Raw genomic sequence first — 144,179 nt, 5'->3', positions numbered from 1 at the left:
AGAAGATAACGGCTTGTTGTTCCATCCTTTGTTATGGACGGTGCGTGCCCATGGGATGATTAGCAGAACAAAGGATGGGAGAAAGCAAACCTGCTTGTAGTTCAAAACAAGTTCTCCACGTCTTTGAAGATGCACACTTACTTCAGGCAAAAGTGAGTTTTAGAAGAGGACATGCACATGTACACACGCTTATATCCGTACACTTGCTGCAGAGTGATAACCAAGACCTATGACCAGTTTTGATCTCCAACTTGCTGCCTGCTGACATCCACATGCAATTAGGGAAGTTCTTGAAAGGGAACAGATAGTGTGCACCCTCAAGGTGAAGGTTATGAGAGCACTGTTTAGCAAAGATATTTGATCCATTATACATTGTTTGTGTCTACAGCTGGTACAACGAGAATAATAAATATTATATTAGCTGTGGGACTTACATCTCCGTCTCCCAGACAAGTTCATAACATTCTCGCCAGGGAAGGGCGGGACCTCCCGTGGCTTTTTTCCAATCCTCTTCTGTTCTTTCCCTTCCTGCTCGCTGAGATCAGTTGCAGAAAATAATCCTTACAACATGCAACATGTGCACCCCGACTAGGCGATCATTGCATTTTTCATTTGGACAATGAGCAACCGGAACAACAGCATCAGTGGCTTGTTAGAAATGGTAATCACTTTGTCACAAATCAGAAGGCTGTTGCTCCCCGTTGTCTCTCAATCCCACTAAGGTTTTGGAAATGTTGGCTGTGTTGCTCTGTGATGTATGTATTGTATGCTGGCAATTAATTATACATTACAAGAAGTAGTGTTTATTACACTGTTGTATTCTAAAGGGGTTCCTATCTTCTGATTTCGCACTGGGTACCAGTTACTTTCTAAAGCATGTATAAGTTCTGTAATAAAATGTTTGAAACTCCAAGTTCATTTACTTTCTTGTTTTTCCCTTCAGATCATAGTTCACGTACGTGTTCAGCAAATGGAACTTGCTCAGGTGTCATGATCAAGACCCCTGACCAAAAGCTGACAACACATCATCTTTACTTTGAGCACAGAGCTGTGTGTCAATTGTGCTCTCCCTGTAAGAAAACAATGGCAGAGCCAGCGCAGAGTGGTTTTACTGGCTGATCATGTGAAGGCAGCTTAAGGCTTAGTCCACACACACAAAGGTATTTGGGAAAACAGGGTTTTTACTCCTTCTTTCACAAAGAAATTCCATCGACACAAGCAGACACACACACACACACACACACACACACACACACACACACACACACACACACACACACACACATGCCTAGGCCCTCAGTATTTATAAAAATAAATTAAAAAGACATTGTCTTACTTTTTCATTCCTGCAAATGGTATCTCCATACATAATTATCCATTATTACTTTAATTTAGATTTAATATGTATATTTTTTTTTACAAAATGATACTCTAAACGTGTGTTTCCAACTTAATTGCGTATTGCAACTGTATTGCAGCACACTGCTAATAAAGTGCAAATCAAAAAAAATATGAAGTCAACCTAAAGACAGATTCTTAATAATATTTCATTGTATTTTAAAATATATAATCATTTTTTTTAAATAATATGTATGTGTATTAAAAAGTGTTTTTTACATATACTTAATGGGGAATGAAAAAAGTTGTATTGTTATACTATTGAAAAAATAAAACGTGAAACGATGCAGTACTGTACATATTAAAATCACACTCATACCACTTTATTTGTGAAATTGAGTTCAAATCCTGCATTAAAGGCTGACACAAATCTGCACAACATGACTCTACAGTACAAATCATACTTAAGTCGCTTCACACTGATGCTAAGTTACATTAGGGAAGAGTATATCTAAGCCTCTGTGGGTGGGTTTTATAAGTTGACGTTTAGTCTGAATTCTAAATTCAAAGGTAATCCCTTCACTGGGTGAACAGATGAATGAGTCAGAACTCAGTAATTGACTGCAACATCGCTCTCCTATTTCATACCAAGGTAAATTCTGTGGCTTGAGCATTTGACCAAGAGCGAGGGCTTAAACACGAGCTGTCAGTCAGTCCCCACACTAACTGCTATTAGCTGGTGGGGTGTACAGAGAAAGATGGATTATACCTTCTCTGTCCTTCAAATGTACTATATGTGGCTTCAGGTAAAGCTTTTACTCAACTACAATTGATTTTTATTCATGTTGCTGTGATTCACAGTGATGATCACCACAATGTTCCTATGCTTACCACTACGGCAATTATTATTCATCATTAATGCAGCAGTTGTGCATATGTTCTGCTGTCAACCTGCATCTGTTGTTTAGACCCAGTTTGTACATATGGTGGAAGACATTTACTGTGCGCATCTGCCTTGTTTATGGTGGACTGCTATGCCTTGACAAAGGTGTTGACGTTGCTCTGCACGGTTTTCTCGCCTATACATTCCTTGTCATCTAGAAGCAATCTCATATCTCAGCGGCTGAATAACTGGTCTGGTATTAATAGGGTCAGGCCTCACAACACTCTCAGTGGCTAGCATGAGGGTAAATTCTACTGTAATAAGTTTGTTAGGACCATCACAGTGTGAAGATCGGTTCAAGAAATTATCGTCAACTGTTAACTCCTATCAACTTTAAATGAACCAAAACACCAAGAACCAACAACATACCATATATTTACACTTTATTTAGTTCAGTGCCAGTGCAGGAAGCAAATCTGTGCAGTTTATAGTTAATGTAGTGCAGAGAAAAGTAAGTAGGCCCATTGTAGTGATGGCAACCCTCTGTCCAACAAAATATAATTTTCTTTCCAATCAAAGAATTGTGATGTTTTTAATTGGCATAGAAATCCTACGGGGCTGGTAGAGATGCATTTGGCAAAAAACTGTGACACTGGAGATGAGGATTTGCATCCTGCATCCCACATGTTGTTGGGAAGAGACTTACCTTAGCTAAGTGGAGAGTTTAGTTGCTGAACTTTACCTAATGTGACTAACTCTCAGAATAGATTAGAAACCAGGAGAAATTGACATGTAAGGGGTTCGACTTCTGATGCCCACAGGGGACTGTCAGATCCTCCAAAACCTTCATGAGATTTAAACGTTTCAGAGCCATCCTTACAAGCATATTTTAGTAAAAAAAAAAAACATTTAAAAAGTATTTGGTTTGAACTTTTCCTGTTTGTGGCCATGCAAATAATGTCAGTAGGAAGCATACAGTAATGTGACGTTGTTGCACCACCTCTGCTGGAGAAGGTGAAGCATGTGACATTGAACTCACAACCATCTGGTGTTGAATTGAGAAGCTGTACCACTAGACCACTATGCTATCACAACCCATATAACACCCCTATTGAAAACTATATTGAAAAAAACATTATCAAGGCAACATATAAATTCCCCCAAATATGTTGCTATTGTATCAGAGCTGCATATGAATGTGCTGTGGGATTTCTTTTTCTTCTGTTGCTAAAATATAGTTTCTGTGTTTGTGAGCAGTAGACCTGCAAGAAGGATAGGAGGAAGAAAACGTCCTGGGCGTTCATATTTCAATATCCAAGGGAAAATCCAGGAATAGAACCTGTGGTCCTCGACTCTATAAGATAAGTAAAATGTAATTTCCCTGTGCAAATATGTGTGAAATTAAATACACAAAAAAAGGACAGCTTTACAGGCACTGGATTTATTCTGACCATATTTACTTAGTATTTTATTGCATGTTCAGTTTAAGAGAGAGAAATATCACAAATGACTTTGTGACATTTCATGTCTGGGTGGTTCCGCATTTCTGTGTGGAGGCAGCTCGGAAGGAGATATGGGCTAAGTAGTTCTCTATTGGCAGTGATATACCACTTTATCAACAGGCTGAAGGAGGGTTGTGATCGAGACAAGCCACAAATCCCCTTAAAGTACATTTTTATATCAATGATAAGTTGTAGATGATAAACAGGTTGAGTGTGCCGAGTTTAAATCTCATCAGAGGTCGGGCATGGAGTTTTCAGATGAGCTTTGCATGCATCACAAGTGGAGCGACTTACATGCCAACTTCTCCTGGTTTCCAATCCATTTTGAGAGTTAGTCACATTACCAAGTCTGGACCTGCTTTTTTGTATTATCATCTACAATCAAATTACCTTGAACTTTAACCAGTCCAACTATTTTTATAAGCTACATTTTCTATTTGAGGTGGCGAGAGCACACTCATCACTCAAACCCTCCGGGGGAATGTTTTTTTCATGTTTTTAACAATGCCTTTCAGCTTTCATCGCCAGTTCTACATCTTGAGTGTAACTGATTTTCAACCCCCATGCGCTGAAGTCATCCTGTGGGTGGTTCAATATGAGGGAATGTAAATCACTGACACCAATAAATACAAGTAGTTAAATGCTGTATAAATGGCACATGGCCTTCACAAGTAAATCAAACAATTGCCTGGAGTGGTGAATAAAATCAATATCCTCTGAAGAATATTCCACATTATGAGTCTCTCAGACTTTTTCTGCCAATGAAATGGTCCGTAAAGGTTGAGAGAGGGCTTTTAAGAGTTTCCTAAAGCCATTCTTATTAGGACGAAACCTCAAAGGACAAAAAAAAAAAAAAAATGACACTGAAGGAGTAAACAAAGCAACAGCTCACATATTATTTAATTGGCAGCTATGTATCTCTTCCCTGACAAAACTAAACTTAAAAAATGAAAATCATACATCTGCGCTTCCTAGATTAATGCAGCACAATAAACAGTGATTATAGGCCCAATTTCCACTGGGAACCCCATGTAGGGCTGTGAATATACAATTCACTTGATTGATCAGTCTGAATAAAATGAAAAACTAATCAAACTGTGAATAATGTTGAATAACTCCCTGATGGAGCCATCTATTGAATCATTGTGTGTACTTCCTAACATGCTCGCTTAATAGCATATATTTCTTCATGTGGGGGCGCTGAGCAGAGGATCTGATGCAATACATGTATTCAGCTACAATCTTCTTTTTGCTGCACACAATAGAAGTTTGACTTTGAAAGTCAATTTCAAACAAATTTATTCTAGAAAGTAACATCAGAGGTGTCGCAGTTGGTAATAGCATCTGAACAAACCTGACAACTGGGCAGTAAAGAAACGCTAGCTTTGACTCAATATACGATATGACGATACAAAAGCAAGACTGGATCAGAATATATAGTGTGTAAACTACTGCTTTATAGAGAAAAATTAAAAAGTTCAAAGTTAAAACCTTGTCTAAAAAAACATAACAAAAGCTTCCAAACGTCTCCACATCACCATCAAAACACCAAATGTGAAAATATATTTCGGAAGAAGGGTGCCCATGGTATGAAAGCCCACAAAGTGATCGTATAATCTTAAAAATTTAAATGTAATTCTACAATTTATCAGAATTAATAAAAATGCACATATGTATGTGTTAATTGAGTAAAAATGATAATGGAAATGCAATTATTACATTTTCATTTGCATATACTAACCATGTGACCATATTAAAAGGAAAATAGAAAAGCAGTTTGACATTTAATTTTTAAAGACGTACCTTCCAGTATAGTGAACAATATTCAAATGTTGAATCAAATCTCAAATCAAATGTCAAATACGTTTTAAGTTTACACTTTCATTTCGATAAAGTCCCCTATAGGCACCAAGGTTTGTATAGGATCAGTTTAAATATAAGTCAGGCATGGCAAGAAACACAAGCAGTCAAACAGATTGTAAACAGACCTATCTTTTCCCCACATTCTGAGTATGAGGTGATCAATGAGACAAACTCTCATATATTGGAAGTTGCCCCACTGAGGCGGAGCTACACTTGTAAAGCTGTTAAGTAAAAATCCTCCCACAGCAATGACAATAAAAACAGACCTGCTTGATGTGATCGAAGAACCTCCACTTTTTGGCATCATCAGCGAAAACTAACATGTTAGTGTAAGTGAAAAATAATTGTCGGAGAAGGTGTCAGACATTGCTCTGCGAGTGAATGAGGAAAAGAAAAGGGAAAGCAAAGCAATTTGTACATCTCCGCCCACAGCACTGCCAGCTCTGTGATGTGCGGGTCAGAGTGTGACTAACCTACTAGCTCTGGCTGGGCTGCCCTTTCTGTCTCGCTGCACCTGTTTCACCACATTAAACACTTCACATGTTCCTCAGGGTCCCAGCTCCACACTTTACACTCAAACCCACAGCATCGGAATAAGGCTCATATACGGCCATTCAATTGCCTTCGTAAGCACACACACAAACGCGGGGCTACTATAACATATACTATAACATGGAGTGAGAATGAAGGTCGAGAATAATAAAGATGATGTATTGAGTAAAGGTTATCCTGTCTCTAAGATGCTAATTGTTCTGTCAACAGTATTCATTTGCCAGGACTCCCAAAGGGCATGCATCCATTTTGTTTGTTCCAAGCAGATGGGTTCTCTCTCTCCCTGTGCATGTGTGTGTGTGTGTGTGTGTGTGTGTGTGTGTGTGTGTGTGTGTGTGTGTGTGTGTGTGTGTGTGTGTGTGTGTGTGTGTGTGTGTGTGTGTGTGTGTGTGTGTGTGTCACATTGTAAGCTTGATGTTGATATGTGCCTTTATTTATGCATATGTTGAGTGTTTGTGTTTGTGGTGTACACACATCAGCATGTGTCTCTGTGTACCAAAGAATGCAAGTTTAAATGAACGGCCTCTACATCTGCATATGTTTGTATGCATGAGTCCATTTGCACAGCGCAGAAGGTGTGGGGTTGCTCTCAACTCTATTGGGGGTAAACTGAATAATATGTCATGATGGTTTCAGCAGGGGCAGTTAGGATTTGAAGACACTGGAGGTTCGTTAGCACCTGATGACGAAACATGCTCCAGTACAACAAGGCGATATGGCTTCAAAGCATTACTGCAGAGTTGACACTGTTTCAACAAAAATGTACCATGATTAGTTTCAAAAGGAGAAGATTCATTTTAGATGTAATGTACTGGATTGTACAGGTGATCAGGGGCGTTTCAGTGGGTGGAATATTGGGGTCAGGGGGACGAGCATGAAACCAATCAGAGGGAAAGCAGCCGTTTAGTGAACACAAACTGCTTGTAATGTTTCAGAATGTTTTAACCCATTAAAAACGTTGTTGTTTGCATCATCCTGTTTAAATCAATGTAAATAAAAACATAGTCGTCAGACCGTTCCTTCTTTTTGCAGTGGAAAGCTAAGGCTCGTAATCTTTCGCGTAATCACAGTGTACGCTCGTGATGACATCATTACGTGATGTGCAGTGCAAAACGTGGTGACAGCTCAACGGTGGCGCCACAGTATTGACCCATAATGGCCAAGAGATATTGTTTTATGCGTGATAAATCGATGTGAAATAAAAAACAGAATAGGTAGAGCAGAAAGCTAAGGCTTCTGTCTTTTGTGTCATCAGGTTGTACGCTCTTGATTACGTCAGCGTTGACGCAACGTGCAGTACAAAACCACGTGACAACACTGAAGAGTGGCGTGAAATGCTGATCATAAATAGTTACATTGTTCAATAAACAGATGAGTGTTAAAAAATATTATATAATAATAATAATATAATATTCAAAAAATATATTATTATTATATTATATTAATATTAATATATATATTATTATTATTATTATTATTAATATTATTATTATTATTATTATTATTTAAAACCTCCTAGAGTGTGTGGGCCCACCGGCGGGCCCAGCAGGTGTTTTATTACACTTGTACATGTACATTCTTCTATTCGTTCTATGTTTCTATTGTGTATTTCAGCTCGGGACTACCTGCTATACCCATCTTCAGACATCTATTTCAACAAAGAAATTCTGGCAGAGTGTATTTTCTTCAAATTCAGTATATTCAGACCACTATTACTCAGTGCCAGAAGCACTTGGAGTGATGATTCACTGTTTTGCAAGAACAATAAGAGAGTTATCTTTTGAATGAGACCAAAATCATGCAGCTGGTGCAAATGGTCGAAGAGCAGCTTTCAATTTACTTTTGGTATGTCGTTTGTAGGTATTTTCGGGTAAATTCGCCCACTTCCTAAGGGGTTCAAATTTTTTATTTTCAAAATGTATGACACGTTTTCTATATAAAATACTTTTATCAATTATAATGCTTTTCTGACTTGCATAACATTATACCTTTTAGCTTTGGTTGTACATATTTTAGGGATATGAAGCATTTGAAGATGCTCCAATAAATGACATCACAATAAGCAGATAACCAGTGTAGCACCGGCGGAACCATTTCTATTGCAGAGTTTAAAGGGTTAATTTTGGTATGCAACATGGCTAGCAAGCTAATATTCTAATAGTTAGCTTGCTGTTGAATAAAGCAGCACTGCTCTCGGTTTCAGAAATTCTAACAACAGAACACATAGTGCCAATAAATGTGTAGCCCATTCTTCAGACCATTTACTGCATGGAATGTTTTATTTTGAGCGTTGTGTGTTGCTATGTGACAACTATAAACTGAAGACAATTAAAGTCACTGATTCCCTTTCTGACATTTGATTTGATGAAGGGTTTCAAACCCACATGATAAATTAAAGATACTATATCTACAGCCATGTAAAATGGTTGTGCATAATGATGGCTGCTCTGACACTGTTGGAAAGCTCTCCCGATGAAACAAAGATAAATAGATGATGGAATTGCATTTCTCCCACTGTTCATCAACAGGTCTAAAGAGTGCTAGAGCAGGCAGAAGTATTGATATGCAAACTGATGACTCCATTTACCGATAACTGTGAGAGTGGAATTCAGAATTTAGTTTCATAGTATCAAAGTCCACTCACTAGAATCTAGTTTCACATTAATTGGGATTTCTAAAACAAAATCCTGCTTTGCATAGCGATATACATCCTGATGAAAAGAGTTTGTATGCATATTTTGTCTGCTTTTCTCCAGAGCTTTAACTGCCCCCTGGAGTTGTGTGATTTGGGCACTGAGCTACTCTTCTACTTTCTTAAAACAAAAACAAAGGGAGTTTGCAGAACTTTATGATTTCATGCTTACTTGGGATTGGTTTGCATCCGTCTCATAAGTTCCTGAGAGAACCATTCTGGGTGTTTGACGCCTGTATATCAAACTGATAATTGACCAATTTATATTGCTTTGCACAGGAACAGGAACAGAAATAACTCAAACCATTAAACTTTTTCTTCATCATGACCAGCTTTTGCCACTGTTCTGTCTCACTTGTTAACGTTAAGCCAGCCATCATTGACGCAGGTATTTTTGCACTGCACTTCCCAAAGATCACTCGCCAACTGTGCCGACTGTGACGTCTTATTTCTGTGGGAGGCTAGCACAGCCAACCATTTCCTGTTGAGATTATTATAGTTATATCCAAATAAGTGAGTTCTTAAAGGGTTTGACAAAATCCCTTTTATACAAGAGGCAATCTTGCAATGGGGATAATTGGGCCAGGGACGTAAAGTGGGGGGGCCAATGGCCCCTGACGCCCTTTTTATTTATTTTGTCCCTGCCACTCAGACAGCCTGATTCTGCCACTGACACACAAAGTAAATACATACCAAATGTCACATCTGGTAACAAAGTAAATATTGTAATAAAACATATGCAACCCGATGGCTGGAAGAATGGGCCTACCTTGCTCGGACCACGGCCAATTTCGAACACCACCTTAATTTTGATCTCAACTACACATCCTTAAAGTTTCATGTCAGCATCTTGCACTGTTGTGACTCTATCGCGGTGACAACCTCTGTCCACAGACATACGTACATAAATACAAACACCTGACAAAGTACTAGACACTAAGTCTGTGGTTGTTCCTGCTACAGTAGGAGTCTCCAGGAGCACATTTTGCCATGATGACACACACAAAGTCTCACAAGGTGAAAACAATACCAGCATCGCTCTCCCGTCTGGTAAAAAAGGACACTTCACTATGAAAAGGTCAACGCAGTATAAGTGCTACATGTGCTCTACATGTATATCAATCTCATGGGTACTTAAAAGAAAAGTGTTCAGATGAAAGACAATAAGACTTGAGGTTGAGTCGTCAATTTGGCCGTCGACTGTTCAGAGGCAGGGATGGGAGAAATAGCTCTCAGTGGGAACAGTAGGTTAGTCCCTTTGCCACAGACTTGCTTTCAGTTCACACCACTCTGTCAGAGTGTGGCCGGTAATGAGGGGCACACAGAGACACAGCTCACACTTACACTGTACAGTCTTAAGGTTAAATGATATGACAGTCTCTAACTAAGTCTTTTTTGCCTTAAAGGTCAGCTGAATATTTTATTTCCAGCCAGGCCTGGCAGTGTATTGAAATGCTAATGTAAATACCACTACAGGACAGCTTCAGTGAGGGAGGTCCCCTGAAAGGTCATCCAGTCTCCCCACTGCAACCTCATCTTCATACACAGAAAGCAGCTCACACACACACACACACACACACACACACACACACACACACACACACGCACCCACACACACACACACACACACACACACACACACACACACACACAGGCTGGTAGAGAAAACCTCACAAACACTCTCACTACATTCAGTAAGGCAGATTCTTACCATATAAGGGTACATGCAAAAACACAAACACTTTTGTTTTGTCTCCCCATTTTCATTTGTATTACAATCTGTGTTAAACTTCAATGCACTGGTTCATTGTGCAGCATCATTAGAGCACAAGACAATTTCCTGCCCAGAGTCCAGCTATGGACATGAAATGAAAATGACTCTGATTGGCTGCAGTAAAAGATGTAAGCTTAAGGGCAATATCTGAGGTTGAGACTGGTAAGACACATTTCTCCGTTAATACAGGAGGTGGGGCGGGGGGAAGAAAGTAATCTAAAAAGCCACATTTCATCACAGGTTTCAGTGGTTGGCAGAGTAACCCTAAGGTAATGCAAATAGAGAGTCAAATTACCTGGTAGTAGCCGTTTTTGTACCGTTCCGTGACCTCTAATTGGTGGAGCTGCTTGAATGTACTGTGACATTAATTCTGACAGTTATAAACGATGACAGGTTTTTAGGACTAAGCCACAGTAGAATGCCATTCAAAACAATTAAATGGGATGTGTCCACAATGTATATAAAAGGCATTAGTGCATTGATATATTGAGGCTTTTGGAAAATAGTATTTTGGCCATTTAGAGTTGTCAATCACATGTAAAGCTAATAACATCCATAAGTGCTGCATTCCATTTATATGTTTTAATTCCAGGACCCTAGATTTGCCCTCGCTGGCTCACTGTTAATGGATTACAGGGACATCTAAATGTAAAAGGGTCATTGTAAATGTCATTAGTTACACCTGTAATGTTCCTATTATGACAGGTCAAAATGTCCTCTGTTCCAAAGGTCTATTGTACTGCAGGTACTATATGCCTCCACTACACAGTCACGCATGCTCATAAAAATGACTGTTGGCCACAAGTGAGGAAATACTATAAAGCCGCATCATGAATGCATCGAGATGCATGCAATCCATGCGCCAACAACCTTTTACTAATACAAAACAACTTTTTAAGAAGTGTTTTATTTTTAAGCTGGTCCCTAATAAAAGGCTGTGCCTTAAAGCTCATTAGTTAACACACTAATTATGTTCAACCCCATTAGTTAGTTGTCATTGACCTTTACAGGTGCATATTGTGTTAAGCTAACCGGCTACTGGTGGTTTGTACAAGCCGCTTATAACATTTATTGTTAGAACATACCTGTCAACATTGGAATTTCAAAATAAGGGATTTTTTTTGCCGGACTCCGCCCATATTTAAACAGCTCTCTGCCACCAGGCCCTAACCCATGTAATGTAAATGTAAACACATAAAGGACGGGTATATACATTCAGGAAATACATGTTTATGTAAAGTATGTATTACTTGTACAGACATGTTTATAAAATGTATGTATTTTATTTATTAGTTAATATCAGTTGTATTTGATGATGGATGAGTTGTGTGGCTTGTTTCCCCCGATGAGGACTTCCTTGCGATGGCAGAGTCGGGAAACATGTCCGCTACACTGCGACTGAAATCATCGCAGAAGCTGAAGGCTACATTATTTTTGACGCAAAGTATCGACATCTTTCCCTCAGCTTTGGTCACTTGGTCTGCCTCCGACACAGTTCTTGTCACACATGAAGTCATTGACAGTGTATGTTTTGTGCCTCTTGGCGTGCTTGTGCTTGGACGATTTTTCATGCTGGCAAACATCGCTTATTCCATCGTGTGCAAAGCTAAAATCTGAATGTCACACTTTCCAAAAAGCATGCTTTTGCCCGGCTCTGCTTTTTAATAAATAAGGGAAGGTCTCCTCCTATTTGGCCAGGTTCTTGCATAAAGTTTTAACTTGTTTGGCAGGTACAGCTGCGTCTCCCGTTCACTGACTCTCATTATATGTTTTTGTCTTCGTCTGTGTTATTGTTGGAACTCTTCATTGTTGGGGGGGTTAAGCTCCTCCCAGTTTAGTTGTTTAAAACGCAGCTTGTAAGACCTTTCGGACATGGACAAGGCAATGGGTTGAATGCTAACCTGTATAATTTGTATGGATCCTTATATCACATCTATGTAGAAGTCTGTAGGGATTCGGAGATATTACAAAAATCGCTATTGCTTTACTGCAGCAGAGCACTTATCAGCTTTAGCATGGATGGACAGCTTGGTTAATTGTTTACATCATGTTAGAATTACTACAGTAGTGTGTGATTGTATACATTGATGATGAAACAGCCTTGATAATTAAATGCAAAAGGTCAAAATATCCTCAAGGGTAATTAATATGCTTCTAACAAGGTTCAATGCCAGCCAATTATTTATGCATTCTCTTATATCGTAATGACATATCAAGTTGGATTTGTAACCATTTGCCATAAAGCATTACAGGCTTATGTAATTGTCACTTTATTTAACTGCGCTCCTACATAATATGCAACTGAGAGTGTGTGATATGTGGAACGTGGGTATGTAGTTGACGGTAACGTGGTCGTTTTGTCAATAGACAGAGTATTGTTAAAGTTTTAAAGCCACATTTTAATCCTCTGAAAATGGAAGCCTCCACTTCCACTACACACGCACACACACACACACACACACACACACACACACACACACACACACACACACACACACACACACACGCACATGTTCAGAGAAAAACTACACTACAGTGCTCTCCTTCCTCCATCCCTCTCTTCATCCCTCACCTCCCTCCATTTGATTTTGTCTGGGGTCAGCAAAGCTTCCTTTGCTCTCTTCCTCATGGATGCATTCCAAGCTGAGTTTCCACATATGCTAGGTGGTAGGGAAAGTTGCTGACGCCGGTGTAACAATGTGGAGCCCTGTAGAGCACATCTGTGATTTCAGCCCTCACTGAAACCATGCAGCGCAGCAGAAATTAACCTACTCTTCTACACACTGGTGGAAAGCTAGAATTAGAAGTACATTTTTCACAAATACCACCAAGGTTTTCTTTCTTTTCTTCATTGATTTTTAAAGCTGCAACCATTTAAACTAGGGCTGCAAAATTGAAAGACACCCCCTCCCTACTAACACTGTAGATTTGGATTATTTGTCATAATACATCTCTGATGTCGTCTATGTACATCTTTAACCTTTACACATTTATCAATTGAATATTAAAAATGAAACAATTGTAAACAGAAAGCTAGACTAAGGCAACATGTATTCCATCTCTTTGGAAGTATGGCATCACAAATGAGCTCAGAAGTTAAACACGAGTGTGCTCCTGTGTTGTACTGACACTACACCGAGCATCTCTACTTATTAAATTTAAATGATGGTTTTGGAAGCCAAAATTGTGCAATCATCCCTTTCTTTATAAAAAATACATGCTCACATAAATACGGCAGGTCAAATTGGGCAAAGCAGCTATGCACAGTAAAAAAGAAATGTACAGTGGACAGTTTGTCTAATAACTTTAACAGACTTTTTGCTCAGCCCATCACTGAGAGGGACGCCAGCTATTATGCCCTGACTGTCAGGCACTACAAAGAAGCAGTGTTAACTTTGGCAGTTATATTAGATTTAATCTTAGCTAGCTCTTTAGAGGAAATGCTTATTAGTTTTAGTCACATATTTGTCATTTTTATCCTTCATAATTTTAGGGCACGGCAGCTCATAAAATGAACATTCCTGTCCTCTTCGCTTCCATTCTATGTGAGAAAAGGGCCATTCTCCTGCATCCTGCATGTGTTACTGTCCCTTTGACTAGTTTTTGTGGATAAAAAAAGTCATAATATTTTTAGTAAACTTTTAGTCTTTTTTTGTTTTGTTTTTTTGTCTTAGTCCTCTGTCAAATGTCTTATTTTAGTGATCAGATTTTATTGTATTTCAGTCAATCTGTTCCAGCCAAAACCAATCATTTTCTCATTTTAGTAAAACCGTGTATCACATAAGCTATTATCTTCTCATTATTGTATGAAAAACACAGGTTAATTGATTAAGAATGCAGCTTCGTTCCGAATCCTCCCGACTGAGTTTATTAGTGATGATGCTCCACGGGGTTAACCACACCCACTTATCTGAGAGACTGACTCTGTGTGTGTGTGTGTGTGTGTGTGTGTGTGTGTGTGTGTGTGTGTGTGGTTTTTGTAAAGTATAATTTATTTGTTTGTTATTTACATGTTTGTTGGACAGCATGTTATTATCGTCACAGTTAGTGATTAATGACGTCGGTGACGTATCTTAATTTTCTTGTCTTAGTCATAGAAAGTAAATGTTAATGAAAGACATATTTCATCACAGTTTTCGTTAACAAAATTAGCACTGCAGTAAAGCAAGTATAGTATACACGTGACAGTACACGTAGCTAAGTTGTAAAACTTCTCGCTCACATTGGCGACTTCACCATAGTATCACAGCTGGCAGTGCGTTGTGTGTGTGTGTGTGTGTGTGTGTGTGTGTGTGTGTGTGCACTGTGTGTCTACAAGACTGATTATAATGGGATAGAGCTCAACATTAAAATGCCTCAGAAAGCTGAACAGTTGCTTTTTTAATTATGTTGATTTTTATTATTCTACTAAACCATTTCACTAAAGTGAAATAAAATACATGGTTTCTCTGCCTGCCGTTTGTTGCTGGGCAGATGGTGTACATTGATTTGTTTGTTCTTTTTTGCTTAAAACCGCTGCTTGCTGCGACTGGAAACGGGGTAGATGAGAAAACAGCTGAGTTTGCGGGGCCTAAAATATCCAAAACAATGTACTCAAAGAAGCTAAAAAAGCTGTGAAGTTGGGTGATGATGCTTTGTGAATTTGTCACTATGAGCAACATCTTTCACATTACACATAGTCATCACTGATAGTACAAAATATAGATTTGTGAATCTTTAATAGTAAAATAATATACACAATTACTTAGTCATAAAGCACATAAGTGTTTCCAAATCACACTACAAATAAAAACAGCACCAAACCATCTTTCCACTAGTTCCTCCTTACAGCCGCTCTGTGGCCACACATATTCAGATCAATAAGACAAATAGGGACGGTCTGAAAACAAAGAGTGTGCCGCCCAGACCTCCATGAACCTATTTATAACCGAGGCTTTGTCCATCGGAATAATGATCCCACAGCAAGGCTGAGGCATCTCCCCAGGCCGGGATCCATATCCCTGTTAAGGCTGCCACTGCTGCAGCCAAACACATGCCAGGAGCAAATAACCCCTGGCAGTGGCCTCTGTCATGTCTTACACATTATTCAAACATGCACTATGGGCTTCATCAATCTTCTCAGGGACGGAGAAGGTGTTTGTTAGTTTGAAACTCACAAAACTTGACCTTATTAAGCCTGTTAACTTTGGGAAGAAGAAATATGTGGTCGATTAGAGACAGTGATTTGGTTATTGTGGAAATAAATTCTAAATATCGAATATATGCAGGCGAGGTAAAATGAAAAGGAAATACATTTTAGAGGAAATGCTGCATGCAAATGTCTCATTTATGCACAAAGTAATGTGGTTTTCAGGAAAGAAGAGGCACTTAAATATTAGTAAATTCGATAGACGGTCTCATCCACTGTGGTCCCTATGAGAAACCAAACGCAGAAAATTCAATTACATACTGTATGTTTTTGTCTTTATTTCCGTAATGTGGGCTTTTAATGGAATTACTTCACTAAGAGCAGGATTTTCATTTATCATTTGAAATTCAAATGGGTGCATTGTGGTGAAAATTGCTGACAAAATTGAAACACATGAAAATGAAACACAAGGCTCTTTCACCCCATTTAATTATAGACAGCAGTGGTAGACAGAAACAGAGAGGAGCATGAAGACGTTCAGAGTCTGTTTACAGAGGAATATTATTAACGGCTTTTTTTCTTTTAACAATGCCATAGAAAATTAAGACTAAATACTCTGCTTGACCTCTATTATGTCACTATCATTTATGTTATGGAAAACTCACACTGGCAGACAAAGCTATTGGATTTATAATGCATCAAGCTAATATACTAGCACAGTTTAATCATTAAATCCAAGGCCAAAGCTTTGACATATTGATCATGACAGGATAATTCAGGGTTAATGTGTCTGTTTCTTCCTACGCCATTCTCTGTATGTATGCATTTGATAAAATGTTAGTTGCTATGAACATTACATTTTTCTGTGAGTGCAGAACTAGCCAAGGGACTGTGCAAAAGTTATTTTGGGGGAGGTTGGAATAGAAAAGGGTTTAAATCAGGCTTTTTGTGTGTGCCATGCACCATAATGGGGTATTATGCAAAATAATCATGACTCTATATTAAGGCTTTATTTTACATTTCACAATATGACTAATCAGTCAGTTTAGAGAGTACAGTAGATGTGGGTATGTATGGTTATTAGGGATTAAACACACTGTTTTGCCTCAAAAGCGTGACATTAATGCTAAGCAAAAGTCACCTCTGCTCTTTTGTTGCATTATAACAGAACTACGCTACAGTTAAATGGATCACATAGAGTTAACCTATAGCATAATGCATGTTCATCACACCCATTCCTGTTCTGCTAATGGGTGAAGTGAACATGTTACGCCGTTGAAGCTCCTCGGTAATGACAGAGCTGCTGCCTGAGCCACGTACCTAATTACTGTTAATTATTGCTAGCTATTGGTACTAAAAATAGTAAGCAGCTGGAATGCTAGGTAAACTGGATGCATTAACATAGTAAACTTGCATACAGGGTTGAGATTTTTTTTTTTGTGGGGAGGTAAATATTCCAAACTCTAAACATTTTAAATTAAAATATAATTTTTAACCCCGTCCCCACCCTTGCAATTTTCCTACAGTCCCTAAGACAAAATAATATATTACTAAGACAAGAAAGTGTGAACGATGCATTTTCCTATCTATGGTCACCAGTTGTAATGTCCACTGCAGATGCAAGCTCATCAGAAACATTGCCCCAAATGACCACTTTATTGCCATTCTAATAATTATGCTTGACATAAAAATCTTACTAGACCCCCTGAAATGCACACACATACACACACAGATGCGTTCCAAACTAATTGAAAACGGATTCTGTTTTGAAAAGTAGTGTGTATGGAGAGCAGCACACTGCAGTAACACAAGCACTTTGTGCACTTAGCCAATCAGTGGACGCTCACTTCAGTTCTGCTCCGCCGCCTGGCACACCAATTCATGGCACACCAATTCATGGCACATCTTGCAGTCATCTAAGTAATCAGTTAGTGCTTCCCTACGCACACTCCCAGAGCTGCATTTACAGCGGGTGTGCCATTTAGACCTAGAAGAACACAATTAATATTTAAATGTGAAGCTAAACTCTTTGTGCTTTTTTTATGTGTCACTTACCCTTGTGCAATGATCACAGTGATGAACGTCGTAATTCAGTCTGAAATCAGAGTTTTCTGTTTTTTCCCTTTTTTTGTATTCCAGCTATGAAACAAATCACTGGATTCATAAGATTTTGCCTCAAAAGCAATCAAACTGCAATTATCGCAACTTCATGTCATGTTATTGGTGTCAGGGGAGTGTTACACATTTCCCATTCACTATTTATTCAACCCATTGGAGATAAGAATTTCTTTCCAAATGCACAAACTAAGATGTTTTGCTCACTCAGTCACAGATTAACTTCATTTTGAACTTTATAAATGTAGAGTAATGAAAGGGAGTTGAAATGGGCTTCTGCTGAAACGGGAAATCCACAGAGATGCACACATGTGTCAATGTTTGGCTTCTAAGTGTCTAAGCTTTTAAGCAAATATCATAAAAGTCGAGCAATGGCTTCCGTCAACTAATTTATGTGAATGTTCTTTAAATAATACAATGATAGTATATGAAAATACTCTGAGAAACTTGGTACTGTTGTTGATTTGGTACATAGTAGTGATAGTAGACCGAAGCAGGTCCCGCGACATCCGTACCTAACTAAACTACTGTTAAACTGTTAACATTTAAATTCTTAATCGTCTATCAATCCTGGATGATTTGCCAACTGGTGGTTACTTATGGTCACTGATGGTAACTGCAAGAACATTATAATAAAACAGACCCCAGATTACCTGTGCAACAGCGGTGCAGTAAACACCTATTGGACTCTTCATTCATCGTGTCGCATTGTTTCAATATAAAAGTAAAGAGGGTAATGTTGTTTGACACTGTAGTACTTCAATAAATATAAATGTCATAATGATATGAGCTTCTAATTCAAACCCATGTATCAATGTTTGCAAGTGTTTGGATGGACTTTAAACAAAAATGCTGAACATTAATAGTATCACAAATGGGATTTGACATATTTATATTTGTAAGAATTATAACTTCAAGGTATAATGAAAATCATAAGTTAAAGCTTAGGGTACATTATGTTTGTTGTAATGTATATTAAGGTTAAAAGTCAGCGTAACCTAAAGTTAACTGTTGACTTTTTAGCTATCCCACGTACACGTCTTGATTTACGTAACAATCGTACTAACTTTACCCCAGAACATGAACTTTTCCTAAACTGAGCGTCCGTATGTGACAAGGTAGGAATGAGAACGTGATGTTATATGACACGAGAAAAGCTTAATATGTGCATGACAACAGGGCATTAAAAACTTGATTTCCATTATATTTCCATATAAATAAGATGCTTCTTTCAAACTCTTTCCCCCTGACGTCAACAAACCTGGATTACAGACATTTCAACTTTCAGAAACCATCAACAAAGTATATAATGTGTTTCAAAAGAACACAGTTTATCACCCCAAAGGTGTTGTGCTTGTACTTGAAGAGCATCATACTCCTATTACTCATAACAGCATGCCAAATTGGCATCCGTTGAGTGGGAGCCTCACTTCGAGAAGTTTAGACGACCCTGTATGCCTTTATAGCAGCCTTGAACTGTAAAGCAGAGAGCATGTTTTATTCAGATTTCAGACTGAGGTTGAATCGGGTTCCCTCCACTTCCATCTGCAGCTGAGCGATAGCCAGGGATTGATGCACAATCAAGAGAGGAGGGTTTCAGTGTAGTGGAAATAATTTCTCTCTCCCTTTGCCTTTCTTTTTTTCCCTTTTCTTCCTCTCTGTTGCTTCCAGAAAACAACGATGTTCATGTCGTTTTTCTCCGGCTTGTCTGCCCATCCTTACCTCTCTTTCTCCCTTGCACTCACACATGGTTCAGGACGACTTGCGTTACTTGGGGAAAATGGTCCTTGAATGCATGCTGCTCAAGTTGAAAGAGAAGAGAATCTAGATTGTCTATTACCTGAGAGAGAGAAAGTGAAGGCCTGGAGGTAGGGGGTGGTGGGTGGTTAGTAGAGTAAGAGAGGAGGAGGAAAAAGCAGAAAAGGGAAAAAGGTTTTGAGCGAAGAGGAGAGGAGTGCCGTTGTCCCCAGGGACATAATTAGGTCTAAGAAGGCTAATCATTGGACATAAAATACAACCTCTCTTCCTGTATTAACACATAACCTCTTCCCTTGACTGCCGGGGGGATGGAGGACCCCATAATCATTTATCCAGTGTCACATCACTTCCAAAGAGCTGGGGCTGGGACAAGGCGCTTTGAGGCAAAAGTCATCTGCATCAAAAGCTTGCAAGAATCAAACGCATTTCCATGTGAATGCATAACTGAGCTGCTCCTTCTTTCTTTCTAAGCTCCAGCTATTACAGAGAGATAGAGAAAGTGTGAAGTGGGGAAAAATGAAACCTATGCATCTGGCAAATTAGTAAACCTCATATGTTCGGTCTTCCTATGAATGCGTTTAATGTTTGCCATGCTTGTTCGGTTCCTGTGCTCCCCTGCTGTTCTGTTGCGTGATAGGTATGAGCCATTTGCTAGCTCACCGGGGTGTCTTTCAATTTGTCTCCCAGTGGCCATATTGGTGTGAGAACATATTTGTAATGATTAAAACATGCAGCGGTTATAAAAGATTCAAATCACATTTTTGAACTTTCAGTCTGTTTCATCAATTCAAGATTGTTTGAGGAAGTTAATTGACTTTAATGATGCATGGATCGGAGATGAGTCAATAATGGAACAAGCTGCTGGTGACCTGAATACTATATGCTGTCAGGGTCAACACAGGAAGGAAAGTGTAAACTTGACAGAAATTCAGCTCAACCAGCATTCAGTGTCTCTTGACAGCAACGTTTGGCCTGCAATAATCAAAGCCCTATTTCATTTCACCCCCTCTCTATCTCTCAGTGTCTGTGTCTGTCTCTCATTCTCTCCTTCTTCAAATACTTCTCTCTCTGGTTATCCTTCCCCATATCTCACCTCCCGCCGACTCTGTGTCCCTTGGCCCCGTCGTGTCTTTCTATCCCCTTCTCGTAAAATACAATATTTATCTCGGTCTGTTTGAGTTCACTCACCCTTATCATTGGGTGTGCTCCCTGTGGCTCTGAGGTGGATTAGTCTAGGACTCATTGACATTACATTGGCCATGAAATATGCATATCACGATCAAAGGTGATGGCAAGAGAGACAACATCTTTACAAGAGCTCACAACCTGGAGTTGACATGCTTCTTGAAACATACGCGTCTGTGGATTATAATGTGCAAAGCAGCAATGTTACAAATAAATTACTTAGATAAAACATTATTTGAGTGGATGGATGTGTGAAGATTCATGTGTGTGCGAAGGAGGAAGAGAGAGCGAGAGGCTATTCATTTATCCATTCCTGCCTAAGACTTTGATTTGGGTACTTTGATTTTGATTTGAATTTAATAGTATTGATCGGTTATAACAGAGCCCAGCTGGAAGTTAGTAGCAGTCATCATTTTTTACCAGAGGCTTTGGACAGAGAAGCCTGCCAACTCTTTCATTTCCCACATCAAATCATCTCTCAGGATGAATAATACATTTGGGGGGGGGTAAATAATATTTAAACCAACAGGAGTTCACACCAGGGAACATCAATATATACATACAGCCTGTAAAAATAGTTCACATGTTCAAAAAGGAGATCAGGAATGTAAAGAAAGATTTACCACATTTAGATAGTTCATAGTCCCTTTCTGAAATATTAATGTATAAATGCAACAGAGCAGGGAGACATAGCCGACTCATTTTCAGAAACTCACTGGGTTTACCATCTTCACCATGTAGCATGCTAATATTTGTGCATCTGAGGGCTGATGGGAATGTCATCAGTTTTGCATGTATTTGGTCATAATTAGTCCCAAAGTATTGAACAAATGAAATGTTAACCTGATGACGGTGCTAGATGTAAACTCCTCTTGGCACTGTGGATATCTGTGCCAATTTCCTGGCAATCTATCCAGTAGTTGTCGGGACAATTCAATAAAACATCTAACAGTGTAAACCTCATGGAGGCTCTGGAGGAAAGTAGAATTCTTCTTTTGGGGACCTTGAATGTTTGTTCAAAATGATATACAGTAAATATCCTTCTCATACCTGTCCAGACATTTCTACATGGACCAAAGCAGTGGACTGACCACCATTTCTGACAACCATGCTGCTAACAAGAGAGCCATTTTAATTCTTTGTTGTGTGCATCAATCTTGAACGTTGACACTTTGTTGGCTTTTACTGTTCTGTTGCGCTTGTTTAAATTCAGATGGTGTCACATAAGTTCTCATGCAGAAGAGGCCTTTTGATTGACTTTGCTTTGATTTACCTAAACTTTCTCGCAGTGGAAGTGTTGCCCACATAGCAAACGGCTCCCATCTGTCACATAAGTAAGTTAAACTGAAAGCAAAAGGCAGATCTAAATAGTTCTCTGGCAAAGATCTTACACAAACATACACTCCTCACACAGTACATCACAATGTGAAGTGACAATGATGGTTTAAGTCATTTTGGCCCGAGTAACTCCAACAATATATACTTTGTCTATTCTAACTTCAGATGCTTTTTAACAATAACATATTGCTTATACTGGATCTTAGGAGGCACTAAATGAATTAGTTCCTGAATAAATTACATTTCCTACATTTACATGCACAAAATATTACATTGTTTGCCCTTATTCCAAAAAAGACCATATTGCTACTAAGCTGTTTACATGGCCAATGAAAATGAATATTTCCGTTTACATGCAGCCGTCAAAATAGGATTTTTCAAAGTTTTCCACTGGACGGATTTGTTCCACCGTGCGAATACAGCCTCCCTCTTTCATTCCTTCAACCACCTTGTTGAAAAGGTTGGCGTTGCGATATTTGCATACAGTATATGCAAAGACCTGTTGATATCCAAGTCTTTCATAATGTTTAAAAGTAGGCGTGTTTCTCCGCAGAAATGTTGGCTTTTCTTTTGGGCATGCTTTTCTAGTTGGTTTGTGTACAGTGAAACAGAGCTCGCCGTAAAGAGGCAATAGGGCGTGTGTCGCAAACTGCGACGCATATTCTGAATACACTGTATGTCAAACAACTCTCCTAAAAACCCAAATAATATCAGCACATCCCACATGTCTGAATTGGAAAATGCTATATTCAGATGTATATATTATATTTTATTGGGGATGTACTTGACAGACTGCAACATACCAAGTCAATGTACCAGATGATTAGTTCCTAGATATCTACATGCTGACCAATACCTTAATGAATCTTTACTGATTACCTCTCAATCAGTTGCTAAATGACATATAACCAACAACAAATCAATACTTCCTTTTTATGTACGGACTAGTTACTTTGTGTTTATCCCCTACAGTAAAGTGATGCATCACCCTGTGCTGTACTGGGAAAGCATCATTTCTTTATGATTACCTTATCATTACTTATTGTTTTTACATACGCAATAACGGTACCCATGCCTGTTTCTTGTTTACATGTTACTTTATTGTACATTGTTACAAACAAAATAGAGAAATAAAGCTGATAACCCACATGTACCCATCATGTTACACAGTATTGTTCCCTGCACAACCTACCAGACACCATGAGTTTAGACGCAATAGCAATTGTAAAAACCTCCACGCTCTAACTCTATAAGTATCGCTATAGCAATAGAGTAACAGACATTTGTTTCTGTGAAAACACGCTGGATCTTATCATTTTAAAATTCAATTAAAGCCCATTATGATATTCAAGGTGTCCTTTTACGCCTTGTTAGATGAATGACGAATAAAACTGTTCTGAAAGCAAAATATTGTTGGAGGCTAATGAAGGCAGTCGGATAATGTAGGCTGATTAACACAGAAGTGTTAAATATTTGTGTGTGGTAGTTGTAATACAGCCTACTAAATAGGGAAGCGTACCAAATAACATTGCTTTTCTTTTACATGCTTTTATCATATACATTTTCACAGCTTACTGCTTTAATCACTTTAACACAATACAAGGTCAAATAGCATGCACTTTTCATAAAATCCAAGCTAAGGTATAAAATAAAAAGCTTAGATTTTAGCCATAAATTCAACAGAGAAAAATAGAATCTAAGTACATTTAAAACCTTGTAATAACCAATTGTTATTCATCATGTTTACAGTGTAATATTGGCTATGTTACAAATCTTACACTTTTTAATAGACTTCAACAAGATTCAAATCTGCTATTATTGCATGATGATCTGTTGTGTTATGTATTCAGATTGACATTAGAATCATGTCACAAACCTGCACCTGGCTTATGTGATGGAGATGACACTTGCCTAAAAATGTTTGAACTTCATGGTATTTGGTCATTTTAACAATGTGTTAACAGAATTGTAGCGTATATTTTTCATGAGACGGTTACTCAAGATAACAAGCAAACTGTATCACGATTCTGTAAAGAAACATTTTTTTAATATTGTTTTGGGGCTCTGAGCACCACAATCTGAGTGCCATATATATAGTTCCATTATATTGGAGAGAAGGAAGACATCTCTACGGCTGGTATCTCCAACCCTCAACAACTCACACCAAAACTATCTAGATTGATAAATAGCACCACAGATAAGAGGACAAATATGTATTTTTGATTTTGGGGTGAACTGTCCCTCTAAGCAAAAGCATTTATGTGTACACAGTTAGACTCAAGCATCTAGTCATATACATTGTCATTCTATTTATAGAGTTTGGGCCATTTCTGAGCATACATAGCTACTGGGTTCAAATAAAAAAGAACACAATCACAATCCTGGATGAAGCCTCGTATTCTCAGGGTGTTTTCTCTGAAAAGATGTTTTGTGAAACGTAACCAGCTATAAAAAACTTCCAACAGAGTAGTGTCAAACAAAGATAATCCAAACACAACCCCATGCATCTGCTCAGGGGACTTGCACTGTAGTGTAGCAGGGCCAAGCTTCCTTCATCCCATGAGCAGCTGTGATCAGACCAGCCGGCTCAGGAACTGATTTATGTCCCAGCAGTCATTTGGCTGAAGCCGAGACAGCGGTGCACCGCGGAAACGGCAGGACAGTTATGGTGCAATTCTGCTGGCTGTGCTATCCACCAACAGAGGTGCTAATTCATGCTAATTGCAAGGGGGGGTCAATTATACACTCCATGGTGCATGATTAGGACCACCGTCCTAGCGACCAATGAATCAAAACAACAGCTATCCTCTCCTCCGCTACAAAGCAGAACACAAAAACATATTGGTGTTAAATTAAAGGTGTAATAAGAGAGGTTTTATCTTCCCCTCTGCACAACATTAGCATAATATAGCTCCAGGGGAAGGATAGATTTGTAACTGAAAAGCAATATTTTAACAAATACCTGAATTTGTGCACATATTACTTACTTTACTTCTTTATTTCAGGGCTGTACTATTGTGGTTTGGAACAATAACTTTACACCCACTACAATGCCAAGACAGCGAAGTTCCTACTGGCCCCCACCCACCTGCATTTCCACCTGCTCGGCGGCTGAGAATGCTGGGACAAACATTCAGCATATATTGTCTTTTAACTTGACACTTATTTTGGATTTCTAGCAGCTGGCTTGCTTTCTCCTCTACATTATAAAAACATGACTTCATTGTGGTTTTAATTACAGGTTGCTATAGGTCAAGGGATGTGAGAAAAGAAAAGTTCTAACTTTGGCTTAACTGCATGTCAAACTTTGCGAATTAGCTTTGGCCGCATGGTCCTTCATGTCAACAAAACTTTGAAAACTGCTAGCAGAATGAATTGGACCAGCAGCTGCAACCATATGGTGTTTACGTGTTTGGCGGTTCAGTGACCAATGGTGAAAACACAAGATTGGTTGGACCATTAGTGTGATCTTTTCTAGTAAAGAACATTAATGGGCCCCAAAATGATTTGTCCGCTCGTGAAACAAACTTTGAGACAGCACGCCTCTAATCTTTGATGATTTCCATTATCCTTTGTTTAGACAAGTCCACCCATTGGACTACATATAGCTGCACCTGATCACACTATTTACTTTGATTTTCTTTTGTAGTGATGTTGAGCAACATTTCTCGCAGCAACCTCGCAGAAGATCAAAGTGGACTAAATTAGACATGTAAACACTGTTTGATGGAACTTAATTAAAAAAGTTACAGTTAAGGTTATTCTTCCTGAATAAGTTCAATCATAATGAGGGAATAAATTCATATAATAAAGAAATGTGTTTATTTGTGAATTCTCTTGGGACATTGTTATTGAGAGGAAAGGTAAGAAAACTATTTGTCTAAGGGAAATTGCACAGGGAATCTTTTTTAATACATTTATATGTAGGTGTGTGTAGAGGCTAATGATCTACTTTTTACTAATACAAAGCCTTTTTGAATAGTACTATGAATTAGATTAAATATATATAATTAATTAAAGTCATTGCTGAATTCAAGAACACATAAAGTGGGAAATATTGTAATACATTTTCCTATAGGCAAAAGAAGGACCCAAGACCCCCTGGGGCCCCAAACGCTCCAGAAAGACTGTGCTTCACTTGGTCAGTGTTAATTTAATTAGTGCAAAATGTTCATATATTCATAATTACAATGAAAATGCTAAAGGACTTAAAAGGAGAGAGGACATGACAGGAAATGTATACTGTCCATCTCACTTCCAGTGCGACCCTGTGTCTTACAAAATAATGTCCCATACAATTAAATTGCATTCTCAATTACGTTTTGAGGGGAAATGTATTCTCCCCCAGATTATGATCGCAGTTTTAAGTATTGTGGTTAACCACGGCAGTTTTCAATTGAAACAAAACAAAAAAGCAACAAAACTGCTTGATTAAGGCCCTGTCACATATATCCGTATGACAGAAACGTATGCTGCCGTATATGAAAATTTGTCAGACGTACCCAACGTGTGCTTCATAAGTTATACAGACGTTACACATAAATTACGTTACAGTACGTGAGTACGTTAGAGGTACGTTAGATATAGTCTACGTCGGCTGACGGTGAATCCTACAGCCAACTTATTGATAACGAGTGGATACCCTATTCCTACCCTATGTTAATATTATCCCTGACGGAGGAGTAACTTATTGAATGTGTTTCTACAGTACAGCTTGCGTTCAGCTAGCGTTTTGGAAGCTTATTGGGGTTTGAATATAGTACATAGCAGGGGTCACTAACAGACGGACCACGGTCCGAGTCCGGACCCAGGCGGCGACCGGTACTTCTATTATAGTGTATAGTCGCACGGAGCTCTGACAGAGTTGTATGGCAGCTTAACTTTTAGGAGACCAGGCTGGTATCTAGTCATGGATATTATTTCACCATTGAGATTGACAGTGAAAATGTATTATTTAAGCTTTACATCAGGAGTACTTCGTAGTGATAATAGTTATTGTAAGCGGTATTTGTTGATTATCTGCAATCATTCAGCATCTTCCCAGTACAGGTGTTAACAAATACAAATTCATTATTCGTATTTGCACAATTAATGGGTTCTGAACAGATGTGCAGTAATATTTTCTAGCCACCTCCTCCCAGCCATGCGCCCCAGCCATGTCTCTTGATTGACACAATTTAACACAAACATAACACCACTCCCTCTCAGAGTCTCAACTCAAGTCAAACCCAAAACAGCGATGTCGGGTTCGCCAATGTTAAGAAATCATAAAAAAAGTGCACCTTTTGACTTCATCAGATCTCTCCACCTAATCATCGCATTCACACAACTTTTTTTTTCTTTGTGTGAGTAAAGCAGGTGATTATTGTCTGTGCCAAAAATTGTATGAAACGTGCTATAGGCTAAAGACATGGAGATGCACTTAGGTTTAAGTTCAATATGTTCAGTCATGCCCATCATTAATAACATCAAAATGTGCATGCTAATGGTGGTTAGATTTAATAGCATTCTCTTTTTCACTCATTTTAAACAAATTAATTTCTCTGGCTCTACTCCCACTGCATGCACAAACTGTTTGTATTACGCAACAGGCCCCATGAGCTATTTGTTTTATCATGAAGATTTTAACACTATTATAGAAAGGTGTGTAGTTAAAACAGTTAACAGAGAGTTAGTGAAGGAGAATATCAGACTTTTATTAGTTCATTTTGGAAATGCCATTTTTGTATTATTTTACTAGCAAATACAATTTACTATATATGAAAATAAATGTAAAAACTGGAAGTGCATGATTACGGTCATTGGGAAAATATACAAATACTGCATTATTAACTAACTAACTAATTATTAACTTTTGAAAGGGCCCATCTCGTTTTTTGTCCTTTATTACTTATGTTGATAATTTGCTTGCATTGTGCGTATTGTTAAATAAATTAGTGTTCAATTAAATTCCCCAAAAAGTAATTGCCACACAGCAAACCTAGGGCCAGGTAGACCAGCACGGGAGGACTGGTTGGTTTTTCGAGCTTTAGGCTAAAATATATTTAATCTGTTTTACGTAGTCTGCTGTGATAGCCGCTTGAAGGGTCTGGGTACATGCAATACACAGAGTGGTAGGAACAGAGTCCCCCTAAGGAGTTCATCCAGCCATGATAACAGTACAATGCTAGATATGGAAAGAAAACAACAACAAACAAACATGGAGTACGACATAGCAACCCATGATATCCATATTTCAACATCCAGAGCAGAAAGTGGCTTTCTTAATTTGTATGCACCAAAGTTTGTAATTGAGGGCATCTCTGCCAGGCAACAGTAATTACAGTTTTTACGTGAGCCGGAGCCACAAGCCTGCCTTATAAAATCTGCCAAATATCAGCAGGGAACACCAAGTGCAAGGTTGTCACCCGAGGGACACTTCCATTACGTGACAAAAGTGAGAATATAATTTGATTTACTGTTTAGTTAGGCAACCTCTGTTAGACCTGCAGCCATACACAGCAGTGGGGGTGCATGGAGATTGACTACAAATGAGTCTGCTGACCTGCCGGGGTCGCACATTCCGGAAAACAATTTGTGCTATCATTTAGCGGGAGATATCAGTCGGTAAAATGTGTTCCATAGCTGATTTTTGGACTAATGGATCAGGTGCGTAAAGATAGCAGCCTCCAGGTTTAACATCACTTCCAATCCCAGAGGGCAAAGGCATTTGAAACACCAACACCTCTTCGGCAAGTTTGGAATGGAAGGTATGTTGCAATGTGGAATCGGATGATAAGCGACTGATATTTCAGATCTTTGACATCAAATGTATTTGTGACTAGTATCCATATTGTTTTCATTCCAAGCACATAATTAAGCAGAGCAATTCCCTATCTATATTGTGTGTGTGTGTCTCTGTGTACTGCAAGCTCTATATATAGGCACATGTGCAAGTGGATTTGTGTGATTTTATGACTTCAGTGAGGCACAGCCGGTAATTGATACGATCAAAAGCTTTTGTCATTTATGAGAAACCTCAATATCAGATAAAGCCGAACAGAAGTCTAATCTTTCAACAAGATTAACAAAGAGGAGAACATTCTCAAAAATAAATAAAAAAGGAAATAAAAAATAAAAATAAAAATTGCATTACATCTAATCTTTTTTGCTCATAAAAAATGTAATATATAACAAGGGCACATGAGTATTACTGTAACACAACACCACAATTCACATACCAGACTAATTAATATAATGAAGGCCTTTCTCATGCAAAACTTTTATCTCCCTGGATGCATACTCTCTTGGGAATAACAATCAGGATTAATACACAATGATTCTCAAGTCTTATTTTTTCCAGTTTGATAAGACATAGATAATGATAGACAGATTAGGTTGTATGAATCTAATTATATCTTAATGTTTAGAATGATATGTATGATTTATTGTGACCATATTTGAAAGGACTGCTCTGTTGCATGCAGTGTGACAGCGCCACATATGTTTAATCTTGCAAGTTATTTGAACAGCACTGTTAGCTATATCCTATAAAATTAAATTGTCACAACTTTATAATGTCAAACTGATAAAGCACTTTTTTATTACAGTTTATTTTCTGAACAAGCAAAACGGCAACTTTTTAGGGATGAAAGTGTGCCTTCAACATCAGAGACATTTTCAAACCAAGGAAAAGCTGCTGGCAGGGGGAAATGATAAGCATTTGACTTGTATTTTTCCTCCATGTTGATGTGTTTTCCTATCTTGCTGCTGTTTTGGGGTACATGTTCAGTTGTAAAGCTGTAATAATAGATTGTTGAGTCAAGTGGGTTAAAAGTCCATTTTGTGCTTTCTACAGCTGCAGGAAAGACATTGAAGCAGACTTTTTTTTAGCGTTCAAGCCGCACAGAGCTAGAATATATGCTAGGTGATGAAGTGAAGAACAGTCTGGGAAAAGTCATGTAGCTGGTTTTATTTTGTCGTTATGACACTGTTTCATGACGCATAAAAGATTCATCAAAGCCTTCCTGTTGTTTGGACATTGGGTCCAGTTGTGCTTCCTGCTTTGTAGAATCCATTGTTGGATATTACTCTGTGATTATCAAGGCTTCTTTAGGAGCTGTTTTGTGATAAAATGTTGCTATTTACTTTTTTGTGTTTTCCCCTTTCAGTCAAACTACTTTCCAATGGGAATAAACAGACCACCAAAGACCAAGACAGAGCCAGCAATACATTACAAGGTAAACCTTGTTTAAAGGCCAACTCTGGCAATTTACAGCAATACACTACTTCCATAAAGTAGAGGGAATCTGATAGAGGGCCTGATACTTTAACCCTAGCTCAAGCTCCAACATCACTTCACTCATTTCCCATAATGCAACCAATAGCAACTTGTGATGCTCTTTATGCTTTGGAAAACTCTTTCAAACTCTAAACCTCACATTTGTAATACAGGCTTTCTGTTTGTAGCCTACAAAACAATTCCCAGATTACCCTGATGACATCACTATGACATCATCAGGGTTATTTTCTCAAACTTTAGACAGCTCTCTCCAGAGCCACATAAGGCATTATACAACCATGTTCAGAGGCTAAGTGACAAGTAAACCACCCATTATGTTTAAAAGAAAAACCACACCCAATCAGCAATATTTATAAAAATATATTTCACAAAGTAGGAAACAATACAGGGTATCTTAGATTACAGTACAGGGAGTAAATAATTGAACATACACATTTATAAGCATTAAAGCACAGTACAAAATATGATCTGCATGTAGGACTATTCCATATATATTGTTTAGTCTACCGAGAACTGCCATAATACTGTATCAGTACAAACTGAGTATGCACGCAGCTGTAGTGCCATTGAAATTCTCATTATGTGCAAGAGCTAACGTGCAGAGACAAACCTACCACCTCATTGAAAGCTAATGACATTAGCAGTAACTCTATGTACAGTACAAGTCTTTTTTATTGATATCATACAGTGTAAGCACAATATGCACATGGTCTGGATTTGTGTTTTAATTTTTCTTGGGCTAATGCAATCTGTGTTTCCTAAATGAGATTTGATGTTTGGAGAGAGTCACATATACTCAGGTATCAATTGGACTATTGTGCTCAGACGCTCACTGGCTGTATCTCGGAATATATTATGAGATATATTTTACACAGAATTAGCATGTGTCAGAAAGGTCCCATTCCTGCAGTCCCAATTAATTAGATCATCTGTATTGTTATAGTAACTTAGAGCTCTTGTTTGCTTGCTTACATCTAGTCTATATTATCAACTGCAATAAATTCATGATATGGTTTGGCTGTTATGAAATAGTGTTCAAGTGGTTGAAAAAACAGCTGAATGTGAAATAATCTAAACACACTCACTTCAAATTGTCAGCACAGAAAAAATGATTCTAAGAACAGAAATACAAAACTCAGAACAATAATGAAGAATCAACACATCTCTTGTCAAAAAACAGTAGATTACAATTGTATTTAATGTTGCTTCTGTAAAAAGAAGGCCTCAGAGTTTCTACATTTCTCTTTTTTGTCTTCACATCAGTCTTTAATAGGCTAGTAACACTTTAACCTTTAGCGTGTAAATACAAAGAGTTGTATAAAGCAAGCCTTTCTGGGCTTTAGATAGTTTATAAATGTGGCCACCAGAGAACATATCAAATTATAACAAATTCACCTTAAAGCCAATACTGGTTTGTCTTTTTGCCTTTTTCAAATCATACATACATTCATCATTGTAATGTAGACCATATATTGCTTTTTCATTGTCATTGTCATTTTGATTCAGATCACCGATCAGCTGGGTGACTTAGAGCGACATGAAACAAGAGCCCCTCTGCAGCTTCTGAGGTCCAGCTTGCTGTCCATGGAGCATGAAGTGTCCGCTCAAGCTTCAGAGAACCCAACGATATCCGTTATTCTGTTTCATCAGGCAACCACCAGCAATCCCAGGGTTTTTCTGCTACTGGCAGTCACAGCAAATGACTAACACCCAAAATACTGCTAGACACTCCACAACGGAATCTAAGTTACACTCCACAAGAATCATAGATCTCCTAATAAAGACATTGTTTGGCTCAACAATTACAATGCGCTTGACGTAGTGGATGACGACTGCTATACCTCACTCTAAGAAGAATACAAAAAGGTGGCCTCCCTTGTTAACTGTTTTTTTCTTTTTAAACACCTGTTTCTAAAAGCCAGCAAACCCCCTAGCGTTTAATACACAAGTATGTGGACAGAAAAGAAATCTGAAAGGTCTTTTTTCTAACAAAGCAAAGGTCAGGTCTCACGGTCGCTCTCACCCACAGAGTAGAGCTCCCCAAGTCTTCTGAAGCGTGGGCCCCACTCTCTGAGATAGTCATAGTTCTGGTCCGAGTCTGACGACGCCGTCTCAAGTGAGCTGAGGGAGCCAGCAATGGATCCTCGACCCTCGTATCCATAGATCTGGATGGAGTCGTAAGGCGGTGCTGTGGGATCATTGTCTGCCTCATGGAGTCGTACATTGATGAATTCGTCCACATCCACACCGTTTGGGCCAGAGTGCTGGCCCGCCCTGGGCATAAACTGCAAATCGGGCTTAATGTCCTTGCGCGGTAGATAACCGTTGATGCCATCCGGGTTCTGCAGTGTTGCGATGTCGAAAGCCTCCGTGTCCTCCTCTCCACCTCCTTCGTCATCGTAACGTATAATATTCTCCCTTACATCTTCATCGTCCTTTATAATTAGAGGCTCATTCTTGTGTCTCCTCAGGGTCACAAATAGTACTACTATTACTGTCAGAAAGACGGATGAAAGAAAGGAAGAAAGAAAGAAAAAGTCTAGGTCAAGCTTTGACACAGGCAGATTATGAAAGTGTTCATCTAAATCTGTTTATGCTTAAACAACTTTATGGTAATAATGTGATAATGCAAAACAAAGAAATACCTCACCTAACAGCAGTATAATGCAGGCCAGGATGGCAATAAGAGCTCCCATACTAAGGCCGATAGGTAAGACGTAGGCCTCCACGTTGCAGGACTGGACAATACCATCCTTACTGCATCCACAGACTCGGATGGTCAAGGTGTTGGTGCTGCTCATCGGTGGATTCCCATTGTCCGTCACAATGATTGGCAGGAAGTACATCTCCTGTTTCTGTCGCCGGAAGGTATCATGCTTGGCCAAAACACTGATTGAATTGTCTGTCAGAGAGAGGTAAAGCCAGATATGAGGATGTGTGAAAAAGCCATTATTATTCATGGTAGCAACAAACTGAAGTTCTATTATTAAATTGTGTGAAGATCAGTACAGCATGAGGGTAAACTAATTTCATATCATTCGTCACTAGGATTTCTAGCACTCTCGCATTCCAATGTCGTGGATGCATTTCAGACACCTTCCTTTTTCTCGACAGTCCAATTTGGGAATTCTGAAGCAAGGCGAGCCCGAGTTTGCTAGTCCCCTTTGAAAGCTGAGGATATGAAGGGACCACGGCAGGCGACACTGACTTAGAAGATGGCACATGTCGACCCAGAAAGGTGCCAGCTGCTCTTTGATGACACTTCTGTGTCATCAAAGCTGTCTGCTCATTAGCTGGCTCTCCTTACGCTGCTCACATTATCAAACACTCACATTCCCATAAGAATCTTCTCCTGCTGATCTTAAGGAAAACATACAAGATTTCTGATAGTCTAACCTTTGTCTCTCCGGTTGAGGGTGCACTGAAGAGGGAGGGAAAATAGATTTGATAGAGAGACGCGCCATGTTGAAACATCCGCATTGACAGAGCAAACTTAATCAAAACATGTGATGCTTCATGATAGAATTATTTGCTTTGCACAGTCTGTAATTCATGTGAACATATGCTCAGATTTATTTTCTCATGAATGCTGCCACAAAGTGGTACGCTCTGCTTTGTGAGTACCAACCTGTCCTTTTTCATTTGGATCATTCAGCAGTGCATAGTGAGTGTGCAAGTATCCACTACTGTAGTAAACCATCAGGGCTTGTCCTCGTATACAGGTCATTTTCTTTTTAAACTATTGATGGTAAAAATAGAAGTAAACATTTCCTGCCCGTCAGCCCATCCGCAGAAAGTCTGCTATTCAGAGAGAGGTGTGCAGATAACCTTCAAACACATTGAACTTACTGGAGTTACAAGAATGCTCTTTTTATTATCATTTATATATTAGGGAATATTAATCTTTGTCATCTAGTGACTGATGGATTCTGATGAGGAAAAAACTGCGTATATTAAAATATTAATTGTCACCATAACAAAAGCAAAGGCTAATTTGAATAATTTTCTCGCTATAAATAACTTAATATGTGGGAAGTTCTAAATGACGGCAGTGACAGCCGAAGTGACACTAACAGTCTGAAAAACTTTCTGCACTTTTGAAGTCTCTTAAGATTATGTGAGCAACTACACTCAGCACATGCATGAATGCCAAATCAGTAGGACTTAAATACTAATATAATACCCAAGGACGGGCAGAGGCAGAAGCAAAAATTGTATCTGATTTATTTTCCCTGCACACTAATTGTATGGATTGTTTTGTCAATAATTGGTTCTTTCTTAGTTATTATTAACACAAGTAAAGTGTACGCTAATAATATTGCATTCAGACTGAGCTTTAAGTCCAACTGAAATTAATTATTTTTTACAAATCATTGTCTAAATTATTTTTTAGATTGTTAATATTTGTTTTACTGTGTTGCTGAAAGAAAAAAAAAAAAGATTTTTAGAGATACACAAAAAATTACTCTTAGCCTCCAAGCCTCTTAGTAGATGGACAGGGAGATTGACAACTGGTCCAACAGACACAATAAAAGCAAACCTGCAATAGAACATGTATTTTACGAGCTACAAAGCCACAGCCGGTTTTACTTTTTGTGTTTTGTCACGGCTGTTGACTGGCTTCTGTCACTGTCAACCAATAATTGAACTATGACTCATAGTTCCCTATCCTATTGTAATAAGTTTCAAATGCAATAATTCAATCAGCTATACAAAAAATATATAATCTCTCCACGTAGATAGTGTGCGTAGTACAGTGGCGCGGTCATATAACATATATATTTATTTATCAGTGGCCATAAGCTGCACACAACACACAGTTAGGCTGTAGGTTCAAAGTATATTGAATTGTGCAAGTTTCTTAACACAATTCAAGTAAAAATTGTTTCTATCATTATCTATCGGCCATCATTCTTGGCAGCGTGGATAATGTATGTTGTCTCAATGGCATACTCGGCTCTGTTGCGAGCCCGCCTGCTGAACAGTTGTCGGAGTGCTTGTGATCTTGTATACAGCTGGTCAGAACCTTAGCCATCTTCCTCAGTGTGTGCAGCCTCTAACCTCTTCACTGTAGAATCCCTACAATTAGACCCATCATCGCAAACAAAAACAGCCCACTGAGGCTCACAGGAGCCTGACGCTCTTCACTCAAGTGTCTCCCACAGCTGCCGATTCAGATAGAAATAGTCACTGAAGTGTTGGGGGATATGGAGAGATGGGCTTCTTGTCTCTGTTCGGAATTAGCAATACCATAGACAAGTGGTTGGTGCAGTATGTAATATATATAGAGCTGAACCACCACATATTTTTACTGTGGTTTCAGGCAAGTGAGAAAAATGTGTTTTTTGGACTAACGCAGAGCTGTGTTAATAGTGGGGGTTTTATCTCTTACATCATCTTAAGAAACTATTAAATGTCTTCTCAACAAAAGGGCAGGGTTCAGGAACCTGGATGTTTTATACACTTTGAGGTTCATCCACACCTAAGACTAAGTATTTTAAAATAATTTTCTTTGTTTTTTGACTTTCTATTTTCTAACAGGATCTTTGCATGTCATTCTATGCCTTTCCTGTCAAAATAAGTATATACATATATTTAGCCAAGGCATTGTTTGCATTGCCTGTGATTATGACTCATGTTCTTGGTTGCTAATGTACCTGTTTCAAAGGGTTTTTTTTATTTGTCAAAAAAGTGGCTAGCCCATTTGATGACCTGATTTTTATGGACTCTTGCAGTAAGTTAGCCCGCAGCCTCTCCGTCGAAACAGAAGGCTAGTACCATATGAATATTATCTGCCCCAAGCTGAAAACATTACACAATGTCATAATGAACACAGCCTGTTCAGAGCCAGTTATGGAGGAGAGGCAGGAGAAGAGGAATGGAATAAAGACAGAGCAAAAACCAAATAAACCAATCAGAGTATTTAGCAAATAAATGTAGTACCATCTGCCACACTGCAACAGCTCAAGGAAGCAAGTCACCCTACATTGAGCTGCAAGACTACCAGGAAAAGCCATTTGGATCCCATTCATTTAGTTTCCCTCAAAACGCACTGGGGAGTAAAAAGAAGCTGGTGTCCAGACAATTTCACATCTGCTAATTGTGAGCTACACTGATCCACCAGATTTCATCTCGAGTACGGCTAACACGCCACGGGTTAGAGATTAGACTAGAAAGCCATTAGAGAAATTCAGAGAAACTTCACTCATTCTGCCACAAAAGAGTTATCTGCGATTTCCTTTGTTGCTCACCTTGGTTGTTTTTGATGGTGAAATTGGGGTTGTTGAGCATCTCCGGGACTAGACGATAGTCAAAGTAGTGGCCCTGGATTGGGTCGTCTTTGTCCACCGCGCTGACAGTCTGGATCACCTGTGTTGAAAACAGAGCGACAAGAAGTTAATACAAAGGAGGGCTGGAAGTCATTAGAGGAGGCATCCTATTCATTACTCTGTTTTTGCTACCACAGATTGCCTCAGTCTAATACTGGCTGTATCACACCTGATGAAATATATGCCCTATTCATTCCTGGAGTTTGAGATTATTATCAATGAGGTCCTGTCTAGTCTGGCACACTTTCAGGCTCCTGGCTCTATCTGATAATCTGTCATCATAGGTCTTATCGTGCTGTATGTCTTTATGATTGATTGGAAATTAGAATTCAGAATTTCTTTCTTTTTTTTTACCCTTCCTTCCAATAAAGCTTCCTATTGTACGTACACTTGTCCCTTGAATGAGGTCGATTGATGAGAAGGAGAATGCTAAGTACTTATCCAGATTTTTTGGCTGTGGGAAGCATTGTGCCATCTGGAGGAGGACATGAAAGACAGTCTTGAATTATGATCCACTCTGATCAATCCTGACCGCTCTTATCCCCCCTTTGCTTCGCACACACTATGTCAAGGGAGGACTGTTGTGGGGAAAAAAGGGACTGTACTCCCACCTCTGTAGTTTCCCAGTGAAATAAATAGGCTATAACTCACTGTGGCCAATCATTACAGGGGAGGAGTGAAAGACAGAAAGAAAAGGAGAGAGAGAAAGATAGATCAGTGGTTTGATGAATGAGCCACTTCTTTCCTTACCTGTCCAGGTTTCCCATTTTCACACAGAAAGGCCTCGTATTCGGTGGCAAATTCGGGGGCATTGTCATTAATGTCCATTACTCTGATGGCCACGATTGCCCTCGATATCTGGCTGTGGTTTCCTAATATACAGTGGGAAATAGGGGAAAGGAGATAGATATATATAGATAGATAGATAGATAGATAGATAGATAGATAGATAGATAGATAGATAGATAGATAGATAGATAGATAGAAATATAGAGAGATAGAGAGATAGAAAGATGGATAGATAGATAGAAATATAGAGAGATAGAGAGATAGAAAGATAGAGATATAGAGAGATAGATAGATGGATAGAAAGATAGAGATATAGAGAGATAGATAGGTAGAGGAGATAAACAAGAAAAGACAATGAGCAAAATATAAAACCTGAAGCAAAAACAAGGTTACACATCCCAGGTAAATTCTGTGACCTAGTTTTAATTTCCTTTATTTTCCATCTTTATTTTTCCCTTCATTTCCTGAGCTGATGGGAGGACAGATGATAAGCCACATCAATCTACATTTCAGCTGGTATCAGCGATGCAAAACAGGATCCTAGGCGACAGAAAAGAAAGAAGAAATTCCCATTCAAAGAGCTTTTGAAAATCCCCTGTACACTGTAATGTTTAAAACATGAGGGTTAAAACATGCATATTAATGAGTCATTGGTTACTGAAGTCTAAAAAGACAATAAAAGGCAGTTTAATTAGATTAGATTTTGATTGGAATTATTCATCACTGGTAATTGACAGTCCCTTTCGAGAGTCACCGTAAATGGTTGTATTTATTAATCAGCAGTGCAGATGCCAACTTTTAAAGCAATTATGTATTAATGTGGCCCCAAGAGGGTTTTACCACTTTGGCCAATGACACTTTTGTGTTTTAATTTTCTCTGTTGTGTATGTATTTGGTTTCCTGAAGCTAACCCCTACTGTCACCTTAAAAGAAGAATGAATGGCAAGTGCAGTCTTCATGGTTTGGATAAACCTAAGATTTCCTGAGCAGTCAGGTTTTCTGCTGACAGCAAGTCAAGACTTTTAAATCAGTAATGTGGACAATGTCAACTATTAAAATATGTGGCTTAAAACTGGTTTTAAAGCAATACTATGTTTTGCTGAACAGCGAGCACTGTAATTACAAAATAATAGCAAATTGGATTTGCCTTCATTTCCCAAAGATTCTCTACGACACCATCAGAAATGAAAGCATCGTTAGCATTTTCTAACATTAGCTTACGTTAGCTATCATAAGGTAAAAAGATTATATAATCTCGATTTAACTGCTACTTTTACAGACACATATTTGTGTTTTTTGTCTTTATTCTAAAGTATTTAAAATAAAACCTAAACATAGAGCAGTGGACAGAAGGCCCTAGAAAATCAAGGCCACCTGATGGGCCAAGAGATGAGTTGAAAAAGAGGTAAGCAGTGAGGAGAGTGGCGATTGACAGTCTGATAGACGGTGATAGATGGATTAGGGCAGAGGGAGAGAGGGAGACAGAACCCTCTCCTCCCATACAAAAGTGACTTTCCCCCAGCAGCAGACAGGGAATAGAGTCTGATTAGTCAGATGTCAACTGGTGCGAGGCGGCGGAACGCGCCTCCGTTTGGGTCGCAAATGGCATCGGGATAGAACTGGGAACACATCTATTCCTCTTCACGCCAGAGAAGACACAGACTTCCCTCCCATCCGTGAAGAATAGCAAAACTGCCATATTTATTTTGGCAAATTCCTATTAGGTGTTCTCAGAGATGCCACTATCTCAAGCCACAGTTACTTTGCCAAGAGGCATGAAAACACGCTTTAAATGTATGGGTGCAAGAAATGACAAGGCAACCGGCTTATCAAATGAGACACATTCAATTCCTCCAACGGGCTGCTACGATGGTGGGATTTGTCTGTGCTGCACGGCCAAAACATTATGACAGGGGTTGGGCTTTCATTTATTCTGACAATTAATGTTTGTTTCCTTTGATTAAGGAAAGAAAGGGACACATAGAGGATGAGACAGAGAGAGAAGGAGAGGGGGAGATAGAGCGGAAGAGGACAGGGGGAAAAAAAGTTACAAGCTGTGTAAATTTCTATTCCAATAGCTTTAAGGGGTACATTAAGCTTTATCACAACATACAGCCCCCCTGAAACAATCTGTATGCAAATAAAGCCTTACATATGGTTTGAGCTGTTTGTAGCTCTGCCGGCAGGATTTTCTACGTAGTCAGTGAGTTTTGCGGTTCGCAGATGTTCTTTAATCTGTAATGGATGCTGGCGTTGGAGCAATCCACTCCAGAGTATATCTTTAAAACAGTTTATTTCATACGTCTTAATGTTCTTGCACTTCCACAAATTGACTACTGAGCTGTTTAATTCAATCAAAACTCAGCAAATTAACGTATTTAATGCCTCTGTGGATTCAAATTCTAATTGTTTGTGCCATACTCTCGGAGCGATTAAAAACGCTGGTTTACAAAGCACTATATTGTTGAGCAGAGGATTGTGAGTAGCAGGTCAGTGATTCCTTTGACTGAGGCAACCCATGAAATCGCTCAGAAGAAGGAGATATCGTACGTGTCTTCCTGCAATTATCAGTTTTTAAAACTGCGTGCCAATACATGTCTAATAGTATGTTGATTTTCAGAAATAGGGCAATACAATTCATGAGGAAAGATGTCCCCGGCAGGGGAGAGCAGAGTCAGGGGAGGTTACTTACTGACTTCTGTGGCAGGTTACTGTGATGTTGTGCCACATGTCCGTCTCCCGGTCTAGCGGTTTGGCCAGTGTGATCTTCCCGTCATCCACATTGATGTTGAACTGCCTCTCCAGGTCCGTGTGCCGATCGATGAAGTATCTGCAAAGACAATCGATCATCAGAAAACCACTAATGCAGTCTCTTTTGCAATCCTTTGGGGGTTGTGGTGCTCATGGTCTTATCCATCAAGAGATACCTGTAGATGAAGGGTATTCAATTAAAATGTAAGAGGTACAGTTACTAAAATGTCCTCCCATCAAAGATCCGAACCTAATGTCTAAAATGCATCCTACCCCTAGGCCTGCTAAACTAAATCAACTACTCCATATCATTAACAATTATATAACAATTTTTGTTATACATTTTATTTTCAAAGTAGGATACTTTTAACATACAGACACATTAAACTTGAATGGCGCTATTTACCATGAATACATCTTTTGGATCAAATAAATAAGTATACCTTTATTAAAAATAAAAATAGAGCTTTGAGCAGCCCATTTACTTAGTTTTTTGTTTTTATTTATTTACTTTACTTCCTTTCCTAGAGAGAAAAATCAGCCTGTGACTGCCCAGCCAGTAGTATGAATCTGAGCTTGCAATTAGTTAGTGCCATTCTTATGTACATGAGCAACTGCTCAATGGTGAGCCTGGTACTTTATTTCAATAATGTTCATATCGGAGAAAGCTGACTCTCAGCTGTAAGTCAATCAGTCAAGGTGTATATTACTACTTTGATTAGAAGCATAGACTATGTATAAGAAGGAGACATAGTTACTGTGACATCACAAATTGATTTGTGGACGAGTGTATTAAAGTTTTGCGTTTTACATTTTGTTTGCCATTTTGTTTTTTTGCAAATGGATGGAGCTTAGTACAACCGAACGCTGAACTGAAAACGCACTGTGAAAGGGTTAAAGTTTTAGGATTTAAACACGGACAACACCCAAACTGGACAACGTTGTGAAGGCAACCTGTCAATCACAAGGTAGCCCCGCCCTAAAGCACACCCTCATTTATCGTCTATTTTATTCTAAATGGGACCATCATTTACAAAGTGAACATCATGTTGTTTTGAAGAAGACTTAAGAGACGATAAACTCATCAGGAAAATGTTTAATGAGATAATAAATCAAGTGAGAAGTAGGGTCATTTTTTTATAGACTTCTATACACTCACACTACTTTTTGCAACCAGTGGAGTCGCCCCCTGCTGGATATTAGAGAGAAGGGTCAAGGTCAGTTGCTTCCTGCACCATGCTGTCATCTCTTTCCACCTTCTCTTACGTTGTGGTTCTCTCTATCAAACTGTCTACGCACGGTAAACAATTGATTAGCTTGGTTCAGTTATGTAAACCGTTGCCGTATTATCTAGATTAGCTGCGCCCGTGGTCTATGGGTTAGGGTTCGTTCAGTACCGTGGTCGGCCATTTGGACCGTAGATTAATTTACAGAAACGAAAAGTAAGAAATCAATAATTATCTAAGGAATAATTACAGACTTCACATGAGCAACAGGGAGCATTAAAGCCTAATAAGGTCAGAGAAACCCTCCCCCCGATCAAAGCGACACCTCCCTCCTGCAAACCATTAGTATGTGTCATGTCAGGGTAAGAGATGGGGTGTTGTTAACCCTGTTTAGAATCTGTCGACACTCAATGGGCCCCAAAGGCTTTGCATTAATGAGTTAGGACAGCATTGTGTCACACATGAGCCTTAACAACAGAGGGAGGGGGGTAATGGAGATGAACCAATGACCGGTCTGTTTTGTGTGACCTTGTTTGATCTAATGCTAAATTAATTTGTTTGCTTTTCAAATCACTAGCTACGTTTAGGTCATTAAGCAACACAAGGTAAACATAGAAAGCAGTACACTTTTAAAATGAAGCAAAAACGGTTTCAAATTATTTATTTGTAAAGCATTCCTTTTTCTTGATTCTGTTCCTCTGTGACCCTCCCTGTGACACACTGACTCTTTGAGACGTGTACAGTGTGAAGAATACAGTGGCAGTGGCATAAAAAACTCCCCAGAAAAAAAACCCCCAGCAGCGTGTATGAAATTGGAATGCACATAAAAGAGAATTTTCCGATGCCACTTGAAGCTGTGAAATTGCTCCTTCATGTCGCAGTGCGCGCAGAGCCAAATTCTTGGGACGAGCCCACACAAAACTGACTAAAAAAAGAATCTGTCATTATGGGTCATCTTTCCTTTCATTTGCCATTATGCGTGACTGTCATAAACATCCTACTCACCTAAAACACTAGGCTGTGTGAGCTAATTACATTGCGTGCCGTTCAAGTGTTTCCATACCTCCAGGACAAAATGTCTCTGTTCCTTTCTCTCTCACATCTTCCCTCACAATCTCTTCCCCCTCTTACTCACTCAACAGTCGCAAAGTATTTTCTTTTCTATCCAGCTGGGTCTATAGCTCTCCCTAATCCAATCCCCCTATCCAATTCTTTGCAGACCCCTTCTCCACACAGATATCCCTCGTCCACCAGGCGACCTGCTCACCCTTCCTTCCTAACCCTGGGTCTTGTACCATCTCGCAGTGGAGCTGCTCATTCCTATCAGTGCAGACCTGTTGGCAGGAACCCTACAGTGTTGCTATGAGAGAGAGAGAAGGGAGGGATACAGAGGGACGGAAAAGAGAAAGAGCAGAGAAAGCCAAAGACAAAGTCACAATAACAACAATTTATGTGAAGGAGGGCGCTGCTTATACAAGAACGATAGGAAATGAAATAAATAAACTGCTGGCCCAGATTCCAATTGTTGGGGAGATGTACCGAGCCGTGACATTTCCATTTTTGAGATGAAATGGTGTAAAATCCTCTAGACGCCGGGCTGGGAGAGGTCCATGAGGACCCTCCAACCCCCCCTCCCCCACCACCCCTCTCCTCTCTTTTCTCTCTTGCCCTGCAGACGCAGAGCACTTTCAAGACAGGCAGACAGCAGCTAACCACCTGGGAGCAGCCTCTCTCCTGCAGACTGAGTGGATCCCAGTCAAACTCTGACAGCCTCACGTGGAAGCGAGGAGACAGACCCTGAAATGTTCTGCCACCTGTCACTCAAATTGACAACGTGATGTGAAAAGAATTAAAAGCAAATAAAAAATGATATCCAGAGTAGTACGTGCGCGATTTTCCTGAGTGTGATGTGAGAATGTGCGCGGGTGTTTCTATGTCTGTGTTTGTGTGTGTGTCGTCTCGTTTCAACTTTGCTTTACTTTCCACATGCCGTTAAATGCCATTGGACTGACCTCAGTCTAACAGTTAAACTTTGCAGAGAGGCCGTTTGTGGCTAATAATAGAAACCAGCATACAAATTCTAAGTATATTTAATCTAAATATAAAACAAAATGCATCAGTGTGAAATAAGCTGTTTTGTGCATAAAAACAGATAACCATAAACTGCAATCAGTGAGATCATTATTATTTTTTCCCCCCAACTCATTTATGGGGCTTTGGTGCATTGATGTGGCGTCTTCGCTCTTTATTTCTCACAGATCACCTGTCAATCAAACAGTGTGGCCCTGACGTCTTCTCTGTTTGAGTTTCTGTGGCTGGCAATCTTTTGTCTTTTTAGCCCCGGTGGCTATCATTGCTCATGCTAACTACCCACTACGTGATTTTTCTTTCCCATCACATAATGCATGTCAAAGGATTTTCTCTAGGAAACGTTTACAAGATGCTGAACTGCAAGCGTAAAACCTTCAGCAACTAAATGTACAATAATATTTATTATTGAGAAATAATCTATAATCTTAAATGTAATCTTTAAATTAAGAGCATAAATATTGAATTGAATTTGATTTTGCCTGATGTTGAAACCTCAGTGGGGGGAATGGGTTCTGTGTCACAATGAGGTGCAAACTGGCGATGATTAAATCTGACAGAAAAACACTGAATAGTCAAGACGTTCTCTGTGACCTCTAGTTATGTGGATTCATGTCAATAAGAGACACTAAGTTTTCTCATTACCTGAAAGTACGCTAGTGCATTTAGCATCAAACTAAACCACAATTATATGTAGGCATTTTGTGTGTCAGGGAAATAAATGTAAAGGACTATAAAGAAAAGGCCAATTAAAAATTATTAAATTATTAAAAGTATTTGTTTATACCTCTTGTTAATTCCCCAACTTTGTTATAAATCACTGGTGTACTTTTAATGCAAACAAATCTGATTCTGCGTGACAAAAGATTGCACTGTGTTGCATTAGCATCACAGCTTTACCAATATTGGATTTGTGAGGCCAATATGGATATTTGAGGGTTTATAAAATAAAAATATATAAAAAAAACATTTCCCACAAATCTTGAGACTTTTCAACTTTTCATTAACATCAGCCTCTGTGGACACAAGTAACAATTACATGATATAAATAAATGCTTAACATTTAACAGCAGCATAAGTAGAGAAGAGTTACAAATCCAGCAAATTGAAAGTAACATCAGTCACACTGCAATTTCTATGTAAAGTTTGCAAACATTAGCCCTAAGCGAGGCTGTATAAGCAAAACTCCTGAGTGTATTTAATTGATTATCGGTGTGTTTTATCACTTATGAATACTACATTTCATTTATATTATATTATAGTTTATATATATTGAGAAATATACTTGTCACTGCACCTCTAAAGAATGAACTACGAAATGACGACACTGCCTCTGAATGAATGTTGAAGTACTTTTGGCATTCCTGTACTTTATTTATTGTTACTTATGAGCCGGCATGTACTCTCGTACTAATATACAGTATACTGTATGTCACTGTGTGAATGACAGGCCTAAAGGTTAAACAGCCAAAAAGGTTTCTGCGTAATGTGTGTTTTTTCACACCTATGTATGTGTGCACAGCTGCGTTTTTATCTCCGTTAGAGTGTGAATGTGTGTAAGTGACAGAGTGCCTGTACAAGTTGGAGGTGAAGAGGTAAACAAAAATAAGAAAAGAGAACAAATGCCTTTCTTTCTTTTTTTCCTGCAGAGAAAGAAATGCCTCTGTGACATTCCTGCTTGTTATTAGGTCAGTCATTCCACTGGGAGAACCACAGATGTACAACTAATTATTGTCCGTCCCCTGAATGCTGACCAGTTGTGTTTTAAAACTGCATTTTATTCAGGTTTATCCAGGAAGGTGATTTTCCTGGAGAGTCTAAAGTAAATCATAAATAACAAAATATCAAGTCCTGTGGAATAGGCCTTCTTGACATTAAATTTCCATACATTTCAAAACCATCCAGTTTACATGAGTGCTTGTATTACCATATGCATCATGTTAGCTGTCAGCTGTGCTCAGACAACATAAGGATGCCTGCAGTAAGAAACAAGCTTTACAGAATTCCATTACAATTTCCCAATAAAAGAAACGAAGGAGGATAAAAAAACAAAGATTGTCAACCAAACTTGTTTAAAATCCAGAACAGATTTTGCCAATGCTTGTCGCAGTATCAATATTATGGACTAAAATACAGTCGCAGCCATTCTATGAAATAGCAGTTTGTGTCAGACAGACACAGTGACTGCCAGATGTCACATTGCTTTTTATTTGTGATCAGTCAGGTAGAAAACGACAGAGCACAGACTCCAGAGAGAAGCAATACTGAGGGAGTATTTCATGGAGTGCACCTAAAATGTTGTTGGTTGGATGCATTAAGTACAGCTAAGGGCTTGTTTGTCTCCTGAGTGCAGAGGACATGGCAGCCCACCAGAGCACTCGCCCCTAAGTGGTTTAGACTCAGACCGGTTGAGTCCGGTCCAGCTGGAGGCTGGATTGAGACGGAGAGCGATTCTCATCAGAAACTCGTTCGGATGGTGGTTAGGAGGAACTGCTGCCACTCCTAGATCCACCTTAACTAACTGCAGCTTTGTTTTTGAGAGCGCCTTCTCTTTAAAAAGTTAAAGAATAAGAAGGAGGATTAAAATTCTATGCTGAAGTATAATTTACGGGTTAATCAAGTGTAAAGATTAACATGTTTCTACAATAACAGTTGTGTCCATGTATGTTCCCTTCACCATGTTTTGTCACATCACCTAAATAAAGACCAAAAGACTATATATTTTAAGAACTGCAACGATTCGTAGATTTTTGATTAGTCGATTGGTACAAAAACGGCAATTCCCACACCTTTGTAAACATCAAATTCAAGGACTTTTCAAGGACTTTCCAGGCCCCATTCCGCTTAAATTCAAGGAACCAATACGGCATAGTTTGAGATCAAGGTTGATCACCGCTGCACTTTCTCGACGTGGGTGGAGCCTGAAACAATAAGTGAGTCACACATGCAGACAGCAGAACATAGCCTGTTACGTTAAGTAAAAAACAACAACTTCAGTTTCTATTCTTGCAGAATTTATCTACATTCAAGCACTTTCAATGACCCATGATCTTTTTCAAAAACTTTCAAGTCTTTGATATTTTCTCTCAAATTCACAAACTTTCAAGGATTTCAAGGACCCTTGGGAACCATGGGAAAATAACCAACAGCTGATCATTTAAGTCCTTTCTTAATCAAAAACTCAAAAAACTCTCTGTTTTCTGCTACTCCATTGCCACGATTTACTGATTTGACATGTTATATAATTATAAACTGAATATAGCTACAGCTTTGGGCTGCTGGTTGGATAAAGCGAGACATTTGAAGATGCCACCTTTCACAGTTTTCTGATGCTTTATAGACCAAATGATCAATCGATTAATCATGGATAATCATGATTATGGAAATAATTGTTAATTGCAGCCCTTCATGCACTGCAAACAAACTAAATCTAATTGTTAGGCTTATTGTCTGGTGAGGCTTTTGTCCAGATTTTCTATTAGTTAGAACATCCTGCTGATCATGTAAGAGGCATTACTGAGGCTACAACCTTCTGTTAGCCAGCATATCTGGAAGGATTAATATCTACTGTAATCATTCTATCAGCGCAAAGCTCCGAGTTATAGGCTCGTACGAATGCAAAGTAAAATCAAATGGTGTTTGGTGAGGGTGAGGCATCATATTAAGCCCTCTGTAACAATAGTTTGTTTCATCTCATCCCCACAAAGAAAACACTAGACATCTGTGATAGATCACGCTCATGTTGAACATTTGTTCAAATAAAAATGTACGTTTTGGACGTCAAAGACAATTACATGTTGAGGCAAAGCGATTTGTTGTGACAAAATGCAAACTGGCACAAAAATGTCTGGTTGTGTGTAATCTTTGAGCAGTTACTTCCTCCCGCTGATCAGTGGCTTTACAGGATTTGACAGATGATTAATGCAGGATTCCATTAGCCACTTACAACTTCCTCTTCTTTCTCTCGGAAAATGGAAAGTTTGATAACGAGCTGTGTTAAAAACAAAATGCAACAGTTCTTGAGAATTATTTTTGTACGGCTCTATTCTGACTGCAGTGACATGTTTTGGGGGCCTGACAGTCACACAAAGCCCTTGAGCAACAATCCGTTGTCCTGGCTTTTCCACAAAATTGTAAAATTGGTGATTAAAAGATTAATGAACACAGTGAGTATAAGTGAATGACTTCAGGACAAATAAAAAATAAAGAAAGACATAACTAGACTGCTAAAAAGGCAAGTGACTTAGTGCAGTGGTTCTCAACCTTTTGGCGTCGTGACCCCCCAGAATAATTCTGGTTGGTGTTTGTGAGCCCCCCATGCAAACACTTTGCCATAGGGTTACTGTAAGCCCCACTGCTAAGCACACATTATATTAATGGTAAAGGCCATGTAATGTAAAGCCATTTCTAAAACATTTATTTTATTTATCTGGCGACCCCAGAAATGATCATGCAACCTTTTGGGGGTCCTGACCCCCAGGTTGAGAACCACTGACGTCACAAAGATGGCACCTTATGACTTAGTTCACACTGCATCATGCTCAAAAAATGTAATATTTAAGTGCCAAGACAGGATGTTGATAAGTGGACAGTGTCACAGCAGCAAATGTTTGAAGAGATCATGTCAGCAGGGTGCTGCCATCTCACACTCATTCATTATTTAGTCACTTTGTCTTTCAATAATGGTCCACCGAAGGAGGCGAAGAACAAGAAAGTGCTGCACATAATTGATATTTACATGTATGATATCATGTGTGGCATTTCCGTTTCTTTTTCGTTCTGACTTTGTCTCCCTCCCCCAACGCCTCATACACACACACACACACACACACACACACACACACACACACACACACACACACACACACACAAATTAATTTGCCATAAAGAGACAATACACACAAAGAACACATTAAAGATTTTCTTAGATCTTCTATAGATAATATTGTGAATTATTTTGGCCATGATAATCGTGTAGTGTAAATCTGATATTGTGACAGCCCTAGTTGGACAAAAGACATACAAAGACACCACCAGGACATAATTCCAAAGAAATATTTTGAGATGTTTAAATTTAATGATACATTGGAACTTATATACACTAAAGATGTAAAAAAAAACAAAAATAACTAATTTGTCATAATAGCCCTGTCTGTGTCTGTGACTGTATCCTTTTTTATTACCTAAACACCTAAACAAATACCAAAAGGCTATTTATGCACTTAGAACTTAGTTGATCAATCGAGTAGTCCATCCGCAGCCATTTTGACAATTGATTAATTATTTACTTTTACTAATTTACTAAACTAGCCTCTGTACCTTCCTTTAACAACCTTGGAGGCACTATGAGAGGAAATAATGACAGAGAGAAGCAAAATATGTCATTACACATGAAATATACTTCTCTTTTTACCATTGGAGGGACATCATGCAACCTCAGGACTCAATACCCCATGGCAATCTCATCACTAAACATGAGGATGCCACCAGAAAAGTGGAAAAAAAAAAGAATAAGTTGAATGAACCAACTCTGCTCTATAGCCTCAGCCAATCTATGAAACCCAGACTGCTCTCTGCTCGCCATGCAATTACCCACAACCTGTTGAGTGTTGTCCCGGGAATGCGGTCAGCAAGTCGCTGGAGAATTAATGAAATGCCAAGATGGAGGCAGAGAAATTGCCTGTATAACCTATCCTCAAGGTGCCCTTGTGGTATTTCCAAGAATAAGTCACACAAGTGCCGGTCAAAGATTGAAAGTGAAAGTTGTGCTGCCTTCAACTCATAATCTACTTTTTTTCTATATCTGTGGAAATGAGAGAAATCATTGGGTTGGGTTCCTGCTGCCGAAGACACTACTACAGTCTCCAAAGGTCAGAGGCATGAAGGGATTTAATTGCATGCCTCTCTGTCAAGCCTTTTATTAAAACAACTCACTACAGTCTGAAAGGCTCATCATTAACCTATAGGCTACTTCCCATCACTTCTTAAAGTAACACTTAAGAGTTTTTTCCCCCTCATGTTCTTTTTAGCGCCTTCAGATTGCTTTTAGCTTGGAAAGGCGCTTTACAAATACAATTTATTATTATTATTATTATTTTTACTGTATTGTTCTAGTCAGTCAATAGCGAATGATTAAGCAGTAAAAGTTAAGCTCACTGTAAACTGCACACCTGTTTTGAATGTTATCAACCCATTGAATGGTCTTTGTCAGATTGTATTACTACCATTCGAATGGTTCAGTTGGAGCAAAATGGGAAAAGTGCATCAACCTGCACGTTGTGAAAGTGAAAGATAAACTTAATGTAGTTTTAAACACTTGCTTAACCTTTTGAATTAAACTTGTTTTAGGTTCAGCCAACAAAAGTACAGGTTTAGGAAAATATCATGGTTTTAGTTTAAATAAGTAGGTTTGTTACGTAATGTAACTTGAAGTAAACTAATGTGTTAAGCCTTGGCTTCACACGATTATCAGTCCTCATCAAATTCCTCTTGATACTACGGTACCTGACTTCCTTCTTTGCTCATAATTACTCAACCACTCAAGGTAGGCATCGTCGTGCATTTGTACCGATTATCAGCTATGTGAATAGATGACAACAGCCTTCTGAATCTGCTAGTAAGTGTAGCAGGCCTCTTCCACCGAAAAATGACCATTGGCTGATAACATCTGAAGCTGGTGCAACTGCATTCACTCTCTTACCTGACAAGGCTCCCAGAAGAGTCTGGATCCCTGGCTGTGACTGTCCCTATGACCGTGTTGATGGGGGCATTCTCATTCACTTCCAGCAAGTACACAGGTTTGAAGAAAACCGGAGGTTCATCGGAGTCTTCCACCACGATCTTTACTGTAGCCGTGTCCTTAAAGGGCCCACCACTGTTGGGCTCGGCGCGAATGTTGGTGGCTTCAACTTTCATGGTGTAGGCTCTCTTGCTCTCAAAGTCTATAGCCTGTAGGGGGGACAAAGAGGGGACAAAGAGAGAGCAGAAGTATTACCGTGCTTCAGGACCTGTCTAAATCACACATGTACAATCCAGTGGTACATTTACTCAAGTACGGTAAGTGTGAGGTTCTTACACTTTATTTGAATATTTTTATGTCATGCTACTTTATACTTCTACTCCACTACATTGAGAAAACTAAATATGTACATATACTCTTCAGCATTGGTCTGACAGCTGGACAGATTTGCATTCAAAATATATCGTATGAGCTACTTATAAAACATTACGCATGCATCAGTTTAACAACTGAAGTTCAGTTAACGCTATTAAGTTACATTGTGGGAAACGTGGGATTTAATGTTTTTTAGAGCTTGAGTCATATTGACTACAACAAGGGATCTTTCTGTTGCTTAGATTTGTACCATTGTTTAAGTCTTTTGAGTCCTCTGACTCTAAGCCTAACTTAAAGCCCCTATGTGAGTTTAACATTTCTAAATGTGGCGCCCCCCCAGTGGTAGTATCCAAAAGGATACCGGGGCAGACTACAATATATGCTGCTACCCCTTTCCTGAGCCAAACTGAGCTGAGAGAGCAGACAAACAAATTTCCCAGTTTTCTATTAAAATAATCATGACATCTTAATCATTGAAAAGAAGTTGTAACAACATAAACATTACACACACGGGGGGCTTAAATCTGAAGAGATAGAGTTTGTGAGTGACTGTGATAATGTCTGTGGTATCCGTTTATTGCAGCAAACTGAATTTATTTGATCATTATTTTGATTTCATTTAAAAAAAGAGTTCAGAGTTGCGCAACCTGAAAATATTTCCTAGTTTTTATAGGCATGAAAGAAAACAAATCTCCCTGCTAATGCTCTCAGTGAAAGCAGATTATTAGAGCTTTCATAAATTCAAGACTATCAAGTAAAAGGTGTACGTTTCCAAAGATAAATAAAAACAGCTTGTACAGGACGTGTCATTCTGAGACTTACATATCTGTTTAATCGCTACTTTCAATTGATATGCTGTATTTCCTTTACAGATGGCTCGCCATTAATATTTAAAAGAAAGCAGAGTCACAATTTTAGTCTCTTGGCATCTCCGAGGACACCTCAGAATGTCACAATTTCATTCGGAATCACCTCTGGTTGCTCTCGTACTACGAGAATAATGGGATCAAGTCACTTCCACGCTCCATAACCGGGATTTATAGGGAAATCAAAACTGGGCCTTGCCGCTTGAGGGGATAGGAGCTAGTTTGGGGAGAGAGAAGGACTAAGAGGAGAGATGAACACAACGGGAAATGTATTCAGTTAGAGAAAAAGGGAGAGACCAAGAGGAATTGTCCCTAAGGTCAGACAGGGCCAGTGCGGAGAGCTCTAGGGTGCACAGGGGGAAGGTGGGGTGTCTGAGGGTACAGCTGTGAGACAGTAGCAGCAGTCAAGGGGACGGGGGAGGCAACCTCAGGCTTTGATTTCCCCACTCCTACACTCCTGCCATCAGGGCAGTAGTAGACAGAAAAAGCCCCCAAAGCTTCTCCGAGCCCCGCTCCTCTATGGTCGAAGAAGCTATTTGGAACACTTTCATTATTAACCTTCCCTTCATCTCCTCCTCACCCAACCCTCCCTCCTTTCCTTCCTTTTCTCTCTCTGATCTTGCCATCTATGCTGAGAAAGTACATAGTGTGGCTGGACCTCGAGCCAATGGATTACACTTAAATTCAGAGGGCAGTGCAGAGTAAGAGCCTGTATGAGACTGTGGCAGGATAGTCAAAATGGATAGAGGGGAAAGGCCAATGTTTTAATATGGATTATTATTCGAAAGTCATGTACTGATACAAACATTGGTTTAACTGGTTGGTGACCAGCAGAGGTGAAACTAACTGGCACTTTACTGTAATGTAATGATTTTTCTACAGTATGTAATTTTTAAACTGGGGACTACGGTCACATCTGAATATTGTAATTGTATCCATTTCATTGCTTACTGATAGGAAGCAACACTGTGCATGGGGTACAGGAAATTGTACATCATTCAGTTATCCATTCTCAAAATTATAGCTGCCTCATCTCAGGAAACATATGGGACAGGACATCAAATCGCACTGCTTTATTTAAGCTGTATTTTTACCCTGCTGAAATACTGCCGATTGTGTTGCAAGCAGTTGCCTAAACATACAACAGACACGGAGCAACATTACCACCCAAGTGATGTGGTCCAACATTCACTCTCCTTTTAGTCTCTCTCGCTGAGGCTGTGGGCCGTAAAACAATGAACTAAAACACTCTAAAACACTCAACGGCTGAGGGGAAATTCAGAGTTGAATGCTAAATCCCTGCCGGTTTGTCACTATGAGGGACCCCTTTCACATTACACATAGTACTTTTGATCAATTGTTAATAATAGAAAAGGTCACTCAGCAGATGTCCTCCAGGTGTGTCTCCCTCTCCCTTCTCAAACAAAGAAGAGTTGAATCTCATTCAATTGTCCCTCCCAGCTCCCTTACAGACAAGATGGGAGTTTATTCATCTTGTATTGTGCCTGACTTTAGTGGATCATAACATATCGGGTATGGAATTAATCTGCAGATGCGCCGGTTTAAAACATGACCAAACTTACTTCTATGGATGTCTGTTTTTGAGCCATGACAAATGCCAAAATGTGGCCTGCAACAGACTGGTTGAGGCTTGTCAGAAATGCTTTTTGCTACTGAAGCAGTTGATCACTTACGGCTCAACTGGCCCATTGAGAGGAGTAAGGAGTGATCAGTCAATGGCGGCACAAAGAAATAGCCAATAAAGACGTTTTTTATTTAATTTGTGAATCACGGAAATCACAAGAGTTCCTTGAGCATAAAGTAATAAATGAGCACAAAACCGATTATGCTAATGATTCTTGTAGTATGCTAGATTAGCCGCTGACAGACAGAACAACAGACAGATACACACATGCACACACACACAACCAAACACAGATAATAACAATATTGATAAATGTTGCATTAAAAGTATCCTAAAAGATTTTTTTGTGAGCTGCTTTTCACATTTTAGCAACAAGCAAAAAGTAATTTAGCAAATTACTCCACATTAAATTCCAGGGAAATTGACTTCCCCCTTATCAAAAGTAATATTCCCACTTGACAGCATGTAAAAACAACTCTTTATTTTTGTTTCCAGTGTCCTGACAGAGAAGGGAAAGGGACTCTCACGGTTGCTGGCATATTTAATTACATGGTGGTCTAAGCAAAACACAGTGGAAAACAGCTTCTCTGATTAGCCTAGTTAAGTTTGATTCATTATTTTCAATAACAATTACAAAATCAAAAAAAGGCTACCCTTTTAAATATTGCATGATATCCTACCCATGGAATCAGAACACAAGTCATATTCTGACCCGTTCAAATGATTAATTCAATAAACGCACACACAGCGCTTTGAATGAGTAATCCAGGGAGAGCCACTTTGATTTTTATTAGTATGCATACGGTTGTACAGTTACTGTTGAGATTCATGAGAGCAAAAGGAAAGCAGTGGAGCTATGTACCAGACATTTTCAAGAGTCAAGGTTGCATAGCCACTTGCTTACTGCGTGTCCCTGGAAGAAAATAGGCTTTACTGAATGAGGCTAAATTTATAAATTGGGGACAGCAGACTTACACTCAGCAACAAAGAGACAGTCTAGTTGCTCCTGTGTTAAAAACGTAAGCATTAGCATTAAATCAGTATGTACAAACAGGCCATTTAGAGACTTCAAAGTTCAGCGTTGGCTGCAGGGGTGAAAGCTCAGCATCCCACAAGCATCCCTCGACAGGCCTGGGGGCTGGCAGATAAAAAGCTTAAAAACCCAAACAGCAAAGAATATCTCTCCTGGCTTGTGCCTCTCTAGCCTCAGTGAGATCAATATGTTTTAACCTTGCCGCAAAGGATGTGTAATAATCTGAATTTTACGTTAGATGGCAGTTCATAGACTCGTACAGCTGTTGACGGGGACAGGGTGTGTTGGTGAAAGAGTTACACTGACTCCTTTCTTATGTCACCCTGGTTTGAGGATAATTCTGGTGAGGACATATAACAAAAGAGCAAAAGCGTAACAATTACTTATTTTAACTCATCTCAACCTGAGATGCTGCCGTCTGGAGAGATGCGAAAACAGTAATTGTGCAAATGCCTTGCTACCTTTCCGAACATATTATCATCTATTTTGCTGTAGTGATGTCGGCAACCAACTGGAGTCCTCAGAGTGAAAGCTGAGCAGGCACTGAGCGAGGCTCTCTCCGCGGGACATGGAAGTGGAGGTTGCATAAAAGACTAACACATTTGACATTTGCTTTGTCAACAGTTGGCGATTTTATTACTTTGTGTTGAGTTTGTTCTCCAGCACTGATGTTTTCTTTAGTGGCAGTGAATTGTAGTCCCATCAGATTGCTTTAACTCTTATACATTCCGCCTCCCACACAGTTCATTGTTTACACTTTGACAAAGTCACACCACATGTCCTTGGGGTAATGTCATTTTACATCACAACACAATGGCATTCCGCATTTGAGTGATGTATAGCTTTTCTCTCCAGACGCCGAACCAACCATGACTCAAGACTTAAGAACGCCCATCCATCAATCACATATGATTCAATATATGCAAACATCCTCTCTAGCTTCTATAGACCACAATATAGAATGTATACATATATAAACAGCTTTGGTGTCTTTGATACCAAAACCTTGGTTTGATTCTCCCCAGATGCCCTTGAGATACAGCTGCATCTAAACGTGCTTGCGGGTCAAAGTGTTATTAACGCATTGCGGTTTTTAAATATGGGATTGGGTGCTCTACATGTCTACAGAAAAGCTATTATATCCAGGCTCAATCGGCTTTTATCCTGGAGGAAATATTCATACTGCATTTGTACTACATATATCGAAACTTATTACACTTTGAAATTGTGTGAGATCCTGGGATAATTATTCTATCAGCAGCAAAGCATATGTCTTGGCCGTACTTCAAAATTAGCTGATGGATACAATGCTATTGATGTGAACACTTCACAGACATCACACGCCATTATACGCTAATGTGTTTGCCTCAAGGTTAGAAATTTAGGTTTTGTGACAGGAATGTCGCTAGCTTGCTTTCCTCAGGACCATGGGAATATCTTGAACACATTTAATGAGCATTGTATTTTCTTCTCTTAACAGCTACTGCTAATGTTCCCTTAAGCAAGGCAATTAACCAGCAACTGCTTCACTGACGTTGCTTTGAGGCCAGCGGTAGAAGAGTGCAGCTATCACATGTGGATGTGTTAGCATCGCAAAGAACAACAAGCAACCTGTTGTTGTCCATCTGCTCTTATGGTCATGGTTATGTAGGTGTCAGCTAAACTGAAGTTAACGAGGGCTGAACCAATTTACAATATGTGCCATGAGCTAAGACACCTACAGCTAGACAGGCAAGACTGTAATGTGTAAATGAGATCTTGTCTGAAAAAAAGCAATTCAGACCTGTTAGTTTCCCCAGATGTGCTATATTTGCTTGGATGTCCACACACACAGAAAATGCAGGTAGATAGCTCATTCTTTATTTAAGCCCTTGGCTCGATGTAGCTCCCGTAGGTAAATAACTACCTTTCCGGCTAACGTTGCACCTTGTAGCTGCTACATCCTGCACAGTTACAGCTAACTAATCTGTATTAGACAGTGCATGACCCTGTTGTGTTTGCCTGTCAGTGAGAGACTTGAAAGCATGAGGAGTTGACTTCAGCCATTTCCAGATGGTTTCAAGGTCTTACCTTTTTCAGTCGAAGAATCCCTTCTTGTGTCTGTGCATCCGTGACAATCTCGAACATGCCCTGTTCATCCCCCTCGATGATGCTATATGTTGACTTGGAATTCTCGCCGATGTCTCTATCATTTGCTTTCACCTTGCCGCCCATCTTCCCTATCGGTAGGTCTTCAGGGATCACAAACTCATACAAACCTGTTGAGGAACACACATAGCTTTTTGTGTTCCAGAAATGTTGATCAAATTTAACAGAATTATGGAAGCATATTAAAGTACTGCATCATCATTAGACTTAACAGCAGTTAGAAATGGATTCGGGTTGATGAAATTTACAAAATAACATTTATTTTTCCTAATTATGACCAATCAGAGAAATACTCATTTAGAGCGGCAGTGATTTGTTTCTCCTCTTAATTCAATTTGGGACATTTAAGATCATGAAGTTACTCACTTTTAGAGAACTTTGGCGGATTGTCGTTGACGTCCGTTAGCGTGACGGTGACCGTCGTGGTTCCAGACAAGCCCCCCATGTGACCTCCCATGTCCTTAGCTTGAATGACCACCAGGTACTCCTCTCTCATCTCCCGATCCATCCCATGGAGAGCAATTTTTATGGTTGCTGGAGGTGGAAACAGTTCATAACACATTAATGCAATTATAAACATGACTGATATACTCTGCACATCATTTTAACGATGCTCATGCGAGCATGCACAAGCACGTAGATGAAAAAGCGAGACATATGTACTGTAACCTTTACGCCCAACTTACTTCCCAGTTTGTAGGTTGCATTATTTTCAACCATGACTGTAAAAAAAATCCCTATATGTTTCTTCTAGGTCTGTGCATGACAAGGTGGTCATGACTGAGCCAGTCCAAGAATCAGCTGTGTTTGTTTTCCCAATGTGCTGTTCCGCCGTCTGCAGTCATTTGTATTCTGATTGAGTGTGAATTATGCTGTCTGTCTTGTATAATCTTGAATATTGTATGCAGAATGAACCTTATTGACTCAGCCACGGCACTGAATATAAAAAGGGCTCAGCACCGGCATATACGGATAATCCACTCAGGAAACAGAGGCCCGCAGGATCATCAAATGAATATAAAACCCCTCATAAAAGCCAGGCTTTGGCATGACACCCTGCCTTGGTCCTGAGCTGCCTCAGACAATGAGAATATACTTTGCTATGATGGAAAACGTGGGAGGGGTCAGGATTTTGTCTGTGCCTGCATTTTCAATTCTTGTATAAGATTTTCCTTTGAGATGTAGCACAATTTCAGGGTCACTTTTGCTCTTTGAGGTCACACACGGCACTGATGATCTAAATATTTAGAGAGTGTGAAGGACAAGAGTTGGACCTTTTTAAGCAAAGATGCCTTAATCTCGGCAGCAAGACTGCATTGGAGAAGGATCATTTCATAACTTCATAACCCACATACAACAAGATTTATTTACTATTGTGTGAACTTATTACACCCTAATATGTGTAAAGTATTAAAGTGGCAACTATTTCAATTATTTCCGTTATATATGCGATATGGTCTATGCATTGACACATTATTGTGTTTGCCAAAAAAGTAATTCACTGTTTTACAAAGAACATGTTTTTCTACATAGTGATGTTACTAATGTTTGGAGACCCTGTTGGAGATAACTGTTTTTAAACTCCAAGAACGCCACAATAAATACATAAGAACCTACATTGTATTCAATGTGTCATTTTCTGTAGAGGATTTCTGAATCATGTCATCAGTTTAAAGTTAAGTTGTTCAACCAATGAACACATTCAAAGTCATTTAATATTAAGTTGATGATATGATTCTTGAACAGATTCATATTTTCTTTTTCCTGAGGATGCTCAACTTATGAACACAAGTTCTCTTGTATTATGTTGTGTTGCATACATACTGTATATATATGCTGGCACTAGTGGCATAGCATTGTTAATTGCAGTAATGTATCCAACATTGAACTATATTATTCAAAAGAATGAATGAATGTCCTAATGTTTATGTTTCAAAAGGCTTGTTAGCACAAGTATAGTTCAGTATATCTTTATTTTTTATGTGTTTTATTGTTACTATAATAATACTAATCATAATAATGTTATTTAATAGAGCAAGGCAATAGACAATAGACCATGTGCTCAGTTTCCCATTCAGTAAATCCAAAGGACCTCAAGGTGCTCTTAAAGAAGAAAATAATATATACATTTTAGCACTCTTAAGCTGAAACATCATACAGTACGCAGTGTATCATCTCAGTTGTCTTTGTAAATGTGCATTGAACGCACAAAAAGATGTCTGTAGGACGTAGTGAACAACAAATAGGTCGCCTTCTTTAACCATTAACATGTCCAATTCAAGACAGGATTTGAATAGAACTTATTATTTCTTATATATGAATAATCAAACAAAAATGGGTGAATGTTTGGTTTCCTAAAGCAACATTTATACTCTCCATGCTGTATTATGTCACGGGTCTCAGAAGGGAAAATACGCTTTGACTGGTATCGACAAGGTAGACCCACCTACTCTATAGTCATGCAAACAAATTAACCCATGAATAAAAAAAGCAACACAAACAAGTCACTTGTACTCCCTCTTCCACGCACACGCACACACACACACACACACACACACACACGCACACACACACACACACACACACACACACACACACACACACACACACACACACTTCAGTCATCATGCTAGAAGCAACACTCTCATCTCTGTTGATCATCGTTAATTATTCAAATTAATTCCTAATCACTGAAAAGGGAGGATAGACAAACACTCATTTCCATAGATATTTGCCTCAACTTTTTTTTCTTTTTTCACCGACCATTAACCAAGTGATGAATTGGGGCATGATGTTTATTTATTTATTGAATGCTTTTCATTTCCAATGTGGTGTTGTAAGTGTCAAACGCATTCTAATGGTTGTTTTCCCCCTTACCTTTTATTTTTCATTAACATTCATTAAAACATCTGGCTCACTCGAATGAGCCATCTGCATGTGCTGCGCAATCACACAGAGCATGAATGCTAATCCTTAAATTGTCCGTTCAGTGCGCTTTCTAAAGCCACGTCCCGGCCGCAGATGCACGGAGAGTGTGACGCCTATATAGCAGTGAGGACGAGCCCAAATTCCTGTGTGTTCGTCCTAATTATGTGCATACAATTTGAGACTCCGTTTCTCCAAGCTTGTTTATTGTGCGCTGTTTTCCAAATTGTGAGCAGTCGATTTCCATCTCATTTCTTATTAATGTAATTTCACCATTATTTAATCATATTGCTTACAGACACATGTTAAAAAGTCAGCTGAAAAAGCAATTAGAGATCCAATCTGGAATCTGTTTTGAGATAACTTTATGCATCATGACGCTGCTGAAGAGTTTGCCTAGTGAAAGCAAGAAGTAATTATTATTATTATTATTATTATTATTATTATTATTATTATTATTATTATTATTATTATTATTATTATTATTATTATTATTATTATTATTTTGAATTCACAATGCAATGATGTTACACATTAGCATATGAGTACTGGCCCATTTAGCATTTAGGACAACCAATCAGTTAATTGAATCACGCAACTCAGTGATGCCCGTATGAATCTTATATTTAGTAGTTTCAAAATGAATTTTATGCAACCCATTGTTACATACAGCATGTCACTGACGATCAGTTGACCTCACTAAACCAGGACAGACATAATAGGGAGTTATGCATTTGTCTCGATGTATCCCTGATAAAAGCATACAGTACGTGTTTTTGTTCTCATAGCCGATACGTGTTGTGAAAGGCTCCACGTGGATCAGTCTTATTCAGCGGAGCCAGGATGATTGTGATTGCAATCACGTGTGAGTAATATTGTGTGTGTACAATACTTTCCATTAGTGATGTCAGTCATTGTTGTCTGAGAAGCCTGACGAAGATTTCTGCGAGATAAAAATGTTACCTTATTACATTTATTGGGAGCCACACATGGGTCTCATTTCTGTTTCGCTCAGCACATAAACTGTGGGTTTGTTTTCCTGCATTATTTTTGATGTTTTGATTAAATCTATACACTCATTTTTTTGTTATAGTGCTCACACATTGTTTTGCCCCCCTGCCTACTGTTGATGTTTTGAAACATAAGTGTGCAGCTGTAGAGGGAAACGGAGCGAGCCCGGGAGCCTGAGTTAACAGCAGCCTCATGCAGCCATAATCTACAAGCCTTTAAAAAAAACAGATGGGCTGAGTTACCTGCAGTCCTGTTGTTGTTACACTGCTTTTTAAACTATAACCAACATTGTCAGCTCCCTTTTTGGCGTACATCTGATGTTGTACCTCAAGGACTCACAGTGAAGAGATGATGGAGACATGTACACGGCGGTGAACAGCACACTCGTTCGTTGCCATTTGGTCTTCAGATAAGTGCTTATTTTAAAACGTCAAAGCCCTTTATTCTGCTTTCAGAAAATGAATGCATTTCCAACCCTAATGCACGGCAGCAGAGTGAAACTAGCTCAGGTGGGCCAGCAGGTGGGGAAGATGTTGTATCTCCGCCTGCTGGAACCTGTACAGCCTGTTGCACCTGTAGGCCGTGCACATGCACATTAAAACCACCCTCTCAGTCGCTGCAGTCACATCTGTCTTTCTTTTTCAGCACAATCCGCACAGCACACAGAGCTCTGCTGCCAGGCAATATCATCAATGCATATACACTGGGTTATAAGTAAACTATAAATATTACTGAAATACTTTACTTAAGTAATATCTCATGGTGAAAATACTCCACTGCGAGTACAAATTCTGCATTCAAAACCTTACTGAAGTAAACGTATGTGAATATTACCTGCACAACTTGCTTGAAGTATAAAAAGTGAAACTATTGATTGTGACAATTGTGCACTTCCCTGTCAGTGTTTCAATATTATTGCTGCATTAATGTGTGTGTGGCATTTTACAGCTGTAGATGTTGAAGGATGTGCTCATTTGAACTCCTTTATATACTGTTGGGTAGTTTCATCTACAGCAACGCATCATATTCTATAAGATCGTCATGTATTTGTAGCGCCGCGGTCCTGTGAGAAGCACGTGTCCCTCAGAGAAACAAGGCCTGTTCTCAGCTTTGTGACGAAGCATTTTCTACCTAATCCAAGAGGTTTTTTTGAAATACTTTATTTAGCTTAAGAAGTAGGAGAACAAAAGTACTTAGTTACAATCCACTACTGATCAGATCCTTTGTACTCCCTTATATCCTGATACTGCAGGAAGAATGAGCCTCTGGCCTTAATGCCACTTTATATACGAGCTTCTGTTGCTATACAGCAGAATTGATATTCATGTAATCAGGATGTCTTGTGGATGTTTCAACTCATGCTTAGATGTCACAGTTTACCAAGTAGCCATAATTTACACATTCAAATATTTCTATTCTGTTGTCCAGTACCTACACTGAGTGTATTTTTTGGAGTTCATATAATTCTTATAGTCATACTTATAATCTTCAAACAGCTGCTTAACGATCGATGTCTCCGTCTTCTTTTTTTCTCATTAATTTAGTAATTCTTCCCCGCTATGGAGCCCGGGAGTTGTCATTGAGGAGAAAAACAAACTCATTTGTGCATTCTGTTAAATAATTTGTGCGCACGGATTACTTAATTCTTACTCTTGATTTAATATTGTTTTTGACGTGATGAAGCTTGACTATCAAGGTCTTCCTCTCACCACCCAAACAAAGCCACAAAGCCACTCCGTAATGACAAATACACAGTAGCTGCATAAGTAACTGCTGCCTCTGAACAAAGCACAACTTAAGAATGTGAAGCTGTTTTTTACAGTAAGTTCAGGAGAGAGCGGCCCGACTCACTCATCATCAGAATGCACATAACCTCAGGTTGATCATTGCTGAGGGACGGGACGCTTATTTCTCTGCTCTGCTATATGAGAAATATTTCATTTTCTAAAATCCCGAAATGTCCTGTACCATCAATTTCCATACAGTAGTAATGACCATAACTTTAATACTAGGCAACGTGCTGTTATGTTCAGAGGTATGGAAAAATGGAATGAGTTGCCATCACACATTACACATGTTTAAGTACGTTTGTTATTCCATATCTGTTTCACATTTTGATGTAATGTTTACTTGACTTGACCCCAGGAAGAGTAGTTGCTAAATTGATCGTGGCTGATGGGGATCCAAATCTTCCTAAACCAAGTTAATTTAAATTATTATTTTTTATTATTTTGCTCTACAATTTCTCAGTCTGTAATGCATTTGATTAGTACATCTTTTATGTTCACTTGTCACTGAATAATCTGTGTATTTATATGTATCATTAAATACCTGTAGGCATCACACAGCAGCAAGGACACATTAACAATGGGCATTTCTACACACGTGGCACGGCAGAAGCAACGTCATTAATTATGATAATTAATTATTCCGTCAAGGATTGTTCACGATCTAATGGCTTCTGCAGTCTTCAGAAAACTTTGATGCCTGCAGGAGACTTGGAAAAGCTTGCAAAAAAAATTAGTGTGAGGTGTGAAAATATTTCAATTTAGTAATGCAAAACTTGCATTATATTTTTCAACTGCGTGCTGCTTGCTTAAAAGTGTCGACTGCGTTGGTTGTTGGGGGTCTGACTCACAGCAGCGTCCTTGAAGATTAAAATAGGCCTCACAGATGAGGTAAGACCTTACACTACATATCTACATCTATGTACAATAAGTTAAACCCTTCTAAGGCAAATTTATTACTGAACATATTTATAGTCTCGGTCAAATTCTGATAGCCCACCACTTGACTTTGTAAGCTCATTTATGGAAGTTGAAGCAGGTAATAAAGCAGGACAATGTTTAAGGTTCTGACCTGATGTGCTCGGCCCGGTCAAGAAGAAAAGGACTTCTGAAATAATCCTGAGACGTCTCACTGTTGAGCCCATTTCTCTCCTTTTTGTCCCATTATGGGCGTGGCGTTCCTTCATTATATTGTGTAATACTTTACTCTCTCCATTGGTTAAAAACAGACAAAGGATTTGCACCCTGTATTAATAGCTCCCATTAAATTTAATGAAGCAACGTTTCGATCTCACAGAGAACTTCGTCGGGCTTTGTCAGCCAAACAATGAATAACAGCACAAAGAGCATCGCCCGCCCCACAGAGGTGTCCTCCTTTTGTGTCTCTCTTTTTTTTTCATCTACTTGACATGTCCGTCCTGCACAGGTGACTCTGAATCCAATGTGTCAAACATTCTCCGAAATAGCCTCCAGTGTGTGCTGCTTTGTCTTCTAATTAAATTTAAGGTGGAACAACACAGCCCAAGCAGCTTTGTGCAACAAAAGAGAGATTTATCTTATAATTCTGAAATACCTACGAGCACAGAACTGCACTTACCAGAGTTGGGGTCCACAGAGAAATATGGTTGTCCCTCCAGTATGCTGTAGACTAGTTTAGCGCTGTTCCCGTACACTGGATCATCAGCATCTGAAGCTGTTACCCGGGTAACTGGGGTACCTGTGGGGCAGAGAGACAGAGTTAGGAACTATGACTCTATAGGCAATCATCTCCACATCGCTGTGCCAATCAAGATGAGACTATTCAACACTATGTGGGGTTGATTTGTTCAAATAAAATCGTCTGTATCAGGCATGCTTGACATTTACACCACATTGAAAATTGTGTCTTTTTTTTATCTGTATAGTTTGAATTTAGTACGTCAGGGACAGTTTGAACATTTTTGGGACGGGGAGCTTTAAAAAAAGCAAGGTCCTCCATAGCTTTATCAAATATTTCAATGGAACCTTAAAATAGACACTCACCCTTCTCACATGTCAAAATAATATGCCAGTGTTGAAATGATACGACCCATTTAATAATACACACTTAAGATGCATGAATCATTTCAAATGATTTACTTCTTTAAAGTTAACACGTAAATTGACCGATAACTTTGACAAAATCCCTCGTTTTCACATTAGAAATGACGGCAAATATAGTTTGAATAGTGCACCCCAAACTCTGCAGCCACTCTATTTTTTTTAATCAAGAGCTGCTAACTGCACAGTTATTACCACTGTCAGTGAGTAAATGAGCACAGACGGCAGCTCTGTGAAATTAAAAAAGATATATTAATCTGGTGTGAGTCAAATGTAAAAGCCCTCCCCATGCTCATCCAAAAATGTTGCACTATCCTCACTTCAGCACACACGTACACACACACACACACACACACACACACACACACACACACACACACACACACACACACACACACACACACAAAGAAACATGTTCCTCTCAAACACTGGTCAACTTTGAGAGTTCGGGCTATGTGGCTTCCATAACATCTTCTTATCGTTTGCTTTCAGACTAGTGGAAAGAAAACTTTGAGAATACACATGTAGGTGTTTATTTTACTACTAAGTTTTATGGTGAAACATTTTAGTTAAAACATTTTACACTATTCACCTGTAGTGTGTTTGCAAAATGAATGACTTTGGAGTCAGAAATCTCTACTCCAGCAGCACTTACATACATCAAACTCTCCAATTTCATTCCTCTCTATATTCTGAAGGTTTTAAAAAGGGAATTGTTCATGTATCATTCATGGCCTGATTTATATAACATGTTATACTAAAAACATGGCGGAAATAGATTTGTTTTGGCTGTTGACAGTATTTTCTGATTTATTGAGTGACTTAAAGACAGATCTCTAAAATGTCTAAAACTCTAACATGTCAAACAAATGAAACAAGAATTGTAAACCTGGCTTTATCCAATGTTCACATTTCTGTTCTGGAAATGTGTGCAAATCAGCCCATCATAATTTAATAAGAATATGTCTCATTTGCATATTTAAACATACAATTTCAATACAAAACAATTATTTTCTTTATGTAAGGGGTCAACTGGAGAAGTGTCATTGTGATATCTATTAGTGAAAATGTTTTACTCTCATTTTTAGTCTGACCTAGAAACAACATGGTAAACAAACTGTATCTGTTATTGCCACACCCCGTGCCCTGTATCCGTGTATAATTCAGCGTCAAAATGTCAATTACTTGGCAGCAAATGTGACGTGCCTTCAGATGAAATATGTTTTTTTGGGTGTTTGGCCTAACTGGGCAAACCAGTCACGTCGGTGTTGATTTGTCATTTAGCCTCTTGTAATGCTAGCTTCTGCTGGACACATTGGCTAGTGTGCAAATAATACCGGCAGTGATGGATGTGTCACATTCTTATTTATAACACAGCAGGGAAAGTAACTGAATCAACTGACGGCCAAGTTATACTTTCACAACTATCGCTCTTGAAGAAGTGCCTTGCCTCTAGTATACTCACTGAAAGGTGTTGCTTGAAAACACTTGAAGGTTAAAAGATAATCATGTCTTGTCACTTAAAGCAAACTTTAATCCTTAAAACACATATAAATACTTTCTAAGAGGAGTTTGCCAAATTAAAAGTATGGCTATGTTAATGTAATGAACATAAACTGTTTCTTAAACACTGGAGCACTTAGCAATTACCTTCACACCAACAATACTCAATGTAACAGAAATGAGGACCTTTATTAAACCAGCTTTTTGAGGTTGTCAGGAAATGTACACGAGGAACGTCATCAATATAAAATCTACCGTTCACGGCTCCATTGTAAGGGTTTAGGGTAAAATGAATATAAAGAGACAATTAACGCTATTAAAACTCATCCATTTCAATTCACAGTGACCCAGCTAGCTCCTCATCGGTGTCGTCGTGTGTGAGAGGGAGAGAGAAAGCAGCAGAGGAAAGAGTCCGACGTGCTGACAGTGAGCAACATGCTGGCAGGAAGCTACAGATGGTATGGTAATTGTTTCTGTGAAAGATGTTTAGAGGTGCTCTGACAACAAAGGGAGACGTCCCTCAGTCGCAGATGACACAGGTCCTGCCACAGGCGCCGAAGTCTGTCCACTGCAGATGAAACGGCATGTAGCAGAGACCTTTGCCAAGTTTTGCCGCCGACATTGTGATTCAGAGGTTTCTGTCATGAATTAAAACATGAAAATAAAAAGAAAATGCCAGATGTGATGGTAACACAATCCCTGCACGCTGCACCCACAAATCAGACCTCTGCATTCTGTTGGCTTACTGTCTTTTGCTGCCTCAACATGCACTGCAAGAACCTCCAGCTGACCTGCTGACCAATGATACATAACATCTTTTTAAAATTGAAAAAAGTTCAAATAAAACTCCCGAATACATCATTTATCCCCAAAGCAAACCTTTCCAGTACTAGGGCCTTTCTTAAATTGCACTTCACCCAAGATGTTTTACATATCTTTTTATTTTATTGAAATAAAATGTATTCAGATAATTAAACCACAAGTTTACAACACCTTGTGTATACAACCTAAATCTACAATTACAATTGTGCAAGGGGCACTAAAGCTTGAAATTAAAAATGTTTTAAATATTAACGTTAAATAAACATCTTGTTAAAACTCACATACTGGTTATGTACAGTGTACAGTGGTTGCTCGAATGGCAACTTGAAGCAAACAAATCCCTACATACCCCGATGTTAAAATTCTCAACTCAATTCTCAAAGCAGAAATAAACATGTTTACTTCCTTGTACAACAAAAATAACCTATGGGTGACTTCACAAAGACCAAGTCCATGTTTTATACAGTCTGTGGCTTAAACCGCTTTACTGTTTGTACATTCAGCCATACAGGAAATGTGTTGTGTGATATGCACAGCCAGCTCTATAAAATGTGGTTTTATGCTTGAGAATTTGGATTTAGAATAGGAATAATAAGCAAAAGCATCAGATAGAACTGCGAACAGAGATTCCTGTCGTATTCAGTGAATCCAAACAACACATTTTTCCTAAAGTAATATAAAGTAAGGGTCGATATGACTCTACTGCTGTTTTGTACGTGGGCAAAACCAAAATGAAAGTTCCAGTGTTTCTCTGAGGTCTTCACAAAAGGTACAACTTACATCAATGTCTTTCTTGAGTTTTCTGCAAATATTGATTAGCTGGATAAAACCTGTGAAGCATTTTTAGGGATATATCTTCCACTTTGTTTGTAAAAAAAACCAAACATATGCAGCAATAGCCAACAAATGTGGACCAATCTGACGAGGCAGAGGGTGTACTTATGATGTCTTGTTGAAAACAGATTTTATTTGTATTCTTAGTTTTCCCAACAGTTGTTTCAGTTGCATCAGATGTTTTTCAGATCCATACAGTCCTTTCCCTTGTATGACGTCAGCTACGTAGCGTGTCAACCATTGATTAATAGTCACCGCTGTGTCTGTGGTCTTGTAACAGCAAAACAAAGTGAATGCCACCTTTACGCTATAACTCGAGTAGCAGTTTCCACTATTGCAAACCAATTATTTCACAGTGAGGGAGCTGCAAGTAGTCCTCTGAGACAGAGGTGTTCTTGTAATTCATAGTCTTGTGATGACCCATGCTGTTATGGTGCCGGAGCTTACCTTGTAAACTTCATACAGTTGTTGAACCCCATGCCTTTTGCAGTGTTAAGATCGCAGCAGATCAATGAGCTCTCTTTCTTTCTTTGTTTGTGCTTAGTGCGATAGCGCTAGCACACAAAAAATAAATAAACTGCATGTTATAACTTGATGTCAGCTGCTGATAACTTGAAATGTTCTCAACTTGAATCAACTAACCTGACACTCATATTCCATTGCTATTCACAGTTGTGCTTAATAAACTGCAGTCATGTGGAAGTTTCCTGCAGACGTGTTGGATAAGTAAATAAAATATCAAACAAATTGGTTGACAGAATGTTATGAAACATAATTATATAAAAAAAAAATCCGACTGATGTGTGCAATAATCCAAATTGGTGTGCTCATGCAGAAGCAAATTATATCCTGTGTGCTATAGGTGTTTGCCAATTGTCAAATGAACAAAATGAAAGACAGCTAAAGGAATTGCACCTCCTTTTTTCAGAGATACGAACCTTATCTGCCTTAAAGTTAAATTACTACTAGTACAGAGGGAGAAGGCAGCCCTCTACACATCCCTAATTATGAAAAGCACCTTCTTACTTCTAAAAGGTGTCTGACTATTGCAAACAGGCTTTATAAATTCAGTTACACTATGGATTGAAGTGTGGGGGGGGGTGGGTAGAGGGTAGGAAAAAAAATCTTCATAAAAAACAGTGGAACTGGTGAAGCATGAAATAGCTCCCTCTTTCTTTCCTCTCCCACAGGGGTAAAATGCTCCTCACCATCCCTGATAAAAAAAAATGAGGGATTAAGAAAGCCAGTGTTTTGGTCCTGTTTCAAATCAGTGCAGATTAGCTCGTCCTTCCCCTTGATAATGCTCAGAAATTTCAGGGACACTGCAGAAGTGGATGCAGCTGTAGGCCAAGCAATGGGCACAGAAACTCAATTGTAGGAGGGATATTGTGTCTGGCTTTTATTTGAAGCCTGTAGCATTGTGGTGATTACAATTATACCAACACAACAGCTATAAACTTCTAGGGATGAGTAAAAAACTGAATGGCTGCTAAAAAACAAAAACAATGCAGGCAGGGACTAGGTACACCTCCAATGGGAAATGTTCACCCAGAATTCAACTGATGTCCCATACGCTCTACTGTCCCGCCATCTATCTTTTACCTAAAAAGTGTTACTTACACACCATTCATGGTCAAACCTGTTAGTGAAAGTAGGTGCTATCATGCTATTTCCTGTCTAAATGGATTTGTCTCACTTTTCTCCTTCTGTCGAGCAAATGCCCAGACACGGAAAGATTACATATAAGCGTTTCCTGGAAAAGCCAATCTCCCTCTATTGGTATGAGGAGCAGCCCACAGAGTGGCACGCATCGAGCATGTATGAAAATACAGCCTGGGTTTACGCTCGTTTCCCCACGCGTGTAATGTAATCTCATTACTCACATTGGGAAATTTACAGGCTTTAATACCACACCATTAATTTAAACACACATCATTTTCAAAGGATGCCATTACTGTACAGTATATGATGCATGTACGTACATCAGATGTACAGATGTTGTTCTTTGATTGAAGGGCCTGTGGGTTCTAAAGGGGCCCCAGTGTTAAAGGGGCCACAGTATAAAGACATGGCAGTCTAGCCTCCGGTTTTATTAACCGACAGAAATAATAGGGGACATGCTGCCTATTTACTCTTTACACTGGCTCGGTGATAGGAAATCAATAGGAATCTTCCTTGAACGAGAGATGGGATAAGATGGGGGATGCAGCCCAATGTGACACACAATGGCTGTGGAAGGACATTGCAGCTTATTTCTGTAACACATTATCCCACAACACAGCTTCATCTGTACAGCCTACTTATTTCCTTAGAAGTATTGCGAGGATAATCAAACAGCGGAAGGTCGTAAAGATGCAGCTATGAGCCGTCACAAGGTGCTCATTTGCAGACGCTTACTGTACACTGCGGGGTGGCAGGAAAAGGAAATGGATTTGAAAATGAAAAGGCTACACATGTCTACAACTTTATCTACAAATGTGAATAGCCATGATTAAGTAGGTTAACATTCAAGATGCTCATTTACCCCAGCTACTGGCATCAATGCTGCTGAATGACAACATGTAAAATGAGGAATACTGGGTTTCTTTTAGTTAAATTAACATCAAATAAAAAACATCAAACTGTTGTGCAAGAAAGAAATATGCTGTTAAGCAACATCTCACTTTCTGAGATATTCTGCAAAGTGCAAACCACTGCATTGCACATAACTATTAAAACGTCTTCATTATAATGTTTATATACACAGAGGTTCTATTTTCCAGTTGATCCAACAAGAACATGAGCTGAACCCCCCCCCCCCCCCCCCCCGACCCCACCCCTCCTCAGCATGCTTAGTGCAACTCAGCAAACCACACCACAGGGAAGCACTCTCAGCTCAAGCACTATCATACCTATAATCACTCGAAAGAATGTGTCATTACAGTTCATTTGCTATTTCTGGAATACTAGAATTATCCTGCACATCCCTGCATCCAACAGGTATGGCAGCTGTGTAACATCTCAGCTCTGCTCAGCTTGGACCAGCTCAGGAGCGTGAAGGGTAGAAGACAGGGCCATTCATATGTATGCAGGCACTGAGCCATAGAGAAGGGATATCACTGAGGCATGGGGAGAGCTGTGGGCGGCATGAGACAGGGGGCTAACAGTGCCCTGCTGTGAGCCTTACCCGGGTAAAACAATACTGTTTATGTCTGACTGGCTTTACACTGCGGGGGACGACAGAGAGAGGGAGAAACACAGGGAGAAATGGAGAAAGGGTCAGTAAGGTGCATGACAGCAGAGAATTGTTGGTGGTTTATTGCAACAGTAAGTTATACCATATTAGATATTAGGAAATGTTCTTTAGGGTTTTTTTTCACACTAAACCCTTTTAGAATACATTTTGAAGGTGTGCAGCTCTTAGTCATCACTTAATGTATATGGCTGTTTTTGACCATTTCAGAAATATCTGATTTACCTTTTTGAATTTGATATAAAATCAGCTTTTAGCTACACGGCACTTACTACAGATACATGTGCACAACAACTAGCTGCTAAAAGTAAGTGTGTAAAATATAAACAGTTAGCTAGTTGCTACAATAGAGAGCTGTAGTAAAACTGTAGCTTTCATGGTCTGTTCCAGAAGTAAGACAACTTCATTCTATAATCCATTGAAAATTGGAATAAAAAATTAATTGAAAACAATTGAAAGGGAAGAAGAAGTAGTTGCTGCTGAACTCATATTGGTTTTAGGGGTTGGTGGAGACCAAAGTAAAGCTAAAAAAAGAGAGTGAATATAGGACTAACATTTGGCCACTAAACATTTGACTGTGTAAATGAGCAACTGTTTGCTGACAAGTTTGCCATATCCACTACATCGTGATAATATGTCAATGTAGTTTTCGGAGCTGGTTCGGCCCCAAGTGGTCAAAGAAATCAATTCATGGCAGTCTAAAAACAGAAAAAAGAGAAATTGATGTGGTAATAGGAGATCCATTGTAATAACCTTCCAAGCTTGTATCAATCTCACTTAAAAAAACATTAACTTATTCACAAACTTTCTTTTACCCATTTGTTCATGTCACGGTCTAGGTACCGTTGTCATGACGTTAGACAAACTACAAACAGCACGTATGCAAAAAAAACCATGCAATCGTGATGCATATCTGTATCCAATGTGATGTTAACGCTGCAGCGTTATTGGTATTGTTCACATATCGTCTTCCTTACATACTCACATCACACGCTTTTTTAAATGTCTGTTTGTTTCACAAAATTATGTGATGCCGTCTTGGCCCTTTACCCAACATTTCAAAAGTATTATTATTATTATTATTATTATTATTATTATTATTATTATTATTATTATTATTATTATTATTATTATTATTATTATTATTATTATTATTATTATTATATTGTTTCATGCACTCAGGTAAATGTGACATTGTATTGAAAAACATCTTCACATCGATTTATTTTGTTCCCCCCGATTGTTGCCAGACATGATTACATGTGAAAAAGCTGTCTATTAAGAAATTGCAAACCTCTGAAAGCATTCATTGGCCAATTACACCAATGTTCAACAAAGCCATGTAGTAAATGATATTAACCGCATGCTTACTGTAGCTGTCCCATTGTCATTAGGCAGTAGTATTAGGCAGTAGTCAGTCTGTTGGTCAGTAAATATGTGTCTGCTCTCATTCTTACAACAGCACAGTGCAAACTAATGTAATGAACCCAAGCACAGTGAAAATGTAATAATGCATCTCATGGCCATGACTGTTTAAATGAGTCCAGCCTTCACTTCAGCCAATGCCCACCCCGCCTCCTGCTTTTCTAGGTCAGAATGATGGCATGCCAAACCCTTTCTCTAAAATGGCTGGTCTGTGGGGTTGGACTGTCCCCTGATAGCACCATTGCGGTGACAGGAAAGTGATTATGTATTGATCATGATCACATAGACACTGGTGTTGCTCTCTCTCCTGTCTGTGGGCAGAGAGGATAATAGCTCATGATCAGACAGGGAGACTGACAGCACATCTCTCTAGGCAGAGCCGACAGCACTATTTGTGGACAGTACCACCTATTTGATTGAAATGCATGTGCACGGATGGGAAGTAACGTGAGAATTAAGAGGCGATTAGCTCTGTGAGGCAGAGTATTGTCAAATACAAAGTGCAGCGCTGTGCTGTAGTGTGGCAGGCCAAAGCTCTTGATAACACGGAAACGTTTGTAACGAGGTGGAGAAAACAAGCGTGTCGAGGCATCCTTTCATCCATCCATCCATCCCCGTCCGTCTATTCTCTCAGAGGAGAAGATGACATACTTGGAGCCCCGCCAGTTGATTTTTCTACTGTAGTCAAAGCCAGTTTTAGATTCCTGGGCTGCAGATGGGCATTTATGGCAACATTACAGATGGGTGTTGAGGGAAACCCTTAAACAAATAAGCATGCTCATAAACAACTGGCATGTGCGAACATTTTCTTCTCTCCAATGCTGCCTCAAACCTCCCACCCCTTTATTTGTCACCATTTCCACCAACACTCTCATGATCTACAGCCCAGGCTGTGACTAAAAGTGATGGCTCTCCTCTACCCCACGATATTTTATGTTTATATCTGAAAGATGTAAGTATTTTGGATTACAGGGAGGCACCGTAAATAATTGCAAGGCGGGGGAAAAAACATGTCCTCTCTGAGGCCATTAGTCTTCATAATAGGGCTAATGCATACTCATGCTAAAGTGCGTGTTTCAGCATGGGCCGCGGAACGCAGCTGAGGAATAGGGAGAATGAATGAGGAAACAGGGTGAAAACATCAGTGTGTTTGTCTCAGGCCGTAACCAAGCGTACATGAAAAGTGAAGCCAATGTGGAATTGCCTTGAACTTGTATTCTATCTAATACCAAGCATGGGGCAGCTCCACTAGTTGCAAAAAATAGTTTGATTGTATAGAATTCAATGAAAAATTGACCCTACTTCTCACTTGATTTATTACCTCCGTAAACATATTCCTAATGAGTTTATCTTCTCAATCACTAGTTTCAAGTCTTTCATCATACATGATGTTTAGAGGCAGGGTATGCTTTAGGGTGTGGCTACCTTGTGACTGACAGGTCTGTTTACAACCCTTCCACAGCGCTTTCAGTTCTTGAACGTTAACTGTAACATTTTGGTTGCCTAAAAATGTATTTTTCAGCATTCGGTGCTCCACCTGCTCGTGTCACTTCTGGTTGCAAAATAAAAAACTGCCAAAAACCAAGATGGCAACGAGCCAAATTGACAAACTTGAAGATTTAAAACTGTATCACATATCAATGGAGGACATCACAGCGAGTACGTCCACTTCTTATGTACGGTCAATGGCCATAACACAATTTTCAAAATTAGACTCATACAACATGGGCTTTACAATAAGAAAAACATATCTTAAAGATAAGATATGGTTGTCAGCATCCAAGACACTGTTCCCAAGAGCCATTGATGGATAAGGGATGCTGCACTTTTGAAGAGTAAGGGGACCGTCACACTTAAGCACTTACATTGTCATTGTTGTAGTACAATTACTAGTCTTTTATAAGACAGAGGGGGAGCCGTCACAGAGAAACTAGGTACAGTGTGTGTGTGTGTGTGTGTGTGTGTGTGTGTGTGTGTGTGTGTGTGTGTGTGTGTGTGTGTGTGTACAGTTCGTGTCTGTGCGTGTACATGGCATCCCTATTGAAAGGAGTTGGCTACTGAATCGGCTGCCTTGACAAGCCGTTTACAGGAGCGGCAGGAACAAAATAATTAAGAGGGTCCTTTGTTCCCCACTGATGGCCGTGACATATGCCGCCATTTTAAAGGCTTGTGTCATTGATTCACTTTAATTAGTTCATGGGAAATGTGTGCAACACGCAGATAGAGTTCAGGACTGGAAGTCGAGGACGGAAAATTGGCCACTTCACATGTTTAATTGCTCCCAAGGCATTTACAATGGCGAGGTAATAACAAAGAATAAGGCAAAGTATATTTTCTAATGAACAACTTTATCATGGGTAAATGAACAAAATGTTGCTTAATTTGAGAACTCTGCCACAGGGGCGAGAGTGTTTAATGTGAATTATGCTTCCCCAATAAAAAAAGAAGGTTTCAGCATAATGCAAAACGTTGGTGGGAAATTAACTTGCGGTTAATATTTTTGCCGCACTACATCAGCAATAGCTCCTGAGAGTGGTAAACCAGAGATCAAAGTTATTACTTGAATAACTTATGTATACATATGTTGCCAAAATGCCCTTAACAAGGCATGTAGCTCAAGTCTGTTCCAGCTGAGCTGCTCTGTGGCCAACAGTTGACGACTCCCAGTATGTTCGTATGTATTTCTGATGTGGATGCAGAGCCAACTGGAAACATGGAATAACACAATAAAATTCCACCTTTTTGACACCTTTTTATATACCAAGGAGGGAATTAAGAGTGATATCCAATAAGTAGTTTATTCTTGTTAAACTGCAAACTGTATAGCTTGCCTGCGGGTCCATCAAGTACAAGCTTCCCACAGCAGGTTATGGCACCTACACACTAGAGCATTTTAAAATCATCAGATTGCTGTACTGATCACAGTATACGACTCTCTGAGTTATAATGGAGTATCTTGAAGTCGTTGTGGTTTGCTCATCACACGAGTGATCAGTGACACGGGGTACAGGGGACTTTATTAGACATTTCAATAAGAGGACTCCTCAACAAGTTTTTCTGCTTTCCAAACTACGTCAAAACACTCGAGAAGTGAAACGGGATGCGACTAAAAGTTTTTTTTTCTTTCTTTTTTCATTTTTTGTGCGTTGACAACACTGGTCAATTTTTCCTGATTAGATTCATACAGTGTTTTAAAAATAACTTCCGTCCTAACAGGTAACAACTTGCTAAGATTTAGCAACAAAACTGCTTGGATAGATTTAGAAAAATATCGTAGTTTGGGCTAAAATTACTCCGGAAGTGACAAATACATGTGGGTTAAGATAACTCTGGAAGTTACCTGACAAATAAATACATTCTGGGTTGAAAGTCTGGTGTTTTTGGATCAATCTATTCACCACACCCCGTCCTCATGTGGACTTCATCGCTCGTTATACTTCTGGTTTAAAATCACATAGAATACATAAAAATACATTTTTATGAGATATACACAAATGACAGAACATTACTCTTTATAGTTATAGCTACAAACTGAGTATGAGAACAGCCTGAAGGATGTATATGAAAGGAAAGGGACTACATTTGAACTAAAATAACATAACAAGTACATAAGTACACACTAATGCATTGCAACAAAATAAAAATCCTTGCAAAAATGAAAACTATAAAGAAACTCCAAATGTATTTTTTTGGTATTACTCAGTGGTTTTATTTCAGCTATCTGTAACAGAACAACTACATTTTCTTTAGGTGAACATTGACATTATTTCAGGGTGTGCTATTTTCATATTCTGGTGGAAGCAGCAGCACTGAAGATGACGTTGCATTAAAAACAAAGGACATAGTTGGAGGGAATCGTTGTCATCCCTCCGTCAGCAACGACTCCCCCAGGCTGCAGCAGCGCAACAACATGTGCTCTGTCAATTATAAATTGTCTATTCTTACAACCTGCAGAGGTAATATAAAAAATAAAATAAAACATCAAGCCCCTCGATGACAATGGTGGCACACGGTCTGTAACACCAGCAATTGGTCCATCTAACCGCAACGTGTGACAGAGGTCCTTCACCTCCCACACAACTGCATTAAGACGCTGAACTCCACTGAATCCAGCCACATTGCGGGTTTTAGCGGCGAGCACCTTCTAAGTAATACACTCTGTCATCTGACAGCCGTCCCGGAGCGAGAAGGGTTAAAGCGTTTTCCCAGAGGAATGTTGAAACGTACTACGTCTACGTGACTGGTGACTTAATGTCTTCGTCAGCCGGTGAGAGCGGTGCTATGCTGCCGTCTGACAAGCAATCCATCACAGAGAACACACAGACAGAAAGCTGCATGCCGCCACATAAAGTGTCCGCACGACAGACATGCTTAAACACACGCCTACAGAGCGCACCTTTTCCGACACACACACATGCACATCTGTGATGGAGATAGACACACATTCATGTACTTGTTAACATGCTGACAGTCCAAGAAGACAGACAGATGCACAAACACGCTCCAAATACTGAGCAAACACCTAACCTGCCTCTAAACTCTCGAAGTAGGTGGCCAGTGGGGAAAAAAGGGGATAAAAATGAAAGAAGAGGGGAGCGACAGAAATGGCGGATTGTGGATTTACACCCCTAGTAATCCCAAGGTTTGTTTACACTCCCAGAAGTGAAGTGAAATTTTAAAGGGCTATCTCTGTAGCGTGCTGGAGAGCAGATTCACCCAATTACACAGCAGCCCCCAGTGTGACATAGTAAACCTGCTGTAGGATTGACACCAGACTGTGACTGTGGTAAAACCACAAACTGACTAAATCCATACTGCAGCGTTGAGAGCAATGCAGCTGCCAATGCTCCAATACACAAACAGCCAGAGGAGGAGAAGGCTGTGTGATGCCACATCAGCAGCCTGCATGACAGAGAGACAGGAGGGCAAAACAAACAGTAACCATCAGACCTGAATTTGGTACTGTTCCGCTGTGAAATACAATAAAAACAGAAGGTTTAAAGGAATACCTGAAACAGAAATAAGAACAAAAGAAAAGGTTAAAAAACGGAATTACAAGCGGGGCCATAAATTGTGATGACAAAATAAAAGCACGGCAGACTAGGTTTCTTTTCTTTCTACTTTCCCTCCATTGTATCAGACAGCTGAGGCGTGGCAGTGACTGTGCGAGCCAGGCGAGGGCTTTAGTTAATGGGGACAGACATCAAGAGGAGGGCCTCGCCCGTACTGGAGATTTGATCCTTTCGTCTTATCAGCTTCTTTCTCAAATGACCTTGCTGTACAGACTTTTATGCCTTTCCCCTTTATTCTCCGCTGTTGATTGGATGGGCCTCCCTAGTCTCAAATCTCTGCCACCTTGATGAATGTGTTCCACCCCCATTTATGTTGCTTTGACCAATGGCACATGAATCTTGACTTAAGCCACTTGAAATTGTACTCACACACACACATGAGCACGTATAACAAAAAAAAACCATCTAAAAATATATTTGCTAAGCCCCTTTTTGTCTCTCTATGTTTTTTGTATTGGGGTTTAATCAAGTAAGTCTTTTGTGGGAGCAAAATGTAACTTTAAAGAGTGTTATTATATCTTTCAATGGGATGCAATCGCTGCTTTTAATTTTAGTGTACTGAGCGCCGGGTGCCTGCAGGGTCCAAATAGCTATGGTTGGTACCTCAGACAATTAATAATGCAGACATAGGAGGGATGAGAGTTCAGGGGATCCTGTTCTTGCTGCTCAACACTGTAAAATCACCTGAAGCATGAAAAAGGAACAGAGCCTCCAACGCACACACACATTCATGTCGACTTTTGGCTGCATAGCCACGGAGCAAAAGAGCTTGCTTTTTTTGACAAAAGCAAAGAGTAAGTGGGGATGACGTACCGCACAATACAAGACGCAGCAGGAGGGAGAGCAAAGTGGGATGAATGCAGAGCATGAGAAGTGCACCGAGAAAGAAAAAAGGCCCTACAACACCGCATTAAATATCCACAACTCTCTTCTTTAATAATTAATAGGTGAGTCACGGTGGTGTACTGAAGAATGCATATGAGAAAGCATCATGGCAGCGTAGCAGATATGAGTAAGCATTTGCCAAGTCGGAGGTGCGAACTGCAGAACCTCCTCATTTTGTGTGTTCTAGCAGCGATTCTGCGAGCACCTCCCACTCACCAGCGTGACTTTAAACAGTCCCTTTTCACTTGTGGCTGATATTTAACACAGCTGATAAGGACAACACACAGACCCACACACAGGGAAGTTATGCTGTGTTACAAGCAACTCAGAACTCGGAAATCTTCGACTTCCTAGTTGGAAAAGTTCAATGGAACGCCACTCCATCTTTTCCCGACTTCATGAAGAAGTTGTCTGACGTCACACAACAATGGAAATGCACTTTGTAAAACATCAACTAAAAGGCAACACAACGTGTATTTGCCTGTATTTCATTAAAATAAAACATCCTATCATATAATACAACCTGTAGTAAACCAGTCAAAATGCTGCTAATGTTATAAGGTAGGCTGGTTTACAGTAAACAATCTCTTATCTCTTATCTTTTCTGCACAAAGGTTATTCCGGAAATACGATATTGTTATTATTATTTGATAACAATACTTAGATATCAAGTGTAAAAGTGCCGTAAAATAGAATGTATATGTACGTAAGGAGGCTGCACTGCCGAGAGTTCACTTGCCGAAGTCAAGGGAACTCGGTCAGCCATGTTTTTTGTTTGTTTGGCATTACACTGGAACGCTTGGAGGTCGGAAGTTAGAAATTTCAACTGGAACATTCCGACCTCCGACTTTGACTAGATTACACAAACATTTGAAATGGAACTTTTGTGTCATATTGAAGGTTAATGAAATTGTACAACAAAATGGGTTATGAAATTAACTCCTCCTGAAGTTTACAATCAAAGATAAAATGACAGTCCTCTGTCTAACAGTGTAAACACAAACACGTCGTACAGCTCAGGAGTACAGCAGAGAGAAAGAGCAGGGACTGATCCCAGCTTAGTGTGTCATGTGTAGAATAGGGGCCAATAGGCAATTAGTGAGTAAGTATAAGAGCGAGCGAGTGAGAGAATGAATGTTTCAGCCGCGCTACGCCAGATCTATCTCCAGCAGGATGTGATATGTACCCGCTCTATTTACTGCAGGCATCCACAGCAAACTTAACATATCTCAAATATAAGTTAGGTTGTCATCCATGTCAAAAAATAACAAGACATAATAATGTCTTTGTAATCAAAATATGTGAGACTTTTAGCTGAGAAATGTTGTATTTTGTATAAAGCAATAATATACTAAAGGTCACGTGATACTGTGTGGTAGTGGTGTGCTGGGGGTCAAAGGTTGAAGGCCAGCTGCTGGATGTGTGATGGTAAATCACATGTGTGTTACTGACACTTGTGCTGTTAAGAGTAAAACTTGTTGTTCTGCGTTCAGTTGTAGACAGAGGGTTGACTGTACATTACTTACGGTAAGTACGTTACAAACAAGCCTGTTTTTCGCTCTGCAAAATTAGCATCCTAAATGAAAGTGTATCCTATCATCATAGTGAACGTGAATCAAGGATGCACCTTGCGAACTAAGCTAGCGCTAGCAATGGTTTCTGTCTCTTCCTGGCCCCTCTCCTCCCCAACTTCAACCTCTTGTTTAAATATGGTCGCTGCTGTTTCTGAAAAAAAAAGATAAAGATGGCGAGAGCCAAAAGGCCAAACTCAAGCCTGCAAAACCATAATCCACAAACCAAAGGGTGATGTCAAAACGCATTATTTGCACTAAAAGATTGACATAAAATAGGTTAAATCGCTTAAAGATGGATTAAAAGAAAACTTGTGCATAACAACTCACTGTTGTTTCTTCTCTGTGCCTGCCTACATTTAGCTTACAGTCGCACTCTTGCCTCCAATGCAGCATCGGAAGGGCTCTGAATAGAGGCTGACTACAGTGTAAGCTGTGGTCAGTGCACACAAAGCTTTTTGACAGCTGGCTCGCTTTAGGGGAGAAAAATGAAGGTGACTCATATCATTATTAAAGTATCAATTGAATAGCACTCTGTTAACAGCAGGGCTGCCGTGCAATTTTAGTTAAAGGGGGACAATTTTACATTATCGTTACATTAAAGTGAATTTATTTATTTGGCAGAAGAAATAAAATTCCGGAGAAACTTTTGTCAAGCCTTAGAAAAAATGCTTGGTGACTACAAATGTTCCTGTATTATATGGAGTGTGAGGTTCAAAAGGTGTCAGCATTCAACAGGGAAGTGCGTCAAAGAAAAGACTGTCCAGACAATATTTTTTGAAGTTAGAACCAAATTAGGGACTAAAAATCATTCCTTTTTCTTGTTTCTAAAAAGAATCTGTCTCTTGCAGGTCCCCAACTTTATGAAAGTGCAATGCTGTGTTGCTGATGTTTTTTAAAATGAAAGTTACTTGTCATATAAATGTTCCTATCACAACGTGAAATTATTGATTCAATGTGCACAAGCTGTCTACTGTTACTGTCCCTTATCCGAAGCACACAGACACAAATCAAAGGCTTTACCTCCCATTTTGGGCCAGTAGAAAGCCAATGATGGTTACAACATTTTTCATTATTGATAAATATGTTTATTCTCTCAAATATTCCATTCATTGATTAATAATTTGATCAAGAAAATAGTCAAAAATGGCCATTATCATTTTCTAACACAGAATGTGACGTCTTTAAATTGGATTTTGGATTGCTAGTTGAACAAAACAAGCAAAGATAAGCAGGACATCTTTACAAACTAAGAAGCTGGAGCTAGCGAATGTTTTTACAATGTTGCTTGAAAAACATTTGGTTGTTGATTCATTTTCTGTCGATCGACTAATAAATTAATCAACTAAGTTTTAGCTTTAGCTACAATAATGCTAGCTTGCACAAGCTGATCCTACATCCAGAGACAGTATGATATGTGCTTTCAGAAAATAACTCAAACCTCTGCCCACCAGTGGCCATTAGGAGGCATTACAGTGTCTTCAGAAGACACACTGAGCATGGCTGTCCCCATCCTCCCCTGCAGAACTGCTGAAGGGAGGATGCTGTGTCCTTGTTTTCACTCTCAGATTGATTAACTGACCTTGATACAATGATCAGCAGTGTGTGACAGTATGACAGCCAAAGACAAGTCGTACATGCATTTCAAGGCTGCAAAAAATGTCATTACAAACATTTAATTAAACAGTACAGTAACCCGGGACAGCTTACGCAAAAAAAAACAACAACTTTCTTTGCAGGTGTTCAGTCTAGCTCTGTAGCCTTATGAACATTTTAAAAGATGCATTCCGTCAAACGAATACACTTTTGAACCTTTGCCTCACTGTTGACTCTGTTGCATGAAATCCACTGAATTACGTCCACTCGCTGCGACTATTCGCATCCTTCATCATTACAAAAACAGGCACACAGCAGCTTGTACGACTGCTCGGGAACACAGCACACTCTCATTTACCTTCCCTTTCATGAACTTTGTTTGTTATTTACCTCCTTCCTTTTCATTTTTCATCCCTTTCTTCTTCATGGGTACGGCACACAACAAAAAAGGCGACTTTGTTTGAGAAACGACACTGTGGCTAAGGAGAAAGCTGCTTTTTGTCCTTAGTCTAATTGAGAGTCTTTTGCTATTCATCGGGGCCATGCAGCCAGGCCAGCGAGGGAGGCAATCTTATGCAGATCACATTGAAGGGCTTCATTACCTAGAAGCCGGCTACTTTTTGTTCTCCCTCAAGGGAAGAGCCGAGAGAGAGCAAAAGAGATTGTGAGTAAAAGGAGGCGAGTACAGAGAGAAGGAGAAAAAAAAGTGTGTGCATGAGAGAAAGAGAGGGAATGAGTTACAAAGAGAGTGCGTCTCTGCGGGCTACACAGGGGAGCAGGGACAAATTACACCTGAACAACAGCATCTTTCCGACTGCACCATGGATTTATGCTAACACGGAGAAAATATGTGTATTAGTGCACTTATATGTAGTGGTGCATGTGTGATCTGTGTGTGTCCATGATATACACATGCATTTACATGTACAGAGTGTGCCTGCACGCCCTAGAAACAAAATAATGCCCCAGGAGGATCTAAAGGGCTTATATGACTGCATCTGGACGAGTGACAGATGATGTTACATCCATAATTCAGAGGTACCTTGGATAATAAATAATATTTGGTTGAATTAGTAATACACATTTGTCTGTGATATTGAGCAGCTGTGACTGCGTGTATGTTTTGTTGTGTTTATTTACTCCTGAACAACATATGTGTTAGCGAGAGATATTTCCACGTTTTCTTTCCATACACTAATGGCTAACCATGAAACAACGAGGAGCTGAATAAGCAATGACTCTCTATTAGCTGCTGGGTGTAGCTACAGACAAGAGCAGCAGTGAAGAAGAACGGATGCAGAAAAAAAGGAGGCACTGGGTTATTGACAGGTGACGAGTATCACAGCCACAAACAGATGTGAAAAAAACAAGCCTAAACACAGGTCATGCACGTACACACACACAGATGCACAAGTGCAGATGCTGTTGCCAAATGAGGTGCGATAGATAGGAGTAGCAGGTTATTTGCAGAGAAACTCCAGCATGTCAGTTAAATCCTTTCTACCTCGGAGGCCTGTCCTATCCCCATTTAGCACGGCCACACCAAAGGGCAGGCTGGCATGCGCACTGACTGGCAGTTAGACAGGCCTGAGAGAGTCGCAGCCTTGGCCAGGTTCACCGCTCTGACCCCCTCTCACCCCAGCTCAGCCTGAGAGCCGCCCACTACCATCACCATAGCCCCGGCCTGCCACATCCCTGCCCAGCCCGGGAGCATGCTCGTCAGATGTGCCCCGGCCCAGCACTGGCCCAGCTCTGGCCCAGCTGCCCGCTATGTTAAAAAGCCAGGGGCCCCCTGCCACTCAGTCCATCTGCCAAGCTGCAGAGTCTAGGATCAGAGAAAAGAGAAACACAAACACCAGACAACCTCACTCTTAGCTCTCAAAGCTCAGATAAATGCCAGATAAAAGATGCACTAAAAATGTGCTTCTTTTTACTTATGTGGGTTGCTGTGAGCGTGAAATACTGCTCAGAGTTATTCAAGTTAAAATGCATTTAATGCATTCAGACTCAGAATTTCCAAGCCCAAGATATGTTCAAGATTTACTGCAAGATCAGCATGGCACAATAATATTTTTAGGTATATCAAGGAAGGGGATTTTTTATAGAACATCTGGTCCAAGTGGAGCATGAAATGCTCTGAAAATAGCTCAGCTTTCCCTGTATTGATCTGAAAGATGCCTATGTGTAGAGAAATAAATAAGTGAAGAGCAATGTGAATCAGTGATAGATAGATAGGTAGGTAGGTAGATATATAGATAGGTAGATAGATAGCTACACACAGAGACACATGCTTTGATGAAACATACAACAGTATTTAACAATGTTATCCTTCATGCAGGATTATGTATCAGTGTATCACTTCTAAAACGCTGTGGGTATTTAATCTTCTGTGATCACGTCGCGCTTTCTGCTGTATGTTGGAAGCGTGAGACGATCAGCTCCGATAAAGGTCTACGTCTCGCTCATTTCCATACGTTTCCCCTTGATCAAGTCGGCTCATTTATCGTCCAAATCTGCGATGACAAGCCTTTACTTATTTTCCCAGCTGCCGGGGGTGATGAGAGTGTAATCAGAAACATCATTAAGGCCCCTACATAGACGGCTGTGCCTGTTAGTCCTGTTACCCACACCCATAATAACTCTGAAAATGCAAATCAACTCCAGGTAATCTATTAATGTCACTTCAATTTTATGTCTGCACTCCAATTTAGCAGATCTTGACACATTTGGCTCGGATCCGTGCTTCCGTATAGGTACTCATTTTGCTGGGGTTTCGGAGAGCACGGCCTGCGCGACGAGGAGACGGGCCATCTGTCTACGCGTTCGCTTATTAATCGCCCTGATAATGAAGCACACTCACAGCCTAACACTCCTGGGGCATCTCTCGCACGAGTTCCATCCAGCAAAACAACTTTCAGCAAGTTTGTTTCGCAGTGTAGCAATTATTGTCATGCGCACCCCCCTTAGCGTAGGGAGGACGGTCTAGCGACCTCCTCCTAATTACCTGAAGCGTCTCTTCAAGCAGATTTTGTAATTTCCAACTACATCGCAACCTCCTTGTTAGCTGCAGAGGGGTAGCAAAGCCTCATCATTCCAGCATATGGTCGACAGACATATGGGGGGAACTTGTCAGCTTGTACTGGCCTTAAAGTCGAAGACCCCATTAACAGGAAAACGGGATCTACTAATCTTGGGAGATCTGAACAATCCGTGCAAATTAATTAGAATTTTATTCATGGCCGGGCTTCCACAAATAAGCAACAAACTAACTTTTTATTGAAGTTAGAGTGAGACATAATTATCTAATGGATATTAGTATGAAACTAAGTATACAGGAGAGATATGGAGAGGTAGAGTATATCAAATATTAATTTGACGTGTTATCTTTCAATTAAAAGACCACATGGTCCTTTACTTGCCTGAAGATTAGAGGTAGAGGAAATGACAAAACCCATGGATTTGCAAGACACGTAAAACTAAATCAACTAGATCTAAAAATAAACATATGGATAAATCTGCACTAATTAATATCTATATATGAACATTGGATTAATTGTGTAATATGGAAAGGGTTATGTGATGAACCAACTCCGCAAATATCGCCCAAAAATGACATTAATATACATTTTGGAGGCAATGAAATGTCGCCTGAATTATGGTTTTGAGATGTTGCTAATAAACGTATTTAGCAAGTCACAAAGTATAAAATATGATAAACTGATAACATGTTTCCTTTCTTTGTGAGATGAGATCTTCTAATACAACATCTGCTTATAACAACTAAACCCTTGTGAAACATTTTATAGTTATGTTCGGGCGCATGCAGAACTTGGTCATGGTTAGGGAAAGATTGTGGTCTTGGTTTATTACAGAAATGACTGCAGTGAATTGAAGCACGACACACAATGTGTTTATTAACATTTAACTGAAACCACAATCTTTTCCTAAACTTGACCGAGAGCCTTTGTTGCTTAATCCTACCCACACATTCACTGAAAAAAAACAAAAAAAATATCTGAACTTGATAGGCAGTGATTATGTTTCTTCAGAACATAATTGGGACACAAATTAGTAGGAGTACAAACACAATTTCTAGGAATTAGGGTTGCATGACATTACAACGTATTTACTATGTTGGCCCGAAGAGAGCTAAACAAACCTAAAACACAAACAGATGAAGACATCTCAAACATGTTGATGATGTCGCATTAAAAAGCAAATACTCTAAATAATTAAAAAAAAAGCAAACTAACTATACAAAAACACTGTAAGTCGCTACAGTGGAATAATGATTACGGGGCACACGCTAGTGTAATGCTACAATGCATCATCATTGAACGCTTCAAAAGTTATTTAGTCATTTTTCGTTTATTCTCATGCAAATGTCCAGCAACATGAGTGTTTAGTGCGCCTGTGCAAGCCCCAGTGTTCAGGTAACAAAACTACTTGGTACTCGGACGTGTCGTTACGTAAGTACAAAAGTTATGCAACAAACAAATGAACGATAACTTTCGGTTTCCCACGGAACACGAACAGCGGACTTGTGGGAAATTCTATTGTTTCTGGACCCACCCATCCAACCACGAACTCTCCCCCCCAGTTACTGTGTCACTCCTAAAGCACGTCACCTGTCCTGGCTCACTATTACGTGGGTTATATAGGAATTGACAGGTGGGTTATATACGAATAAGTATAACAATTAGTAAATGTACGTACAGTGTATGAGAACAGCCTGCATGCTGACACTAGTGCATAGCTAGAAACCCAGAATCAAATATCACACTGTAAAAATAGCAAAGCCAACTTAATTTTTAACATTATCGACAAGTAGTATATGCATTCATCATTTCCTGTGTTGGACTTGTTTCTGTAATTGCTTGTGTTTTCTGTATTTGCACAAACTTCCTGCCATGTGTTTTTATTTCTAAAGTTACAGTGCGTTGAGCTGTCCAGGCCACTGCACTTTAGCTTCCGTCCATCTGTTCATCCATTGTCTTGGTTTTCTAGCTCACAACCTCATTTCCAGTCGTGGCAGGCAGCTCCATACTTCTGAACATAGCGGAGCATTTAGCAGCAAAATAGATAATTTTTGTTTCAGGAAATGGTGCATAGAGAAGACAAAGCTTAAAGAAGAATGCAAATTAGACTTTTTGTCAAATTTGTCAAGTGCCATGAACCCTAAATCCAAATGAATTCTAGTGTTGCTCTGTGTCTGCTGAATGAGTAAATGAGTTCTCAAAAAATGTGTTAGTTTGTTCCACTGCCCCCATGAAAGTGGACAAAGAAATCAATGAATGCAACTTTAAAAACATGGTTGTTTCACTCGTTACTAAGATGTTGACATTTTGGAGATGCATTATTTCCCCCCTTGTCAAACAGCCCCATATAGTAACACCCAGTCGAGCACAGCGGTCACAAAATCTCTACGTACAACACACTTATCCTGGTTCCATACACTAATGAGATCAAACTCTATTCTGTAACTGTACTTTGAGAAACGATCCGCTCAACAATTAGAACCGTGGTCACCTTCCATTCTCAGCCATTCGGGGAAATGAAAGTCAGAGAAAAGTCACAGAACGCCACACGTCTTATCCGACCGGCCCCTTTAAAGGAAGAACAAAAGGTCTTTCTCCTTCATTTCCCATTAACCTCTGTGCACCTCCACACACAGGAAACATGGCGACCTCAGTGGCCCATGTCACATATCTCATCCGGCTGTGGGGACCGCTTCCTATGGGGGGTGGGGGGGATGACATTCAATGAGGTGGTTTTCTATCTAGCCGTAGTCCTTGGCAGATAAAAGATGGGTGTTGATATTTGTCTCCTGGTCTCACTGATACACCATGGACACGATAAGCAAGGAGCTGGTGAGACATTGATGAAGTCTGGAGTGGAACTGACAAGCTCTGTAAGTGGATAACATCGTGAAGAGAACCAGCCCTTTATGGTCCGGATTAGATTTTTGATTATTCGACGCAGGTGGGTTCTTGCTAAGCAGAATTACATCAGCACATTCAGCATTGTCTGCACGCAATACCAGACGTAATGCGGCATCTCTACTCTTAGCATGTGCCATGATTATATTGTAATGCGTAGTGGGAGAGATTTGCTCATATGCAGCAGACTTCAGCTACATCGGTTTATTTTCTATTCCCTTTTCCTGTGGACTTTATTAGTTATCCTCTGCACAGCACACTTTCAGTAATCCACCGAGGCCTGCACAAATTCTCATTTCAACGCAATAAAGATGAAACACCACTGTAAAAAAGAAAAAACCCCGGTTATTTATGAATATGAGGCGAGAGAGATGAATGACTTCTTGTTTGTTTGTCCGGAGCGTCACATTCTTCCCATAATGCCTTAGCACATGAAAACTTAGCAAGAGGAAAACTAGTCGCAGAAAAAAAAAAAGCCTTTCAAGCGAACAACTGAGCATTCGTGAATGTTTAATTAATCAGTAGTGACAAAAGGGAACAACAATCAACAAAGAGATGCCGATTTCCATTTCTTATGCATTATTCCCACTGGCAAATCACAGAGTGCTGTCAACTACCACTTTGCTCTCTACCCCATCACTGCGGCTGTCCCTGCGCTGCACTGACAAAACCCTTGGAGAGCTAAATTTCAACCGAGATCCAAAGCAGTGAGCAGCGGGGATCAAGTAACGGAGTTCAGACAACAAGAGTTCACTGTTATTATGTGTTTACATGGATTCTTTTGCACTGTGTTTTGTTCCTCTTTCCTCCCGCAGCAGCAGCAGCAGCTAATAAAAGTCATGATCATGAGAAGCTAAATCGTTGTTACCTCCAAGAACTGACGTAAAGGCTGCAACTACAGATGGGATTTCCCAAACAGATTCCATTACATACCTAGCACCATCTGCCCTCGCATGTTATGTCAGCTTTGTGACAGGTAACAAGGGGAAGCTCGATGAGAAAACACAATAACAAGCACATACCGCCCAACAACAGACCTCGGCACCCTCAGTGAACTCATCCAATGTCAAAACGGCATAAAGACACACTCTGATCTCCTTCCTGCTACTGATGGAAACATTTTCTACAAGACTCCTGCTGCTCTGTGGGTCAGTGGCAAGGCGTCCCTGAAGGGAAAAAAAAACACAGTGTACTGTTCCACTTACAGGCTTCTGCCAATCCTAGGTGAGCTATACGTTTGAATGATGTGATCAACATACAGTGGGCATGGATGGAATAAGAATGTGAATATTTGCATGTGAATATATGAATATAATAGTACACAAACACTTTCCATTTTGCTGTATGCTAGCTTGTGGGGATTGAAGAAAGGTAGCTTGTGGCAATTAGCATCAGTCAGTGTTGACAAGCTAACTGACAGTGTGGTGCTAACAGTTTGAAATGCAAACCCTTTATGCTTTTTAATGCTTCATCTATAATTATACTGAAACGCTTATATCTTGAATTATAAACTATCCACGCACACTCTTTTCTACAGCGAGGTTTGTTCAGCCTTCTTGCTGTGTTGCGTAGAAAAAAAGGGTCAAATTGTAAATGACTTTGATACCAAATAAAGTGATCCACTGTGGGTTCTGCTCCTAGTCCATTCCCTACAGGTTTTCAACACATTACATCTTGAACTTTCTAATCTTTTCATAAATATTTGATTGCAGTGATCACCAGAGTATACCACATAACTTACTGCACACATGAAAATGTTATAGAATGCAATACATTTCCACATTTTCCTCAAATGCTGCACATCATAAGACAGCATGGCCCTTGACCTATGCAAAGTGGAGAATAGCATTTTCTTACTGCTTGCCAGAAGGGTGAATGCTGTATTTACATATGCTGATATAGCATGTCAGAAATGTGCTCATGGTGCTTTTTCAGCTTCAGTAGAATTCAAGTTCAATCAAGCTTTCCTGATCTGGTGATTTGCATTTTTAGTTGGACTTCTTTGTGAGTGGGCTGTTCTGTACAAGATCTTACATTAGCGTTACGCAGGGTCGTCCCTATGATCCCAGGGTCCTATGTTCTTTAAACAAACTAACAATGTAATAGATTTGTTTTCTTTTCAAATTGCAAAAGAACGAAGGGACATGGACATCAAATGCAGTTTGATTGGTGGTCATTCAGCCACCGTGGAGAACTGTCTTGCTTCGGGGGTGTTTCAAGGAGCTATAAGCTGTAGGTGGGTGATTTCAAAATATTGACCCGGGGAAACAAACATTGAACATTTGACTTAGGGGAAAAACATTGTTAAAAATGTAAGATCCTTTGAAAGGTGTCTGTAATGTATCATAAGAGGATATTGGGTTGGGGAACATAAGACTCTTTTAGCATAGAACCCTATGAACATGGATACACTCCCCATTACGCGACATAGCTAAGAGTGTGTTGACACTGACGCCAGTTCTTCAGTTGCAGCACTGCATTATGGACGAAGTTCTAGGGATTTGATTTATCATTGTCGTATTTTCATTTTCCGAACAACTCATAGCAAGCAAGCATGTAAATAAGCATACTCATTTCCTCTTGTTCCTCCTCACTCATTATTTTATGCAATAGCCCATTAGAGATCAGCCGTCTCGGAATTCTCACACACTGACTAGGCTTCAGACCAGAAAATAAATATGTTTCTTGTGACTCACCAACAGCAGACATTTCTGGAACAGAGGCTCGGTACGGGCCTTCGTTGAACTGCGGAGGGTTGTCGTTAATGTCCTGGACTTTGATGATGAACTCGGACGGTGGCTCCAAGGGCTCGTCTGTGTCAGCATTAACAACCTGGGCTGTTAGCGTGTACTCTGCCTTCTCCTCGCGGTCCAGCCTCTTCATGGCGTGGATGTCGCCTGTTAATTCATTAATGGCAAAGATGGTGCCCGCACCCTCACCCGCCAGGACGTACTTGATGTTCTTGCCGCCCACATCCAAGTCTGTGTGTAGCTGCAATTAAACAGAGAAGAAAAATAATAGATGAAGTTTAAAGGTGGAGCAGAGTGATCCCACTGTGTAAACAGAGATGGTGGGGTTGGGGTGGGGGGGGGTTAATCAGTGAAAGTTGATATGCTTAGCAGATTTGAGAAGTTCTCACCATGTAAAGGCAGATAAGTGTATAGTGTGAATGTAATGTGTTGTGTTTTTCTGCTGTGCTTGGCTGCAACTAGTTTAGCAAGGATACTAAACGTGGCTCAACATAGCCTACACTTTGCTAAATGAGGCCCACTGGGGGCAATAGCTTTATAAGTAGCACAGGAAATGGACCTTAGCCTACATTGTTCCTCATTATACATCGCAAATACATCATACAAACACACAATGTGGGGGGATATTGCTCCCTACAGTCTGAAATTCACAGAACGAAAAAGCCAGAAGTGCTTTGAATGTGTATTCCACCACAAAAGTATCAGAATCCATAAAAAATTCAAGAGGAAACTCTGCACATGATGATTCAAGCTCACAAATAACTAGCCCTAAGTTACTGGACGACACTGCATGTTCCTCATTATTTTTGTAATTACAGTTTCATTAGTTCACTAAGGCTGCATTACGTGCTAGACTGAGTGGTTGGCTCCCACTCGCCGCATAGCTGAGTATAACTAATGAGTCTGACAATGCTACATAGGGCTGCTGAAACATCTGTGGACCGAAGAACGGGCAAAACCGTCTGTTTCTAAAAAGCTAAATTGGAAGTGCAGGAGACAAACTCGGGACGAAAAAGGTCGTAGAAAAAGGGAAACACCAGGGCTTTGTCATTAGGAAGGCACAGAACTTTGCTTGTATTCACATAAACAAGCTCTTATTTTACTGTAAGTCACGTTTCATATAAGCCTTTTAGATCCCCGAGGGGAGTGACTTTCAGATGGGAAGGGAGAGGCGCTGAGAAGAACATTTACAAATCCAGCAATGTTGCAGTGTTGTTGTGACACGGCTGGCAGCCCTCTTTTTTTTCACTTTGTATTTTTTGTCAATATACATGCCTCTCAAAAACACACACACACACACACACACACACAACTGAGCACACAGCGCATGCATCTAAACATCTGTATTCAGCAGCTTTAATTTCATTTCCTGCTTCAGTGTTTCAACGGAGATTCCTGTGGGAGCGTGGTTAGGGTGCAGAATAGCGAGGTAAAAATCTGCCGGTAAGAATCCCGACCTCTAAACCCCCCGCAATGTTTTTATAAGCCGGCTTTTATGCATATACTGTCTCGGAGGTGTTGTTTGCAGACACTGACAAAGCACATTCACTTAAATTGTCACACCTTGCACTTTTGTTTTCCTAATTGTGCCATCATTTCACATGAATGATGTAGCTCATTAACACCAATGCCTTGCAACATCCTGCACACTGAGAAACTCTTTAAATGAGCTCAAATTAATGATGGTCTGTCATTGTTTTTTATCCTATGTGTGACTTCTTGTGTGTAGTGGTATGCCTGCAGCTCGACGTGTATGGCGGCATGTTTCTCACATAGAAGTGCAAATTGAAATGGACAGTCAGAACAGTTGTTTTCAAGGTCAAGAATGAACTGTCAAGCACAGTAATGTTGATCAAGTTCCATAATAACGATGCATTAAAGATGAGTGAGAGTCCACTTTTTATATGAAATGGAATTTAGGTTTGCGGCTTTTTTTGTAAAATCATTTAAATAGTTATTGACCATGAAGATTTATGCATCTGGTGAGCAGATTTGTTGCATGTAATTCCCCATATGTCTCTTTCTTCGGTCATTTCCTGTCATCTCTCTACTTTCAACTATAAAGACATAAAAATGCCTCGAAAGAATAAATAAAACTAGAATGGCTCGGAGAGTGCAGACCTCCGCCAAGGCCAATGGTGAGCTTTAAGTCATAACGTGGAAACAACATGGACGCTACAAAGGAGATGTGTTGTTTTTTCATGGCTCAGAGCATTTTAAAAAACTGTATAAAATATTTTTACGAGTTTTTGTTTTCCAACTTGGGAAGTCATTTTTCAGATTCTTTTCAAAATGTAATAGGTTCTTTCTTGGCCCATACTGCAGCCTTCCACCAAATATCATGAAAATCGGGTCAGAAGTATTTCCATAACGGACATTTAAAACACCAAAACGAGCCAAAAACATGATCTCCTTGATACGCTTACTGCCTAGATTGCTTTCAGAAGATTGATTCCTCTTTTTGTAACATTTAACATTTAAATAGAGATTTCTCGTTGTATAGCTCTCCACGTCTATCACAAACCACGGTTCATTCTGGCTGACAAGTTAACAAAAATGACGGATGAATGACTAAATCCTGAACAAAAATGGCATACTGTGTGCTTTAAAAAAAAAAAATTCAAGCAATCCATCATCACTTTGCTAGAATCTGCCACTTCTAACATCGCATTCCCTGAAAGTTGGGCCGAGCTGGCTGTAACCAGCGGCAGCTCTTCTCCTCTGAATGTCCTGGTCGCCCACTTCTTAGACAGCCTTCGCACTGGAGTGCAAAAACGGTCATGAAAGAGTACAATTACTGAAGGGGGGGATCTGTCACAGGTCCCTGTCATTAACTGAGTTGCCTGGGCAACTAGAACAGCACCAAGAATCAGTGGCATTCAGGAAACAAGCAACGTTCTGTAGTCATGATGACAATGTGCTACAATGCAGAGTCCCAAACACCAATACTGTATTCTGAGCACAGGTTGTTTAGGCATTTAGATCACCGCCCTGGCTATGTTGATTCTGTATCTGAGTAGTAACGGTGGCAATAGAGTATAATAATAATAGAATAATGTTAGTAACCTGTCTTTACTGGCTATAAGGTCTAAAGCCCTATTCACACAGGATTAGTACAACCAGGGGACCTCATAGGACTTAGAAATGATTCCTGAATTTTACTGACAGTATCCCTCTGATATGATGTCAAGGCTCTCCGTATAATCAGCTTATATTTAAATGAATATATAATATTTGTATCTAATATTATAAACAATATATTATTAAGCACTATTTATGGTCCTATAATATTGACAAAGACCTCTTGCTCCGGTTACCGTGAAAATGGGTCTGTCGTGTAGCTACATGGGCCTCCTGAATTTGCACGTAAAACACTGTCGAAAGTTTAAGTAATAATTCTGTGATACGCGGAAAAAGGCGCGGAGGAAACTAAAAACTTTGCGAAAACTAAAATATGATCAGAAATTACCAAGACACCGATTTGCGTAGGACTCATTTTTATCACATGACGTTGATGTGATGTTGGCAAAGTATATATATATATATGTATATATATATATAGCATATATAATGAATCTGCAACTCAGAGATAAAGAAAACCTTGGTTGACTGCAGAAAATACCTTGTGGCATTACTTTACAATACTCTTTTTGCTTTGTTCCAGGACTGTTGTGCACACGCATGCCCAATCACACACACACACACACACACACACACACACACACACACACACACACACACACACACACACACACACACACACACTCACAAGCACACCTCCATTTGCCAGCTCCCAATCAGGGGCTGCATGGGACTGCTTATTCTGTCGGCAGAGGAGGAAATATGTCAGTCCCTGCTGAAGAAGAGCTTTTTACGGCAATCACTTGAACAATCAATGTGTCCTAATGAGGAAGATTCCACAGTTTCTACTCCCACCCCACAACCCCCTGCCCCAGCCTCGGGTTCCACATACTTAAGTGTAGCCCTCCAGAGGGAACTAATGATTTTGCTCCTTGTCAGGGCAAATTGTAGATAGGACATGTGCTCCTCCTTTGTATGTACCAGTAGGACTGGAGAAAAAGAGGGAGAGTGAAGCGAGGAGCAAGAGGGAGGAGATGCTGTCACTGTGATGCAGCTTGTCAGCTTCTGTCTGCTAGAACAGACCGTACACAGTACGTCTCACTGCCTTCTCCAAATCCTACCTCAGTTAGTCCTCGTTAGTGGTCAACCACTGAGGTACCACTTCCCATGATGCTTATGTATATAATGCATTGTAAACATATTTAATCTTCTTATAGCACAGTATAAAAATACAATTATAAGCACTCATAAATATCAATAATACTTTATTGATGCACATTATAAAGCAGTTTATGATAACTTATAAGGGTCAAAGAAAGTGTTACCATTCCTACTTTTGCTTAATTTACAAAATATTTTTTGATTGGTGTTAGTACTCAGATCCTTTACAAGAGTAAACAATGCTCCATTATAATAAACTAAATGTACAAAAGTGTAATCAGCTAAATGTACTCAAAGTATCAAAAGTAAAATAACAAGAAACAATTACTTTTACTAGTACAAGAAAAATGGCCCCTGTGACTGATGTATCTTTTTTTGTCTTATTTTGGACTTTGTATTATTATATATTGGATACATTTAGGATAGTTTGAGTACCAGACTGTTATTCAAATGAAACCATTTGAGAAGTTTGGAACAATTACAAATACACAACTAAAACATCTGACAACGGGCCCCGACTACACACTTCTTGTAAGTCGTCACAAGCCAAACAGTTTGTGAACAATTTTAACTTGAAATGTTTAATCTTGAGAATGAACTCTTGAGAATGCATTGCATGCAACAAGCACAATATTTCCCTTTGAACTGTAGAGGATCAATAGAACTATAAAGTAACAAAGTGAACAAATACCTCAAATTTGTACAATTCTTGAGTACTTTTCCACCACTGATATTTATAGTAATATGCTGCATTTGATGTTATTTTATATAGCAAATGATACAAACTGGCAAAAGGGTAGTACAGCACCGAAGTGTTCTGTATAATGCATCATTGTGTTGACTCTAAATGTCATGTTTGGTTAGATCATGACGTGGTGAAAATAACAGACTTGTTTAACCAAGGTTTGCATGACCAGACGGGAAAATGTCATGTTACCCATTAAATATGTAGTGAATTGCATGTTGTTATGTAAAATGTATGGGAACCCCAAGGCCATGCACTGTGTGGACTAGTTTACATAGCACCTTTTGTAACAGCCAGATGTTGACCTTTTATTATTCAGTTCAGTCACTTATTATGGCCCATTTCTACTCATCTGGTCAACGTGACCCAGTCTCACAGAACAAATCCAAAGAATTCATACAAGAGGGCCTAATACTGCAGTGAGGGATCAACAGGGGTAATTCATTGCCAAAAGTGGTAAAATTAGAGCTACCATTTTTTCTCCATCTGTACACCCTTAGGCAACTGTAGCCTAAATAGTTACTCCACATAGATTCTGCTCAAACATGTCTAAAAATGAATTGTAGCTTCCTCCCATTTGTTGGATTTCGACTCTGTTAATTACACCTACATGAATAATCTGTAATTCTAAATATTGCAATAACATTTTGAATGTACGGAGCAGATGGCGCGATGCATGATATATGATACACTTAGCTATTCTTGGGAACATTTTCCCTCCAGTCTGTCTCATGGCACGTAACGTTTTATCAAATTGGACAGAAAAGTTCCCTTCTGGTGTGAACTACAGCAGACTTCATTGGAGGAAAGCGTAGCGTGAACATACGTTGCGTTGAAATAAGAATTTACAATTAGAAATACTGTAACCTGAAACATTTTAGGCTCCTTGTACAAATGAGGCCAAAGTATGTATCGTGAGTCGCAACGGCGTCATCTAAATGAAATATAATGCAACGTATTGTTATGTAAATGCTAAAAATATCTAAAAGATATATACATTTATACTTCTGTCCAGCAAATTAAGATTCTTGTCGTGATTTGGTGATAATAAAACTCTTTAAATGCATTAGGTTGTCTACTTGCATTAGCCACAAAGGAATTCTATCCATGGCGATTTTGGGACATTTGTTGCAATAGAACAATAATCAATAATACTCTCCTGAAAGGTCAAACACTGTTTTCATGGAGGCCAAAAGGGTGTAAGAGAACCTTCCATGCTCTCCTGTTCATCTATTATCAGTGCAGACAGTCTTTCTTTATTGAGACAATGAGAAGGAGATGGTGTCATGACCCACATGCAAGCAAAGGTGACGGTTTGCAATTGAAACACGGTCCTCTCAGAATAAGTACAGTAATTACAATCAGTGCAGACTCTCCCAGTGTTATACCTTCTCCACACAGCTTCTTTTTTCTTTCTTTTAGTGGACAGAGAACTGAATATTCGGCAAGCTTTCGCCTTTCGCTCTCAATCTGTTCTATTTTCCTCTTGGACAATCGTGAATTAATGAGACAAACAAAAAAACGAGACAATTTGTATTGGATTTGTGTGCAATCTGTACCAAGGTCAATCAGGGGTAATGTGTTCCATGTCCATCCCTGCACTTTGAGCAATGGCACATGAGTTGCATTCTCTGCCAGCGGCGCATTATTGCTTGTGGAGAATAAGTCAAAGTCAAAGCAGCTACCTTTAGAACAAGAGGGCAACACAATTAGATTTAGCCACCCATGAAAAGCCTTTTGTTTGTGAGTGTGGATGCATGGGAGGATGCATTTTAATCATTGGAGGGTACGGTGTCACCACAGAGAGAGAACTGGGAAAAATAAAATAAAATAACTCTGCATAATGTGGCCGGGCCGTGGGCAACATCAGCTCTCACTTCAAGAATGACCTATGTACATGCAAGCAATATTCAGTATAGATTTTTTACCGCCTGCCCATTACAGCCTGTTGTTACAACATTACACAATCAGTGTGTGCATTGGTGTGTGCCCAATGCAACCCTCATTGCCAGAAAACAAAGGTAAATAAGAAACACAAGTTCTAGTTTAAAGCATTTGTCCAATTCTTGGCAGCTTTACCTGCTTCCAGTGAAGAGCTCTGCTGCCTGAAGTACAACCTGTGATTTGTGCAAAACAAACAAATACCAAAAAAAAAGAAAGAAATGTTCTAAGCAACAAAGAGCCGTGAACAAAGTTTAAATGAGCTTGGCTGCGGAGGTTGCGATGCACACGCTGAGTGTTAAATAGAGGGAGATTTTTTAGCATTAACCTCGACTACTGTCATTAGCCTACCTGTGGGCCCCAAACTCATCGGTATACACAACATGCTGGAGGCGGGTGGGTGCGGAGGGGTGGCAAACAAAACAAGCTTAATCAAGGAGCACAACAGTTTTCTCTTTCTTCAGCGTGGCTGACCTAATCAAATCAAGGAACGAGATTGATTTCACGAGGTGCAGATGGATCCCGTAGCAAGTCTAATTCAATGTGCCGGCTCTCCACTATGATGTGTTTTCTCGCTCCAGATGGTGCTGCTCGGGTTTATAATTCATACTTCAACATTTTACTCCCCTCCTTCTCCCCTTTTTTCCACCCTCTTTCTTTCACTCGCTCACTCACAGGCTTTTCTTTTTTATCCTTTTTTCTGTTCATAGTTTAACCACTGAGTAAATGAGTGTGGATCTGACAAACCAGCGATCCTGTGAACTCGTTAAATGTCACGAATAACCGTCTGTTGAGTTTTCACTGTGGAAATGTTGTGGCTCATGTTTAGGAAAGTCAAGCAGAAGAGGAGCCCAGTATAGTATACAATGTGAGGGAGTGTACAAATATGATTATGTAGGAGAGGAGGTCAGTAAAGGGTTAGCATATTGTAATTTATCTTTAGACTGAAGGTAGGGTAGTCTAACTTTTGAGAGTCTGCTATTATTTTCTCATTCCAAATGTATTTTTCTTCAAGCCCTATTTTGCACTATACTTAACAGTTGCCATGGTTCATAAAGATGCTCTTTGCAGAGGACAACAGATCTGCCTCTGTATCAGGGATGTATCAATATTGCAACAGCGTTATCACGTTGTTAGGTTTAAATTGGCACACACGATTAAGCAAGTTGTACAAAACTAACACTTTTATATTATATTTGACATGTTGTGAGGAGGGTGTTGCATATATTTCTCAAAGTCATGAGGCGTGTTCAAAGAAAATGTTAATAACCCATCTTTTTTGCAAAATGAAACGTAAAGTTCTGCCCTCCCTCATTAACCCAATCATATCTGTACAGACCCTAAAAGCAGCAACAGCAGACTATACAAATGAACATATAAAAGAGATATTTATATACATGTTTAACTACTCTATTAAATTGGATTAATCATAGGAATCATACTCTGTCGTATTTTGATCATTGGTTTGTGTCGTCCGCTGGTCTGCTCTAAATATAGAGTAAAAAGTCAAATGTAAATAGTTAATTTCCAACTTCGAAAATGATGTGCATACTGTACCATATGTGAGAATATGTGTTGCATAATCTACTGTGAATCTGGGTTAAATGAAATAATGGAAAACAAATTAAAATTAGTGAACAAACCTGCAAGAAGAAAGAGTCATAATTCAGATTTTCTTTGCATTCCAATCAGCATATTTTAAGAGGTGTTTCATATATAGTATATACCGTATATAGAAATACACATATTTCCATAATTGGAAGACGAAGTGCCGGAGCCATTCTTTGGAGCTTATTCCTGCGGAAAAATGCAGATGTGCTCCACAGTGCCTGTTTCCAGCTGTCAAAGTCATTGTTCTCAACCTGAGAAGCCTTGCAAATTAGCCAGTTTCAATGCCAACTGCCACTGCTGGAAAGGCATGCATTGCTGGTTTTGAAAAAGTCCTGCAGGTATGCAGTAAGTTTTCTGTATGGGGGACTTGAATAATGGGCTGTGACAGCTTCTGCTAAGCACTTTTGTTTCTCTTATATCAAGCCTCTACTGTTGGTGCTCTCTTATAACAGCACTGCAGGCTCTAGCTTTATTATATCAATTGTTAATGTGCACTAACTGCAAAGATTTGTAACTTTGAATGCCAAAAGCTGCTCCATCATGTAAGGACAGCTGTCAGATTTACGAGCAAGTTATCTAGCGACACCAATCGCTGTCAAAAACAGGGCCATGACCTATCTGTGTAAAACCTCTAAGAATAGGAGTTCTGATCTCATCTCCAGAAGGATCAATATCCCAGCTACATTATTTTGACTAAGTATCTTTTTTGTACATCACTAGCTTAATACAGCATCCAAACTGACAGCACAAAGGCTTTGCATGTATCTGCTGCATCTTTTCAACACTCAAAGCCAACATATCTCTCTATGGGGTTCGGCTGTTAAAAGCAGGTATTGGAAAGCGTTTTTTTGCTCAGACCTAAGAACAAAAGGCTGTGTAAATTAGGGCTTCATTGGCTATATTAATAATCATCTGCGCCTTTTCCTTTGAGAGGCCTGTGATATCGAGTATCATTAGACATGCAAATAACAGCTCCATTTTCCCATCCCTGGGATTAGAAAGGAAAGGGAGAAAAATGAAGAAGAGGCATGGCTGTGGCAGAAACAATTAAGCCGTCCTCTTCGCGGAAGCACTTGGCAGCTGGCTTCAGACTGGTAAGGGGGAGTGCGGGGGGCTCCTTTTGGCAAGGCAGCGACGTCAACACGCTTGTCTGAGTGAATGTGCATTTGCGCGGAGCATCGCTTTAGGATGTCAGATCACCTTGGAGTGGACGGCAGCTACAAGCACAAGCGCTCCCTCTGTGTGTCGTGATGCCACTATATGTGTTGCACACTCACAGACCAGGAAAGGGAGTGTGTAGGGAGGGAGCGAGGGGAGTACAAAGGAGCAGGGGAAAGTAGACAAGAGAGAGGAGTCATCTCTGTTGTTTTAACGCATGGATGACATGTTCCTTTTATCTTTTCCCTCACCCCACACTGGCGACCATCGAGTGCATTACTGCGTCGCTCAGAGACAGAATCCCCCAGCCCCCCAACGCCACATTAGATAAATATCCAAGACATCTCTCCCGCTTACATAATCATATCCTGCGGCTAAACAGGGCCAACTTTTACATCCTGTTGCACCACTCCAGGAGCACAAAACCAAGAAGCGGCAATAGAAATGATACCGAAGCCCTCCTGGAATGCCGCACTTGAGATGAAGTACGACTAAATATTTTCATACACTAAAGTGAAAGTAATTTACTTGTTCCTTCGGCGCTTGGGAAAGGGGGAGTGGGCATGGAAATTGCCTCTTATAACCCATTTCCCTGATTCCCTTGTTACCTTCACTTCATTTCCAAGTTATCTTCATCTTTCCGCATCTTGCCATCACAAAACAAAGCTACTGAAGCTGTGGGGGAAAAAAAATCAATCTTTGTCTGTTAAAAGGTTACCTAAAGAAAAGTAAGAAAGCAGGTTGGGCCTAGAGGGTATTATAGCTCTAAGATCCAGCAGGTTGCGTTTTTTAGTTTCTCTGTGAGCCTATAAAAGAGAGGACACACATTACACGTGCCAACTCTCAATGAGAGACTGCGGATGAAAGTGTGCAGGCCACTAAGTTCAGTCCGTCATGCTGGAGACGAAGACGAGACAGTGAGTCAAAAAGTCCCAGAATTCCGACGTGACCCCCTGAAATGCTCACGTCTCCTCACATCTCCCTCTCTTTCTTCATCACTCTCTTCCCCCTCTCCTGCTCTCGCTCTGTGTCTTTTTCTGGAATTGCCCGTCGGTAATGTCAACAGAGATTTCACGGCACAGTGCCAGTGCATCAGCCGGGCTCACATTTCCCCTACCTGTGATTTACATCAGAGAAGAGGCTCATGGGGGATTTTCCATGCCAGCAGAGGGAGGGGGGTGGAGCTCGTACCCTGGGGCTTGACGCAGTAAGGCACTCTAACAATGGTGGCATAGACCACCCAGCTGAGAGAGGTTTTACTGCAAAGCGAACCTGCATGACTGCATTCAGGCCCTGCGCCTTAAATGTCACCAGTTCTCTGACAGCACACAGGTCACACTGACTGACTGATCGGAGCACATGCATTTAGCTTATCAGCCTGTATGTTTGCATGTATGTATAACATGTGTTAAAGTTGCATTATTTTATGTTTTTGAAAGATTAAATTGCTATTATTAATAATACATTTTCTGTTATGGTAAAAACACCATCTAGACCTTCATGTAAGTCAAATGCAACACTAAAATCTACTTTTTTTGAGTTACTATAATAAATGTACGGCCGCTGTATAGCATCTATTGATCCAGGTCCCATTCTGTAATGTTCATTGCAACTGGAGTTATTTTCCCTATTCCGGATGAAATCCAGTAAATCTGTCCACATCAGCTTAATGTCTTAAACGTCATTCAGAACACACACACACACACACACACACACACACACACACACACACACACGTAAGATAAGATCAATTATTAAATAAGATAAGAAGAGGACTACAATAAGAATACAAATAAAATAGAAAGTATACAAGAGCAACTGGAGACAAAGTGATGAGGTATTGTTTATTAGTGTCCATTTATAAAAAATATTATTTGAAAAAAATATTTCTTTCTAATAAGTTATGGTCAGAGAGGAACCTCTATTATACCAGTAATGACACTGACAGGCTAAGATCTATTATTTAACTGAAACCCCAAATCACCCTGTCATATCTACAATAACACTTCCCAACATGTGTCCTGTCTGAGTATTCCACACGTTCAAAAGGACAATGAAACATGTTGCGACGGTTGTCATGTCCGGAGCTAACGAGCAGGGACGCCATGTTTGCGCGACATGTCATTTGTCTCCCATAATAAGACATGAGAGCTCGCAGACGTTTGAAGGAAATCAGCATCACAAAACGACTCCTTCCTGGAAAGACACACAGTGGAGCTTGCCAGGAAAGAGTCACAAGAGAGTGTGTGTGTGTGTGTATGTGTTTGTGTGTGCATATACTTCACTTACAGGCCTGTGTGTGTGACATATATGTGTATGCATCCTTGCTTGCTAAAATGTGTAGAAAACACAGGCTTTACTGTGCATAAGTGTATGTGTGTGCGTGTGTGTGTGAATGTGTGTGTGTGTGTTTCCCTGTACAAATGCCACCTCCCTATTACAGCTGACTAGTAGATGGATGCTGGCTGTCACACCTGCCTGACTTTGTTCCTGCCAGATGCGGCAGGGTCACAGGGAAAGCGCCCAAACACTCATCAATCTCAACCATTGTCCAACATCCTTTCGGCTCCGGCAACAGCTTCCAATATCCATTTAGTCGCTCCAGATGCTGGCAAAAATGCTTACACACACAGAAACGGGGTGGCCAAACCTTTTGACCTGGACTGTCTGTACGGGTGGATGAAAAAAACAAAGGACGTCACAGGATCAGGAATAATCATAATAATAATAATGTTTAACTTTGCATTTACAGGTATTGTTATTAAAATGGAGGTAAAAGCAATAAAACTTGGTTTGTTCCCAAAATGCTGCTGTCGGATGGGGATGCTGTGAGAAAGTGCAACCTGAGGTCTTTTCATTTAATAACATCAAAGCCAAATGGAGGAGCTTGGGAGTCACATTGAGAGGAGAGACGGGAACTGGAAGGTCTAAAGGACGCAGGAATGAAACAAAACCAATCACACAACATTAACAAACAGTTCCAGGGGGAAGTTTGGAAGGAGGTGAATACAGCCGACATACGAAAAGTTTGGCCGTGTATCCGGAAGCAAAATAACGTGTGTTGTTTTGGTTGCAAACACACAATTGTTTCCTTTTGTGAACGCACCAAACTCAATTATATTTGAAATACACTCCTGGCCTCATAGTAGCGCCTCACAGAGAAGCCAGAAAAGTAATTTCCATCATTCTGGCTCGTGCAGAGTTTTGCAGTTCCCTTGATATGAAGCAGCACTTGAGTAGCCAATCCGCTAATGGGAGGGAGGGAAAAGGAGATAGAAAGTATAAACCTGACACATACATTTTTATCCTTTTTTTGCTTCCTATCCCTCCCAAAAAAAAACGTTTTGATGAGTCCGTAGTGAAATATTTATGGCAAAATATGTAAAAATGGGAAGACAGAAACGGAGCGAATACCTCAGAGCAAACATTACTGTGATGTCTTTAAGCATGGAGAATCATTCAACTTGTGTTTATAGTTTGTTGGTCAACTGCTATTGCTGTGGGTCGGGCTGTCGCATTCCAGAAAGATGTTTTCATGCAGCAGCACAACACTTTTTCTTTTTTTGACATAGAGTAGTTACTCAGGGTGCTAAAACGCTCTACAAACAGTAATGGTGTGAAAATACAGCCCTCTCACTTTGCTCTCACTTCCACTGCTCTGTCTTTCCCTCAGTGGTGTTTCCTTTCTGCATTTTTACTCCTCAGCTTTTTCTCTCTCTTTTTTAATTCCCCCTCTCCTCTTCTGGGCCTCCTGAGGGTTGGGAATTAATGTACACAAACATAACAGGCGAACGGGATAAGCGCCCCGTGTTGTTTACGGGAGGAAAAGAGGAGAATAGAGAGAGACAACAACAAAAAAAAGAGGAGGAAGAAGAAATCATCACAGCGTGCGTTTCCATTCCCGCACCCACTTTAATTGTGCAGAAATCAGAAAGTTGGGAGAATTCCTCGCAGTATGCAGACACTCTTTGATGCTGTCACTCACACGGTGTGGGGCTTTTGATTAGGCCTTGTCTCCGCAATGGAGGCTCATGACCACACTTGCAAGGAGGAGCCATTAATATCCCAGCAACTCTGGCTCCCCCCTCAGTCTCTCTTTGTCTTTCTCTCCCTCACAACTGGGTCATCCACTGCCAGAGATTTAATACTGAAGGTATCACCATTAGTGATTGTAAAGCAGGAAAGGGGGGGGGGGGGTTACACATACTGTGGGAAGTAGTGTCACTGCTTAGGTGGAAGGTAACTAAGTACATCTACTCAAGTACTGCACTTAAGTGTACTTTCGAGATACTTCAGTATTTCCAATGTATGCCACTTTATCCTCTTATTCCACCTTATTGCATTTGTTTTTACTCCACTACCTTTATTTGACAGCTTCTTACTTATTTTTTTTTATTTCACATATAAATCCCATTATAAATGTATAAACGTATTTCAGATTTAAATACTCAACAGTATGTAAATCCGTTAAAATGAGCTACACTACATCCACTGCAACATTACAATGCTTGTTTGTCAATAATGATATTCCAATAATATAATATATGTAATATTGTAATACTCTGAAAGGGACCATTCTGCATAGAATACTTTCACTGTTATGAGAAACATTGTTGTACTGCTGTTAATGTAAAGTAAAGGAGTGAGTTATTTCTGCACTAGAACAAGATAATAGGTTATCATCAAATGTTGACATTTTCTTCAGTATAATAAAATATTTCCAGGTGAGTTGGTTTATTCTTGGTTATTGCAGCATACGTGTTAATCGCTCAGGTGAAACCCACAGCCTACTCACTGACCTCTTGTGTCAAACTTGTTACTTGTATCACTAAGTCCAGGTAGTGAAACTAGACATTGATCTCAAACAGAAATAAACCCTAACCCTGAAAGATAAAACAAGAGGCATGACAGAAAATTATCATTAAATTGTTTGTTTCATGAATATATAATTTGACGGAATGCCCTTTCAACATGGGTCTTATATCTCTAAGGTAAACAGGCACTCTTATCCCTTCATCTGTAAAAACATATTTGTTGACCTGTGGACATCAAGCCAAAAAAACAATTTCCAATAGTTTGATAGTTTTTCTCCATAAAAAAGCGTTCCCGCAACTGTGGCTTCCCAGCAGCACATAATGAGATGCACACAACTACAATGTCCCTTTGTTGCACGTCATTCTGCTCTTTCTCCCTGTGTTTCCCATCTGCGTCTGCTGCCAATAAAGGCTAAAAAACTCATTTACAAAAGTGTCTTAGATGAGGCCCCCTTCATCTTATCCCTTCAATAGATGGGATGTAATTGTTTTTTGTGTGTGTTTTCTACCTCTCAAGGACTCTCAACGGCGTGGATCACTCCCCTTCAAATCTCTAGTCCATTACATTAGAAGTATTATTATGTTTGCTGAAAATGTGAAACACTCAGACATGTTTACCTTTGTACCAGACAAATAGCTAGTTTGGGCTCACTACGTTATACTTATCTTAATGTTGTGTACTATAACTTGCTACCGTGTTGCAAGGCCTTGAAAGGCAGACATCATAATAACAGTTTAGGACAAGCCTGTGCAAATAAGAAAATAATAAATAGAGCATTGGTGCTGCTGTGCAATTTTCACCTATTTATATGAGGTAATATGCAGCCAAAATTGGCAAATGTGCCTCATTGCAAAAAACATTAAAATTCACAAAAATTGGCGCTGATTGCCAGACATAATATCCAGCTCAGTACCGCCATGACAGCCACAGGCCTGCATGAAAGATGTGTCAAAGCACTCCAGGGTTCAATGGGTTAAACAAATGTTTCGCATTTATGTGGTGGAACATTTTAGAAAGTGAGAAAGTACAAAGCAAAGATCCAGCCCCCATGTGCCAGAGACAAACAGGGAACCAGAGACAGAGTGACACTTACAGAGAGGATGACACTTCCTCTCTGCCGCCCACTCCTCTGCACGACCACACTTCCTCTCTGCCTTTCCCAAGTCCCCGGGACATCTTCCACGCTGGGTGTCACAGCAGACGGATGACTAGCTTCAGCAGCACCATGCCATTTCCCCTTCTCACACTAAACTGTCACACCCCCCCTCCCCCCTCCTCCACGCCTTACCGGCCTGCCGGGCCTTACTGCTTCTTGGCCCAGACTGCGATTCACACACACATATTCATACGTACAAACTCACACAAGTCCATGCCTCTCTCTCTTTCTTTCTTTGATGTTCACTCAGTGGGAAACTGCACGGCCAGTCACATTCATCCCACTAACCGGCTCCGGGAGCATCTTCTCTCCGGGCTAAGTGAGTACCAGATTGCATTCACACAGTAATGCTAAAGGTCACGCCACGAGATCTTACCACACCCATGGCTTAGAAAAATTGGAGACTTTGGTCAACACCGTTTGACTGAACTGTTCTGTTGAACAATAACATAATACTTGTATAAGGACCCATTGGCGCACAGGGTAACTCTTTAGTGTCATTTTTTAATGTGCATGGCAACGCGTTGATTAACGTTGCGCTACATATGCCACTTAAGTAAAATATGTTATGTTACTACTGGGTTAGGTACTTGGTTTTATTAAGTATATTTGTTACGTAAATAGGTGAGTAGATTAACGTGTGTGACACAACTACTCTACATTACGCATGTCTCCACGTTAGGTAACTTCAAACGTTGCGTTTTGCTTTCACCCGGGACATTACAACGGTGTAATGGGTGAAAGTCTTGTTTTACGTACGTGACGCAATACGTTACGTAAATGACATAAGTGAGGCACGTTACATGAGTATGTTATGTAACTTAAAATGAGTCAACGCTGAGTTTTTTGACCCAACCACCCACCACGACTTCCTCCCTACGCGGACTTTCACGCTCTTCATAGTCATCTTGCTTAATCTTTTACTTCTTTAACCCTCCTATTGTGTTCGGGTCAAATCTGACCGATTTACTACTTTCATCAATCATAAATATTTAGTTTTACATCTGATAGCTTCAAGGCCTTATGATATCCTCCATAGCAGGCATTTGAACATATACAATTGCTGATCACCACTTTCATTGAATTTTGAGTGGTTCAGTCAACTTTGTTACATCCATGGTGTTCCCGGTCAATTTTGACCGGCATAAGAAATGAATGGGTAACCCTAGATTAATTTCATCCACACACACACACACACAGCCACACACACAGCCACACACACAAGCACACTGTCATTTATGGGAACACGTTTATTTGTGCCTTCCTCTCATTTTACTCTGTGAGCACAATGAGTAGGCAACCGATTAGGCCATTATCTGTCAGAGAGGTTCTTGAGCAAATCTTTGAACCAGATGAAGTTGACCCAGAAATAAAGGAGGATGTCTCAGAAATGGAAGACAACATCGATCCTGATCAATCAAGACTTTTGTGGGACTGACCAGTCAACAGATGGCGAGGAAGAGGCCCCTGAGGAAGAGGCCCCTGGGGAAGAGGCCCCTGGGGAAGAGGCCCCTGGGGAAGAGACACCTGAAGAACCGGCACCTGAAGAACCAGCACCTGAAGAACCGGCACCTGAGGTGACATTCCAGTTCAAGGGTGGTAACTTGCTCTGGTATTCATCCTCCCAGGACAGAGGAGGCATGAGCGAGAGTGGAAAACATTGTAAGGATGACGCCAGGGCCAACACGGTTTGGAACATCTCGTGTGGATGACATCAAGTCCAGCTTCCAACTCTTTTTACCAAAGTCCATTGAGGAAATTATAGTGGAGATGACAAACCTGGAGGGGAGGCGTGTGTTTGGGGACATGTGGAGAGCATTGGACCAGGTAGACCTCCAAGCCTACATAGGTCTGTTGATTCTAGCAGGAGTTTATCGGTCAAACAAGCTAATGACAGCCCGTTGGCCTGTGGTGGTGTTCCACAACTTCCTGGATGTGTCTGCATGCAACGCATATGTGGTGTGGACAGCGCTCAACCCAACCTGGAAGCAGGGGAAATGTTTCAAGAGGAAACTCTTCCTAGCAGAGCTTGTGAAAGCTTTGGTGACTCTAATTAAACGGCATCAGCACCTTCCCTGCACACCAGCCTCTACCAGTCTAGTTAGGAGTCTGCAAGCCCTAGCCGCTGCCCTGGCCGCTCTCCCCCAACAAAGACAGGGCAGAAAAGGAAGAGATGCAAGCTCTGTGCCCCTAGAGACAATAAAACAAGCATTACATGCTACAAATGTGATGCTTACGTTTTCAAGGCACACTCCGACATGATGGTAAAATGCCACTCCTGTGTGTGTGAACACACACACACACACACACTTGACTATTATATTTGATGTTCTATCAATTTTGGTCTCTGTTTTGTTTAGTTTTTTTACAATAAATGTTAATTACATTACAATCTTTTTATTTTCAGTGTATATTCTTTATATATTTAGTGCAGTTATTCATGTAAACCAGACATTTGTTACAGCTTAAAGGGGTGTTAGATCAAATTTGGTGATGATTAATGTTTTTTGTGATGATGTAAGAGCTGTTAAAACAGACCGGTCAAATTTGACCGGGAACACCAAAGTAAGGGGGGAGAAACGAGCACAATAGGAGGGTTAATAATTACAACGGGCACTAAAGGCAGCCCAGCACGTCCAAAACTGAAACTAGAGGAGTGCGTGGAGCGCCATAGTTTGACGAGTAGGGCCACTGACCAAGCTTCTGTATTTGGCGATTTGGGAGCAAAAACGGGTCGTAAATGTTATTTCACAAACTTTCAAATCTTGAACTCACATAACTGTTACAACACTTTCTGAGGTTATACATGATAGATGATTGGAAGAGCAATAACTGCTGTGACTTGAGTGCAACAAAAAGACATTTCGTCCTGTATATGCACACACGCCCCTAAGCTGTGTGCCCAAGCAGCTCCCACTACCAGTAATTATTATTAGGACAGTTGCAACCACTGCCAGGAAATTATCATAAGCAGCCTACTGCTGTTTCCTCTGCCTTCCAATGATTGGAGAATAAACTCGAGAAAAAACTAAATCGGGCATAAAACAAATGCTACCCCCCAAGACAGCACACAACAAACGGAATATTCAAGAGAGAAGAAAACTGTGGAAAGGGATAAAAAATAAATAAATATGTCTTGCCCGGAGAATTCAAGATTTGCCAATGTGAAAGCAGCACGCTCTTACAAATCAAAATCAAAATTTGCCACCAATTTGCTCCTGTTCAGATTTCTGGAGGGGGTCAGTGGCTTGTTTGTGTCCCCTGTCAGAGTCTGGAGAGCTCTGAAATTAAGCCTGTGACAAAACATGCACAGCTTCTGTACTGGAAAGAGGGGCTCGACCAACACTGCAGACCACCATCAATTCTTATCAATACTCGTGCATTAGAGTTAATTTGCAAAACTGCATTAACGCCTCTGCTAAAATCCACCCCTCCTCCGTCTCCCCTTTAAATCTCGCATTAATCTCCGAGCGTCCCTTCTTGCACCAGCGTCATCGCAGAGAGCCACACTTTTCAATTTCTGGAGTGAGAAAAGGACAGGGGGTAAAAAGCCTCTTCCAGTATTACATCTTTTCTACTTTATTACCAGTCTTCTGGGAAAATGGGGGCAGCTTTGCAGCCTGGCGATCTGTTTACATTTTCTTTACAAGACTATATTGGAATTATAATTGTGTTCTATGGCGCCTTCTTTTGGTGCCTTTCTCTGTTTAAAGGTCCTGTGGACCTGGGGAGATGAAGAAAAATGGCCCCCTTTTGAGGGATTCGATTACTGAGGAAGAAAATGCAGCTGCACACTCGCCCTCTTTTCTTTTTCTCTTTTCTGTTTTCCTCCAGGTGCCAATCTCTCGAGATGCTCGATATTAGAGCTGGAATGGCATTGAAGCAAACACACAATGTGGTGGGATATCATTTATTTCTGCAATTAAAGTGGGAGCAGACAAAAGGAAATATATCTGTGATATGGGTCATTATAAATTAGATAATTAAAAATGAGTCTGATGTGTCAGCCACTGCCCACTGATCTTGATATTAATGGCTTTATTGACTCATGTATTTGTTTTCTTCTCAAGGTTAGCAGAGGTCACAGTGTTGAAATGCTGCATGTTTTTGGTTGCTTTGACGTTGCCTTAGCACTGTGTAAAAAACTGGCCTTTAAAATATAAAAATAAATGCATTTAGAGTTTTTTTTATTCAAGCCTTTGATTTATAATTCATCAGAGGGAATCTTGTGTTGAATCAAACTGAGCACGGCTCATGTCCATCTCAAGAAAATAATGTTGAAAAGTCACCTTTTCCAGTTTGCATTATATTGCTGGGGATTTAACTGTAAATGAAGCAGATAAATGAATTTGTTTTGATTTCCAAATCTTCAGTTTCATTATGTAAAGAGAAGAAAAAAAATGCTTTATCACCGGTTAAGACACAATGTGACATGCAGGTTACACAAACACAGCGTAAATATTCCATCACAATATGGATAATTGCTGCTATTCCTGCAGCTCGACGACATTGCGTTGTGCAGTCGAGTGAGACAGTGAATTTGTATCCTTAATAATGTTTGGAATTAATTAAAATGCAAAGCCACAAGCCCAGAGTGCAACCACAGGTGGCGGTGAAGAGAGCGCAGTTGGAAAAACTGTGATGAGTGCAAGCCTCCATAACTCATGTCCATTTAACTGATTATTTCTAATTTTATTATTCTTATTCTTATTATTTTTGCCACCATTTAAATGAGATGAGTTTGCCATTTTATACAACAATTTCCTGTGTAATATCATTCTATCAATAAGTAATTACTTGCTTGGCAAATTGCTGTGCAAAATGTTCATCGGAGGGGAGAAGATCCATATCAATTGTTCATTTGCATAATGCAAATGAATCCACAGAGAGGAAAAAACAACTTTGCTGCCATCGCTGACAGTTGGATGCCAGAACTGCTGCTGGAAAAGCATAAGTGCCTTTACTACAGAGCAGCACAAAGGTCTACAGCATTTTGCCGTTAGGAGCTGGAAAGTAAACTGAGTCCAAGCCCCAAGCTGATGGAACGATTATTTCTTGTTTTTGTTTTTGTCAGATACTATTCTAACTGGCGGGAGAGAAATAAAATGTGCCTAATATTTGACAAGTGCAGCAGTGGTTTGTGAGCAGTTGTCCATTTGTTAGAACTCAGGCATTAGCAGAGGATGAGCTCCCAACACTCCATTAGGCTTTCCCCTGATAGAGTAACACCATTTTAGCCCCCTGTTTACTTAATATGCAGGATCCAGCCCCGTCTATTTGCTTCTAATCAACTGATAAGACGAAAGGCCTTTTCTACAGCCCCTGGAGGATGAAAACCAAACTCCTAATGGTCATTAGTAGCAATTATGTTCCGTAACTGGCACCACCCCTCTCTGTTTTTGCTGCGTTGGCTGCTTATAGGCACATGTGGATCTGATGTGGATGCAAGGGGACCCTGAACGCAGCTCAGGAGCGTTTCAGGATACACTTTGAGTTTCCTGTCTGATTGCCTACTGTGATTGGGATAAGTTGTGTACACATTATTTGACTGTGTGTGTGCGTGTTTGCTTGATTTGAAAGTGTGGTTCCTGTGTGTCAATTGCTGCATGACTCAAAACACCCCTCTACTCTCCTCCACTCTGAAAGCATCATTACCACAGCACTCTGACTTCACTGTAATTGCGGCGTTGTCAAAGACATCTTGAGGACACGACACAGAGCTACAGTGTGTCCGTCCCGGCACGCAGCAGCACCTCCCAATTAGCTAACTCAGCTCCTTTGCTACAGGATTCAGGAGACTTTGTGATTCTTATGCAAAACCACCATGATCAAACGGCCTCTGCCCTAATCCCCGGAGTCGAACCTGGGGAGTGTGATCCTTATCGACAAACGCCGAGCCACTGCAGATCAGGATCCCATTACGTATGCACAGAGACCTCTCTGACATGCATTTTCTCTCCGCACCGGCGGTGATGTAACAAAGGCAGGAATCCCGCTCACATTTTTGCATTGTGAATGTTTACGCATATATTGTGTGTGAAGATCTTGCTCGAGACACCTGATCTGAATTTCCGTCTCGATCCAACGTGGCGTTTGTTGGAGTAATACGCCGCGCTGAGGTATCTGCTCAGTTAAATCCCTCCAGCCTATTCTCATATATCTATGTGATCCACTTATGAATCCCCTGAGATCATTTCTGAGACGCTCCTGTAGATGAATAACTGGATAATAAATGGGATATTATGGATATTATTGTTGAGCTTAACTGACATATAAATAGAATCACACACTTGATTCATTGTCTTTAGCTGGGGTGTGAGAGCAGCAGAATGTACTATAGTGTGCTGTTGTATTCAGCCGTGTAAACAGGACAACAGAAGGGCCTCACACACACACACACACACACACACACACACACACACACACACACACTCAGCGGCGACGAAGAAGGCCATTGTCAGAAAACTAATAAAGAGGCATCGTGTTGGTGCGGTGTGGTAATTACACATCCAAGGATATCAGCACGGTATTTATATAAAAAAAAACACCGGGCACCAACAAAGAAGAAAAGGTCATCAAGGCAGATATGACATTAGCATTTTGACTGCGGACACATGGGTGCACACACACACACAGCCTCATGTGTGTGTGTGTACGTGCACAGGTACACCAAAAAGATAATGTCATGTTTTCTTATCTGGCCACTCAATGAGACACATAGACAACGTGTGTTTGTGCGCGCATGTGTTGATGTGCCCGCGTGTCACTGTGTGTGGAGAGACACTGATAAGCATGCCACATCTTGGCAAGTGGGGATTCTGTAAACACTGGGAGTGCTGCACAGATTGAGATGGAGGAAAATGAGGACCTGTGTGACTGCCTCCATCCAGATGGAGGCTACAATGGTTTTGGGGTTGGCCCAGGTCGTTTTCCCCCCTTCCGTCCATGACAAACCATTTAAAGATCTGTGGAGCCATTAAAATATCGCTGCCTCACCACAGCTGCTCCCTGACTTCATCAGCTAACAGTGGCGACGTGGCTTCATGACGCAGATAAAGCACTGAAAGTAACATGAAAGGGCACCATGCCATTTGGCAGAGTGTTCCTCTTCATAGAGGCGAGGAGCGTCTTCTCATGGAACTCGCAGGGGTTTCCCTCCAAGACACAGCTCCTCGTTCTTGTTAAATATAAAGCATCTTTACACATCTTGCTAAAGAGAATTTCCTCAAAGGATAATATTGTTGACAATGTTGTATTTTTTAGATTTTCAGTTCAATGCGCTACTCAAATGGCATTCCTAATTTAAATCATTCTTAAATTCTTACGAGTGAATAACAAATCAATCTTTTATTTTGGTTTTAAATGTCGCTCAAAACTATTTTTAAGTATAATCTCAAAAGTATTTCCAATAACACTATTCATTAATAAAGGCAGCACAGTGGGGCGACATGCAGGTTGACTGGTGAAGTGGAAATTCTAAATGGCCTGTAGGTGTGAATGTGAGTGTGAACGTGTCAATGTGTGTTGAGCCCTGTGATAGATTGGCAGCCTGGAGGGCGTACCCCGCCTCATACCCAGTGCATGCTGGGATAGATGCCAGTATCCTTTGACCCAGAGCAGGATAAGCTTAGAAGAGGGATAACTCTTTTTTTTTCTTTATAACAAAGCAATTTATGTTTTTACATATAATTCTTAAAATCCTTTACACTATTTAAAGTTGATTTAAAATTGGTCAATCATTTATTGTGTAAAAACTGACTTCCAAAAAGATTACGTTTGAGTTTATTCTTCTGCAGTTCTCAAGTGGATCCCATGCATTTTTAAATGTGACTGACAGTGTCAGTACTGTAATTTGATTGGTGCAAATTTTGTGTGGGCGAGCAGTAAAAATAATGTGTTCACTTCATTTCCAATGGCCACACAGTTAAACAGCTAGTTGGCTAAAATGGTTAGACGTTGCTCAGTCCCATCTGTAATTTAAACACAAGACTAAGTGTGCAGGAGCTGCCAACGACTCAGCAGGTGTTCTTTTAACAAGACCGAAAGTACCATCTAGTGGAAATCAGTGCTAATGTTAGCAATCTGGGACACCACTTTCTAAATGTTACTGTAGCTTTACTTGGTAGCATCCACTGAGTGCAATACAAGCTTAAAATGACAGTTTGCCCAACAATAGAAAATACATATTTTTCCTCTATATCGTTTTGGTGTGAGCTGCTGAGTGTTGGAGATATCGGCCTTCTCTCCAATATAATGGAGCTAGATGGCTTGTGGTGCTCAAAGCGTCAAAAAAATAATTCTTTACATAAAGAAAACTTCCAAATCAATGTCTCTTTCCAGAAATGATGACCTTGTTGTACAAACTTTTTCTACTGAACTACACTCGCCATCCGTATCACCGCAGGAGGAAGCGTGAATCTGCTCATGGACCAGAGGCTCTTGATAGTGCGAGATATGTAATTATTATTGCCGTGCTCTACAGCTGAGCTGTAACATTAGCTAGCTCAAAGAAAATATGATTTTTGGGGTGAGCTGTACTTTTAACCGTACAATACATCCTATAAGCAAAACTGTAAGGGAAATGTATGAACATGTCCCACCCCCTCCATCCAGGACACTTTGTCCGCACTGTGCAGCTCCTTCAGTGACAGGCTGCTTCACCTGCGGTGTCTCACGAAGAGATACTGTAGGTCCTTTCTCCCTGCAGCGGTCAGACTGTACAATCACCACGGCCCCTGGTTGACCACCACACCAACAACACACTATCCCAACACTGTTGTGCAATCATCACTGCCATGTGCAATATTCACTTGTACAATTATTACTTTATTACTACTCTGTACTTATACTACTTTTACTCTATTTTATTCTATTTAATTATTGTGTACTCGCCACTTTACTTTCTTGTGCTTTTGCTGTAACAAGGTAAATTTCCCCGTTGTGGGACTAATAAAGGATTTCTGATTGTGATTCTGATTTGTAGGGAGTGTGACGCTTTCCTGTCTGTTAACAGCTTGTCTCCATGCTGGCTCTCAAACATCAGTCAACTGCTGCAATGGGAGCTTGAGGCTTAGGCACTCTTTCCACAAATATGTACAAAAACTATTTTATCCTCTTTTGAAAAACATACAACAAATATAAGCAAAACAGCCGCAGTATCACCATAGTTTATATTTCCTTACACAAAATGAAATTCAACCTTAACCTGTTAAGAATAGCTACCTAGTCTGTAGCACTCCACAGGGTTAAATCTTGTATGACGTCGGCACCGAGTCATAAGCAATCAACCTTCACAGCCCGACCACATTCAAACACTTTGATAACTTAACTAAATGTTCACACTCCTCCAACATTACACCAGGCCGCTCTTTCATCAAACTCATCTGCGATGATGTTACACTAATTGGATGTTCTATTATTCATAATAGCAGAAGTTTTTCTTGGAACTCTGCCTTTCATTAAAACACAATAGAGAAGACCGGGTGTTAGCAAAGATTTGTTAATATTTCATCAGACAGACCATCGGTGCAAGTCCGACCCACAATCACAACAACACGCCGTTGCGGCTAGGATAAAGGTAATTAGCCAGACTTCGATAACAGACGGCCTCTACCCCCTAAAAGCTTTTCACATGTTTCTGGCATCCTCTATTCAGTGTCCCCCAACACCTCATTTTGTTGCCATCGAGAGAGACGGAGCAGCTGAGAGAGGCAGCGTAACATGCCGTGTCCCTCTTTGTGCACGCGGCCCTGGCAGACAAAGCACATACACCAGGATTCTCTGAGAACAATTTTAACATCCAGCACGCTCGGCCCTGATTCCCATTAAGCATTCATGATTCATCTGGATTTTTTATTATAACGTTTTGAATTTTTCATGCTCCCCCTCTTCCCCCACCCCCTCTTTCTTCTCCACTTCCCTCCCCTCCCTTTTTTTCTGATCCGACTGGAAAAAAAAAGAAGTATTAATCAAACATTGGAGGAGAAAAAAAAAAAAATGTCACTTTCACACACACACACACACAAAGAAGCGTGTGTTTCCATCATCGCCACCTGCACGTTACATCCAGGGGATTTTTTTTCCTTGAAGTCAGTTCATTTATAAGACTCGGGCTAGATGTATCACATGCACCTTGGAGACACAAACACAAGGCAGAGGCATTATTAGAGGGATACAGGTGTCTTCACAGGTAGTGTGAAAGTAAGTTTGGAGAATAAAGTATATAAGGTGTGTGTTGGTGCTGCCCTTTTACGTCTCCCCCTCTCCACCCGTGGCTTTTTATTTCAGCTTTTTTTCGTTCTTTCTGCAGAAGGGATCATTAAACCAAAATAATTCATTTGTGATAAAGGTCAAAGCCACAGTCTGTTGGCACCCAGATACCCGAGTCAGGAGTGGCTGCATTGAGTGAGGGAAGAGAGCAAATGACGGAACCATTGATTTCTCTTGTGTGTGTTTTTTTATTGTCAACTCAGTGATTGACATGAGCAACCTTGTGCCTTCCCCTCGACAGCGATGATAATCTTCATCTTTAATACCTGTTATAGGTGGAGACACCGATCTTCAAGTAAATGTCACATCCACTGTTTACTGTTTGTTGTTTTAATGTCGTACAGAGACGGTAGGGGGGAGATAGGGAAGGAGTGAGGAGGGAAAGAAAGCAGGCAGAGTAAGAGGGTGAAGGACTGTCTTCTTTTAAGTGCCAGAAATAGGCACTCACTCCCCCCCATATCCAAAACTCCCTCCCCATTGTCTCTCCTGCTCCAGCCCACGTGTGCTCCCAGCTATCCGTGAAGCCAAATGCACAACCAGTCCCACAATAACAACATCCATTCTTAACAAGATTACTCCGGCAGTCCCAGTTTGGCGGATGGGACGTGTATGGAGCAGAGGCACGGGGATAAGCTTCATGCAGCCGCCTGCAGCATTTCACATATACGCTGGGCTCTATCCATAGGAGAGGAGCTGCCTGGGGAGCGGAGCCAAACATTGAGCCCAAAAGAGCACAGTGGCACAGGGAGCAGGAATCTTTAGCTGCTGCTGCTGCTGCTGCTGCTGCTGCGGCTGTGCCCACGACTACTATGTCAGAGGCATGGGCCAATTAGTAGGTTTCAGATAATCATAATCTTTTGATTTGAATAATAAGATTTGAATAATTGTAACCTCATTTGCTGCTACTGATGCTTGGCCAGTGTTTTGACTGGAGCGCAGATTCATAAGTAAGCAAAGTGTCCATCATCAGGCTCTTTAATGCTGCCTTAATTTAGACGTCTTAAAATGTGATTACACGCAGGCCGGTGTTTTGTCTAACAAATTAAAAATCATTTAAATATCAGCATAAGACAAAACGCCAAGTGGCTTAAGCCTGTTAAATTGCACATGCATCTCTTGATGCTTTTTGAAAGATATAATCCAAACAATGCAAAAAAACAGACTAATTTAGCCAAAGCAGAGCACGGGCCAAGCGTTTGAGGTGAACTGCTTTAATTCCTATAAATTAGTTAGAGCAAAGTTCAAGGCAGAGAGCCAGATGATTTAGCCTGCTAAGCGCTCCACCTCCGCATAGACAGCCCAGGCCAAGGAGTGAGAGGTAGGCATTAGATGAGAGGAGGGAAAAGCAGTTAAAGTGGGGGGCTGGCGGGGAGATTGTTGGACTTAATGAGAGACGGGAGCTTTTCTGGATTTTCACCGGTAGAGTTTGAAACCGTTGACTGACAAACACTGGCATGGGAGAGAGCTAATCGCTGGCGCCGCAGTCCAAGGTGAAACCATAAAGGGGCCATTTGCTATGAATTAGCTAAAATGTAAAAGCTCAGGAAAGTGGCCCCCGCGCAAGCTACTCACTGTACAACATGGATTTAATCATGCTGAGCCACAGATGTGAGTGATAGCAGCAAGCTTGTTATTTTGCTCAGGGACTCTGAAGCTGTGTAAATGGATGTGCTTTCCTGTTAAAATATAATTGCAGCTGATGCATGTACACAAGAGAGCTTCCAGGGATCGCGGACGAGACGCGTCATGTGCCTCCTTGCGATACACTGAACTGAAACATGATTTCAGCTCCCTCGTGAAAATACGCTGGGAGGAAAATACAGTACGTGATTTAATGCATTGTGGTCGCTAGGTACATGTGAGAGGAGAGATGGGATATTGTGTGCTGTGTGTTTATGCGTGTGGGTGTGTTTAGAAAGACATAAAGAGGGAAACAGAATGAGTGATATTTGAAAACTGTTCTGCCAATGGTAGAATTTGAACGTAGCAATAACATTTAAGATCCAAGCAATGGCGATGCGTCTGTTTTAAAAGTAATAATGCCAGTGAGGACGAGGTCACCAGTAAATTGGAAAACCAACAGAATTTACTGCAATTTCTGAGAAAAACACAAATAGAGCAATTTAGAGAGAAATCTTTCATAAATATGACTCTGCCGACAATACCAGCGAATGTTTGCAAAGATACACCAGCTATAAAGCTTCATGGACACGCTGTATTTACTGTTGCACACATAACCCTCGTGTCTAAATATACTCCATCCGAGTCTGTCTGCTCATCTCATTTTAGTCCACAACGCTCCCGAATGGACTACTGTACGACACACACATGCACATGCACATACGCAGCTTGTTAATGGGAACCAGGACGACGACACAGAGCCATAGACAACCTGTCAAGCTCTTCGAGGGCAGCACTAATGTGATCCCACAGCTCTATCAGAGCCACCGCCGGGCACAGTGTTTTATTACAGACCGGGAGGGAGAGACAGAGGGAGAGATTGGAAAGGAAGAGGGAGACTGTGACCATGGCCCATTGATATAATGGCCCTGCCGGCATTAGTGATATACTGTACAGGTGAGCCTCAGGGAAAGAGAGGAGCGCGGTGACAGAGCAGGAAAAGGAGGTAAAAGCAGAGAACAGAAGGATGTTAGCATGTGTTTTTTTTCTTCTAAATTACACAAGAGGAGGGGATGGAGATCTAAGGCCTGAGAGACAGAGGAGCTGCTGCTAGACTGCAGCTCAATACGGATCTTTGTGGTGCTGCCTGAAGAGAGATTACAGAGCTGTATTCCAGGAGCTGCTGTGGGTGTGAGAAACCGAATGGAATCAAATGAAGTCCAACAAACATTGATGGGCTTTTCCTTTCCTCTATTTAATGACAACTTTTTGATTCAACCCTCTCACTATGGCACTGGAACCTGTGTCTAATTTGGGTAATATTTCAGAATGTATTATATCCGAGCCAATGCTTATAATTTATGTGTCGTAATGGCTATCAATCACTGGCAATAATTTGGCTAATATTCTCGTTAACTCCCAGTCTACATTTATCAATCAAAGGCACAGCCAGATATCTGCTCAACTGTTGGAGCTAGGATAAATGCAGATTAAGGTGGGATCCTCTCTGATCAGAGGTCAAATCAGCACGACTCAGTCAAGAAAGGGGCGTCTACAACCTGTTCTCATTCCCAACTTGTCCCATTTCATACCCCTTGGCGTCACTTTTTAAGCCATAACGCTACATTGCGGTTGCAGTAAACACATGGTTAACGTTATGAATTCAAACAAAAATTCTTGGTTAGATTTGGTAAAAGATCATGGTTTGAGTTAAAATAAGTATGTTTGTTACGTAACTGAAATTAACATAACTGAAGTTAAGCTAAGCTGCTCCCAATCAAAGGTCCTGTGTTTATTGACCCGTCCATCCACCCCGACCTCCTCCATACACAGACTTTTTCGCTCTTTATACTAAGGCACCTGACTACCAGCTTTGCCACTAGAGGTTGGCGTTGTCATGTATTCTTATCTGTGATCAACCATGTGAATAGATGATAATGGATTTATGAACCTACTAGTAGGTGTAGCAGGCCTCTTCTAATCCATATTTCTGAGGCTGTTAACCACCAAAACGCCCATCTAATGAGGTAATAACGAAGCAAGTGCCACATCGGCACGACTTAGAAAAGAAGAGAGAAACAACATTTGGTCTGTTGTAAACCAGCAACAGTCGGGCCTCTGGAAGGCCAGGGAGTCTAAGGCTGCTGCATTCAGCTTTGCCTCGTTGCCTGGCATTGCCAAAGCCAAACACGTGGAGAACATTTTAACAATGTCATTGTACCACACCCCATTGGCCAAGGAGGCGAGCTTACTTTGGCTCAATAGTCAGTCTCTCCATAATCAGAGAGAGAGAGAGAGAGAGAGAGAGAAAGAGAGAGAGAGAGTGAGAGAGAGAGAGAGAGAGACGGAGGTGGGTATAGAGACAGAAAGAGGCAATCCAGCCGAGCAGAAGTAGCTTGCATCAGTATTTATAGACTGATATCCCACATCTTGTACGAACAGTCCAAAGTGCAGAAAGCAACTAAAGCAACAAAAAAGTTCTGAATTGAATTCAGAAAGAAAACATCCCACATAAAGATGGTTTACTGAGGTGGTAAACAGACAAAAAAGAGTAACTCTTGTATCATAGTGAGCTATGGAAATTCCATTTTATCAGATACACCATTCAGTAAATGAAAAAATACATATTAAGGGAACTTGCTTATTCCAAGGAACACACTGAACCAATGAATACAAGTTGTGATCTATTATCAGTTTCACCTGAAAGTACCTCTAAAGGGGGAAAGAAGGAAAGAATGATTAAACAATTTCAAACAAGTTAGCACTAGAAAAGGGTCTTCATTTTTTGAGTGGAGTAAAGCAAACATCACTTTTTCTACAGAATATCACCTCTGCTTCAAGCAAATTCACCCTGCGGACTTCCTTTATGGCACCAATCTGAAACTACCCTTCTTGTTGGGAATCCTGTCAAACAGCTTGCCTGGAAGAATGAAGCTTGTGTTTCTTTCCCTCAGCACACACAAAGACAAAGCAATTTTTCCTTCCGAACATATTCGTTTTCTTTGCTGAATCAAAATCAAAGCCTTTTTTTTTCTTCTTTCTGTATGGCTGTCATTCCTTGCAATCTTGCAGTTCAAGCCTGAATTGATGAATATTAATGGTTGATTATCAATGCTCTTTGTGCAAAAAACACATACAATGCTGCAGTTGATAAAAGTGTTGGACAATGAGATGAGGGATCAGTCAATTTACCACATCTGCGCTGCAATTCGTCAGACCGGGATCCATCATTATCAATCCTCACACACCATATGCTTAATGATCGCAGGGTAAATAAAGGAGTCTGAAAAAGTTATGTCGGAGGCTGTTAGATATCCCAACGCTTACTGCCATCAATCTGCCTCGCATTACAAAGGCAAGAATTCTGATTTCTCTTTGGTGCAAACACAGCAATTTGTTCCCTGTTTGTCTTTTTGTTCTAAGGCAATGTTTTGCTTTTAATTGCCTGGTGTAGATGACTTGCTTCTTTAAATGTTTGAATAATTAAAAAAGCTTTAATTGAAGAGGCAAAACATGGCTGACATTGCATTAGGTTTGGAAAGGCCTCATGCCAAAAGTAAGGAAGGTCTTTAACAAGATTGTATTGGATACTAAAGAACCCTTATTTTACTTTAAAACCCAGGATACACTTTTCCGTTATGGCTGTGCATCGGTAAACCAAGAGCTGCTTTATCTAAAAGTACCCTCTGCTTGCCTTCCAATGGGCTACATCAGAGTCTCGTTGAAGTGCTTTCTCCCACTCGTCGTCAACAATGACGCCCGTTCCCAAGCTCAGTCCGAGTGAACGATACATCGAAGCCTATCTACCTTCACACTCCATTTGCCTATTTCTATTCTTAATGACGGGTTATTTCTGAACCGTCCCTGGCTCATGATGAGTAATCCTAAAATCCCTTCCAACACCGTGTTCATTTTTAAGCTACAGCCGAGCAACAAGCTTTCACAGCTGTCTCCCCTGCTTCACTTTAACAGGTACTGCATGTCTGCTCCCTGACGCCGACGGGACTGACGGGGGCTGACGAACACGCCGCTCAGTGAATCACAATGTCAAGAAAACGACGCGCTGAAGAAGAACAGCAAAAGGGAAGGGTGCTGTCACGCCTTGTGGCCGTCCTTCTCACTCATCCACACGTCCGCCTCCTCCTCCTCCTCCCTCTGCTTTCCTGCGTTTATGCTAATAGCCTCCGCTGAGAGAGAACACCGAGAATGACACACCGTTAAAAATCGATGGCACAATCTCTCTCTGTCCCTCTCACAAACACTATCCCTCACACTCCTTCCCGATGTTGCCTGGTTGCAGACAGTATATTGGGGATGCACGTATAATTAAACCTCAGAGTACACCAGCAATAAAAAACTATGGGATGGAAAGAGTCCAATCTTGGCCTGGTCTTCCTTGATAATAGGCCCACAACCACAGACACAGGCGGCCTCACACGAGGAAACTGCAAAATACACAGAGCTGTGTGACCCATTTGAATCACACCTCCCACCCATTTGATTCATTTTTTAATTAAGCGTGAGAAACATAGAGAAAAGGGAAAGAAAAGGGAGTGAGAGGGAGAGAGATTTATCGTCTTAAACCAATGCAGTGCCATCTTGGTTTAACATAGGACTTATCTTAGCTCTGCCAGGCATAGTCATGAGCACTTAACCTTGCAGTGAATGCAACCTATCATCATCATCACCTCGCAAAAGGCAAGTTCTTCTTCATCCCGAGCTGCCCCCCTACCCTGCACCCGATCCTTGAATGTCCTTCAACAGGAAGATGCTTATGAACGTGACTAACCCATTCATACTGTCAAGTTTGTTGCAAAGCATTAACCAAGGCCTTGAGCGAAAGCATCCCTCATGACCGGGAACACAACTTGATTTTATGCCACAATCCGAAGAGCATTTCACACTCAGGCCACAGACACACTGCATGGTGTTCAAAGTGTGGGTGAGTTTGGAATTATGAACCATAACTCTGTTTTTCATGTTTGTAAATTGTTAATAGTTATTTTTGTGTGGCTTTCATTCTTGCCCTTTTTTTTTTTTTTTTTTTTTAAGTAAAATTGTCAGGTAAAATGTCAGGAAATATATAAATCTTTGATGCTCAATATCTCACAGCTGAGATCCAACCTTCGAATTCCATGCTGACATTTGGTCACTGTGGTCCCGGTGAGTGCTTGTTTGTTCCAGCATTTTGATGAGCAGCCATTGTCGAATCCAGCAGAGGCTGCCTAATTGACTCGCTTGAAAAATTAATGCATCACTTAACAGCATTTTTGTGTTCGTATGGTATTTAGAAAACACAGGTGCAAATCCCACATGGTAGCAAATGTTTAATTGATGCAGCCATATGACAATGCTCGGGATAGAAGAAGAACAAAAACAAGAAGAAGGGAAATTAAAAGAATTTACTTGGACCACAAGTGACTTATTTTTCTTGTGCAAAAACAGCTTTTAACTTCAGTGCTATAAGCTGCCATGTCTGAGGGGATGAAAAAAAAATGTCAATGCACTACAATGGCAATATGTCATAAACAAGAAAGGCATACCCACCAATTATCAAATATTAGGCACCACAACACTGTTTGCGAAAGCTATTACTGAACAAGATCAAATATGCTTCATGGCCTGCATTCCCATCCATGCCAGAGTGGCTGAGCGATATTCTGGGGGAGGGAAGCGAGCATGGCTGCCAGGCTGACTCTCCCCAGGTGAGTCCCAGCAATGAGCTGTGAACAAGCTGCTTTGGCCGGGCTGGCCAGCAGCCTTCCCCTCCCCTGAAACCTGCCTGACACTTCCACACAGGCCAGGGAGCAGGTGGCCCTTAGCCGCAGGATTAGCCCCCAGCTCTGTTCATTATAGAAATCAACTATAACTAAAACAACCCTTTCTGATGCTATGCACAAGTCAAATTAAATCTTGCCTTTACAGGAATAAATGGTTATTGGAGAAAATAGGGAGTGAACAAAAAAAAAAATATATATTACTATTCTAATATTACTATTGTGTGTGTAAAATAGTAAGTATGGTACTAAAGTAACACAGTATCTCGGATTTCAAGGACATCCAACATAACAAAAAAAAGAATGTTGCCACTATTATTTAATGAGAGTTTAATTATTTCCAAAAGCATTCTGTCGCTGTCTCTTGTCCCCATATCTCTGCTTCCCCTTGACAAACAAAACCCTCCCGCTGCCCATGGGAAGAAGAAGAAAAAAAAGAAACGGAGGGAGCATTCAAATGGCCGAATTAATGTTTCCACACGATAAGCAAGCTTAATATAATGCTGACAATCACAGCACTCACCCTGCCAACTAGAATTGGATCGGGTCCAGAAAATTCCTCCAGCACAAACATTTGATTCCAAACCCATCCTCTCTTGGCGCGGCTCAGTAATCTTTGTCCTTCGCCAGGACCGCTCGCCACCGCTGCGGACCCACCAGTTTGTGTACTTTTTGACTGGCCTATGATCGGAGTCATAGACACGCAGGGAACACAAGTAATCCACACCAGCAGCAAGGACATCCACAGATCCATCAGCATCTCCTCGGACCGCTTTGGCATCCTGTCCTCGTCTGTTTTGTTTGTTTGTCTGTCTGTTCGTTCTTACGAGACTCTTCTCTCTCGTTCCCGGCTCCGATCTTCAGATCAACAGCTTCTTCTTAGATAATGAGAAAAGGTTACTTGTGTCCTCTTTGAACGGCAGAGCTCGCATTCATGGTGTGATAAAGGTCACTTGCATGGCTTGGCATGCCTCCATAGCAGTTGGTGAGGGGGTGAGGAGCTCAGCGCAGCATCCATTTGGCGTTATTCCGAGGGGGAGACCTGTAAGGGAGCAATCACAGTTGTCTGTTAGTTGTCTTTAAGTCTTGTGAGGAGTTGTCGGGAGGAGGTGGGGGAGAAAGAGGGAGGCAGGGATAAGAACGGAGAGACAAATAAACATTTGAACTAATGAGACAAGACAGACGGAATGAGAGAGAAGGAAAAAACTGTTTAGTTTTGAAGGCAATCAAAAATATATATATATACAAAAAGGGTTTTAAAAACAGGAAAGAAATTCTAACTTTAGGATAAGAAGTGAAGATGTCATTTCATCATTGCAAAGGATCTATCTGCAGCAGTCATGGCACTTTATTCCAATCTTGTTTCCACATTATGCTGCTACAATTGAACAACAAATGGGTATGTCTGTACTCCGAGGCTATTCAGCCCACAACATCAGATTGCGTTGCTTTAATCTGTTGTTCTGGGGATTATCCCGGAACGATTTTGAGCAATTACATGTTCCTTTATGATGAATGATTTTACAACACATTTGGGATGAAATATTGTCATACGGCTGCAATCAAATTCCTTAAAAATTCTTGCACGCATGCAAGCAAGAGTGTAAGCTTTGGATTGATGGGGTGGCTGCAGGTGAGCGCTACAATGTCAACAGCGCTGCAGCTCACTGATATAATCCAGATGAGATAACTGTGAAGGTATTTAGGGAATGTGTTTAATCATTTGAATGAGAAATGTAATATTACACAGGAACTACCTTTTTACTAATAGGCATGGACATTAACTTTTTTTCAACACCAAAAGACTGTAATGAAATTTAGAAAATGAACAAATTAAACACAACAGAGTGACACAGATAAGAAAGCCTATGTAAATTGTGCCCTTTAATCAAAAACTGTTTCAGCTTCAACGTGCATTTAATCAACTCAGTGGCTTCAGTGAACAACACACTGATTTGCATTGTTCACCAGCATGCAAAATCAAAAGAGGACAAAAAAGAAACGCACAGACACAAAGCTTTGTCTTTGAGTTGTCCTCAGATAAAGCTGATGCAGGTGGACATGCTATCACAGCCCGGTTAGTTCTGGTAACTTTTACTATATACACAGCATGCCACTGTGACCGTATTATGTGGCTCTAGGAATGCAATTCCAAGGACAATAAACTGTAACGCATTCCACCTGAAGCCAACTGCGATATCATAAAGTGTGGAGTGATCCGAGTTACTGTGACACGCTGCAACTATAACCCGGTGACTAAAACATGCAGGACTAGGCTATTTTTTTAAATTGGGAAAATAGAGGAGACATGATGAGGAGAATTTAAAGCAAATAAAATGATAAATACAAATATAACCATAAATAGATGACGTGAAATGGTGCTTTTTCCTCTTATTTTAGTGCATTTTAAGTCACTATGGTGCGTGACTAAGCAGACAGTTTCAGCACCAAGAGGGTAAGATAGCTCCCCTCCAGAAAGCAGCCGGTACAGACAGCTCAGCCGCAAACCGAGCGCCGGCAGCGGAGGAGCTGTCCAAGGTAGTCCATACACAGGAGCGATACATTTTCCAATTTCTCCTCACCCGGCAGACAAATAGAACCAATATTTAACCCACAAAGTTTGAACTACCTGCCTTTTATGTCTCTATAGTCTGCAGCATGTACCCCGATTACCTAAATTCGTCTTCTCTCTGAAGTTTTACCCTTTGAGGAGACAATCAGCCCATGTCAGTACATCAAATGTGGCACTAGAGCGCACAAGCAGTCCGAATTACGAAAAATAAACCAAGCACAGGCAGAATGTATGCGACTTATACCGCGGCAGAGACAAATGAAATGTGAATAAAGAAGGCAGCCTAAGTTGCAGACCTGTCTGGAGACTTGCTCTGTCGCTCCGTGCCGGGAAAAATGCACTATATCCCCGCGACGAAGAAAGGGAGCCATGAGAAGTCCTGACAAACCCCATCCACTAAACACCAGAGTGTATCACAAATACCTGTTAGGTTTATATACTACGGTGGACTGTACTTACTAGTGACACTTGGATCCTTTTCCGCTGCTGCATCATTTCAACATGTTATTTTTCTCTCCTTCAAAAATACGCAAAGAAAAAAAGTCCCAATGCGTTTCATTCGTAGCGGTGGGAAAACGAGCAAAACGCGGCAGAGGCTAGAAATCCTTCCTGCAGTTTGTCAAGGCGCAGAGTGACAGACAGTGTTAGGCTTGTAGTTAAGAGCTCCGACAGGCTTGCTGGCCGACTGGAAAAGTGAGGAGGAGATGGAGGAGAGATGCACGGTGGCGAAGAGAGCCTCCCCTCCACGGCGCTCATTGGGTTGATAAGGAGCCGGGTCAACAGGCGCACAAATGAACGCATGCCGCTCTGCCCAGGCACTGACGCGCAAAGGTTATCGTCTCAAATTGCAGCCTGTACTGTAGCTGTAGATATTACATAGGTGTGTGCAGGTGAAATCCTCTCATTACTGAATGATTTTCCTCTATAATCTAACTCGTCTGTGTCGAGGCAGCGACGCATGAGTTGACCCTCACCTCTCTCGATTATTAGTGAAATAAAATAGGCCAAGCAATTAGTGAAACGAAACCGAAGCAGCTCATTTACTCTGTCATTTGATAGGGTTAGGCAACGAACAGATGGACACACACACACTGTAGCCCAATTGGAACAACATAAAGTAAAACTATTGAATTAATTTACTGCATTGCCTAGACCTTAAAACGGACACTTTAGTTTATTTGTATTCTTCACACATTAATCTGTCTGTGTATGGAAGGGGGAAAAAACAAAGCCCACATTATTAAAAGACAAGGAGCAGGGGAAGTGTTACACAGGTCTTATTAAAATAGTTAGTGAAAAGGTCATGTTCAACATTGCATAGCTGCATGTGAGTGTTTGTATGTGAGTGGAGTGTGAGTGACAGAAGAGGGGGCCCAGGCTGCCGTCCACGGAGAGGGCCCTCTAGTGTTTGTATGGCTACTTGGCAGCAGCCGAGCAGGCCTTGGGGGAGCAGCCTTCATTAGTGAAGCAGGAGAGGATGGTCAGTATATTGTGTGACACACGTGGCTTTTCTTCCCCCCAGCTGTGACACTCTCTTTATGAAACTCATTTCAGCCCACAGAGTATTAAACCTTGGCATGCCTTTGCTCCAACGATAGATCCACATTTCCACCACCTCAACCTGAGTGCTGAAGTGCAAACATGCATATTCAGTGAGTCAAAGTCTGCGAGCACAACATGTTATTGCACCGCACCACCTTAAACACAACAGCCTCTTAGGCTCTGCATGGTGGAGGCCTTTTGACCCAAGTGCCAGAGATCCCAATTAGCAAAGACATCAAGTCTACCATTATTTATTTCTGTACCATTTAATTTCCTTCCTACTCACACTTTGATGTTGCAGCTGCGTTTCAGATGGGAATTCTCCAATCATCTTTTTTTAAAAGCTTCTGCTGCATAATACATTAGGCTGTAAATGTTGAGCCATGTTTCTCTTGCTCGATGTGAATGAAGATTTCATTGACGGACACATATCTGATAGTCCAATGTATAAAAAAAGGGACTGTATGTTTAAAAGCATTGTAATTTTTTAAGTCAATAAGCGCAGAATAACATAAATAAATATATAAAATGAATAAATAAATATATAAATAACATACAAGCCAGCAGGGGGCGACTCCACTGGTTTAAAAAAGAAGTCAGATTGTATAGAAGTCTATGAGAAAAGGACCCTGCCTCTCACTAGATTTATTACCTCAATAAACATTTTCATAATGAGTTTATGTTCTCAATCACTAGTTCCAAGACTTCTTCAATACAGCATGATGTTCATTTAGTAAATTATGGTCCCATGAAAAAAAGGGGTATGCTTTACTGCGGGACAACCTTGTGATTGACAGGTCGCTACCTGTGTTGTCCGATTTGGGTGCTCTCTGTGTTTCACAGTGTTTTCAGTACATGAAAGTTAATTGTAACATTTTTGTCAACTAAAAATGTCTTGTTCAAAGTTCATTTGAAGATTGCTCCACCCTCTCTCCACCCTCTCACGTCAATTCTGGTTGCAAAAGCCAAGACAGCGACAACCAAAAATGCCAAACTTGAGGATTCAAAACTGTGACATTGACTACGTCCACTTCTCATACACAGTCCATGAGCTGAACCTGTGAAATTACTTTTATGATGCAGTCTCCCCCCCCACTCTCTGGGTCACACACATATGTAGTGCCTAAGCCAAAACAGTAAAAGTGTCAAAGCACAAGCCCTAATTCATGTTTAATACAACTATACATAAACTGAATGAATGTTATTCCTGGCACGTTCTTTAAAAGGTAGGGTAAATGCAGCACAGATGTCAGGTGAATCTGAAACCAACTAATCATTCAAAATCTCTTTCTGTGAGTGGAGTTCTGTGCAAATGAGAAAGTTCCAGCTTTAAATTAGTGATTAATTCCACCGACATGGCCCCTGCCGGTGATCAAAATATCAGATGGCTTTTAAAAAAAGGCAAAGCAAGTGAAGGGGAAATGGTCTTTAGAATCCAATCCTCAATCGATCATTAGTTACTGCTTTGTCAGTGGTATTAATCACAGAGCTGTTGCAGTGTGCGCCACTGACTTCCACATCTGAAACGTCGCACAAGTCACCGCCGCAGGGACTCTTACTATATGGAGGTGTTGTTGCTTGATTTAGATTTTCCTGGTTGTTATTTGTTCTTTGACCAATCATTTAAAGCACAATCTTTCTCTCGTATGGTTTTTCACAGCAGGGTATTCTCAGTTGCAAGTATCTGAGCCTGTTAAATCAGGTGTAAGTGTCATCAAGGAACTCTTAACTATTAACTTATTGTAGTCGTTTAAGTCAGTTATTCAGTCCTGTTATTTTCAGTCAAGAATTTCATTTTCATTCCAAAGCCCATTTTTTATGTCCAACTTCTCAAACAAATATTACATTGTTTTGTCTCCTCAAATCATAACTATTGTAATACAGTGTGTTCTTTTTTAAAGGATCAACATGTTAACCATGGCCAAATGCTCCAAACAAATAGGGGGAAGCATTTCACCTCTACTACTGGGTCCATACAATCTAAATTACAGTCATCCGTTATACTCTAGTTCTAGTCAAGTACTGACCAAGCGGCAAACCCCAGGGCAGAGCAGTGAAGCCTATTTGGAAGTATCAAAAGCTGCAGATCCTTGAATGGCCACTTGAGGCCGGCTCCAAAAGGGAGCATCGTCCTCCATGTTGAAATGCCAAACTTTAAAGCAGAAATAAACATGTTTACAGCCTGGTACAAAAAACGTGTTTGGTCACTATACCTTATATCCCCCTTCATGACAACTGTATGGGGGATTATTTTATAACTCACCCATTCAAATTATATTAAGTCTTGAAATCATACATAATTGAGACAGGTGGGTGCCGTCACTGCTGGCTAGCCGCTAGCTGTCTGCTCTGCTGTGCAGCTCCGTGCTCAGCTCATCCGAGGCACAGAACTTGACCTCTCGGTGCTGTTTGTGGTGTTTGTGCCTTTTGGAGAATTTTTCATACAAATATCGGATGAGTAAAATGACTTGCTGTTCGGTTAAAAAAGGCCATACAAAAAATTTGTGCTCCAGTTTTTTATCGGTAAGTTAAATTCTAGTATTATTATTTTTTTATATGTTGGCACTAAAGAGCAGGTATCACTGTATTTAGCTAGCTAATAAATTAGCCTTGGGTTAGCATTCGAGGGAGACGCACAGCTGTGCTAACGATGCTAATGGGAGCACCGATGTCAAAACGTAATACAGATATGTTAAAATTAAGAGTGAGAATACTTAAGAACAAAATGCATCTGTGTGAGGTTGGAAAATAAAGGTCATCCACGTTAGTTAATGAGTTAGTTTGGTAACGTTATTCATTGTTAACATTAAACTTGCCATGCTAGACGAGGAAACATTAAAAAAATAGACTATATATAGTTTTAATTGTTGATGTGTCATTGTGAAAACTGTGCTAATCTGTTGCATTAATGTTTTTACATTGTGCTCCTTCACACTTAGAGAACGTAATAAATATATTTCAATCGTGTGTGTTACATAAGTGAACTTATGACACGTGAAAAAACTTCAAAAGTAAGTTACAGTCACAGAAAAAGGTCCTGAACTACAGAGGAATAAACAATCCAACAGATAAGGCCTGTGATATTATTTTTGTAAAAAAAAAGATTATGACGTGTAGAACATTGTTTCATTTAAGTTGTGTTGTTTGCATGTAAAGAAGTCTGTAACCTAAAACACGTTACTTTACATATCTATTTGTTTGTGTAAAGCTTTCCTCCAGGTGATCCACACACAACCGGACTCCTAACAAGACTCTTCTTCTGTGCAGTGAACGTTCAGCATCACTTCAACACTCCAAGGTACAGAGACCCTTTATTTTATATATTGGCCATAATACATTGATATACATTACATTACATGATACATTTCTAATTACTTGATTATAGACCAGCTTACTCTGTGAAATGACGAACACATCAGTGAAGTTTAGTGTTCCTTGGATGCAAAAGGCCAAATGAAGATTTTATCAATTAAAATGTCAGTGTATTTTATGCACCAGTGAGAATTGGTACATAATGTCCGCACATATAGTCTGTGACAAACTTGTGGTACAAATTAGTGAGCCAGCCGAACATCGCATGATTTTACAGTGGCAATAAGTTTTGGGAACAGTTCAATATTATTTTAATAGTAACCGATATTTTAATGTGGATGAACTGCACACGGTATATTCATACTCTGTCTTTGTAGTACACTGTTAAATTCAAAACCTCATTCACATACAAAGTTGAATATGTACAGAAATTAAACACGAACCTCTTGTATGAATAACAGTCACTTCCTCTGCAATAAAGTCATTTTTTATGTTTCTTGTAATTTTTGTTAGGGAAGGACATGCCTGAAGGACACCGCTGTACCTTTTCATTTTCTCTTTTTCCAAGGGCAAAGAAGAACAGCCAAGAGGAAAATGAAAAGTTGACTTTATGTGATGGTTTTGTTTCGACATTTCTTTAAGAGCAATGTAGAACATTCACTGAGAAACTATACTTTTATTGTGAAAATCAATGATCTTCACACTTAATAGTTTTGAAGCCTCAGAGGACCTTTCATTTATTAGGGATGTTGCGACCTCTGAGAAGGGAGTTGTGTTTATTGCACAGGTATTGTCGGCTGAATGAATGCACCTACCTGCCACAGGTGAACTTGATCAGTTGATAGTTTTTTTTTGCTTCACTTCATAAACTTCACAATACTTGTGCCTGGTATTTATCTGAGGGAGGGCAATACGGACAGCAAATCATATCTCTGTATTTTTAGGCTGAATGGCGATACGATATATATCTCAGAATTTTCTATGAAATTCAGTTGTAAGTCAAGTAAGTTGCATATGTCACATTTCACAAGCACTTTCATTAAAACAGATCATATCATGTGACAATACATTTTACAATATAGTCATGTAATATCTGAATAACTCATCTAAAGTGATATTGTGTAATTAATGTTCCTTTGTTAAACAGACCAGACCTAGTTAATTAAGAACATGGCCACAGCCTCAAATGACGGTCTGAGTAGCTGCTGCTTTAATGTGTACAACGCATATAAACAGTTGTGATCTTCAGATTTCAATGTGAAATCTATCATTTTCAAAAAGAATTAAAGACGAAAGGAGTGCAGAAATCATCATAGATGAACTCTCATTGAATGTTTTAAATTAAAAAGGACATGAAACAAAAAGGTGGGCAATATTTAAACCTATAAAATGTAAAAGCAAACGCACTTAGTCAAATAAAGTGACAAAGTGGGTCCGTGCAAGTGGCAACAGCTAAGCCCAGCATGGGCTTAAAGTGCTGCAGGTGAAGCTGGTGCAGGTCCTCCATCATGCCACCACAGCAGATGATGGGGACACCCTGGTGTTGTTCTTCCTCGCAGGGACTGGGGAAAACAGGAGAGGACCTTTCTACCTCAGCCCACTCCGGCCAAACCAACAGACACGGACATCAGGCACGCTGAAGTTGCCTCCCAAGGTCTCTGCAGCTCTCTGGGGACCACGCCGGAAAGAGCTGTCTCATATAATCCAGACTGTGAATATGGGAGGAAAATAAATGTGTAATAAATACTTTAGACAAAAAAATATAAAGAATTAATTATTAAGGGTGGCTCAGTTTTTTATGTTGACAGTACTAATACTATAATAATGTCACATCTGTAGGATTAAATGGAACAAGGAAGCAACACCTCAGTTACACCGGACAAACGTCTGCATATCTCAACAAAATCTACATGTTTAAAAAATGTTTTTAAGATTGTGTACTACAATCAAGATAAGTCATTATCCAAGTTGTGTGTATAGTTTCAGGTTGATTTACAGAAGTAACATAACGAGAATGAAGGGTTAGCAACACAGAACGGCCTAGCTTCTAAGCCTTAGCTAGCTCGGTAGCTACGAGCTAGGTGGGCGTGTTTCAGCAGCCTGGCCCGCCTCAGCTGCTCTTCTTTGCTCTAATTTTGGAGTAGCCAGGAGTTAGGCGGTGTCATCACTGCGAATATGGAGAAGGACGGAGCCGCCGACTTTGGGCTTCAAAACTGCCCTTTAGAACACAAACATGCAAACACACACCTTTGAGAGCAGGTCAACATAACACTGATATTTTATAATATTCACGTCTGGCGTCAGCCTATAGTTCACGTTAGCCATATGTGTGTTTACTGTGGTACTAGCTGGAGTCTGAGCAGCCCGTGTATGCTTTGATAGAATGCTAAATGGTTTAAATCCTAGATGGGAGAAACGAGAAAACAAACATTTTTGTTTTGTCCTCCACGCCACGAGGTGAACACTTTGTTGCGAGGAAAGTGTTCAGGTCTGTGCACAGACTTTCAGCTAGCAGCTGTAGCAACTTTCATTTAGCCAGCGTAAACGCTCAATGGCGGGAGTCACTGCGGGCTGGTGGGTCTAACCTGTTTAAAGGCAGCAACAGAAAGGTTAGTGATCCGATGGGTCGGGGCGGTCTGGGATCAGACCCCTGGTGCTGGCTGGAGCCGCTAACTGAAAGTCTGTCTTCTGGAGCTACCACCCGCTTTCCTTCCAGCGAAGTAGTCTCCCAGTGGCGGGGAGGACAAAACTAAAAGAGTTTTCTTGTTTCTACCTCTTTGGATTTAATTGAGGACAGACTGGACGCTACAGTGACTCTAACGGCTCAAGGTACAAGTGGTATGATAAAAGACAGACCAGGGATAGTTGCTTAGCATCTCATTTCAGTAGATAACACAAGCAACACAATACAAGGATTGACATAATGTCAACACTGTAATCTTTTCTGTTGATAATGTTAGTTCGTTTTCTGAATGTTTAAACTAAAACTCTGGCATATCTTACACATTGCACCTTTAAGCCAAGAAGCTGTAGCACGTCTACAAGAAGTTCAAAGTTCTGCTTCACGATAACCAGCTACAACTGCAGTGTTCTCATATCAACCTGCTGCTGGTTTCATTGCACTGGCTGCCTGTTAACTTTAGATTAAAGTCAAAATCCTATTAATTATTTTTAATGCGTTGCACAGCTCAGAACGAACCGACGGCTGTACCGGTGTGGTTAAAAAGAGGACACACACACACACACACACACACAACAGGCAGGCTACAAACAAAAAGCAAGCTTTAATAAACAAAGCTGAATACAACACACAAAACTGAGAGAGCAGGCTATGGCAACAGAAAATAGGACAAACCAGGTTGGCACGATGGCACACCAGGATCAACGCAGGGATAAACACAGAAGAACCGACCACATCAGGAAACATAAACAAAACGACAACGGGACACACAGGTATATACACAGACAACCAATCACAAAAACAGGACACAGCTGGAAGAGGCAGGCAAAGACACAAGAGCAGCAGGGTGACACAGGAGAATCAAATCCGGTTAGATTAGGGCAAACAAACAAATCACAAAAGGCGGGAAAACACACAAAGACAGGACATAAAACGAGACACAACACAAGGCGAGTGTTCTTTACAAAGTAAAACAGGAAACAGAAAAACTAAAAGCCAGGATCATGACAGACCGCCCACATTGGTGCCCCCATGTTCAAAAACAGAAAACAAAAGTTCCCTCTTGGATGCCCATATGGTGAATATAACATGAGAACCTGCCCTAGGGTGCCCTTCAAGTCACAAAATTACGATTAGGAGCCCTCTGGTTTGGCCTTAAGTTTGAGAATACTCGATGCACTGCCATATAGGCTGCACTACATGCTAGAAAACCTTCTGAGCGCCGGTACTCCATCGATTGCAGCTGGTTTCCTTTTTAGTTGTTTTGCCCCTGACCCTCAGACAGCCTGGGTCCGCCACTGTTTTGTCCAAGGAAATGTTTGAATTTATTGACTTTACAATAATGTAAAAGTACAACAGAAGGACAGTAAGTCCTTACATTGGACAAACTAAAATGTTTTTGGTTAAAAAAGGATGTTACATTATTTGTAAGTTATTACTTTAACAGTAGTTATTACATTATTGGCTACTACCCAACAATAACCATGATCACAATCATTTCCTAACCTTAATCAATTATTTGTATTGCCTGAACTTAACCTGAAAACATTCATGTTAATCTTTTTTATAACAATTATGCCTTTTTTTGGAGGGCAAAAGACACATGTTGCTGCACACGATGGAAATCTTTTTGGTCTGGTTATTGAAGCATTGACACCCAGGATGGGACACTTTTGGACTGGAGTTGTGTCATATATCTAACTCTGGTAACATGCTATTGCTCAAAAACATTGCAGCTTTAAAGGGAAGTGGGACTGTTGGGACTAATGTCCATTGACTTCCTCCTCCCAGGTTTTCCCAGGTGATTAAGAGATTGAAACTAGTGTCCGGTCACAGACGTGTCTCCGAAAGGTTCGGGCTGCTGATACAATCAGTAGGGAAAAATAAAGGTTACAATTACGATGAATGAGATACAATACCGTTCAGGTGTTAAGGTTATGTGGGAGATGGAGGTAGGAGGAATAGCTCTGTGTCTAAACTGACAAAAAGTGTCTTCTTTTTCCTCCTCTTCACCTTGTCCCCCTGTCTCGGTCAATAAAGCATTAATATAGAATATCAGTAAAAGTGCTGTACTCAAATTTGTGTGGCTGGTGGACATGAAAGGCTTGGAAATACTCATTGTTCTTCATTGTCAAGTGTTGCCCTCTCCATTTGACAGTATAATATTAACAGCACAATTGAGTACCCATGCTGGTTCCTTCTTTTTGGCTCTCTCAAAACTGCCGTGGTTGATTTTAGGCAGGTTTTTAAAAATCCTTTTTTTGAGCTGTGAATTGTTTAAAATGTCAAAATATGCAAATCACTCCTGACCTCTTTTGAATCATGAAATGCGGCATAAAATCAAACTTATATTCAAGTCGAGTTTGAGAAAAATGTGAGAAAAAAATATCCCTCCTTCTTAAACACTTTGAGTGTTCCTGTTCAGACAATATGCAAAGTGCACAACCAATCCCCCTACGCTTGAAGTCGCTGACACATTTTGGGCGACGTCTGTGTTTGAACGGGCCGAGATATAAGTGAAGCATGTGGCACATTAGCATTCCTAAAAGTCACACTTTAATTGCTTGCAGATTAAAGTTAATTGATTTAGCTGATAGTTTTAAAGCTCCTGAAGATAATTAAGTGCAGTGTTGAGAATTCTGATATGTTGACATTTTGAAAGTGAGCAACCTGCAACACATGGGTACAACATAACGTTAACTAACATCTTAATCTTGCAAATTAAAAAACACGGCAAATTTAATTATCATCGGTCGAATCACCGGTCCTCATTAATTACATTGAGCTTATTTATTCACTTTCACATATCTATTCCACTTACTTCCCAATTATGCAGGACAGTCCTCAGACCCCCGCTGATAGAATAAACATAAACCATTCCTGCTTCATTAAGGGTTGCATGTAATAAGACGCTGAGGGGATGGAGCGACAAATGAGTATTGAAGGTTGAAGAGCGGCAGCAACAAGAATCCAGAGCATCGGAAATGATCACAAGACTTTCTTAACGCGCACATATTTATATATATATATTGAGTCTCTTGCAGGCATGCTAGAATGTGGGGAGAGAGGCCTTAACTTACTTATAATAATAATAATAATAACAAACTTTATTTATATAGCATTTTTCCTCAAAAAAGTTACAAAATGCTTTCCAGATAAACAGCATATACAAATCAGAAACACCAATACAACAATAATAGAATATAATATAAACAGAGAGATCATAAAAACATAAAACCGGGGGAGAAAAAATAAAGTTGAGAATATATGAAATGGCAAGGGAGAGATAATAAAACCCAGCAACATATTAAATATTCATGATTGCTTTCCAAAAAAAAGAAAGCTCTCTAGTGACACACGTGAATTAACTCACATGACACACAATCCACCCACAAATGTTAAAAAACAAGTTTATCTGCTTTTTTTAGTTGACAAATTGACTCAACATGTAGTGAAGAGCTGTTGTTCTGACGCTGAGTGAACTCAGTGTAACAAGGTTGATCAGCAGATGTTAAATGTTGTCATCTGAAGCATTAATTAACTGAACAAATTCATGAGCAATATTCAAATGATATTTGTTTTTTTTCAGCTGAGAACAGGAAACAGCTGTTGCAAACTAAAGTTTTGGTAAAATCTGCATGTATTGTTTGCGGGTCAGGTTTGTATTGGAATTTTACTTTGAACATGGCTGAAAGATTTATTTCATTATATCTTTATAACACCATAACCATTCATAACATTCATAACATCAAACTGTGAAATAATTTTTAGGTAATCAAGCCACCAAGTTTCTTAGTCAACTGTTAAAGTGAACATAGGCAGTGAATTTAGTTTTTTATTTTACATTACTTACTGTACTTAAATACAGTTTTGATTGTATTTTACTTCAGTATTTCCATTTTAAACTACAGTCGGGGAAAAAGTCCTTTCCCCGAGCCAGAAGTGAAGTCTGAACCTCCTCTTCGAACACTTTAAATCTAATAAGCTGTTGAAGTTCTGGTCTGGTTCTAGTCTTAAAGTTACAACAGATTCAAAAGAAGGTCAGTGGAGTAGAACAAAGTCAGATACAATAGAATGTATTCTTGCATGAAAATAAGAACTCACCCGGTTACAGCCGGCTACAAACACTAAATTCTAAGTTCTGTGCTCTTCTTTTATAAACCTTTGCCCCCCCCCCCCCCCCTCTATGATGATACTGAGGCTAGGAGGCTAGAAGGTCAATCATTTCCCTTCGTCCGATTCTCCTGACAATAAATCAAGGGACTGTGTTTTTCTCATTCTCTTTTGATCTAACACCTGTGTCTTCATGGCATCTCCATGCATAAGGCTTAAATAGCCTGTGGGATGTCATAGGGTTATCAAGCATAGTCTATCTAACTCTGTCTTATGCCCACTCTTACAGGTGCATATCCCCCCCGCCCCCCTTCTCTCCTTCGCGATATGCTAAGGGTCTCATACATTTCTCTTTTGTGGGTTAACTTGGGGGCCTACCTTTACCCTCTAAGAATGGTTCACAGTGTTATGCGTCAACACAAAACAGATTGAGTATATTAAATATCACACATTATTGACTATTACATGTCATTATCATATATGTTAGATACAAAGTACTTGCTACACTACTTCTACGCTACCACAATTTGAAAGCAAATATTGTACCTTTTACTCCTCTATATTTATTTGACAACATTATTTACTATTTACTTTGCAGGTTCCTATTATTATATAGAATATTAATATTAATATAGAATAGTATATAAAATAGAGATCAACTAATGAATTATGATGTGACTTTATTGATTAAGATACCTGGCAGTATCAAAAGTCATTAAAGTTTGCTCCACCTTTTAGTTTTGGTACTTTAAGTATATTTTCATGCTAATACGTTTGTACTTTTACTTAAGTAAGAAGAAGATGCAAGACTTTTACTTGTAACAGAATAATTCTACACTTTGGTATTACTACTTTTACTTAAGTAAAAGCCCTGAGTACTTCTTCCACCAGCTATGGGAGGAATATGACCCCCCCTCCCCCCATACCAGTACTCGGTTAGTGCAATGTTAACCGAATAAAATGTACCCCTGTGTCCTACAAAATAACATTACCATACAACTAAACTGAATCCTCCATTAGGTTTCAAGGGAGAAGTATTACTCTCGCAGATTTAAAACGTGTAAATTGCAACAAATCAATAAATATAAAAATAAAAAATAAATTCTGAAACACAACAGAATTCCTTTATTATGTTTGGACAAATAAAAAAGTACATAGTTAGGTTTAGCAAAATGTCATGGTCTGGTTTTAAATAAGTGTTTGTTACGCTATTTAAGTCAGCGTTGACTTTTGGTTTCACTCAGGATATGAACAGCGGTCTCTTTGGTGAACGTCTTATGTTCGTTTCATCGGCTGATCCATCCTGAGCTCTCTGTGTGGACGTCCACTGACTTTTATCAGAAATACATTTGTGATACGTCAAAAAAAAGTAGTCCGAGAATAGATATGTTTCCTTCAAAAGGTAAATGACACTGCAGCTCCGTTATATGGGAACGTCATTTTTAGGAGACCAGGTTTGAAAATAACAAATATACACAGTACAGACTCGTCATTAGTTTTGACAGAGTTGGCAATTTCTTAGCACTACATCTGATAGTAGTTGAGACTTTTGAGTCGAGTTTCTAATGAACAGGAAGTGTTTTTGTCACAGTTTTGCACTTTGGTTTCCACTTTTATTTTGAAGTTTCACTCCCCCTTGTGTCGTGTCTTGATTACTTCCTTGTGTCTTTCTCCCCAGCTGTGTCTCATTCCCCTCATTTGTTTCTGTGTATATATCCCTGTCTGTTTCAGTGTTCCTTGTAGGATCGTCTTTCATATTACCTGCCTGTTACCTGCCTGTTACCTGCCGTGCTTCCTGCCGTGCTTCCTGCCGTGCTTTCTGCCGTGCTTCCCTGTGTCTACCTCTGGTTCGGTTTGTGTTTCTTCAGCTTTATTTGTTACTTTGTATTTTCTGAAACAGTTTTGTTCATTAAAGGCTCGCTTTTTGTTAAACATCGTCTGTTTTGCTGCAATTGGGTCCTCTCCTATACCATACCTTGACATAACCGTGACAGTTTTACTGTTTGTCGGAGCCTCAGTTTGAAAGTTATAGTGCGCTTGTTAGAACCAATTAGGTGGAGCGGTTCAAAAGGTGATGCAAAATGATGCACTTATGAAGCCAGAGCGGTCATAACCTGCAGACAAAAAGACAGTTAAATACAATAATGGACACAGTCTTGCTCACAGTTAAAGTTTCCAACACTCTGATTGGACAATAACCTTTTCTTCTGATATGTTCACCCACATGATTGCTGACAATTGCCCAAAATCAGCATCTATGACAGTGAATGTTTGGAAACACTGTAAGTCCATTCAACTCTGAATTACAAGCCAAAAGTTCTAATAGATATCCAGACTGCACCTGTAGGTTTAAATTGACAAACCCATGTGTACCCATTGATTTGATTAAATGTGAGTTTGTTTCACTAAACTACATTGAATCTGTATTGTTGTTCTTTATTGAAACTCAAGACAATTACATCAGAACTTAACATGAACCAGCCCTATTTATTATAATCAGGCTGCCCCCCCCCCCCCCCCATCTCTGTCAGCCTCTCTGACAGTTGTGCATTGGGATACAATAGCAAAACTGAATGTGGCACAAAGGACGTAATTTGACATTAATCGGGTGTAATGTGAGAGGAAGGTTATAGATGAAGACAAGTGCTAGCAGAACAGTCCTATGATTAGATGAAGACGGACATCAATAGACATTGATGGTTGTAATGAATAGACAGAGTGCTGCAGTAATGACACTTTACCTTCAATAGTGCTCATTAGGAAGACTAGCCACTTGGTTAACGAGGATGAAAGATGAGCTCTGTCGTCAGGCTATAGACGCAGGAAGGGTTTTATGAATTTATTTGCTGATAAGAAGTAAAAAAAAAATTATAGAAGCAGGAAGGTTCGTATAGTCATGGTAAACCAGGAGCTGGTCTAGTAAATTGTGGGTTAACTGAGGCACACACTCAAATAACGGGGGGGGGGGGGAGAGAGACACACATTTGGAAAACAAATACAATTGTGTAAGACGGAAATTTAAGGGTCTTAGCAATCACTCACACTGGGCTACCTTGAATTCTTGAAAAAAAACTTCATAGAATGGAAAAAGTCTTGATGAATTAAAGTAAATGGGGGCTGCGTTTAAAAACAGTAAACCCATATTAAAACATCTGTTTACAGACTTTCATGAAACTCGTGTAGCAACATCAGTGAAACCTTAGTGTTTAATACACTTGGAAAGTGAGAGTAAGTTTATGCGGAAGTGTTTTAAATAGTAAGGTTTTAGCTAAAATGCTTGTTTGAGAGGAAGTGAGGATATAACTGGATACATGAGACTTGGATTCTTCGTTCAACGTGGAGGCATGCGAGAAAAACAAAGTTTTCTTCAAGACTTCAAGGTAACACGAGGTGAATAATTGATATACAAATGTTCACTTCATGGGTGAAATATTTCTTTAACATCTAACCGGAAAATGTGTAATGAATATGCTAAGACTCGTACAGTATGAACATGCAACAGTTACTGTAGGCAGTGCAAGTATAAGTATAAAAATAGACATATGAAATAAATATGATATACACACTATTTATATCTGATATGCTTGTTAGGACAGTGGTATACACTATACAGTATGGACAGTAGTATAAGAGGTATGGGGATGTGAGAGTATATGTGCAGTGTTGAGTAAGTGTGAGCAAGCAGCCAATATCAATAAACAACCATAATTTGTGACCCCCAACAGCCATAAATAAGGAAAAGTGCCTTCTAACCCAGATCTTACAAATGTTATTTACAGTGAGGTACTAACAGCTGTAGACATGAGCAAAGTCACCAACTAACCTCTGTGTGAGTTCAGAGAGATGCTGCAGCACAGGAGTTACTTTCTCCTTTCTACAACTATCAGTGAAGCTGTCCCTTGCACAACTCGACATTTTAATAAGGTCACAATTGAAAGTTGATGTTCCCCTTTAAAGTCTTGTTTGTATGCAATAAATGTAATAATAATAATAATAATAATAATAATAATACATTTTATTTATAAGCGCACTTTTCATTTGCATAAACAAAACTCAAAGTGCTACAGAGTAAAAACGATGAGCAAAATATACATTTAAAAAAAATAAAATAAAAACATTTGATAGACAGACAAGACAACACTTTAAAATGGTTAAAGTCTAGCACAATGCTCTGTTAAAAATATGCGTTTTTAGGCCTGTTTTAAAAGCATCCACAGTCTGTGGCGTCCTCAGATGTTCAGGGAGAGCATTCCACAGTCTGGGAGCGGCAGAGCAGAAGGCGCGATCTCCCATGGTTTTGAGCTTGGTCCTGGGGGGAAGGAGGAGGTTAGCCTTTACAGAATGGAGGTTTCTTGTGGAGGTTTGTGGGGTGAGCAGTTCTCTGAGGTAGGATGGAGCATTTCCGTGAATGCACTGATGGGTGTAAAGGGAGATTTTATAATCAATCCTGAGTGAGACCGGGAGCCAGTGCAGTGATTTGAGGATGGGTGTGATGTGTTCGTACTTTCGCACTCTCATCAGGATCCTAACAGCGCTGTTATGGATGTATTGCAGCTTCTGTATGTTTTTGCTAGGAATCCCGATGAGAAGTGCGTTGCAGTAGTCAAGTCTGGAGGAGACAAAGGCATGGACAAGCTTTTCAGCATCTGACAGAGAGAGTGTGGGGTGGAGTTTGGCAATATTTTTGAGGTGGTAGAAGGTTCTTGCATGTTTGTCTGATGTGGGCCTCAAAGGTCATTTTAACATCCAGATTGGTGACTGTTGATGAGAGTGGAATGTTCTGACCGGAGAAGGTGATGCAGGTTATGGAGGAGGACTGGACCTGATGTGGGGTGTCAACTAGATGGGCTTCGGTTTTAGATTTGTTTAATTGGAGGAAATTGTGTATCATCCACGCCTCTATCTCCTCCAGGCAGGTGGTTAATGTGGATGATGGCAGAGGTGCAGAGGGCGTTGGGTTAGTTATGATGTAGAGTTGTGTGTCATCAGCATAGCAATGGAACGATATTCCATGCCGGTTGATGACACGACCAAGGGGGGACAGGTAGATGGTGAAAAGAGTGGGGCCCAGGATAGATCCTTGAGGGACACCACAGGTGACAGAGTGTGTTTGTGATTTTGACACTCCCAAGGTGACATGCTCAGTCCTCCCAGTGAGATATGAGGTGAACCAGTTTAGGGCCGAGTGAGAGAGTCCGATTGTGGAGTGAAGATGGTTGAGGAGAATGTCATGATCAATGGTATCAAATGTTGCAATTAGATCAAGGAGGATGAGGAGGGATGGAGATCTGGCGTCAGCTGGCGTCAGCTGTCATCAGCCGATCGTTGGTGACCCTAACCAGGGGAGTTTCTGTACTGTGGCCAGGGCGAAAACCAGACTGGAATTTTTCAAAGAGGTTATTGAAGTTGAGATGGTCCTGAATCTGAGTGGCAACTACTTTTTCCAGCACCTTGGATAGAAATGGCAGGTTGGAGATGGGTCTGTAGTTGGCAAGGACTTTTGGGTCTAAGGTGGGTTATTTGAGGAGTGGTTTGATGACAGCAGTTTTTAAAGGGGATGGAACATGACCAGACTGGAGGGAGTGGTTTATCACTGTAGTGATGAGGGGACTTATGGCACAAATGTTAGATTTGACCAGGGCTGTGGGAAAGGGGTCCAGGGCACAGGTGGAGGGTTTCATCTTTTTGATGATGGCCTCAACCTCTTGCTGCGAGATGTCAGTGAAGCGGCAAAGAGGCTGGGTAGGTCCGGGCTTGGGGTTGACAGTCGGGACTGGCAGAGCAGCGGAGTTGGAGAGGAGAGAGCGGATGGTACATGTACATGTTCATTAACAGCTGAATTTATTCAGTCACAATATTAGTCTGATTCTTGCCACCTTCCTCTCCTTACCTCGTTGCCTGCAGACAAAGGTTCTGTTAGAAATTGCATACTAACATAATACTAAGTATGACGTACAATTGAGTATGTAGTACATTCCAGCGCAATCGTGTGTGGATGTTATGTATGCGGGAAATACACGGATCAATACAGTCACGTGATCGACACAGTCATGTGATCGACACAGTCACGTGATCAACACAATCACGTGATCGATACAGTAACGTGATCGATACAGTCATGTGATCAATACAGTCACGTGATCGCCACATTCACGTGATCGCCACATTCACGTGATCGCCACATTCACGTGAACGATACAGTCACATGATCGATAGTCATGTGATCGATACAGTCATGTGATCGATACATTCATGTGATCGATACATTCATGTGATCAATACAGTCACGTGATCGACACAGTCATGTGATCAACACAGTCACGTGATCGATACAGTCACGTGAACGACACAGTCATGTGATCAACACAGTCACGTGATCGATACAGTCACTTGATCGATACAGTCATGTGATCGATACAGTCACGTGATCGACACAGTCACGTGATCGATACAGTCACGTGATCGACACAGTCACGTGATCGATACAGTCACGTGATCGATACAGTCATGTGATCAATACAGTCACGTGATCGCCACATTCACGTGATCGCCACATTCACGTGATCGCCACATTCACGTGATCGCCACATTCACGTGATCGATACAGTCACATGATCGATAGTCATGTGATCGATACAGTCATGTGATCGATACATTAATGTGATCGATACATTCATGTGATCAATACAGTCATGTGATCGACACAGTCATGTGATCAACACAGTCACGTGATCGATACAGTCACTTGATCGATACAGTCATGTGATCGATACAGTCATGTGATCGACACAGTCACG

General features: G+C 40.2%; 1 protein-coding gene across 1 annotated transcript; it reads right to left on the bottom strand.

Moving 5' to 3' along the window:
- Positions 1–30,754: 30,754 nt before the first annotated feature.
- On the bottom strand, positions 30,755–126,390 carry cdh8 (cadherin 8). Its single transcript, XM_029461690.1, is given in 13 exon segments — positions 30,755–32,903; positions 33,060–33,311; positions 36,661–36,778; positions 37,489–37,610; positions 40,220–40,232; positions 40,234–40,357; positions 50,293–50,540; positions 56,321–56,508; positions 56,765–56,932; positions 63,719–63,838; positions 89,776–90,070; positions 123,687–124,205; positions 126,195–126,390. Coding segments are annotated over 12 exon segments (2,400 nt in total). The 5' UTR covers positions 123,945–124,205; positions 126,195–126,390; the 3' UTR covers positions 30,755–32,409.
- Between the last annotated feature and the right edge of the window lie 17,789 nt (positions 126,391–144,179).

The sequence above is a fragment of the Cottoperca gobio genome, chromosome 3, assembly GCF_900634415.1.
Source record: "Cottoperca gobio chromosome 3, fCotGob3.1, whole genome shotgun sequence".
Lineage (NCBI taxonomy): Eukaryota > Metazoa > Chordata > Actinopteri > Perciformes > Bovichtidae > Cottoperca > Cottoperca gobio.
This window is presented reverse-complemented; position numbering and strand designations above follow the sequence as displayed.